Source organism: Suncus etruscus, chromosome 3 (genome assembly GCF_024139225.1).
Source record: "Suncus etruscus isolate mSunEtr1 chromosome 3, mSunEtr1.pri.cur, whole genome shotgun sequence".
In the NCBI taxonomy this organism is placed as follows: Eukaryota; Metazoa; Chordata; class Mammalia; order Eulipotyphla; family Soricidae; genus Suncus; species Suncus etruscus.
Window position 1 is genome coordinate 149071507 of NC_064850.1, and position 144179 is coordinate 149215685.

The 144179-nt window shown below is 40.1% G+C and overlaps 1 protein-coding gene and 1 pseudogene across 2 annotated transcripts; one reads left to right on the plus strand and one right to left on the minus strand.

Annotated features, from left to right (window-relative positions):
- Nucleotides 1-41181: 41181 nt before the first annotated feature.
- Nucleotides 41182-108746, minus strand: SYK (spleen associated tyrosine kinase). Of its 2 annotated transcripts, XM_049769559.1 has the most exons (13): nt 108345-108746; nt 102309-102469; nt 77674-77812; nt 64264-64345; nt 63507-63547; nt 61499-61564; nt 53748-53838; nt 52531-52708; nt 50624-50833; nt 49567-49756; nt 48503-48643; nt 47523-47635; nt 41182-41254 (listed from the first exon to the last, which is right to left on the minus strand). In XM_049769559.1, exons 1-13 carry the CDS (start codon nt 108744-108746, stop codon nt 41182-41184), a joined length of 1887 nt encoding a protein of 628 aa, XP_049625516.1. The 2 variants fall into 2 exon arrangements, with proteins under 2 accessions (XP_049625516.1, XP_049625517.1); XM_049769560.1 differs by lacking the exon at nt 61499-61564 and having other exon boundaries at nt 63501-63547.
- Nucleotides 85468-85986, plus strand: LOC126003397 (ADP-ribosylation factor 1-like; annotated as a pseudogene).
- Nucleotides 108747-144179: the final 35433 nt, after the last annotated feature.

Consider the following 144179-nt stretch of genomic DNA (forward strand, 5'->3'; position numbering starts at 1 on the left):
TGTATAATTATATATATATATGCATATATATCAGTGGTCTTCAAACTACAGCCCGCGGGCCACATATTGTATTTGTTCCAGTTTTATTTCTTCACTTTAGAATAAGATATATCAGTGTGCATAGGAAGTTGTTCATAGTTTTTGTTTTTACTATAGTCTGGCCCTCCAGTGGTCTGAGGAACAGTGAACTGGCCCCTTGTTTAAAACGTTTGAATAAATACATATATATCTTAACAACTGACAAGTTCGTAACCATGTCCTAAATCCTGTAAACTAGCTCTAACAGAAGCTCAGGGCTATTTACCAACCAGGGGTCCTGCTAGTGGTTAGCAAATTGATGGAACAGGCATTTCATTTATTCATCATTTGTTTTGATTGTTACAGTGGTACCAAACCCTAACCTCCAGAGTGCATATAGGTTAGATAAACAGTCACTGACTTAGAATTTTTTGATTTTACAAAGAGTAAAAGCAATACATTATACATTTAGTGGTATATGTTCTATGAACTAGATTTTTTTCTCAAGTGATGTGTTGTCTGATTCTGATGATGTCAGATAGTGGCAATGAAGCAATGAGGTTCAGTCACATAATCACAATGTTAAACAAGCCATATTCCTAAAAGTTTTTTTAACTTTTTATGTAGTATTCAGTACATTGGTTGGTTTATGCAACACTCTGTAGTAGAATAGACTTTGTGTTTGGTGATTTTGCCTACTGTTGGCTAAGCATGTTCAAGGTAAGTTAGACTAAGCTACAAACTGTGGTAGGTTGAGTTTATTAAAACCCTATAATTTTTCTAAAAGTTAATAATTATGGAAATAGCATTGTTTATAAGAGTCAAAATATTTGTATATTATAAACAATGCTATTTCCATAATAGCATTTGTATATTATAGGGGTACAATGTTTTAGGTATATACAATGTATAACATCAAGGTACCAATATCCCTCATGACAGTTCATTTGACCCTTTCAAACATTCCCCCAAATCCTTGATAATGATCCGCCACTAGGCCTTGTTTTCATTGAAGATTAACTTTATACTTGGTTTGTTTCTTTATATGCCACCTAGAAGTTGAAATTATTTGGTATTTGTCTTTCTTTTTGGATTTGTTTTATTTAGCCAATTCCATCCAGTTTTATCTATGCCAATGGAAACTTTCACAATGTATACTCATCAGTGATAGATTAATCAAACAGAAAATAAACAAGAAACACATGCCCTTAAATGCAAAGTTGAAAGAGTGAGTCTTTTTTTTTTTTTTGTGGTTTTTGGGTCACACCCGGCAGTGCTCAGGGGTTACTCCTGGCTCCATGCTCAGAAATTGCTCCTGGCAGGCACGGGGGACCATATGGGACGCTGGGATTTGAACCGATGACCTTCTGCATGAAAGGCAAATGCCTTACCTCCGTGCTATCTCTCCGGCCCCGAAAGAGCGAGTCTTAAAGATGAATAAAGGGCTCTCTATTCTTCACAAAAGCCAAATACATATTCTTGTAGTGTATCTAAAACATTCTCAAGGATACACTTGAGACTTGCAAAGATACAAAATAAGTCTCAGTAAAGTCAGGAAGTTAGAAATAATATCAAGTATACCTTTACATTCCAATATAATAATATGAAAAGTCAAACACATAAAGAAAGCTGAAGACAGAAATGTCCCAGATCTGCACGTGAATTCAAATTATATGAGAAGCTGAACCTTCTTAGGTGGGCTGAAAACTCTGCAATATTTTCAGATGGAGGTAGGCCCGAGACCCACCTCCTCACTTGCCACCAGAAAACCTGTAAGCCCCTGACCACACCTGTCATCTTCCTGGCAGAAAAATGGTCCAGCTTCTCTACACAGCTCCAAAAGAAAATAATGGTAACAACTCATTTCAAGTAGTGTGGCCCAGGCTGATACTTCTAAGACTTTCTAAGAATAGATTTAGACAGATTTCCCTTTCTGCCTAAACTACAAGAGCTCACAGCCACATTCAATAGTCTCTGGCAGAAACTCCACAATTTAACCTTATAAAACTGCCAAACCACCAAAATTGTTTCAGATGTATAGATTCTAGACTATGAGCGACACCGCAAAATTTCACTATCACAGAAAATCTGATGGGAAAGTTAGTAGAAATCTACCAACCTCAGTGAACCTAAATAGTAAAGCATAAGACTTCACTAGAACCAACCACTATCCAGTAAATCCTTAGACACTGACTTTAAAAACACTATGGAGAGATACAATAATTATTTAAAATTGACCCTCACTGATCTAAGTTTTGATAATTACATTTGCCTTCCTGTTTTTACAAACAATATGAAGTAAATTTGTTTATGTCTACCAGGGAATAGGGTAGGATGCTGGGTGGGAAATTGTGGACACTGGTGAAGAGAAGGTCACACTGGTAGTGGGATTAGTGTTTGAACATTTAATGCCTGAAACAACTGTATTTGAATAACTATAAATAATCATAGTGTTATAATAAAAATTAACAAAAAGTGGGGACAAAACTGACCGTTACATGATAGAACAATATGCTAATGATAATAATTGGGTTAATGATGAAAGAAAAAGGGAAATAAGGAAAATACCCTGTAATTCAATAAAATGTTTTCATAACATATTAGACATAGAAAAAGTAGTATTAAGATTACTAATTAGAGAGGCTGGAGCAGTAACACAGCAGGTAGGGCATTTGCCTTGCATGCAGCCAACCTGGGTTCAATCCTCAGTATCTCATGTGGTCCCCTAAACCTGCCAGGAATAATTTTTGAGAGAAGAGCTAGGACTAACTCCTAAGCATTAGCAGGTGTGGCTCTAAAGTAAAAAACAAAACAAAACAAAGTTTTTTAATTATACTAATAGGAGACTTGTATTAGGAAATAAAACTCAACAAAATCTAGCCTCACATCTTAAACTAGAAAATAAGCTATTTTCATTGAAAACTCAAAAACAGCTCTTTTCTGCTGAGCCTGCCTAGACACTCCAAGGACTATAATCTCTCCAGGACCCACACCCGATAATATGACCCCACCCAACGCACGTGGGGCCAATTCCTGCCGTGTGATTGAGTACCCAGAGACTTATAAAGCATGGCGGCCATGATCTCTGCCTCTTTTCTGCTGAGCCTGCCGAGACACTCCAAGGACCATAATCTCTCCAGGACCCACACCTGAAAAGCGCTGCTGCACTTATCTTGTAACCCCTGAATTCCATTTCTGCACATTTTAAGAAGCAATCTACAGCCTTGCCAATGGAGTAATTTTGCAGTACACCCCCATATTTACAGAAATCAAGATGGCTCCTCTAATAATCTAAAAAGAGCTGGAGACCAGCTCTTGCCAGGTATGGGGTTTAGGAAGGCCTTATACTGGAGCCCTTCTCCCTGGCCTGGGGAGTGCTGGGAGGCTTGGCAGGCCCCCAGCCGTCCTTGTCTTTTCCCCCTGACTCCAGCCTTCCCTGGGTGCCAGCTCAGATGGCCAGAAGTGGGTTCAGGTGGACTCTTAGTGGTTCTCAGGCTTCCCCCATCCCTTAGTAGTCCAGGGGGGAGGTGCATGAGGAGGAGGGCGGGCAGACATCTGACTTCCGGTTTCCTCTTTGATTCTGGAGACCAGCTTTTGCCAGGTATGGGGTTTGGTGAGGCCCCATACCAGAGCCCTTCTCCCCAGCCTAGGGAGTGCTGGGAGGCTTGGCAGGCCCCCAGCCATCCTTGTCTTTTCCCCCTGACTCCAGCCTTCCCTGGGTGCCAGCTAAGATGGCCAGAAGTGGGTTCAGGTGGACTCAGTGGTCCTCAGGCTTCCCCCCTACCTCTCCCTACACTAATGGAAATGCGCTTTGGGAGGAGGGCAGGCCGTTTTAGTACTGGTTTATGTTGGGACAGTCACTGGAATTTTTTTATCCTTGTTTTCCTATTGATAGTATTGTATGCATATATTTTATATATCCATAACATCTATCTTGTATTGTGACCTTGATACTGCCCTACATATCTCATTTCTAATATTTTACTGCCTCAGTCCCAACCCTTATTTCCCCCCATCTTCCCATGTAGGTGCAGCTCATGACATGAAGCTCACCACATAGAATGATAAGTGCAGTTAGAGAAATAACTACAGTAAAAACTATCATTAAATGTGAATGAATGAGGGAAAAAGAAAGCCTGTCTCGAGTACAGGTGTGGGTGGGGTGGGGAGTAGATAGATCTGGGAAATTGGTGATGGGAATCCTGCACTGGTGAAGGGGGGTGTTCTTTACATGACTGTAATCATACAACTACAATTATATTTGTAATCACGGTGTTTAAATAAAGATAATTTATAAAAATAGAAAACTCAAAAACAGTAGAAGAAAGAAAATAATAATATTATTAATAAAATTAAGTAAAGGGGCTGGAGTGGTAGTACTGTGGTAGGGCACTTGCCTTGCAGACAGCTGACCCAGGACAGATGTGGGTTCGATTATAGCATCCCATATCCGAGCCAGGAATTGATTTCTGAGCACAGAGCCAGGAGTAATTCCTGAGAGTCGCCTGGTGTAGACCCCCCAAATAAAATAATATAAAATTAAGTAAAGATAAATAAAATAGAAAGCAAAAGGATTTTTACAAAAGATAACAAAACTAAGCTGTTTCTTCAAAAATACAAACAAAATGGATAAACTCTTGGCTAGACTCACTAAGAGAAAAAGATCAATCCTAATGAATAGAATTATATGTGAAATGGAAGAATTTATAACAGATGCTATAAAAAATCACAAAATCACAGAATTTACTAAGTTGGAGAACCTAAAAGAAATAGATAAAATAAATATTCATTTAGCTGCCCAAGACTGAATTAGGAGAACAGATAAATAGACTAATTACAAGAAAGAAAAATGAAGCTCTAATCAAAAGTGTCACCCCCAAACAGAAGTGCAGACGCAGATAAGTTTACTAGTAAGTTCTACCAAAACCAGATACCTATCCTTAAACTTTTCCAAAAAATAAAGTAAAACAGATAACTATTCCAAAGAGATTCTATAAATAAAACCTGACATTTTCTTGATGCAAAAACAGATGGGTTCCAAGAGAAAACTGCACAAAGAAACCAATAAACACAGAAACAAAGGTTGCATACATGATCTGAGCAAATTGAATTCATCAATACATTAAGACAATCCTACATCATTATCATGTGGAATTTTTTTCCTAGATGTGCAAGGATGGTTTCTCATATGTAAAAAAAATTATTGGAAACACTAAACGAAAAGATAAAAATGGCATGTCATATGACTATATTAACATATACAAGAGAACTCTTGATAATTCAACACCCATTTATGGCAAAGTCTCTCAATAAGGGAATACGAAGTATGCACTTTCACTTATTTAAGACCTTTATAATAAGCCCACGGCTATACTCAAGGGTGGAAAGTAAAAGCTTTTTCTTTAAGAAAAATTTAGATATATTTTAACATATTCTCAGTTATGAGAGTGTAACTCCTTCATAAATCAAGGAAGTTATGCAAAGAGGCTTGAATATGTGTTAATGGTCAATTTCAGTGCAAGGTGTACTCCCAAAGTTTAGTGATTTAAGACAAAAATCTCTCACAGATCCTGTGACTTATGATCTAGAACAAATCCAGGTGCACTTTGATTGGCTGGATCTGGTTTGGACAGAGTCTTCGATATTGTGAATATATGTAGTTTATTGCCCTGTTTGCCTGAAAACTAGAGATTTTCCATCTGAAGAAGTCAACGATCTCAGCTGTTGTTTGTGGGCTTTAGTTCCTCCCACCACATTCTTTCTCATAGAGTTGTTAGAGTATTCTCATGACTAAGTCACTGCAGCACCTCCTGTGACCAAGCCTTGGATTTTTCATGTCACTCATACCTCATACTACTTGTCACTACAGATCAGCCTTGAGTCTGTGTGGGAGACTGGGAACTGGGAAGAGGGGGTCTTAAAAACAAGCCTTTAGAGTGTAACCTGATTTCTCTACAAGACAACATCATAGGTAGCTGCTGGTACCAAGTACAATAGGGTTATATTTCTGTACAGGAAGCTCATTTTGAAGTCCCTTCAGGCTAGGTTTGAGTTGACCCACCTGTCCTATGTGGGATCCTTTCACTGAATCTAAGTACTGTTATCATTTCTTGAGTCTTCACTATGGAGTTCTGACTTTGCAGTTTGAAATGTTTTACCTTGAAATGATTTTTGAAGAGAAGTCAAACTGAGACATATTCTAGAAAAAATGTGTCATTGTGTGTTTATGTATCTGGACTTTAAAATTCTCTTCTCTTATTCATAAAGTGTGTGTGTGTGTGTGTGTGTGTGACATAGAATAGTCTCACACATCTATGAGTTTTAAGAAAAATAAATTACATTATTGAAATAATTCCCAGAGATGAAGGCTGAAAGTACCAGCTCATGATATAAAGTTCACCTCAAAGAGGGGTGAATGAAGTGAGAGAAATGATACACTAACAACTACCATGACAATATTAATGAGTGAGAGGAGTAGAATGCCTGTCTCAAATACAGGCAGGGGGTGTGGATAGAGGGAGATCGGGGCATTGGTGGTGGGAATATTGCACTGGTGAAAGGGTAGTGTTCTTTTTATGACTGAAACCCAACTACAATCACGTTCGTAATCATGGTGTTTAAATAAATATATTATTTTTAAAGAATAAAGTTAGGCTGTTAAAGTTCGATCTCATGATAACAGTGTTATTTACTGATGGTGCTTTAATTTTAAAAAAGGAATAGAAAAGAGGAGAGAGGATGGGAGGAGAGAAGAGGGGAAGGGAGGAGAGAGAAGAAGAAGGAAGAGGAGAAAGGGGGAGAAGAAATGGGAAAGGAGGGGGAGGGGCATAAGAAGAGTTAAAAGAGAAAAAAAGAAAAGAAAAAAGTAGAAATGAAAAGAAAAAGAAAAGAAAGGGAAGGGAGGGAAGGGAAGGGAAGGGAAGGGAAGGGAAGGGAAGGGAAGGGAAGGGAAGGGAAGGGAAAAGGAGTCCCATCCAAGTGAAGTGGACTGTTCCTTTTATGACTGAAACTCAACAGCTACAATCATATATGTAATCATGGTGCTTAAATAAAGAAAAATAGTAAATTTAAAAAAACTCAAAAATTTTTAAAAATAAGAAAAATAAAGGAAAGGAAAGGAAGGGAAGGGAAGGGAAGGGGAGAGAAATGGAGGGAAGGAAATGGAAGGGAAGGAAAGGGAAAGGAAAGGGAAAGGGAAGAAAAGAAAAGGAAAGGAAAGTGAAGGAAAGGAAAGGAAAGGGAAGGGAAGGGAAGGGAAGGGAAGGAAAGTGAAGGAAAGAAAGCAAAAGGAATGGAAGAGAAGGGAAGAAAAGGAAAGAAGGAAAGGAAAGGAAAGAAAGAAAAAGTAAGGAAAGGAAAGGAAAAAGGGAAAAGAAAGGTAAGGAAAGAAAAGGAAAGAAAAGTGAAGGAAAGAACAGAAAAGGGAAGGAAAGGAAAGGAAAGGAAAGGAAGGAAAAGGAAAGGAAGGGAAAGAGATAAGAAAAGGGAAGGAAAGGAAAGAAAGGAAAGGGAAGGAAAGGAAAGGAAAAAAGGAAAAGAAAGGGAAGGGAAGAAAGAAAGGACAGGAAAGGAAAGGGAAGGGAAGAAAAAGAAAGGGAAGAAAAGGAAAGGAAAGAATGAAAGGAAAGAACAGAGAAAAGCTTTCTGTATATATTATTTAAACAAATATTTGCTATTGTTATTTGTTGCTTGTCTTCCCCCCCCACATGGGTTTTCTTTTTTGTGTGTGTGCTTTTTTTTTTTTTTTTTTAATTTCAGGACCATGGTTATTGTGTGGTTGGTATCGTTATTGCTGTGGTGCTTTTTGAGTTTTTTTGTTTGATTTAAAAAAAATATTAGTATTGTTGTTAGGTTTCTCCCTTTTCCCTTTCTTCTCTTAAGCTGATATTTATAGCCTCTAGAAGTACTCTTTCCATTTTTTTGCTTGTTTGATTTGATTTTTGCTCCATTTTATTTATTTTTTTTCTTTTCTTCAAACAGAACTACATAATTTGAACCATCTTATCTCGCCTCACAAATTGAGGGGGAAATAATGGAGGGTACCAAGACCAGACAGTCATATGAACATTAAGTAGAAATAAAAAAAACGATCAGACATGCTAGACACAGAAGGGACCACTTATACTAGCAACCCGGTGGTAAAGGAGGGGGATGTGGGATGCATGCTGGGAACAAGGGTGGAAGGAGGACAACATTGGTGGTGGGAGTGCCCCTGATTCAATATCACTATGTACCTAAAAAATTACTGTGAAAGATTTGTAATCCACTTTGGTCAAAATAAAAATTAAACAAACAAACAAACAAAAAACAAATAGTAAGGCTGCTACCTCATGTTTGCGAGAACCTCCCAAGCAATGTTATGAAAGCCTGGGCAACCTCTAGACAATTTTTGCCTACCTGGATCAGTGGCTCTGTTCTAGTCTAAGGGTGAGGTGTTGATTGGGCAGTGAGGTGCTAAGGACCATTAGGGCCAACTCTCAGTACTTGTCACCTCTGGAGTTGCAACCAATGATTTTTTGGGGTGAGTTGACAAAATGTGGTACCAAATTTAGAACTGGGGTTGATATGTGCCTTTTCTCTGTCCTACTCCATTTTTTCACTCAGTGGGTACCTCATGGGTGTGTGTTCAGGTTAAGAGACATAGAGCAGGCTAAGAAAGAATGAATGAAATCCCTCAGGTAGGTATTTCTCAAACCTCAAGTGTTCTAAGTGTTGCAGAAAACTTGTGATAACAGATTCCTGTACTTCCTGTTGCAAATCAGCCCCTGATGAGGTTGACTGATGGAGGGATGGAGGATGAGGCCTTTCTCCTCCAGCTTGGACCACGCGTCTGTTACCCTGTTCAGCCAGCGGTTCTGAGGTGAATGTGGCAGGAAGAAAGCCAGCAGGCAGTCAGGCTTCCGAAGAAAATAGCTCTTTATTCCGTGAAGAGGACGAAGCCAAAAGGCCTGAGAATAGGCTCAAGGAAAAAAAACCCTCGCCTTCCACAGATCCTTACTTTTATGCCCCAGAATCAGGAACCACCCAATGGTAGGATCAGATACCTCCCAATGGTGGGAGCAGAATCAGGTACAACCCTAGGGTGGGAGCAGAATGCCAGGTCACACCCTAGGGTACGGCACAATCAACCGATCAAGATAGGGTCAGTAACATAATAATCCCATAAAAATGTTTACATACACAACACTTCCCATCCCAGAGTTTCTTCTTTAGTATATCTGGGAGGGGAACTTGTTCATTTTTAGCAAGTTCTCAACAATTACTGGTGCCTTGTCTTTCTTTTCTTTTTTTAAAATGTATGTTCTATCTATCTATCTATCTATCTATCTATCCATCCATCCATCTATCATCTATCATCTATCTATTTATTTTATTTAAACACAAAGGTTACAAGGTTGTTTATAATACAGTTTTTTCCTAGATAAAGTTGTTCATGATGAGTTACAGTCATACAATGTAAAACAACCATCATCAATACACATTTCCCACCACCAATGTTCCCCCTCCCCATGCCTTCTCCTCTTCCTGTCTCAGTCGTACATAGTTTTTCTTCTTCTTCTCCTTCTCCTCCTCCTCCTCTTCCTCCTCCTCCTCCTCCTCCTTCTCCTCCTCCTCCTCCTCCTCCTCCTCCTCCTCCTCCTTCTTCTTCTTCTTCTTCTTCTTCTTCTTCTTCTTCTTCTTCTTCTTCTTCTTCTTCTTCTTCTTCTTCTTCTTCTTCTTCTCTCTCTGTCTCTGTCTCTCTCTGTCTCTCTGTCTCTCTGTCTCTCTCTCTCTCCTCTCTCTCTCCCCCATTTTTTTCTTTTTAGGCACTTGGTTTACAGTGCACATTTCCTGCCATCAATGTCCCCGGTTTCCCTCCCTCCTTCCCTTACTCCTCACCTCACCCCACCTGCCTTTGGAACAGGCACTTTACTTCTCTCTTGGTGCCTTTTCTAAATCAGTACTGTATGGTTTGCCCAAGGCCCTGCAGCCTCCTCAAAGAGCCAGGGCCCTGTGCTTCTTAGAAAAGAAATAGTCTTTCTTATAAATAAAAAACAAAAGTTTAAAAAAAGTAAGAGCTTTTCTGATACTGGATTTGGCTTTATTCTCTACCTGTATCCACAGGAAGAGAAGACAAAAGAAGGCATTTCAAGGAGGTGAGAAATCATAGAGCTGCTTGTGGTTTTTAGCCCTATGGCACTATAATCGCACAGGAACTCATCTGCACCAAAATTTCATCAGTTCAGCCAAAGAGTAAGATTCACTTTCACTTCTCTGGGTCAGCTAAATCAGAGTTAGAAATGTGTGGGCTCTATAGCCCACAATGAAGAGAACCTGGGGTAATTATCACTCAGAGAAAACACAGGTTTTCACCCAGGTTAACAATGACTTGAAGGTAAAATTGAACATTGGAGGTAAAATCTCCCCTCCGTCCCCCACCCCCAGTCTTCACAGAGTTTATATCTCTGCATTTCTCCCTCAGTGATTTAACATGGGAACTTTGTCTACTCTACATATTTAGTTGACCTTGGATTTGATTTTTTTTCTCACACAGTCTCACTTTCTAAATTTTTCACTTCATCCTCTTACTAGTCTAATGTCATTAATATTATAAAACAAGTCCCCCTTTTGTTTTTTGGGTCACACCCGGCGGGCACTCGGGGGTTATTCCTGGCTTTGCATTCAGAAATTGCCCCTTGCAGGCTTGGGGGACCACATGGGAAGCCCACGTTCAAACCACGGTTCGTCCTGGGTTGGCTGCGAACAAGGCAAAGGCCCTGCCTCTGTGCTATCTATCTGGCCCCAAAACAAGTCCTTTTTTAAAACAAACTTCTCTATATCTAACTCTCTCTCTTTTTTTGTTTACTTATTTCACTCAGCACAATAGTTTCCATGCCCACCCATGTATAGGAAAATTTCATGACTTTATTTTTCCTGATGACTGCATAGTATTCCATTGTATGTATGTATGTATGTATGTATGTATATATATGTATGTATGTATGTATGGACATATACCACATCTTCTTTATCCACTCATCTGTTGTCATAGAATTGTCTCACTCATCTCTGAGATTTAAGTAAATAAAAGACATTATTGGAATAATATTCAGAAACAATAGAGATAAAGGCTGGAAAGACCATTTCACAATACGTAGCTTACCACAATGAGTGGTGAGACCAGTCAGTGAAATAATGACACTAAAAACTATTATGACAATGACAGTGAGTGAGAGAAATAGAATGCCTGTCTCGAATATAGGTCTGGGTGGGGAGGAGGAAAATGGGGGATTGGTGGTGGGAATGTTGCACTGGTGAAGGGGAATGTTCTTTTTTATGACTGAAACCCAACTAAAAACTTCACTTTTCCTGATGGCTGCATACTATTATTTGTGTATATGTACCAAAGTTCCTTGTTTTTTTCTTTAAAGAAAATTCATCACATAGTTCACATAACTGATCAAAATACATTTGTTTCAAGATGATGCAAATAAAACTTATTTTAAAATAGATATAAAATAGAAAGAAAAATGAAAAATAAATAAAATGGGAGAGAAGAAAAAATACCACAGTTTCTTTAGCTACTCACCAATTGTTGGGCATTTGGGTTGTTTCCAGATTCTGGCTATCATAAATAGTACTCAACGAATACAGGTATTGCAGAAGGTATTTTTGCATTGTGTTTTTGTGTTCCTAGGGTATATCCCTAGGAATTGTATAGCTGGATCATATGGGAGCTCAATTTCCAGTCTTTTGGAGGAATCTCCATATTGTTTTCCATAAAAGCTGGACTAGATATCATTCACACCAGCAGTGAATGAGAGTTCCTTTCTCTACACATCCCAGCCAGCACTAATTTTTCTTGTTCTTTGTGATGTGTACAACTCTCTGTGGTGTGAGATGATATCTCATTATTGTTTTGATTTGCATCTTTCTGATGATAGTGATGTGAAACATTTTTTTCATGTGTCTTTTGGCCATTTGTATTTCTTCTTTGAGAAATAGTTCATTTATTCTCCACATTTTTTGATGTGGTTAGATGTTTTTTTCTGGTCAAGTTCAGTCAGTACCTTGTATATCTTAGATATTAGCCTCTTATCTGATGGGTATTGAGTGAATAGATTCTCCCATTCTATGGGTGGCCTTTGTATCCTAGTCACTATTTCCTTTGAGGTGCAGAGGCTTCTCAGCTTTATGTAGTCCCATCAATTTATCTCTGCTTCCACTTGTTTAAACAGTGCTGTTTCCTCCTTGAAGATGCCTTTAGTTTCAATGTCATGTAATGTTTACCTACATGTTGTTCTTTATATCTATAATTTTGGGTCTGATATCAAGGTCATAAGTCCATTTGAATTTGACCATTGTGCTTGGTGTTAGATGGGGGTCTGAATTAAAGTTTTTGCTTGTAGCTGACAATTTGTCTCAATACCATTTGTTAAAGAGGCTTTTCATACTCCATTTGGTGTTTCTTGCCCCTCTATTAAAGATTAATTGATTGTATGTCTGGGAAATATTCTCTGAATACTCAAGTCTATTCCACTGATCTGAGGGTCTGTCTTTACTCCAGTACCATGCTGCTTTAATGATTATTGATTTGCAATACAGTTTAAAGTTGGGGAAAGTGATGCCTCCCATATTCTGTTTCCCAAGGATTGCTCTAGCTATTTGTGGGTGCTTATTTTTCCAAATGAAATTCAGGAGCGTTTGATCCATTTCTTTGAAGAATGTCTCAGTATTTATAGATAAATTGCATTAAATATGTACAATGCTTTGAGGAATTTTGCCATTTTAATGATGTTAATCCTCCCAATACATTAACGGGTATGTGTTGCCATTTCTTTCTGTCATCTTTTATTTATTGAAGCAGGATTTAGTAGTTTTCTTTGTTTAGGTCTTTCACTTCTTTAGTTAAGTTAACTCTAAATTATTTGAGTTTGTGTGGCACTAATGTGAAATGGATTGCTTTTATAATGTCCATTTCTTTTCTGTCATTATTTGTGTATAAGAAGCCCATTGATTTTTGCATGTTAATTTTGTAGCCTGCCAATGTACTATATAAATCTTTTGTTTTTAGAAGCATTTTGGTAGAGATTTTAGGGTTTTCTAAATATAGTATTTTGTCATCTGCAAACAGTGAGAACTTGACTTCTTCCTTTTTTACCTGGACACCCTTGATATCTTTTTTCTTGCCTACTAGCTAGGGAAGTATGTACAGCACTATATTGAAGCCTTGTCTTGTACCAGATTTTAGAAGAAAGCCTTTTAGTTTCTCCCCATTGAAAATAATATTTGCCATCTTTATTATCTATGCATGGTGCTGGCCTTCATTGTTTTCCCACTGTCATGCCTGTAGTGTGATGCTTTCTGCATGTAATGCTAGGCTTCATTGACTAGGAGATGCATCCAGTCTCAGAATGAAGCAAAGCAGCCAGGCCCCCCTGGCTTCACCCTTCTTGGGTAGTCCCAGCTCACTTCCAATCACGTAGCTTCCACAGACAATTCTGGGTGGGGATGTTCCCAAAAGTTGCAGCTGATGGTCAGCCCGCAGCTGCTTGCAATGGCATTTGGCTGCAATCAAGCTTCACCCTCCTTGGGTGGTGCGAGCTCACCTCTAATCATGTCGTTTCAGCAGGCGCTTTTGGGCAGATTGACCCAAAAGCCACAGCCGATGGAGTGAAGCAGCTGCTTGCAATCTCATGGTGCTTAAATAAGGATATTATTATTAAAAAATTAAGTGTGAGAAAATAGAACAAATTTCTCAAATACACTTTGCAGAGTTTTTTTTAGGCTTTGTAATACATAGGTTTTTTTTTTAATTAAAATATTTACAAGAAAGATTGTGTGTGTGTGTGTGTGTGTGTGTGTGTGTGTGTGTGTGTGTGTGTGTGTTTGTTGGGGGAGCCATACCTGACAGTACTCAGGTGTTACTCCTGACTCTGCACCCAGGAATTTATTCCTGGCAGTGCTCAGGAGAACCATATGGGATGCCAAAGGTCGAAGCTGGGTTGGTCGTGTGCAAGGCAAATGTCTTACCCACTGTACTATTGCTTCAGCCCTAATAAAAAAAAAATTTTAAATTATCAGTTTGAATTGCTTATTCTGATTCTTTCTTTATATTACATAGTACTTTTTAAGAGGTAAATAAATGTCTTCTCATTTCTTATATATTTTTTCTGACTCCATTTATAGTGACATAGTCACAGATTCCATTCTGTTTGGTATAATTGTGGTGGCATTTTTCTTTCCTCATATATTATGAAGAACTCTTTGTGTGGTAAAATGCTGTTTATATCAGCAAATATTCTTGTAAAAGAACACTCTTATTATCTCCCAGTATTTCTAAATTTTTTAGTTTCTTTTTGACTCTGAGCCTATGATTGTATTACTTAAAAAGGACAGTAGTGAGCATGTTCTTTTGCAATATTTCCATCTTGTGTTGTGATCTGATTCACGGTACTTCCTGAATGGCCCTGGGAAAATGAATGTCCTGGTCCTATCTTTGAACCAAAGCTCTCTGAGACTCACCAGTAGATGTGACTCCATCATTGGTTTGATATACCTGCCTGCCTGTTTCATTCCATCACACTCAGTACCAATTTAATATTTATGAAATACTTCAAAAGTGGAATTGTTAAATCATAAAACATAAGAAGAAAGAAAAAAAACACAAGATGATCTTGTAAGTGAGAATTAACTTACTGTGGTATATAGAATAACTGGATAAGAAAATGTAATGTAGTGAAGCATGGCATGCCTAGATCACCCTTTAGCCCAGAGCTAAGTGAGGACTAAGAAGAAAAGAAATAAAGATGAGAAGAAAGAGGACCAAAAAGGGAGTAACAGGGATTAGGGATTCAGTTATACTGGTGATGTGGCAGAGTGGTGGTATATCAATGTCTGAAGCACAAACTCTACAACAAGGAAAACATGAGATCTAAGCTGCAACTACTGGACTTTGTGGATGGCAGCAGCTGTGTAGGTTGGTGAGAAGTGGGTGATGACAGAGTATGTGAACACTTATGATGAGATTGATTTTTAAATATTGTATGCCTAAATTTAAACTATCAATAACTTTGTATATCACAGTTCTTTAAATAGAAAATTATTTTAAACAGAAAAGACAAAAGATAGAGGCATAAAACTGATTAAAATTGTGGTGCTCTCTGCCAATAATGGTTTTATCTCTGGCCATCCAGTGTCTGTCAACTCCTTCTTCATCCAAGGTGCAATTTATTTCAGCTTAGCTAGATGCTGCTATTGTTCTCGCTGGGATATTAAATTAGGGTTGGCAGAAACCAAGGTTTGTTCTGTCTTGCTCAGTTGATTTTTGTGGTTTCAAAAAAGAGCTCTTTTCCTCCTCTTCTCATGAGGTTCCCCAGGAGTCTGGCATGGTTGGAACATGGTCTGCCTTTTCTCCCCTAACCACCAGCCTCTCTGGCAGTAAGACTTTAAAGTACAGTCCTTGATTGAGATCTACTGGGTGAAGAACATCCAGGTGACTGGTCCCTTGTGAACACATAGAAGTGCCAGGAAAGCAAAAGAGTGAACTCAGAACTCCAACTTACACCATGCACGAAGGTCAAATCCAAATGGAATAACGACCTTGATATCAGACCCAAAACCATATGATATATAGAACAACATGTAGGTAAAACACTCCATGACACTGAAACTAAAGGCATCTTCAAGGAGGAAAGAGCACTGTCCAAACAATTGGAAGCAAAGATAAATAGATGGGACTATATTAAGCTGAGAAGCCTCTGCACCTCAAAGGAAATAGTGACTAGAATACAAAAACCACCCATAGAATGGGAGAAACTTTCACTTAATACCTATCAGATAAGGGGCTAATATCTAAGATATGCAAGGTACTGATTGAACTTAACCAGAAAAAACATCTAAACACATCAAGAATGTGGAGAAGAAATGAGCAATTTCTCAAAGAAGAAATACAAATGGCCAAAAGGCAAATTAAAAATTGCTTCACATTACTAATCATCAGAGAGATGCAAATCAAAACAACAATGAGGTACCTCTCACACCACAGAGAGTTGTACACACCAAGAACAAGAAAAATCAGTGCTGGCTGGGATGTGTAGAGAAAGGAACTCTCATTCACTGCTCGTGGAAATGCTATCTAGTCCAGTCTTTATGAAAAACAATATGAAGATTCCTCAAAAACTGGGAATTGAGCTCCCATATGATCCAGCTATATCACTCCTAGAGATATAGCCTTGGAACACAAAAATACAATAAAAATGCCTTCCTCACACCTGTATACATTGCAGTGCTATTTACAATAGCCAGACTCTGGAAACAATCAAGATGCCTTTCAACAGATGAATGGCTAAAGAAACTGTGGTACATATATACAATGAATATTATGCAGCCATCAGGAGAGATGAAGTCTTGAAATTTTCTTAAACATGAATGGTAACGGAAACTCTTATGTTTAATGAAATAAATCAGAGGGAGAGAGCTAGATACAGAATTGTCTCACTCCTCTTTGGGTTTTAAAAAAATAAAAGATATTATTGTAATAATGCTCAGAGACAATAGAGATGAGGGCTGGAAGGACTGGCTCATGATATGTAGCTCACCACAAAGAGTGGTGAGTGCAGTTAGAAAAATAACACTGACAACTATGACAATGTTAATGAGTGGGAGAAGTAGAATGCCTGCCTTGAATAAAGGCAGGAGCTGTGGGAGGAGTGTGATGAGGGACATTTGTGGTGGGAATAGTGCACTGATTAAGGGAGGGGTGTACTTTTTATGACTGAAACCAAACTACAATCATGTTTGTAATCACAGTGTTTAAATAAAGATATTATTAAAAAATACAATACAAAAATTATTCAAATTAAGAGGAGGAGAAATATCTAAAAAAATAAATAAAAGGGCTTGAATAAAAATAAAAATGTCTGGCTAGAGGAGAAGCAGCAAAAGGCAGAGAGAGAGGCAGCAAAAATCTTAGCAGAAAAGCACAGGTGAGGAAAAGCATATGGTGGACAGGTCATAGAATAAAAGCAGGCTGACTAGAATGAAACTTTGATTGCTTGTGGATTATTTCTCCACCATTACCCTGTATCTTCAGACCCACCAGCCAAAGGATCTAGAGGTGCCATGATGGGTGAGGACTCACCCAACACGTGGCTCTCTATATTTTATATTTTTATTCAACATACCTCTAAAGAACAAAGGAGTAGGTAAATGGTGGGAACCCATGATTGTGCCATTCAAAAGGAGAGCTATGTCTATTTTTTCTTCCATTGGCAAATAAAAGAAGACTGCATTATTCTACATGTGAGTGACTAACTCAGGATTATAAACTAACTCAGAAATAGAAATTCAGATTTCACTATGTCTGCAAGTTGAAAATCCCAAAAGTGGGAAATATAACTCTAGTCCAAGTCTGAGAACCAGGAAAGTCAATGCTTCCTAGTTCAAATGCAGAAGATGTTCCAGATCTGACACTCAGACTCATAGGGAATATCCTTCAATTCTCTATCTTTTCCAGCCTTACAGTAATTGGACCAGATCTACTATTATGAGGACAACCTTCCTTCCTCAATCTACCAATCTGAAAGCTAATCTTATCTAGTCTTTATAGACTAAAATCATTTTTATTATGTTTTATTTAAACACCTTGGTTACAAACATGATTGTGGTTGGGTTTCAGTCATATAAGATGACTCCCCCCTCACCAGTGCAACATTCCCACCACCAATGTCCCAAATCTCCCTCCTCTCCTCCCTGCCCCACCTGTACTCTAGACAGGCTTTCTATTTCCCTCATACATTCTCATTGTTAAGATAGTTCGCAATGTAGTTGTTTCTCTAACTAAACTCATCACTCTTTGTGGTGAGGTTCATGAGGTGAGCTGTAACTTCCAGCCCTCCTCTCTTTTGTCTCTGAAAATTGTTGAAGACTAGAATCATTTTTGAGTAGGCAATTGGGTACCTGTGTCCCAAACAAGTTCACACATAGTGAGCTAAGATGTTTTTCCTATGTAGCCCATGTCTCACACTATGGTTATAGAAAAGGAGGGAGCGTGCAGTGGATTAATGTGTCTCAGGAACATCCCAGGCCCCATGGGGTTCTTGAAAAGAGTTGAAGATGGTTTTTACAACCACCGCAAGTTCTATCCTGTGGATCGGAGGTGGCTGTAGTGGTGACTATGCTGATGAGCGGCTAAGAGAATGCTCATGTTGCTCCTTTCCATGAAAGGTGCTTGAGATTGACTAGATTGTGGCATAGATAGGCAGGCAAGGACTCCTGCAAGCTGTGAGCTGGTCTGAATCTGGTCCTTTTATGTCCCTAACCTCCTTGCTCTCATGTGTGAAGTAGAAGAGCCACCTCCATGCCCAGTCCATCCAACCCTGTTTTCTATATCACTGTGCTGTTTTTCTTAAACATTTTTCTTTCTGATATTTTCTCAAAAAGGATTTAAGATAATAATGGCACAGACCTCCCTCTTCTTTAGGAATTCTTCTACCATCACCACCTGCCTCTTGATGCAGGCAGTGAGACACATCTTAAGATTGAACCACGGTTCCTGATGTAGTCCAGGTAAATTATGGATGAAAGCTTCTTTCCTCATTAATGGGAGTGTTCTACTTTGGTTTTCATTGAATTATTTTTATTATTTAATTTTCATTACAAATTATTGTTTTCTATTATAAAATCATGATATAAAATAATTTAAATAATTAAATTTAATTAATTAAATTAAGTTAATTTATTTATTAAAATAAATCATATAATATAAATTTATAATATAAAATTATAAATTATTATTTCATTTCTATTCTATTATTTATTTCATTGACTATAACAGATAAAAGCATGTCCACAACACACATTCACAGAAGGTAGGGTTCTGTTAGTGGCAATCTAAGTATCCTGACAAGCAGACTTTGGAATTCTCTCATGTCAAAGAGATTGATTTATGATTATGTGTGGGGAAGTTACTCCATTGCATGTCTCTTCAGTTCCCTGAATTTGTGGTGTCTGGCTAAGGTTCCTGCATCTATCCTTCACAGTTCCCACCTCTTAAATACAAGGACTTTCTGAGACTAGGCTCATAGACTTACCTTCACTATTTCTTTCTTCAGAAGCAGGACTTTCCTAGCAGAGGACATCTGGGCAGTAGCGCTCATAGCTTCACCTGAAAGTTTTCTCTGTCAAGGAGGTCACCCGCTCACTTCATCTTCTAACATCCTCTTTGGGTTGTGTAAGACCCTGCCACAAATGCAGGGATGTTAGAAGACCTCAGGGATCAAGACTCAGAGATTGTGAAGGCCTCTGAGAAAAATAAGTAGCCATGAGGGTGGGATACACCCAGGAAGGCCTCCAACCTCCCTGTGTTGCAGATCTGTATGTTCTGTAGATTTGTGTCAGGTTTGTTTCTTAAATTCTCAGATACAAGCAGCTGTTTCAATATGGAAGTACCTATACACTTCCTAATTCCCTCTGTGAGTATAAATAGGGTCTGTAAGTGCCTAGGACAGAAGAGAAGCACAGGTTATTAACACAATGAAGGGGACTCTACATAGAATGAGGATGGGATGATATGAGTTTCAAATGCCTGGAGGGCTTTGAACACAATTTCACATGTGTGATTTGAACCTAAGAAACTAAACATTCAAGTATAAATTTTACAAATCCACTTTGTGCCAAACATAGCCTTAATGACTATAGTTGTCCTGCTGGAAATTAGGCTAAGGAGGCCAGGACCAGTGGGGTGCATGAACGGACTTTCTGGGATGTCTCTGACCTCTGCTCTGGTTCAGGGTTTAATTGATGGGTGAGAAGTTTGGAAGACAACAATGAACAACATACTTAGAATATGTGCAACAGGGGAGGGGTTAGAGTAATAGTACAGCAGGTAAGGTGCTGGCCTTGCACATGAGCAACCCAGGTTCAATCTCCAGCATCCTATGTTATCCCCTAGTAACCACAAGAACTCCTGAGTCCAGAGCCATGAGAAACCCCTGGCAGGTGTGGCCCAGCAAACCCCACCTCCCAAAAAGGAAAAAAAGAAGTGCTACAGGCACATTTGTGAGCTTCTGAGATTTATTATTTTTGTTTGTTTGTTTGTTTGTTTTGGCAACACTCAGCTCAGGGGTTACTCCTGGCCCTGTGCTCAGAAATTGCTCCTGGTAAACTTGAGGGACCATATAGAAAATCAGAGATTGAACTCTGGTCCATCCAGGGTCTGCCCCATGCAAGGCAAAGTCCCTACTGCTGTGCTATCACTCCAGCTTCTGAGATTTAAATGAAAAGGCACAAAGGCTTGCTTTGCTGTATGGTGAGTAGATAAAAGAGTTTCTGGTTTGGGAAAACCCTTCTCCAACCCTACTTTTATGATCTCAGTAGCTCTTCTTTTCTGCTCTTTTGCCTCTTTTTACTCTTCCCAGTGGTAAGAGATCAGCTCAGCGACAAGAGGCCTTGGCCAAGACAGCACTAGAGGGCTCCTGAGCACAGAGGGAGCATGACTTTGAGGCCATCAACAAAAAAGTTAAACAAATCAAATAAATATCACTGTCATTGTTATTTTCAGCCTTGACTAAAGATGATTCAGAGTAATGGGAACTCCCAAAATCATGGTGACACTTAACATCTCAGGTTCTCTAAGAAGGTGGGTAAAGGATGAAGAAAGTGGGTAAGAAAGAGCAGAAGATAGAGACAGTCCTGGTCCAAGGTGCTAAGAGTACTTAGTGGGAAGATGTGGATGTGCTTAGTAGTTTTCCAGGGTCAGAGAAACAGGCAAGCCACCAGCGGTGAGTCTTCTTAGGTTCTAATCTAGGATTTGTTGTTATTAACTTGATTAATGTGAAACTGACCTCTTAAGAGGAAGAAATTCAATTTCCCTTTCAGAAGCCCTTAGAAAAAAGAACCATCCTCCCCAGATAAAAGAAGACAAACCAATTCAAAACTTCCACTTCCCCATTCTTTGCAGAATCTCAAGTGCACTTAAGGGAAAAAAATAACACGAAGACCCACAAGCTTATTTTAAGACCAACAGGTATTTCCACATTAGTACTCTGACTTATTTCTAGATCAGAAGCTGGATAGCAGGTCCATAAGAACCCTGGAACACCTGGCGTTTGTTCTACCCAGTATCTGGGAAATAGAAGGTATGGGGGCTGAGAAAAAGCAGTTCTCTTTGTTTTGTGGTCAAACGCTTAAATTTACTAATTTATTTTCCCTACATTGAGTTTATGCACAGAAACCAAACTGGAAGAGTGGCCCATTTCCAAGTCTAGAAATGATTCCTTCAAAGTTTATTCGAGTCATTTAAAAAAGTACAAGTGAATGTTCTTTGTCATTTCTTTGTTTTGGATGCTACTGAGATTCAGAAATTTTATCTCAGTCCATGAGGTAGTGTGAGGAGGTCAACATAGACTCCTTCTGTTGTAGAATTCTAGAAAAACAAACACATAGCTGGGAATCATCACAATCTTTTAAATCTGGATATAACCCATAAGGAGTAATATCACATTAGAACTGAAAATATCATGTAGCCCAGCTAGTCCATTAGTTGCTGTGGATTTGGCTAAATAGGAATCAGGCACAGGAAATCACAAGATATATATATATATATATATATATTGGTTTTTCGGGCCACACCAGTTTGATGCTCAGGGTTTACTCCTGGCTAAGCACTCAGAAATTGCCCCTGGCTTGGGGGGACCATTTGGGACGCTGGGGGATCAAACCGTGGTCCTTCCTTGGCTAGCTTGCAAGGCAGACACCTTACCTCTAGCGTCACCTTGCCAGCCCCATCACAAGATATTTTTTTGGAAAAAAATCATATTTTACAGTTCTTATTTTGAAATTTAAAAAACAACCCATATTAATAATACCTCCATCATTAGCTCAGTTGCAAACAGGTACATTGAATGAATTAGGGAACTGAAAATCAAGGGATTCCTGAAGAATATTTATGAGGACCAGGAAAGAGAAATGAGAGAGAGAAGTTGACACATGGACTCTCATCGTGTACTTTCCAGGAGTTCTAGGAGAAAAAGAAGACTCCAGACAGAAAAAGAATCAATCCTCCTATAGATGAATGCTTTTCTAGTCTAAGTTCTAAGCAAGTTATGTCCCCAAGTCTGGATTCTGAGCTCTCATATAGGGTCTATGTTTGGAAACGACACTTCTCTGCCATCAAACATCTTGAAAGTCTTAAGTAATTTTATCTTTCAATTTAATGTTATGGGGGAGGATATATATTAGATATTAAGTAATGTGTACTACTTAATAGTGCTAATAATGAAGAACACAAAAAGCCTACATAACATTTTTGCTTGCTTATTTGGGGGCCAAACTCCTGGAAGTGCTCAGGGAACCATAAAGCAGTGTCAGGAAATGAACGTGGGTCAGCTATTTGCAAGGCAAACACTTTACCCACTGTACTGTTTCTCTGGCTCACATACAGTATTTTTAACCAATGTCATTTCAATAAAAATTTTAAGCACTAATCAGGATAAATCACACACAGTAACTTCAATAATGAATTTTGTGCAGCATCTCCTCTGTTTTGGTAAGAACAAAAACATCTGTGTATAAGTCACAAAAAACAAAAGCCACTGGTTCTCAGATACTCCTGTTTTGTGATTTGAGTTGGCATTGTACAGTGTAAAAGTACATAATAACATTCATGAGTTTAATAGATATATTTAACTCTACTCAGGATGCCAGTAGGTGACTAAAACATCATGTTCTACCAATAAAGATTCGAGGAAAGAACAAACTTCAATCTCCATACAGTTTGTTCTTACTGTTTGAACAGGGTTGTATATTTTAAGTTCTATAAATTGGCTCAAATTCAAGGGGTCAGTTCAGCAAATTCACTGCAGAATACAACATTATCATACTTATTTTGGAACTTAAGAAATAAAAAGGAACTTGAGGTGTCCAGAGAAAGAATGCAGAATTTGTAATGAGAAATGACAATGATGAGACAGGAAAAGGTCGTGTCAGAAGATTCTGTCGGGAAAAGGCACAATTTGTTCTTGAGGCCCATGTCTGGTTATCTTCAGGATTCATAACTGGTTCTGTGTTCAGGGAAGCTTGAGGGGACTATACAGGCTACCAGGGATGGATCCTGGTCAGCTACATGCAAGACAAATGCTGTACTATGACTCCAGCCCTCCAAACCAGCATCATATTGGGCAAAGGCTCTGAGGTTGACCTCTCCAGGATCCTCCTCCTCTAGACAAAGATCTCTGAGCCTTTGTTATAGGAAATAGGGAAGACAGAGATGTCCAGAGCCTGGCACTACAGGAGAGTCTAATTAGGAAATACCTAGACTCTGGAGCCAGATTAGGTACAGGGAAAGCAGTGACATGTGGCTTGGGCAGTTGTCCTGCAGGCAATGAGAGTGGGCTGCTGGCTGAGGACTAGTATGTATTGCTCCAGAGTCACTGTGGCAAAAAAGACAGGAGAGGGCAGACATACTATCTACAATGCTGCCGGAGCTGAACAATATGTGAGCTGTTGGAGACTCAGATTTCGTGTGTTAGCAGTGTCAGGCTTAGCTTTCGGTGTTTTAGATTCACCTGCTGGTACATAGTTCTCACACACATACATCAATAGTCACACGAACATATTCAGAGACATACACAGAATAAGTTTACTGAACACATTCACACCTACAAACACATGCAGATACACAGAAATATGAATAAACATACAAGGGGAATAGAGCCTGTTTTATGCACGAGTTTATAGTTATATATGCACAGATATATGCTTAAAGATACATAGATATGGACACACACAATAAACATACACTGAGACAGACATTTGTGATACTGGCACACAGTTGTGTATGCACACTCACATGCATAAAGTTCAAAAACAGTCACATACTGCTATATTATATACATCAATGTACATGGATAGAAACTCGGACACACAAACATGGTAACACATTATACCTACTTACCCACACAGTTGTGGGAATTTCTCCTGGGCTAGTCAAGTCCAGAGCTATGATACAAACAACTCAGCAAACCTGTGAGTCCCCGTAGGAGCTGGGGAAGGCCCAGGGAGTGAGGTTCTGTGATTTTCTTCTTCTCTCTGCCCTGGTGGAGGCAATCTTGAGGAAACCCAGCTGAAGCTAAGCAGGAGGTGGCACATGGCACTTAGAAACAATCCTGCCCTGAGTGCATGTGGCTGAGCTTGGCATTTACTCAGGGAGTGCCCAGAAGGTTGAGTCTGTCCAAGAAGGGGCAGATGGTACTTGGGTCAAGGTTAATGGTCATTCATATGGGAAACCAGCTCCTCATAGTGCAGAGAATTAGGGATCATGGTGAGTGAATGTAGTGGGAAGGAGAGAGGTTCATAGGATCATTTAATCTATTGTGACCAGACTAGCTGCCCATAGGTAGAGTGGTTCCAGCCCTCTCGAGGCAGGACTGTGGTTCCACTCTTGACCTGAGGATTTAGGTGAAGCCCATCTGAAGGGATTCTGTGCCCTTTGAAAGTGCTTCCTAGCCAAAGATTTTGGGAACCAGAAGAATATGGGTGTAGCTTCAGGTGGGAGACACCAGACTGGCTTTGAGGTCTGAGCTGGAGGGGTGGGGCAGCTGGCCTTTATGACTTGGATGCCTGAGGCTCATACTTGGAATATGACCCTCTCAGGAGGTCAACAAATGGGACCCACCGGTGGTAAAGGAATAGAATTCAGACCAGCTGCACCTCTGACCCCTTGCTTATGGCTCTTGACCAACAGTAGCCATTTGTGGGGAAAGGCACCTTGGAGACACCCACCAGATCCACCTTGTGTGTCCAAAGTGAAACAACTTTGTACAAGGAGAAAACAGGCCTGTTTAAAGCAATCAAACCTGCAAATGTCCCAGGAGAGGAGACTCCTATGGGGGGAGCAGGGGGAGCTGCTGTGAGGTTCAAAGTGTTTTGCAAACCCCCCCCCAACCTGCACTGACTCTTGCAAGAAGCAGTGTCCTTTGGTGGCACTTCACTCCTGAGTCTGAGTGGACCTTCCATGGTGCCGGACTTAGGAACCAGGGGGAAGGAGGGAGGCTGGAAAGCGCTTAGGTGTTTGGTGTGGTTGGAAAGAGACCACGTGTACAGAATGGAATCTCCGCGGCCAGTCATTTACGAACAGAAACAAGTTCAGTGCTGAGTACTGAGCCTGAGGTTACTCCTTTCTCACGGCAGCAGCCAGTGAACCGGGCACCATCTATACCGCAGGGCTTCTGTGCCAGACTCTGGAAACTCATCCTGACCCTTCCAGAGGGCACCAGGGGTAACAGCAATGCACCGTGACATGCGATCTCAGAGCCTGGGGTCCACCTTGCAATCCACTGACTTGGGTAGATGCAACTTCCAGTAAAACAATAGTGGCCAGTGACTCACATGGCCAGTGCTGGACGCTGCACTCAGAGCTGCCAGAGGCCCACTCGATTCCGAGACCGCTCAGTTCTGGTGAGGAAAGAGATGCCTGGGATACTATGTTCACTTCATGTTCTCCTTGATCTGATGGTGAGGTGAGGGCTCAGCATGTGCTTCCTTGGGAAGGACCAGGGCCCAGGGGAAAGGGAATGAGGTGGAACGCAGCTGAAAAAAAAAAAAAACATGTGGTGGACAGAAAGGGAAATGGGAAATGGTTCAATAACTTGGATGCTCACACACTTTGGAGTGTTAGCATCTCCCAGAGACATAGCCTAAAATGATCTGTGAGGTAGCGAGTAGATCCCTACATTCAGGAAGGCTGTAGAAGAGCAAGGAAACCCACTGGTCACTGCCTATCTGTGCTGCCCACTGCACAGGAAGTCAGGATAGGGCAGAAGGCATGGCTTTCAGTGTTCAGAGAGGTGGAGAGACTTGTTTAGGATCACACAGTAAAGAAACAAATATGGGTGCAATAAATAGTAGAGCAGGTAAGGTGCTTGCCTTTTTGTGTGTTTTCTAGAATATGCATTCTATATGTTTGACTTCATATAGTCTCCCAAGCTTTCCAGGAGTGATCCCTGAACTCAGAGCCAGGAGTAAGCTCTGAGCACCTTCAGGTGACCCCCCCACTTCATCCCCCAAAGGAAAAAGAAAATATAAAAACAAACAAACAAACAGGGCTGGGAGAGATAGCACAGCAGGTAGATGGCACAGCAGAGCAAAGCAGTTGCCTTGCTCACAGCCAACCCTAGATCTATTCTTGGACCCATAGGGTCCACCCGAGCCTTGTCAGGAGTGATCCTTGAGCCTAAGGCCAGGAGTCAACCATGAGCACCACCTCAGCCTGCTTCTACAATCAAATTCAAAAATTTCCAAACATTCAGACAACCTTCCAACAGAGCTCTCTGGGTCCCTTCAATGGAGGTCTCTGGATCTACTTCAGGTTGGACTTCTTTGTGCAGAGAGGAAAGAGCTGCTGAAATCTCCTCCTCTGCCCTTGCTCTCCTCCTTCAGTTCAGTTGTGGCCCTAACCTCCTGTCTCTAGGAAGCATCAATTGTGACAAGACCTTAAAAGTGAGCAGAAAGGTTAACTCTCGACCCCTCTGCACTACAGAACCATGAGGCTATTTCAGCAGATCTGCTGAATGTGCAGCCCATGGGAGCCCAAGTTCTAGCTCAGACCTGGGCCGGGCCCGGCAAGGAGACTAGCACAAATCTCAGGTTGGCATGGTAGGGTAGGGGCACAGATGCCTCCCAGTGGTGGGAAGAAGAGAAATTTGCACAGTCTAATACCCCTGACTTTTAGGGTCTATCTGCTTGTTCAATACGCTCCTCACTGCTTCAGGCCCGGGAAAGTCTTTGCTCAGCCTCCTAATCCATCAAAACAGAGCAGTAGAAAGGCAGAAATAGTCAGCTCATGAAGGCTCCTATGGTATCTACATCCACGTGAGTATTGGGCCATAGGAGAATCTGGTACAAGGTCTGGGGAATGACTTCGATGTCTTCACTGGCAGGGGTAGAAGGTAAGAGCATTTAAGGGCTAGAGAACAATGCTTGCAAGGAGATACTCCACTGGTCCTTCTTTGACACACCCAGACATTTGCTGTGCTGAGGTTACTCAGCCTCAACCTTGCTTCATGCCCCCACATAAGTGTATGGAGCCCACAAGGAACCATAACTTCCTGGTCAACTTTGCAGCAACAATTTCCATCCCAACTGCCTGGACTCATTAGGATTGTGGGGGGTTTTAGTTTCATCTCCTAGTCTTCTTACAAAGCCAGACATTAGCCAACCAGCCCTGCCTGGTTTTTGAAACACTGAAGTCCTGTGTTCATGTTAAGACTGTTCATGGTCCAACCAAGTGTTCTGGGTGAATGGGGAACCTTGACCAGGAATGAAACTGCATCTTCTGTCCCCAAGTAGTCCTTACTGATGCCTGCCTAGAAGCTTCCCAGCTCCCACAGGTCCTGAAACTGAACTCTTCATGGTCAAGTTGGCAGGAGCAAAGGCTGTAGGCACATTTCTAACAAGAAGATGTAAAGCTTCCCGTCCCCTCTGCTGGCTCGCTCCTTATGGCAAAGATTTGAAAGTGCTTCCCTGAAATGAGTCACCAGCTCACAGACATATTCTGAAAACAAAGCATGACTTCTGCCTCTTTGCACCTGCGCCCTGGGACCTCTAATTGACGCCTTGGCATTTTTTCCCGAGTTTGGGGAAATCAGAACCTCAACTGCTGTCTGGTGTCGGGCGTCATCTAGTGGGTACTTGGGGAGCTGCAACCTCCCCGCCGGAGCCTTCCTGCCATAGACAGCTGGATGCCCCTAACCTTAGAACTCATTCCCTCCAGAGTCTCTCTCTTCTCTTCCCTCCCACTCCGGCAGAGATTGAATTCACAGGGAGAGCCACCCCCAAGAGACCATTCCTCCAAGCAAAGGACACAGTGCAGCTGGCAGAGGTCGCTTACAGGGACTCACATCAGTGAGTTAGCAACTGTATATTTCAACACATTGGGAGAAGTCTTAACTTCAGTCTGCCTTGCCCAAATGGGCAGAGTGGGATTCATTGATTTCAAGGGAGGGAATCTTCTTTCTTAGCCATGGCTTCTCCGGAGTTGTGTGTCCATCAGGCACCACAACTTTAATTGGCTCTATCTTCCTCTTAGGGTTGTAAAAGACTGATTTCCTCGAGCACTGGCAGGCATGCTGGCACTTCAGGAATGGCCCGATGGTAGACAGGGTGCCTGTTACATCCTGGGCCACTTTTTCAGGTCACCAGTACTGCACCCTGGGTCCATTCCAGAAAAATGGAGACACTTGCAGCCAGATATTTCATAGCTCCTCATGGTCGGCCAGACAATCAGTATGTGGACAACAAACCATGGTTTCTTTCTTCATGCTCCTGCCTATGCTACTCTATCTTCTTTTTGTTTGTTTGATTTTTTAGATTTCTTTTTTTTATTGAGACCATTGTGAATTTAAAGTCTTTCACAGTTATACTTTAGGCATTTAGTAACAGTGAATTAGGACCATTCCCACCACCAGTGTTGACCTCCATCCACTTTAGTTCCCCACATGCATCCCAAACCTTCATCCCTTGCTCCCAGGACTACCAGTGTAACAGGTCCATTTTATGTTTAGCTTGTTGTAGTTGGGTCTCTTGATTCTATTGTCATTAACTTTGGGATAGGAATTTAGATGTTATCTTCTTTTTTCAATAAAGAGTTAGTAAGGACTCACAACAATACTTGCTTTCTGATTCAAAATAGAAAATACACCCGGAACATTTTTGCAGGCTGGAATATTGAACAGAGCGACATCTATTAGAAGTGTTCAGAAATAATACCATGCATGTATCTAGATTGCTAAAATCAGCAACACCACCAAATGTATGAGCATTGTTCTGGGAATTCACAAGTCTGGGAATACCATATTTTCTTCTCAGGCAGTGCTGGGTAGCAAGTCCAAAAACTCACACTCTCAAAGCAGGAGCAGAAACCTGGCTTGGGGTTTTGATCCATTCATGTCAGTGGGATGCAAGGTCTGTAAGGCTTTAACTCCTGTTCTCTTTCCTATAAGGTTGTGTATCCTTCCTTTCTTTGTTAATTTTTTCTTTCCTTGTTTCTTCATTTGTTTCTTTCTGCAGTATATTTTTTATTGAAACTTACTTAGAAGGAAGTGAATTAGGCAGCAAAGAGATAGAGACAAGCAAATAAGACACATATTTAAGAGAGAACATAGGCTTGGTGAGTTGGACCCTTCTCTGCCCCCTTGGGGAGCCCCCTCCTCTTAGGCTCAGACCTGGGCTCCTGTGGATCTTAACTCTCTTCCTCATGGCCTTTACTGCTTCTAAAGAACCACATGTGAGGTGAGGTAAGGGATTGATTTCAAATTCTTTCTATTCATGGCTCAGTCCTCCTGGAAATGAGGACTGGGGAGGAAGGCAGTGGAGTTTCCTGGGGCCTTCATGCTCCATGGTCCAGACAGATGTTGGGCAACAGTGCTTGTGGGAACAGAGCCAGTGCCTAGGATCCCACTCTGTCAGGTGCCCTAGTATCAGGGCAGCTGATAATCATAGTCTTCAAAATCTGGCTAGGACCTTCTGAAATTGAAAACACATGCCTTACTCTTTGAGTGGGGTTCATCATCAACTCTCTCTCTCTCTTTGTCTCTCTCTCTCTTTGTCTCTCTCTCTCTCTCTCTCTCTCTCTCTCTCGGAAAATCCCACCCTCTATTACCTATTCTTGCCAAGCATTGGGAGAAGCTCATAACGTCACAACTGGTTGCCACCATCAGGTGGACAGTGCCAGAGATGGAGCTTGGCTCCCCAGCGGAGATTTGTCAGCAAGCTGAACATGTAGCACATTTACTTTGTCATGGTGGTGACAGCTGTGGGAAAGGGAGTCTGAACCACCTCAGAGATGGTGCCTTTGCAGAAACACCTGGCTTGAAGCTCAGGAAACTAGCCCAGACACTATGGGTTCCTGGCAGCATCCTCATGGGGAGTTGGTGAGCTGAGGCATTGCCATGAGGTGCAGCAGCTGCATTGGGGCTAGAAAGATGGATGTGCCCATAAGAACTGGGCATGAGCTCTGCTCTGGGAAAGTCTTTTTTCTTCTATAGGTGAATTTTGTCACATTGTAGTGTAGAGAGTGGCTGTGCAAAGAGTAAAGGACACCCTGCAATAGGACATCAAGTTTGCTCCCTGTGCCCTTCTGCCGTGCTAAAACACCAGTGTTTGGTGACTTTGAAGTAGATTGGTTATATGTGTCAGTGTTTGTGTGTGTGTGTGTGTGTGTGTGTGTGTGTGTGTGAGAGAGAGAGAGAGAGAGAGAGAGAGACACACACACACACACAGAGGAGAGATAGGAGATAAAGATAGAGACAGCAAGACAGATGACAGAGACCTAGAGATAGTAGAGACAAGACAATAAAAGAGACACAGATGGACAGAGACAGGATTGCAAAGAGACAGAGGAATAGAGAGTAAAAAGAGAGAGACAGATTGTGATGGGCTGTTGTGTAAACAGCTATCATTTGTGGAGAGAAAATCATGGAGGAGGCCACTGGACTGGCTGGTGGCCATTGAGAAACAGAGAACTGGCTTCTGACTAATGTCAGGGAGGAATTCCTCTCAGTGCTCTGCTCTATCACCCAGCCCCATCACTATGAGGGTTCTAAGGATATGTGGAAAGAGGTCAAAGTCACAGAAGTTTTATGGCAGCACACCTTAGAAACTTAGGTGGACTTAAGCTCTGAAGCTACCAGTGGACATCTCCACCCTCAGCATGGCTCTCACCATCACAGGCCACAAAATTGCTGGTGCAGGCTCAGGTCAGTAATGCATCTGTGCTGCCAGGGGACCCTGACACTCTCCTGTTCCAGGAGCAGTTGTAAGGCTAGTGGGAAGTGAGGAGCTGTGTGCTGCTAAGTTCACTGCCCCATAGTGCTGCAGCTCAGGGCTATGCTTTCTCTGCAACAAGGGCAGGATTTCAGCATCCATCCAAAACAGTTTCCAGAAGATGCAACTCTCTCTGAGGTGTGAGCAATGGCACCCAAGACTGAGAGGAAAATGAGAGAGCACCCTCTTGTCTTGAAGTGAATTGCTTTTGACAGGTCCTGCAGCCCCTCATACACTAAGACACTCAATGTGGGCTTTCAACTCTTCCTGCTGTGCTCACTATGCTAAAGGACCAGCTCTTACCATCACCTTCTGGGGCCATCCTACGTACAACCAGTGTATTTGTTAGATATGTCAAGACTAAGGTCTTTTCTCACTTGCCAAGTGGTTATAAGACCATCATGCATATGCCTATGTGTGCTAGGCTTGTGTATATGCTGCATACATGTGCCGCTTACATGAGCATTTGAGTGTGATATACATACATGCCTGCTCCTACATGCATTTTGCACTCCATATATATTTGCACATGTATGTGAACATATTCTTGCACGTCTCATGCACACGAATGTACTATACATGTGTTCCTGTGCTTATGAGCACATATGCATTTGTGTGCAATGTACATAGTTTTGTAAAGGCAGTATATTCAAGTTTGTGCTTTCTTGCATGTGTGTATGCTTCTATGGTGGTGGACATGTGTGTATGTTTGTGCTGACTCAGGCCCTGGGGGCAGAGACATGGCTCCGAGTGACATTGCCCGAATCCAGACCAGGCCTCTTGCCAGTGCCTGCTGTGAGCTCCTTGTAGCTCCTGAGCAGGTTAATAGATGGCCTCTGAGCTTCTTCAGTTTGCCTCGGTTGGGACTGGACCCATCCCTGTGGATCTGCACTTTCCACTCATGGTCTCACCATTTCATAGCTGACTCCAGGTCACAGGCTGTGAGTGGTCAGTGCCAGATCCAACCTGTCTCATCTCGATACAGCAGTGTTGGTCATACAATGGTGATCATATGTGCCTTCTACTGTGGTCTCAGTGCAAGGTCAGTCCAATTCTCTAACTTGTACTTTCTGGGAGCAGAAAGGGTATCAGGGGAATACCTTGCCTACAGGCTTTCATATTACACCCCAGTTCAGAGAGGGTGGGACAGGCTGAAAACAGGCTGCATTCTCTAGCAAGATTACTGCCTTTCTCTGTCATTTAAATGCTCAGTTGTGTGTGTACATGTGTGTATGTGTGTGTCTATGTGCTATTTGTGTTCATGAATATACTGTGCATTTCCAGTGCTACAGTACAAATACACCATGATCTAGGCACCTATACACACATATAGGTTTGCCACTTCCTTGAGAACCAGAGATTGGGGCTCTGAATTCTTTCCCTGCCCAAACTACCTGTGTTATTTTCACAGAGAAAGGAAAATCTCCTATCCACAAGACTATTCTGACTCCTTCTGGGTTCTGAGAATTATCCATTTGGCAATGACCTGAGTACAGCAAGGCAGCCTGGCCTTCACTGGGCAGATCCTTGGCTACAACAAGAGGTACTTCCCTGGAGTATCAGGGCTCTGGAGGGCAGGCCATTCCCCTGTGTGCAGCAGAAAAGCCTAACTCCCAGGGATCATTTTAGGTCATGGCTGGAGACTTAATGTTTAAAAATGTGCATTTATCAATGTTATTTCCCTGTCTCCTTGACAATGTAACCTGTCACATTCGAATAACATTCTTGACACTGCAAACCTAATTTAAAAATTTTATTTTAAGCCTCTTTTTCTGGGAGGGAGCACACCTGGAGGCTACACTCAGGATTTACTCCTGACTCTGTGCTCAGGTATCATTCCTGGCAGGTTCAGGGGACCAAAAATGGTGCTGGGGTCAGCTGCATGCAAAGCAAGTGCCCTACCTGCTATGCTATCTCTCTGGCCCCTTGAAGTCTGTATGTTTGCTTGTTTTAAATATCCATCATGAAAAGAAAACCCCTATGTAGTGAATGCAGAACAAACACTACTTCACTACTCAGGAGGGGTCTTTTGCTCGCTGCAGGATCTGAAAACCCTGGGCTTGTGAGAATCTAAAGTGAGCCTTCTCACTGGGCCCCAAATGCTGTGTAATTACTATCAAGACATAAAAAGCTAGGCTGGGGCAGCAGAGACAGGGAAAAGACACACACAAATGGAAATTCTGGTTTCTCTTCATTGCTCCACAGGCCATCTGCCACAGAGATCTTCATACTCACTGGGGTCATGGTGTTGGTCTATCAGTAGTCTGCTAGTGTCAGCCAGGGCAACCTATCTGGGACACCCTATCTGTTCCTGCTGAACAAGGCCCAGAAAACCCAGTATCCAGAGCAAGCCATGGTGTAACACCATGGGTGTCCAAATCCATCAGAAGTTGATGTTCAAGGCCGGAGAGATAGCATGGAGGTAGGGCGTTTGCCTTGCATGCAGAAGGACGGTGGTTAGAATCCCGGCATCCCATATGGTCCCCTGAGCCTGCCAGGAGCCATTTCTGAGCGAAGACCCAGGTGGAACCCCTGAGCGCTGCAGGGTATGACCCAAAAACCAATGCTGATGTCCCAGTCCTGGAGACTTTGCTCCATCTTCCAAATTGAGCAAATTTGCATGATAAAACCTTCAAAGTTGCCTTTCCCTATGGAATCCTCCTCTGGGTCCTAGAGAGAGACAGTTATTTCAAAGTATATACCCAGAGGTAGAGAGGGGAGGTCAGGGCAGTTGCCTCAGGATGAGATGGTGGGGCAGTTTCTTTCTTCCTGTCACTCACTTTTTGGATATTCTTTGTCCTCAGATCTGTAAGTGGAGCAAGAGATACTAGAATTGACAAAAGTCCAGCAAAGGGCAAGTAAGAAGCCAGATTCCCTGCAGAGTGTTCAACTTTCTTCCATCCTATGCATGTCGCTTTTAGAAAGGGGGCAGGAGGGAGAACTAGGAGCTCATTATAATGGCATCTGGGCCCAGAGTTGTTGTTGCTTTACCAAGACTTTTCCAAGCCTCCCTTTGAGAAGCTAAGTATGGCCCACACAACTGTGATACCATTAGTTGTGGTGATTTACCACAATAAAGCCAAATGGATCATCACCTTCCATCTCCTTCCAGGAGGGTCAGTCATAAAGAATAAAATAGATGGATACTGAGATTTGTCTAGGTTGCCTTAACAACCCCAAGCCAGGGGAGAAGCTGGCCATTTATTGAACATAATTCCTGCTCTCCCAGACATGACTTCCTGGCTCTGGATACAGTGGCCATTGTTCATGCGAATGGAACATTAAGGACTGTTAGCAGATGCATTAAGAGACACCCCACCATTGACAATAGTACAAACCACAATATCAGAAAGGAGAGAGAGACAGAGAGAGAGAGAGAAACAGAGACAGAGAGAGAGAGAGAAACAGAGACAGAGAGAGAGAGAGAGAGAGAGAGAGAGAGAGAGAGAGAGAGAGAGAGAGAGAGAGAGAGAGAGAGAGAGAGAGAGAGAGAATATGTCTATCCCAGAGATGGGCAGGGAGTGGTAGACTGGAGGGAAATAGGGAATGTTGGTGGTGGGAAAGTTGCATTGGTAAAGGGTGGTATACATTCTATAATGAAACCCAACTCTGTAACCATGGTGCTTAAATAAAGAAATTATTATCTGAGACTCTCATGGCATGCTTTAAAGGGCAGCTACTCATGACCCCAGACCCAACTGGGGTACCATGGAGCCCTCAACCTACCCACGCTGGCCTGGCCATTGCATTCAAATTTCAATGTATACTTCATAGTATACATTCACAAAAATTTATATTAGTGCAAGGTGTTTTGTATATTGTTGTATGTAATGTTAAATTTCAGATATAAAAGTTCTCTAGCAACTCAATAAAATAAAGAAATTATTATTTTAAAAAAAGAGTAAAGGCTGAGATATTTTAGCTGTTGCCAAGGGGCTACAAGCAATCATAAGCACCTTTAATGAATAGCATTAAGTTGTGGAAATCTCTTCCTCTGCTCCTGCTTGGGTGCATGTGTGCAGCCCTCTTTGTTTAAAGATTATTTTCTATAATATTATATATATTATATATTCTATAACATTGTTATAGCTCAATGTTATGAGTTTGTTTTGAGCTTCTGCTTCTCACACAGAGACCACTCTTGAACCCTTTGATTATGCAATTAGGTAGCACAACACGCACATAAACACACACACAAACACACATCATACAGAGATTCTAAAATTTTTTATTTTAGCTAAAGCAATCATTGGGAAAAGGAATATGGGAGAAATTACTTTGCCCAACTTTAAACTGTACTACAAAGCAATATTTATCAAAACAGCATGCTATTGGAATAAAGACAGACCCTCAGATCAGTGGAAAAGCCTTGAATACTCAGAAACTGTTCCCTAGACATACAATCACCTAATTTTTGATAAAGGAGCAAGAAATCCTAAATGGAGCAAAGAAAGCCTCTTCAACAAGTGGCTAGCCACTTGAAAAAAATTGAACTTAGACCCCCAGCTAACATCATGTACGAAAGTAAAATCCAAATGAATTAAAGACCTCGATATCAGATCCAAAACCATAAGATATATAGAACAACACATAGGCAAAACACTCCAGGACATTGAGACTACAGGCATCTTCAAGGAGGAAACAACACTCTCCAAGCAAGTGAAAGCAGAGATTAACAGATGGAAATATATTAAGCTGAGAAGCTTCTGCAACTCAAAGGAAATAGCGCTCAGGATACAAGAGCCACCCACTGAGTGGGAGAAACTATTCACCCAATACCCATCAGATAAGGGGCTAATCTCCAAAATATACAAGGCACTGACAGAAATTTACAAGGAAAAAACATCTAATCCCATCAAAAAATGGGGAGAAGAAATGGACAGACACTTTGACAAAGAAGAAATACAAATGGCCAAAAGACACGTGAAAAAATGCTCCACATCACTAATCTCAGGAAGATGCAAATCAAAACAACTGTGAGGTACCACCTCACACCACAGAGAATGGCACACATCACAAAGAATGAGAATAAACAGTGTTGGTGGGGATGTGGAGAGAAAGGAACTCTTATCCACTGCTGGTGGGAATGCCGTCTAGTTCAACCTTTATGGAAAGCAATATGGAAAGCAATTTCCTCCAAAAACTGGAAATCGAGCTCCCATACTACCCAGCTATACCACTCCTAGGAATATACCCTAGGAACACAAAAATACAATACAAAAATCCCTTCCTTACACCTATATTTATTGCAGCACTATTTACCATAGCAAGACTCTGGAAACAGCCTTCAACAGATGAATGGATAAAGAAACTGTGGTACATATACACAATGGAATATTATGCAGCCATCAGGAGAGATGAAGTCATGAAATATTCCTATACATGGATGTACATGGAATCTATGATGCTGAGTGAAATAAGTCAGAGAGAGAGAGAGAGAAAGACGCAGAATGGTCTCACTCATCTATGGGTTTTAAGAAAAATGAATGACATTCTTGCAATAATAACTTTTAGACACAAAAGAGAAAAGACCTGGAAGTTACAGCTCACCTCATGAAGCTCACCCCAAACAGGGATGAGTTTAGTTATAGAAATAACTACGTTTTGAACTATCCTAATAAAGAGAATGTACAATGGAAATAGAAAGCCTGTCTAGAGTACAGGTGGGGATTGGGTGTGGAAGAGGGAGATTTGGGACATTGGTGATGGGAATGTTGCACTGGTGATGGGTGGTTCTTTACATGACTTTACATGACTAAAACCCAAACACAATCATGTATGTAATAAAGTTGTTTAAATAAAAATATAATTTTTAAAATTTTTATTGTTAATTTGGGGGCCTTGCCCAAAAGTGCTCAGGGATTATTTCCACCTTGGTGCTCAGAGTTCTCTTTGAGTGGTGATCAGGGATGCTATTGTGCCAGGCAGGAAGCAAAAGGACATTTGACAAACAGCCCTTTGAGCTATGTCCCAGGCTAGCTTCTAAAATTTTCTCAACGTAAGTTATTCTATGGCTCATCTCTTGGCTGAGCAAACTTTTCTCCAATCCTAAATTTCTGTGAGTTTGACCTCCTTTGTCCTCTGTCAAGTAAAAAATGTTATAAGTGCAACTGAAGATGAGCCCAGTGAGATTTATAGGTGTCAACAGGCCTTAGGACAATTGCTAAAAACCTTCAATTGACAAGACCATAGAAAAATTGCCACGGACAGGAGGATCATGTGTATAAAATTGAACATGAGTCCTGGATTAACTGGGAGGTGCATTCTCAGGTCTTGAATCTCCAACCCAAAGTCAAGCTCAGCAAGGCCTACTTCGGGTGAAAGCCAAGATCTGAGGACTAGAGGCAGCCAAGTCAGTATTTTAGAAACTTCTTTTCTGGCTTGCCTACCAGCCAGGATGTTCCATTATGAGTCTCAATAGAGGAAATTCTGGTTAAAACTCCTCAGAACAGGGGCCGGCGAGGTGGCGCTATAGGTAAGGTGTCTGCCTTGCAAGTGCTAGCCAAGGATGGACAGCGGTTCAATCCCCCGGTGTCCCATATGGTCCTCCCAAACCAGGGGCAATTTCTGAGCGCTTAGCCAGGAGTAACCCCTGAGCATCAAATGGGTGTGGCCCCCAAAACAAGAAACAAACAAACAAAAAAAGATTAAAAAGCTAAAAAAAAAAAAAGATTAAAAAGCTAAAAAGAAAAACAAACAAACAAAAAAAAAAACAACCCTCAGAACAATATTGAATAATTCTAAAAGATCCCTTCCTAACACAGATCAACAGAGCAAACACAGTAGTCTTCCAGTTAGAGTTTCATTGCCCTTTCACTGGCTACCTACTTAAAGACTGCACTGGTATTTTTTTTTTATGTCTATCACGGCATTTATTTATATAAAAAGGAAGTATTGGAGAATTAGTTGAAGTTCAAACAGTAGTCATGTTTATGAAAGCAATTTATAACATTAACAGCACAGAAAAAAAACCTTTGTGAATGATTTTGTAAATTATTTGTAAGCTTATTCACAAAACCATTTTCCTTATCTAATCTAGGTGAGAACAGTGTAATTCATTTAATGAGAAGTTATAGAAAAAGATTGGGTACAAATCAACACATACTATATAATATAGAAATACAGAAGTTAAAGATGTGTCAATATTTGTAGGTATCCCTTTTTTTATAATTATCTTTATTTAAACACCGTGACTACAAACATTATTATAGTTGTATGATTACAGTCATGTAAAGAACACCCCCCTTCACCAGTGCAACATTCCCACCACCAATTTCCCAGATCTCCCTCCTCCCCACCTCCCCACACCTGTACTCGAGACAGGCTTTCTACTTCCCTCATTCATTCACATTGTTATGATAGATTTCAGTGTAGTCATCTCTCCAACTGCACTCATCACTCTATGTGATGAGCTTCATGTCATAAGCTGCACCTACCAGCCCTCATCTCTCTTGTCTCTGAGATACTGTTAAAAATGTCTTTCATTTTTCTTAAAGCCCATAGATGAGTGAAACTATTCTGCATCTTTCTCTCTCCCTCTGACTTACTTCACTCAGCATAATAGATTCCATGTACATCCATGCATAGGAAAATTTCATGACATCATCTCTCCTGACGGCTGCATAGTATTCCATTGTGTATGTACCACAGTTTCTTTAGCCACTCATCTGCTGAAGCACATCTTGGTTGTTTCCAGAGTCTGGCTATTGTAAATAGCACTGCAATGAATATAGGAGTAAGGAAGGGATTTTTGGGAGGCATTACTTTCCCCAATTTTAAGCTGTATTACAAAGCAATAGTTATAAAAACAGCATGGTATTGGAATAAAGACAGACCCTCAGATCAGTGGAATAGGCTTGAGTACTCAGAGAAGGTTCCTCAGACATATAACCACTTAGTTTTTGATAAAGGAGCAAGAAATCCTAAATGGAGCAAGGAAAGCCTATTCAATAAGTGGTGTTGGCACAACTGGTTAGCCACTTGCAAAAAAGCGAACTCAGACCCCCAGCTAACACCATGTACAAAGGTAAAATCCAAATGGATTAAAGACCTTGATATCAGATCTGAAACTATAAGGTATATAGAACAACATGTAGGTGAAACACTCTAGGACATTGAGACTAAAGGCATCTTTAAGGAGGAGACAGCTCTTTCCAAACAAGTGGAAGCAGAGATAAACAGATGGGACTATATTAAGCTGAGAAGCTTCTGCATTTCAAAGGAAATAGTGCCCAGAATACAAAGACCACCCACTGAGTGGGAGAAATTATTCACCCAATACTCATCAGATAAAGGGCTAATATCCAAAATTTACAAGGTACTGACAGAACTATACAAGAAAAAAACTATCCCCATCAAAAAATGGGGAGAAGAAATGAACAGACACTTTGAAAAAGAAGAAAGGCAAATGGCCAAAAGGCACATGAAAAGATGCTCAGCATCATTAATTGTCAGGGAGATGCAAATCAAAACTACTATGAGGTACCACCTCACACCACTGAGATTGGCACACATCACAAAAAAGGAAAACAAGCAGTGCTGGTGGGGATGTGGAGAGAAAGGAACTCTTTTTCACTGCTGGTGGGAATGCCGTCTAGTACAACCTTTATGGAAAGCAATATGGAGATTCCTTCACAAACTGGAAATTGAGCTCCCATACAATCCAGCTATACCACTCCTAGGAATATACCCGAGGAACACACACACACACACACACACACACACACACACACACACACACACACACACACACGCACACGCACACAAATACAATGCACTGGTATTTTTAAGTCTCAAAGCACTCTTTATCACCAGTAAAAACTTTTCAGAGTCAAGGAGTCAGTTCTGTGGTTTTTAGACCACAAATTATAAAGACAGCTAAGTCCCTTGGGTATCTTGGGGCACTGAAAATAGAGCTAATGTGAAATAGTGCCCAGGATACAAGAGCCACCCACTGAGTGGGAGAAACTATTCACCCAATACCCATCAGATAAGGGGCTAATCTCCAAAATATACAAGGCACTGACAGAACTTTACAAGGAAAAAACATCTAATCCCATCAAAAAATGGGGAGAAGAAATGGACAGACACTTTGACAAAGAAGAAATACAAATGGCCAAAAGACACATGAAAAAATGCTCCACATCACTAATCTCAGGAAGATGCAAATCAAAACAACTGTGAGGTACCACCTCACACCACAGAGAATGGCACACATCACAAAGAATGAGAATAAACAGTATTGGTGGGGATGTGGAGAGAAAGGAACTCTTATCCACTGCTGGTGGGAATGCCGTCTAGTTCAACCTTTATGGAAAGCAATATGGAAAGCAATTTCCTCCAAAAACTGGAAATCGAGCTCCCATACTACCCAGCTATACCACTCCTAGGAATATACCCTAGGAACACAAAAATACAATACAAAAATCCCTTCCTTACACCTATATTCATTGCAGCACTTATTTACCATAGCAAGACTCTGGAAACAGCCTTCAACAGACGAATGGCTAAAGAAACTGTGGTACCTATACACAATGGAATTTTATGCAGCTATCAGGAGAGATGAAGTCATGAAATTTTCCTATACATGGATGTACATGGAATCTATGATGCTGAGTAAAATAAGTCAGAGAGAGAGAGAGAGAAAGAAAGATGCAGAATGGTCTCACTCATCTATGGGTTTTAAAAAAAATGAATGACATTCTTGCAATAATAATTTTCAGACACAAAAGAGAAAAGAGCTGGAAGTTACAGCTCACCTCATGAAGCTCACCCCAAACAGGGATGAGTTTAGTTAGAGAAATAACTACATTTTGAACTGTCCTAATAATGAGAATGTATGAGGGAAATGGAAAGCCTGTCTAGAGTACAGGCGGGGGTCGGGTGGGGAGGAGGGAGATTTGGGACATTGGTGATGGGAATGTTGCACTGGTGATGGGTGGTGTTCTTTACATGACTGAAACCCAAACACAATCATGTATGTAATCAAGGTGTTTAAATAAAATATATAAAAAGAAAAAAAAGAAAAAAAAAAGGAAAATAGAGCTGATGCACACCCACCACTAGGGGGAAGTGTTTCCAGGTCTGCCCAGTGTCCCAGGAAGGAAAGGCAAGGAAAAAGGCTACGGAAAGCCCACGAAGGACTCCATGACAGTTGCTCTGGTTCTTCATTTTTCCTATAGCTCTTCTGGGCACATCTGCTTTGAAGGTTGTTTCAAGACACACTTTAGGAAACAAGAGCCAGGGCATGTCCCATTCAAGGCAGGACTTCCCATATGGGCAGAGGGAGATGGAGACATGAAAATCCCAAATCCTCTGGAATGTTTTACTTGTTTGTTAAATGCAGTCACAGGTTATGTATTATTAGTTGACCACATCATAGTAGTAGTTGCGTAGCCGTAATTCCACTGCTTTGAATCCAGGCCTGTTCTCAACACTGTGGAGGGAAAAATATGTTATTATTTGTCTACATGCTGGGATTCTTCTGCCAACAACAAATGACTAAAATCTTCAGCTTCAAACACTAGGTTGACCAGAAATCTGAAATAAAAATCACACCGGATACCTTAAATTTCTAGAACCCCAATATGTTCTTAATAAGATCTACTGGTGACTCCAATTTACTTGAACTAAGAAGTTCTATCTTCGAAGTTCAGGCCTCTCATCCACTGCCCAAAATTTCATAGTAAAAAGTGCTCTAATGTCAGAAAATCTTTGTGACTGAAAATGCTACAAGCTTATAGACAATATTTGATTCAAAGTCTCATTTAGGAAAAAAATATATGGGCAAATTTTAATCTTTTCTTCTTCAGAGTCCAATCAGACTGCAAGAGTTTGAAAATGTGCTTTTATAATTATCACAGTGGAAGCATAGACCCATATATTGTCTATTGCTTTTGTTTGTTTGTTTGTTTTGGGGTCACAGTCAGTAGCACTCAGTGATTACTCCTGGCTCTGTGCTCAAAAATAGCTCCTGGCAGGCACAGGGGACCATCTGGGATGCCGGGATTCGAACCAATGACCTCAGGGACCATATGGAATGCCGGGAATCGAACTATCATCAATTCCGGGTCTGCTGCATGCAAGGCAAAACTGTTAGGCCCCAGATATTGTCTATTGTTGATCTTCAACCTACCATGTCTTACTTCTCAGTCACTGTTGGCAGGTGAGAGTATTATGTGTGCAACTACAGTAAAAGGTTTTTTTGAGCTGTCTCTACACAAACTTTTACAAGCATAGTGGCTATCTCTAACATGGCTGTACCAAATAGGATCAGCGAAAAGATACATTTTTAAGAACGCTCCTCCTCAGAAGATATTTTTCTTAAATAGAAATATTTTGGGATATATTGTAAGTATGATAAGAAGCACAGTAAAGAAAATAGAACTCAAAGTTCAGCTGTACATACAACTTCCATTTAGCCTTTTTCAACTATTACTGTGGTTTTAATGGTTTTGTTCAGTATTGAAAAATCAAGGTCTATGAACAAGGACCAGGACTTGGCATCACTCATCATGAAAAGGGCAGAACAATTTCTGTAGTGTAAAAATGGGTTGTTTTGTAGCAAAACCAGTATTTTCAATTACAGATTTTAAATACAGGCAAAATGCATAATTAAACTCTTGAAATTTACTAGCCAGCTATGGCGATGGCTGAGGACTCAGGCCTCCTTTTTGATCTCATTATAGGAACATTACACCGAAGACCATGTAGTGTACTAGAAGGAGAAGTAGAGATCATTTCTGGAAGCAGGAGCATGCATGGTGGAAATGTATGTCTACATAAATGAACCATCTCCTTCTTGCTCTTAAACTTCTAGAGCCAAAGAGGACAATATTATTAACATGACAGAATAGAATGTCTGAACCAACATACAATGTCTACAAAAATTTGAGAATCTTACATCTTACATGCAAAAATGCAGAGATGCATGAATCCTGATCCAACCTTACTTTTTAACCTTACAAGATTAGAACAATATTACTTTCCAGCTGATTTGTGGCCTGAATACCCTTTACTGTTCCTGCAGGCCCAGTTACAGGCAGTTTTGCTGACTTTCTCACACAGTAGGCTTAGGCAATGGTCCTCAAACTACGGCCCGTGGGCCACATATTGTATTTATTCCCATTTTGTTTCTTCACTTCTAAATAAGATATATGCAGTGTGCATAGAAATTTGTTCACAATTTTTGTTTTTACTATAATCTGGCCCTCCAACAGTCTGAAGGACAGTGAACTGGCCCCCTGTTTAAAAAGTTTGAGGACCCCTGGTAGAGAATGTGCTTGGTTACATGTTTGGCTGGGTTATTTGAAGACAAAATGATCAGAGGAAGAACATCTGGCATGGGGGCAGGGACCTTAGTAGAAGTTTCTCTGAAGTCAATTCAAGATACCCAAAAGTTTTCCCTGGCCAGAGAAAAATGGCTGGATGACCAGATCAGTTCCTGGTAGTTTTGAATTTTTGTTGACCATGACAGAAATTTTTTTGACCAAGAAGGTTTTTTTTTTCTTTTTCTGAGGGGGAAAATTCTTTCTGAGCGGAGAAATTTCAAAATGGTGCTAAGTGGGACAAAGAATACTCATAGTGATTTCTTGGTTACCAGAAAGGTGGTTCAATGCAAGGACTGGAGGATGTGTATCATTCAAACCCATGGTGCAAGGGATCCCTCAGCCCTTTAGTGCTATTCAAAGGTCATCAGGATCATACAGATAGTGTTTAGGGGCCTCCAGAGTTTGGGGGTATTTGGTACTGGGTTAAAACCAGCTTTGCATGCAACTTAACTTTTATACTATCTCTCTACTTCTAGAATTTATTGATCATTTTTGAAAACGCTATTGCATTTCATCTAGCCAATATTGGGTATTAGATCAGACCCAGGGCAAGCACATGCAAGGCAAGGGCAATGCCATTAAACTCTTCAGTCTTCATACAGGTCTTTATAAAGTCATTCTTGCCCTTTATGGACACCAATGGAATAAAATTCGACCTGCAGAAAGCAATTGTAAAGGAAATCAAGTTTGCTAAGATAAATTTCTAACTTTTGATGCTGGCTATCATTACTACTTCTACCCTATTCAGTGGTCCTCAAACTACAACCCAGAGGGGGCACATATTGTATTTGTTCCTGTTTTGTTTCTTCACTTCAAAATAAGATATATACAGTGTGCATAGGAATTTGTTCATAGTTTTTGTTTTTACTATAGTCCAGCCCTCCAACGGTATTGAGGGACAGTGAAGCCCCATGTTTAAAAAGTTTGAGGACCACTGCTAGATGCTTAATACCTGGATATCAAGGCTGATTCCTAGAAATACAGGAGGAACTCATTGAACCAGTTCCTGAAGTCAGAAGCTAAAGGGGAAGACAAAGATCAGCATTGGGACTGTGACCTAAGTCTGCAGGTGAGACAACATGTTAGAGGAACATGTGCCTTTAAAAAGAGACACTTGAACTGGCTCCTAGTACAGAGAATCCACAGAACCATTTCCCCTTCATGTTCTCCTTAGAAGAACAGTTTTTATTTTGTTTTGTTTTGGGGACATAGTGCTCAGAGCTTACTTATGACTCTGTGCTCAGGGATCATTCCTGGAGGGACTTGGGGGCCACGTGGATGTACTGGGAATTGATTCTTGGTCAGCCTCATGCAATGCCAGCATCTTATCCACTGTAAGATCTCTGGCCCCTAGAGAACAATTCTGGAAGTGAGGGCATCAGCTCTTTCTGGTGAGAGAAAGCATGGACCACTGCCTCCCTACCAGAACCAGGATAATAGCACTCCACTTGACTCATCTCCTGGAACCTCATCCACAGTGAACTCCCCTTCCACTGTGCATGATTCCTCTTTTTCCTAAAAACACAATGTTCAAGGGAAAGGAACATCAGGAACTGCAGAAACACTCATTTTTAGCTACCTCCCTGATTTCCTAGTTTCTCTTTTGTTTTAAAATGATTTAGAGTTTATTTTTCTTCCTTCAGGCAGTATAAGGTTCTTAGGCCTTGTCTTGAAGTCTTGACTTTAATTCCCCATTTAATTCCCGTAGTTGAATAGAGATATAGGTGAAGAACAGGCCAGAGTAGTACTCTTTGACATCATGAAGCCCTAGGTTACACCTTTCCAAAGTGGTTATGTCTGTGGGGGACACATATCCAAATTAAAGTTCAGGAAAGTCTATATTCGTTAAAAAGAAGGGTAGGGGCTGAGAACCAGGAAAGAAAGAGGGATCTCATTTCCCCAACAAAGGATATGTGCCCAGCCCAGTGCAACCATTGGTCTTACTACTGGCTGGTGCTCTGTACTGACTGTACATATGGCTCTACACAGAGCCAGGTGAGCCTTGCTCTTCCCAGCAAATTCACAGCTCCATGAGAAGCATGCAGCAAGGTGGAGACAGATACATATGATTGGAATAAATTCTGGCAATGCTCAGGGTAGGTGCCTTCTCTTCTCCCAAGTCACAGTTTATGACTTTTAGGGGTACCACAAAAAGGGGCAGAAGGAACTTGGTTCTTACTATGGGCTCTTAGCAGACTCAGACCAGAAGCTAGAAAACCATCTTGAGGTAATTTGTCTTCTGTTATTTGTATCAACCCACCACACACATATGCCTGTATGCATGTTCACACACATTTTAAATGTCTAATCTGGACCTTCAATTTTTGAAAATGTCTGGTCCTGACTAGTCAAGTCTTCTCAGGATTCTACTTTGGAAATGGGGAGTTAAGTTAAGACTGTAAGACATGGCCATGACCAGGTCTGCCTTTGATTGACTACAACTAACATTTCACTCTACCTACATGCTGAAAGTCTCCCTTTAGCCCTAATAGCCAGGTGAGAGAAGTAGCTCTGGGCTAGAAGGGTGCCACAGGGACTAAAATTCCAGCAGGCCCATTCTTTGATTCTTAGAAGCAGAAAGGGAAACACCTGCCTCCTCACTATAGGGCAACTGTCCATACAGTGAACTGCACTAGGTTCACTCGCCATTATAATAGCAGCTGATGCCCCTAACATAATATATCTAAAAGCATCTGGAATAATCTTGATTCTTTTTTGTTTGTTTGTTTGTTTTTTGGGCCACACCCATTTGATGCTCAGGGGTTACTCCTGGCTGAGTGCTCAGAAATCGCCCCTGGGTTGGGGGGACCATATGGGACGCTGGGGGATCGAACTGAGGTCCTTCCTGGGCTAGCGTTTGCAAGGCAGATACCTTACCTCTAGCGCCACCTCGAATCTTTGATTCTTGATTCTTAAATTGTTCCTAGAACATCAACTGTCAGTTCTGAGAGCAAATCTGATCTTTTCCATGGTTTTGGAACCACATGTGGCAGAGTTCCAAGTATCATTCCAAGGATTGAACTGGGGTCAATGTAAAAGAAGTATCCTACATGCTTTACTCTCTCCAACCCTCCAATCTGACCCTTGACGTAGGTCTTTGGCAAGTATTATAGTTCCTCAAATTACATTTGTTCATAATCATTTCTTTTATTTTCTTCATTTAAATGTTTTTAGGGGCCAGGCCCAGTGATGGTAACTGTTGCACTAAATCTGAGGCACAGAGGTAAGGGGCAATTGGCTGGGAATGAACCAGGACGTAATACACCCTCAATGTTATTAGGTATAATGTTGAGGAAAATAACCAACAGCTCATCTCTAAGGCCTTGCTTGAGGGGGGATATAGCATTCACTCATAGCATTCACTGCATAGCTTAACTCAGACATTCCTGTCTCACCACATCCATAAAATGCCAATAAAATATTCACAGGCCACCCAATAAAGTCAAAGACACTGCTGTGATTCTCAGTTCTGACCCTCCCCTGATTCCGAGGAAGTACATTTTGGTTTTCCTCTTTTCACTGCACTGCCCTTATTTCTGTATGTCTCACATGAGACAGGATGAAAGGTGCACTGAACAGACTCTGAGTGCAGTGCCCAAAAGCAGAGCATTTTGCTTTGGGGAAAAGGTTCATAGAAAGCTTATATCAATTGGCCAGCATGTAAGTAAAGTTGATGAGGAATTAGAAAAATATGTGACTTTCTCCTAAACATGTCCTTGTTCCTTGGTGTCAAATAGGATCTAGGACACTAGACTAGACTCTAACAAAATTTTCTTTTTATTTTAACCATGCCTCCTCCCTGACTCCATCCTCTTGCTCTCAGTTGCTAATTTTACACTTAAATGCTAAAATTCTGGATTGGAGTGATTGTCTAAATTTCTTTCAATGAAAGAAAACAAGTGTGGGCCTTAGAGACAACTCATAAGCTGGAGCACAGACTGCATGTAGAAGATCAGGGTTTGTTTGATACCCAGCACCCCAATAGCCCTGCAAATACTGCTAGGCATGACCTCAAAGCACAGGGCTGGGAGTAGCTCCTGAGCACCACAAGGTGTGGCTTCCAATAAATTGGCATTTCGAATCTTTGTGTTTGTTTATTTGATGGTGCTCATTGGCTACTTCCAGCCCAGTGCTTTGACAAATACACACACACACACACACACACACACACACACACACACACACACACACACACACACACACACACAAAGAGTTTAAAGGCATGGCTTTAGAAGAAAGTATTTCACCCACTGTCTGTTTAGAAGTGAGCCATTGCTAATTCACTCAAGGACAGCATTCTTGCTTCTGTTATTTTCAGGCATTTCTTCTGGCACTAGGGCCTCTGGAAAAATCTCCAGATATCTGAATACTCACTCATATGTCCAGCACAGGTTCATTAGCTCATACATCTCTCTTGGACACCCAACAGGGCACCCCATCCTTTCTCCTTTTTCTAGCATGGCAGAAACTTCACTTCCTTTCATTCCCTAAAATGCACAAAAATACATATGAGTTTTGGAAATCTGATGTAAATTTAAAAATTAAGCCAAATAACAAATAAATCAGCCTTCCAAACAAAATTGGACAGTATAGTATGATTGCACCCATATAATGTACAAGAGAACCTAATCCAGGATCTTGAAATGAGAACAGATTTGATCATGCAGGGGGAAGATTCTGTCTTTTACTATGGGGTTGGTTTCCAGGTATCTGTGAAAATGTGTTAAGCTATAGTCCTGGTCTTATGTACTTATGGGGACATATTTTAATTTTAAGTATGCTAGCAATAAATCTGATGCAGAATCAACCATTATGTGTATTTCAACTATAATTGGTGCCCCTGGATACATTTTTATGCATATTTATGTTTATAAAACACAATTGAAACAAAATCCTGTTCTGCTAACATCAAATATTTGCTTTGCTTTTCAATGTAGCATGACCAGAGAATATAGGAATTATCCTTTGTTAGAAGTAACAAAAATTTCAGATAGGGTGTCTGGCTTTTAAGAATTCCAAGGTTCGGGCTCGGAGAGATAGCATAGCAGTGTTTGCCTTGCAAGCAGCCCATCCAGGACCTAAGGTGGTTGGTTCGAATCCCGGTGTTCCATATGGTCCCCCATGCCTGCCAGGAGCTATTTCTGAGCAAACAGCCGGGAGTAACCCCTGAGCACCGCTGGGTATGGCCCCAAAACCAAAACAAACAAACAAAACAAAACAAAACAAAAAACAACCCTCCCCAAGAATTCCATGGTTCTATATTCTATACTCTATATTCTATACTATATTCTATACTCTAGCACTAATTTGTTCTGCTGGTTGTCTGATTAGGAAATCAAAATCCAGTCACTCACCCGATATGGCTTCTGCCCATAGGAAAACGCTTCCCACATTAGCACCCCAAAGCTCCAAACATCACTCTTGCTGGAGAATTTGTAGTAGTTGATGCACTCTGGAGCATACCACTTCACCGGCCACTTCCCATGGGTTTGTGCCTGGGAGGAAAGCAGAAGGAAATGTTCATAAGAAATAACACTGAAGATACCTATATTCCTTGTAGCATAGTCACAGTGGCCTAAGGTGGAAGACTTCAGTATCCATGAATGGATGAATGGGTCATGTCCTTACAATTGGGGGGAGTGGTCTCATTCTGTCTTATAAAGAGAGAATACAAGCCCTGCTATGACAGATTTCTGAGCGCATAGCCAGGAGTAACCCCTGAGTATCAATGGGTGTGGCCCAACAACAACAACAACAACAACGAAAGAATAATATATTGTTGCACAAAATATTCCACACAAATGTATTTTATCAGCAACTTGACAAATAAAATAAAATTTAAAAATTTGACATTATGTTTTATACATATTGTATGGAATCAGACAAAATTTCTTGTATTTTTATTTTTATTTATTTTTCTTTAATAATTTATTAAAGAAAGGCACGTTGGTTACAAACATGTTAATAGCTGGGAAGGAACTTTTATCAGGGATGGTGCTTGCCTTGCATATGACCAGACCAGGTACCACATATGGACCTCAGAGCCTGTCAGAAGTTATTCTTGAGCTGAGAGCAAGGAGTAAGCCCTGACCAACCCAGTCGTGCCCCACCCCCCCCCTCCACAATTAAATGGCAGCAATTACAAGCCTGCCCCTAGTACTAGAGTGAAGCTGCCCATGAAGAGATACTTAGTCAAGACACTAACCTGGGGCCAGAGTGTTAGCACAGTGGTAGGGTGTTTGTCTTGCAAGCAACAGACCTGGGACAGACCCAGATTTAATCCCTGGCATCCTATATGGTCTCCTTAGCCTGCCAAAAGCAATTTCTGAGCACAGAGCCAAGAGTATCCCCTGACCACCATTGGGTGTGCCCTCCAAACAAAGTCAGATGCTTTGAATAATGGCTAAATCATTCCTACCTTGTAGTAGTTTTCATCAGCACGGAGTGCTTTGGAGAGCCCAAAATCACTGATCTTCGCATAATGTTGAGTTACCAGCAGTACATTTCTTGCAGCCAAATCTCTGTGTACAAAATTACTCTCCTCCAAATACTTCATTCCCATAGAAACCTGATGAACCAGTTCTATGATGTTCTTGTCCTTGACATGCCTAAAATTCCCAAATGTGTCGTCAGCAACCATAGAAGAGATGCATTTCAGAGAAATTTTACTTTTCAGATAGATCAAAGATGAATTCTCTCATTTTTCTATTCTTAAATAAAGATCATGAGTAGTAGCAAAATAACTGATAGCTAGTGAATCTAGAGCTATTAAAAAATCCCTACTCCTCTAGTGTTCAAGATATACATGCAAATTGTAAAAGAGGAAAGTCATACCTGTCTCTCCATGGATTCAGTTCAAATACTTGTATTGGCAGATAACAAAACCAACCCCAAATCTCAGTTTCTTGTCTGTAAAAAGGAAGGTATCAACCTTTCTTTTTAGGAAACTGAAAACCCTATCTTAGTAAAGTATAAACATAATGTAGCAAATGGCCTAAACTTATTCACTATTATTATGAAATAGTCCCAGAAAGTCCTCAAACTTAACATTAGCTGTGGATGAACACAGCATGATAAATCCATTAATGGTTATAACCACTAAAAGTCAGTGAAATTTTCAGAAGCAATTACTCACATGAATGCAGTCAGTGGAATATGGGAGGTAACACATATACAATGCATATTTAAATTTTTAATAGAATGTGTTCTGCTTAGTGAGGAGGGCATGCTTTCCAAGATATTCTAGTGAATCAATTATTTCTATAATTAGGCCAAAACAGGGTGAGGAGGAACAACAAAGTGTTGTGACAGTGCTTCGTTAAAATAATATGAAGTAAAAAGCAATTACAAAGATTACAGTTTATGTTCCCTATTTTCTCAAGGCCCCTGAGTGTGGACAAACATTGGGAAGGTAGAGAAAAGGAGATAATTTGTTGGAGAGATTGGGTGGCTCATAGTTCTCAGTTCCAAGATACCTGTTCTGCTGCAAGTATTTATTGAGTGGACCAAGTTCTGCCATCTCCATCACTAGCATCCAAGACTCAGCTTCACAAATCCCAATCATGCGCACGATGTAAGGGTTGTCAAGTTGCTGCATGACATTGGCTTCTGTTAGTAACTCATCTTTCAGAGTAGGATCATTGGCCTCATTCTTCAGTATTTTCACAGCCACTGTTTTCACAACTCTGAGAAAGAAATCATCATATATGAGAAACATTTTCATTCATTTATATTGCAATTATTTAATTAATTTGTTTGGGTGTGGCCCCTAATGTGGTTCATTTACATTTATTTATTTATATATCTTGGTTTTTGGCCACACTGACAGTGCTCAAGGCTTACTCATGTTCCTACATTGAGGGATCAATCCTATCAGGGCTTGGGAACCATACAGGATGCCAGAGATTAAACCCAGGTTAGCTCCATGCAAGGCAAGAGCCCTATTCTCTATGCTATCTCTCTAGTTCCCATCAAACATAATTCTGATTTAGAAACAAGATTACTGACATATTTTCCATAGCATGGAAATGAGTCTAAAGAATACATGAATATGTTTTTGTGTGTATACACATACACATATGTACACTCCTGTGAAAGGGAAAAAATTAATAGCAAGAGTTTCAGTGAACACTTTTATCTATATTCTTAGTCTCTGAATCATACACATTACTTTCTGAAGAATAAAAGTACAACAGTTCTTTAAACTTAAAATATATCAATCAATTAACACAATTATATTTACTATCAACAACATAATTCAAACATATATATTCAAAAAGAGGGTTTATTCTAAAGGACTTTAGAAACCAGTATTAATAATATGTGTGAGGATATTTTCTAAAGAGTGACTCAAATATAAATAAATTAGGATAATTTAGCAATTTTAATTGATGGTTAATATATTATTATTTGAAATGACTGGCTACAGCAAAGATCCAATTACAGTTCAATATTTGTCATTGAGAATTCTGGATTAGTTAAACAAGACACAACTAGAAAGTCAAAGGAAATTTATGAATACACTTGGTATCACTGAATTATCATGTTAAATAAATGTAATAATTTATTTAAAGTAAATAAAAAAGAGATATGTCTATCTATATAAAAAGCAAGAAAAATACACTAAGGATTAGTAAGGGTAGAATAGGGTACAAATATGTTTTTTACTATTTTTATTTTAATTCTCAAGCAGTTGACACAAGATATCATTATTAATTTTGATGACTTTTCCCCTCTATTATTTAAATATAAACAAGGATTATGATTGCTCAAATTTTCTTTTTTTACTTTATTTTGTTGTTTTTGTTTGGTTCTGTGTTTTGAGGGCCACACCGAGCAATGTTCTTTCCTCTGAAATTACTCCTGGCAAGCTCAGGTGACCATATGGCATTTCAGAGATCAAATCACAGATCAGCCACATGCAAGGACAATTCCCTCCCTATTTTGCTATTACTCTGGCCTTTTTTATATTTTATAATTTTATATATATAATATAATTTATATTTTATAATTGTCAGCAAGGCAAAAAAACTATAACTGGTTAATAGATATAGCAGATGTTGTCAAGATAATGGCATCAGAAATGAAACACTAGGATGTTAATTTGAAAAAAGAAATAAAAAAGGTTTTGTGTCAGAGTGATGTGTAGGGGGTAGGTCATTTTCTTTGTATTCTGATGATCAGTATCCCACAGGGTACCTCAGAACACTGCCAGGATTAATTCCTGAGTAAGAGATAAGAATATTCTAAATCAAAGAAAACAAATAAAAGGTTTTTTCCTGCTGGACTCAGTTCTGAGTATGAATTTGGGGGCAGGAAGCATAGATGGTTCAACTCTGGTTGGTCTTATCAGAAGGGTCATAGGGAAAGTGTGAACACTTACTTCTTCATCTGGTAGTAGCCCTTCTTCACAGTCCCAAAGTTGCCTGAGCCTAATTCCTTATCCTCCAAGGTCAGCAGCTTTGGATCCAGGTAAACTTCCTTGGGCCGAATCTCCTCAGGGTCTGCATAAGGGCTCTCGTACACTTCCGTGTCCATAGGCAAGGCTTCTCTTTGCACTTCTGCAATGTAGAGCACACAACTCTGTGGCTGGACCCCTGAGCTGGACCCCTCACCTGTCTCCCTAAAATGCACACTCTGGCGACACACCTGCCTTCCAGCACTGGGACAAGGGCAGCTCACAACTTTTGGAGAGCTACTAAAGAGAAGGAGGTGACCTTAAGCTCTGTCTAAAAATTCTTGACCTTTTGTGCCTGCAAAAGGTAATGATGATGCTACCTCCCTTGTTGGCTTCTGTTAGAGAGTTAAGGGACAGCAAGTATACTCAGGCAATGTTATAAAAGCTACAGACATGGCTTTAAAATAAGCTAGGGGTCTGGCTGCCTGGCCTCATCCTCTGGAGCTCTCCTACAAAGGCCAAGAGGCCCAAGTTGAGTGGAAAACCAGAGCTGCTGGCTGCCCCACTAGCTGCTCCATCCCCAAACCACATGCTCCTCTAGAAGGCCCTGAGGCATAAGCCTGCATTTTGACTGACCCTTGGCCAAAATCCTGAGCCTTTCAGGACACAATTTAGTGAGAGGCAATGGTTGGTGATAGTCTTAGGCTCCTGTATACAGTTAATCAGTCAGAAATATTATTTGGGGACTCCATAAAAACCAAGTGGGTGATTCAATTCTTTGTTTAAAACAAGTCCAAGAAGGATGTCATGGAGAGGACATTTTGCCCACTCCAAATTAGTCAATTCCCTCCACGCTTTTAGAACTTAGCATCTAAGACACTCCCCCAACTCCTCAATTAGCAGAATGGGGCCTTCTGCAAAGATTCAATAAAAAGCACATTCTATTCTTTTGGGAAGACTATTGCCATAGAAGTGCAGGCTTGGAACAATACAAGTATTATATGATCATATTTCTCAGAGCTCATTATTTAGCAGAGCTCACAGACACTTGCAACTAACCCAGTCGCACTATTCACAGAACTGCGACATGTGCTCCTGCTGTCAGACAACTGGATGACAATGATAAAGACTAGGCCATCTGCAAGTGACCACAAAAGGTATTTGTGTTCTAAGTGTCCAGAGGCTAAATGTGCATATCTCACCTCGTTCCGGTGCCCAGGGACCCACTTCTGGCTCATAGGGGTTGAAGGTGCTCTCTGGCCGGTTCCCTTGAGAAGAGGAGGGGGTGGAGGGCTGAAGCACACAATGACAACAGGTCATGTTTCTCACTGACACACAGTTGAGGAGATGTGCAATTATTTTTTTGTTGTTCATATAGTCATACCATAACTTATGCGAGAAAGACAAAGGAAGACAAGAAGAGAGAGGAAACATCACAAGGAATATCTCATTCTTCAGGCCACTGCCTGGGCACTATGACAGATGCCAAAAATCAGGCTCTTTCCACTCAAGTCTAAAAGTATCTCAGAGGCATTGGGAAAGACCTGACCATTGGAGGAATTTTCCTCCGCCACCCCTTGCAAGCCCTTTAAGATCCTTCCCACCAGCCATAGGATGAAGAAATGCATAGTATTTCCTTTCTCCACTTGGAGTCCTTTTCCTTCACCATGCATTTTCTATTCAAATGCACAGAGTGAAAACACTCTGCAGATGCTTCCACCCATATCTCAACCTAAAGCACCTGTGCACTATCTTTGCCATCTTGGATGGCCAGTGGGCAACATCTGGTTAGATGGTTCCAGAAGGAAAAATGTCTGGGAAGCCAGAGATCTCAGGTGGAAGATGGCTGACCCAAGCTATGAGATGTGCTAAACCATTCTCATCCTTGTTATGAAGGATGTGAGAAGGTAATCTCTGTTACCCTAAAGGATATTGACTTTCCCTTTCACTGAGGTCTGAGAACTAAAGAATGACAAAGTAATCTATGGTGAAATCTTGGTTTTTAGTAACGCTGACCTTTCCAATTATTTATTTGATAAGCAGTCATTTGTGTCATGGAATAAATTCTAAATGCTAAGAATAAATTCTAAAGCTTCGTAAACTTTCCATTTTCTCTTTCAAGCCTTTCCTGTCCACCCTTATGTTCAACTGAAAAGATGGTGTTTCTGTTTATTTTAATTCATAAGGAAACCCCAACCTGACACCCCTTAACTCCTCCCCCACTCTACAATTCAAACTATTTTAGTTTGGGTGCGAGTTGAGTAGAAACATTCTATTTCCATTTACTTTTCAGTGCCTAAACACTGGCCAAAAAGAAATGAGATACTGCCAGATTTTAGAGAAACTGCAGGAAGAAGACACAATAAGCTTACTAGTCCACTGTCACTTTATTTCTGGCACACCCAAATCCTTTTCTTCTTCCCTAGTACCTCTGGCCTATGAACCAGAAGCAATTGAAGATGCAATGTGCCATTTGCCAAACCTTGACTTCCTCATTTGCACTGTCTCCAAAGTGCCATAGAGTAGCTGCTCTTTGACAGGGTTGAGAGACAAACACTCACCAGATCCATTTCCTTAGACACCATGTTGGCACTGTTACTGAATTGGCTAGCAGCAGTGTTCATGATAACAGGAATAATAAAATCTGATGTTCCAGGGAAGTCACTTATTATTGCATTAAAGCTTTGCCATGCCCGTTGTTCAGTGTGAATGTCATAATATGTGTGTAAATTAGTGAATGAAAAAAATGAGCCAGTAAGTGAAAGAATGAGTGAGTGAATGAAAGAATGAGTGAGTGGATAAAAGAATGAATAAATGAGTATATAAAAGATAGTAAATGAATGAATGAATGAATGGGACATCTGCAAACAGGGAGATGTGAGGGGTAAGCTAATGTGACTGAAAAAATTAAATTCTTTTTCAAGTCTTTACCCCCAAAGACAGAATTAAGTCTGAGAAATTCCACATAACCAAGACTCTTTGAAAGCTATATGTGGGTTCTAGGATTATTAGATGTGCTGTGATTTTACTTCTCACTGTCTTGAGAAACTCCTGATGAAAAATTAGAAAAATCTCAAGCATTCTAATTGGAACTCCTTTTAATTTACTGCTATATAAAATTCCAGAATAAAAATAAATCAATTTAAAAAAATTCTCATTCCTGTGAACATTTAATATCATTTAAACTTCTTTTATGTTCTCTGAGGCAGCAAAGTTCTTAAGACAAAGACACAACTTCCAGGACCCAGGACCAGTCATGAAGACAAAGAGAGGACATGAAACTTTCTTTTACTCTTCAGACCTCCACCCCTCAAACTACAATGACTTAATGCTGGTGTGCTACCTCACCCCTTGACAGAATGTTTTTCAGAGCAGATCTACACAAGGCTTGAACAAATAACTATGGAAATAGCTAACATATGTACTCAGTGAGAAAGAGTCTTAAAACTGAGTTAGAGCTATGAAAAAATATACTATCAAGAGTACTGGCACACTCATAGGATAGACACAGCAAAGCAAACATCTGTACAGAGAAATGCCCATCCTGAGGAGTTCATTTTATCCATGGATGATGACATGAATGCGGTTCTCCTTTGGAAGTCAGGCACAATATTTTCAGCTTTAGAGACTGGCTCCTCTACTTCCATACTACCTATTCCAGACCACCATTTTTAGACCCTCAGTACTGCCCTGACATCATGATCATGGTAAAGATTCTGCCCTGATGCTTTGGGCTTCTCCATAGTCTCAGGACAAGGGTGAACATTGCACTCAGGAGCAGCTCTTGGTAGGTAAATGATACGTTTTCCCTGGACTGGTTGAAGAGACGACTACCTTATGAGAGACACAAGCACATTATATTGTTCCTAAAGTACTCAAGGGACAGACTACTGAGTAGATAAGTAACAAAATTTATCCCTCTAAGTTAATGTCTAATTAAAAATAATTTGTGGACTTTAGAAAGAATGAACTCTAAGGAATACTAATACATGAGAGAAGTGTTGGTTATTATATATTTAATAAAATTACATTTGTCAACTATTTTTACTGTGTATTTATGATTTATTCTGCCTTAGCCAATAGAATCATCTTTCATGCTCACATAGCAGGTGTAAGGTGAGAAGAAACCTTTTCCCATTCAAAAAATAGGGCAAACATGCATGGTGACCACTAGATGGCATTAGCAATCTTAACTCTCAACTTTCCTTTTTCCAAAGAGGAAATTTTTGGAAACTTTCCCCTGCAAATCTGAATGCTATAAAAACCAGACCATTTTGCAATAATGAAAAGAAAATTATGTTAGGCTATAAAGTGTGTTCCCTAAGGGTTATTCTTCTATTGTTCAGGGTTAACTTTAAGCACAAATGTGTTTAACAGCTCTTCTTGAAGTGTCTTTAAGAACCAAAGAGGAACACTTGTTAGATCTCAGGGGCTTATCTAAGCCAGAGTTTCTTGAGTTGAAGAACTCCCTGCCTGTCATCCATTTCCTCTCTCTGACATCCATATTTCTTGAAATTTATTTTTTGGGGGTGGGTAGGCTACAACCTGTAATGCTCAGTGGTTACTCTTGGTTTTGTGCTCAGTAGTTAATCCTGGCAGGGTTTGGGGCTCCTTCTAACTCAGGCAACAGTATGCCTTGCATGCACCTCCTCCTGAAGAGTAAATTCTGAGAACTTTTAGGTATGCTGTTCCCACTTAACCCCTCTACTCCCACAAAAAGAAAACTAAAGGAAAATATGCAGTACCATGTTAGTCAAGATGGCAGTAACAAAGCTGCCAGTTTAGCTGTATTGGTGGCACAAACCAAAGATTTTTATTCTCAATGATGAGACTATGGTTTTGGTGGGGAGTACAAGTGGGGGGAAGATGCATCTGACTTACAATAGATCTTCTCTCACTTCAGAAGGAAACTTCCGCCTTTTATAGGGATGTGGAAATCCATTTTCACACATGTCTAGCCCCGCGTTTCAGCATTACAGGAGTGACCTGAGAATTTCTTTCCCTGCCTCTCTCTAGAAGAACTAGGAAGAATTGTAGAATTCAACCTGTCTGCAAGCAACTTTATTCTTGATAAACTCAATTAGAATTTTGTAACATTTCCACAACTAAGATAAATTTATTTCCACAACTAAGGAAAAGAGAATTCTGTGTTTATAACAATGCAGTTTTGGGAAAATTTGAAACACAAATTTTTAGTTTTATTTTAGTTTTTATGAAAGGCATTATTAAAACTCTGCCCATTTTTTCTTCAAAAATGGGCAGGTTTAAGGGAGTAAAGACTAATCTGCTATTAATAATTTCCTTAAAGGTCAATTGGTCTTCATGCAAGTGTGTGTTGTAGTGGGAGGGATGGATCACACTTGGATTTTTAGCTATAGATATTTCTTTCTATGTTAAGTATTTAAATGCGATACAGATGGGTGGTGGGTGTGAATAGGAGGAGATCAAAGGACCTTGGTGGAAGGAAATTGACACTCCAGTGATGGGTGTGGGATTAGGACATTATATGTGTGAGACATTATCATTCACATTATTTAAGATTTGATACCTCAATTATAATTGGGAAAAATGTCACAAATTTCTACAGAAAAGTTTGAGTTTAACTACCCTGTGCTATATTATGAAATGTTAAGTGACCTTATAATAATATGTATAATAATAATCTTATAATAATACTCAAATAAAAATAAACTTGTCAGGAACTGTTTATACAATAAATTAGTTCTAGTTCTAAGAAGCCCTTTTGTGCTTGAGTTATTAAAAACTGCTTTGGAATTGATCAAATTTAAGAAGTCATTTGCACCTCGGCACACAGATAATAGTAGACATTCCCACAGGTCTTTTATTCATCACTGGTTATTAAACAGGACAGTCACTATTTGTGAAATAATTTCCAACAATTTGGTGTTGTAAAACACTAGTTCGCCATGGGACTGGAGCTACATGTACCTTCATGTTGATGATTGTTGTGAAATTGCCTTTCTTGGTGCTCACAGAATATCACTCTTCTCCCATGTACAAAGTATGGGGCCCTACTCTGCTGATCACCCTGTTACCAAGAACCAAGGGGGTCATTATCATTGTCAGATAGGTGGGGCACAACTACCAGAACTTTCACTTTCAGAACTTTTACTTTTTCTGTGATGTGCTAGATCATCTTTTCTCATATTTAAATATTGAAATTAATTTGGAGAAGATATATATTTATTAAAAATTTTAGTGGATAGGGTGCTTTCTGTAGACACAGTAAACCCAGTTCTCTCCCTTGCATATCATGTGGTCACCCAGCACTTCCAAGAGTAATTTCTGAGTATAGATCCAAGACTAAGCCATGAGCACTACTAGATGTGGCCTAAAACACAAAAAACAACAAAACCAAAAACTTTGGGCCAAACAAATAGTACAATAGCAGGGCAATTGCCTTGCATGCAGATAACCCTGGTTTGATTTCTAGTACCTCCAAGCCCAGTCAATAGGTTTCTTTGAACCTGGAGCCAGGAGTAAGCCCTGAGAAATGCTGGGTATGGCCTAAATAAAAAATGCCTTAAAAATTAATACTACCTGGACAGAAAAACATTCATCCAAAGAGACATATGCCCATCACTATTTATTGCAGTTCTCAGTACAATAGCTAAGACTTGAAGTCAAGCTAAGTGTCCCAAAAGGACAAGTGGATGATGAAGATGTGCTATATATATATATATATATATATATATATATATATATATATATATATAATATTGAGATTAATCCACATAGCTGTAAGTAATAATGCAATCATGCAATTTACTGCAACATGGATGGGACTGAACATATTATGTTAAATGAAGTAATTGAGAAGAAGGAGAAATAAGAATTAAATCACTTATATGTGGTATTTTAGAATAACTGAATGAAGAAATGCAATGGCCTAAATGGAAGTTGTCTTGAACACCTTTGGCCCCACAGTATAGTGAAGAAAAGGAAATGAACTGAGAGGAGGAGTAACACAAATATGAAAGGATGGGGGCCAGGGTACAAGTGGTCTCAGGTACATTGGTGGAGTTAATAAAGAGCAGAACTAAATATCCAAGCCAAAGTCAACAACAATGGAATCAAGAGACCAAAACTCTAACAATCTAAACTTTAAATGAGCCTGTTGTATTGGCAGGCTTGGCGGCAAAGGGAAACACACTGGGAGCTTGGTGTAGGAAGGTTCAACACTAGGGTAGGATTGGCTCTGATTCATTGTATGTCTGAAACCTAACTGTGAGAATTGTAAATCACAATGGTTTCAATAAAATACCACCAGAAGTGATTCCCACATATAGAGCCAGGAAAAACCTCTGAGCATCGCTGGTTGTGGTCTAAAAAAACAAAAGCAAAAACCTAAAAACCCCCAACAGGCTGCTCGTGGTGGCTGGAATCAGACACAAAGCCACAGGGCAAAAGGAATACTAGCAAAGAGAACATTTTGAAAATTGGTTCCCCAATTTTTAACACATTTATCTGTGCACAGGCAAGCCCATTGCTGTCACCCTCAAATCATATGTCCTGGGGCCGGAGAGATAGCATGGAGGTAAGGCGTTTGCCTTTCATGCAGAAGGTCATCGGTTCGAATCCCGGCGTCCCATATGGTCCCCTGTGCCTGCCAGGAGCAATTTCTGAGCATGAAGCCAGGAGTAACCCCTGAGCACTGCCGGGTTGACCCAAAAACCACAAAAAAAAAATCATATGTCCTATGAGCTGATCAATACTGACCATAACATGGACACAGAAAGTATTATTTCATTTAGGCCTACTCCACAATTCTCACATTTGAACACTGCATTAAACTCACTTATATGGTCAACAAGATTGAGACATTTTAGTATGCATATCTTATTGGAGAGTGACTGCTAAATAAACTTGGCACCTTCCAGCTTTTAATCTTGATTCTAACCCACCTAACTCACATTACTAATAGCCAACTAATAGCTAGCCATATACTAAAATATCCAGAAGAAATACTAGCAGAAATTACAGTAGAAACTATTGCTAATAAGTGGATCAATTTTATGTCACCAGTGAGAAAAATAGAAAAGAAGAAAAGGTGTTCAGATACTTGTTCTATGTGTATGTGTGTGTGTGTGTGTGTATGTGTGTATGCATCTGTGTATATGAAGGAGATGTTCTTCTTTAGAAATAAGTCAAGTTAAAGAATGCTTTTCTTTATTTCCTTCTGGTTTTTTTTTTTTTTGGGGGGGGGGGGAGTTTGGGCCATAGCCAGCAGCACTTAGGGATTACTCCTGCCTCTGGGTTCAGAAATCATACCTGGAAGGTTAAGGGACCATATAAAGAGCTGGGATTGAGTCCAGGTCACTGCATACAAGAAAAATGCCTTACTAACTGTACTATCACTTTGGCCCCAATTTCCTTCTTATTTTAAATATTAAAATGCATCACTTTAAGGTCAACGAAGTAGCACTCCTCATCCTCAAATTCCTCACTGTCTTTATAAGGGTACTAAAGTGTGTATTAGAAATCTACTACCATGATGAACTATTAGTGGCATTGGGCACCTAAAACCTAGCCTCTAGCCCTCACAGAGCAGTGACCACTAAGCCTTGGATTTCCTGCATAGAATCCATACAGCTAATTACTGTAATACTACCACTTTCAATTTTGGCATTTCAGTAGTGGCTTGTGTGCTATGACAGTGACTTTCCTGTGAGAAACAGTCATTCCTGTGAGTGGACTGCAGTGACATTCAGCAGTGCACATGAGCAGAGAGCAGGCTCATGGGCCTGGGCATGGCGGCAGAATGACTAGGACCCACATGGAAAGCACAGTGAGCACCAACACTGCAGAGCTGAGCAAAGAGGGTGGCAGGCAGTGCACGTGACAACCGAGGGCAAGTGGGGGCAAGTGGGGGCTGAGTGTGAGTCAGTCCTACCACTCCGTGAGGGAGAACAAGCAGGGGACGTGTTAGCACCTTTCTCTGGCCAGGCTTGGGGAAGGAGTATGATTTGATTCTTGAGATTAATCCAGTTGACCAACTCTAGAAACCATGACAGCAAAGAGGAAGAATCAGTGTTTCAGCAAACAAACACAGGTACCTGGTAGACATGCTCAGCTGCCCCCTGTAGATCCTGCTGAAGGGATTAACATTACAAACACTTATGTTGCCCTCTGAGTGGAAGGATCTGGAAAAAACATTTTGGTGCTATATCCCATAGAAGTCTATACAATTGGAATTGTAATGTTAGTAAGTCCATGTTTCATAAAGAATGATTAAGTCACAAATCATGCTAACAAAACTAAAAGTTAATCTGATTGCCTGGTTATGTTTCTTTTTTAGTTCCCCTAGTTCTGTGGGACATTTGGAATTCACTGAGAAGCATTCATTAGGATAGGAATATTTTTCCCTGTCTGAATTTTACCAGTCACTAAAGTGTTACCCCAGGGCTGAACTTCCTGAAGCTTAGGACTGAATTATTTGGAGAGTTCTTCATCCCAAACCCTCAACCATATTAAATCACTAAGCCCCTTAGCTGTGTAAGGGAGGGGAAAGAAATAGAAGTTAATGTGGTCATTGTCTCTAACTTGACTGACACTGACATTTCAGCAAATGCCTGTGCTTCAATCTGATGGTCAATGTTATGTCTGGATGTCTTCTGGAGAATTGAAGCAGAGGGCATTCTGCTTTCTGTTGGTCATATTCTCTGAAGATAATAGGCAAGCATAGTGAGCACAATCCCATATGGGAAGGAATATTTACCACTTTACAAATGGAAGTAAAAAAAGGAGACCCAAAATCGATAGTTAAGTGTTCCCACCTTTTGACCCACAGCAGCAAAGTATGTGTTCCTGCTTTGAATATAAACCTTCAGAAGTTTATAATTGTGCAGATGCAGGACAGAGATAAGATTCTTCTCTTCTCTTCTCTTCTCTTCTCTTCTCTTCTCTTCTCTTCTCTTCTCTTCTCTTCTCTTCTCTTCTCTTCTCTTCTCTTCTCTTCTCTTCTCTTCTCCTCTCCTCTCCTCTTCTCTTCTTTCTCTTCTCTTCTCATCCTTTCCCTCTCCTCTCCTCTTCTTCCTCTCTTTCTCATTCTATCTCTCTCATTCTCACTACCTCCCTCTCTCTATCTCTCAACTTCCGGCACACCCACGTGCAGAATGTAGTCAAGTGACATTTCTATGTCCTACAGCATGAAGAGGGTAAAGGGTCTTGAGACCACCCTGCTCATTCCTTCTTTGGATTTTTCCTAGTTTCATATCACTAAGCATCCATCCCAAGCCTTCTTCTACTTAAATCATAGTAAACCAGTTCACAGAAAGATCAGGTAATCTGAGAACAGTGGCTGAGATGATTGGATGTGAATCGTGATATTGACACTAATCTAGAAGACATGTGACAATTATCACACACGTGGATCATGGACTTAGGTTCAAATAAAAGGTTTAAGTTGGGGTATGAACAATAGGTGTGATTACCTCCCAAATCAAACAGAAGGCATCTATCTACCTAACTATGTACTAGGTTTTGTGATCATTGGGTATACTTTCAGAAAGTGGAGAATTAACCTAGCCAGAAATTAAGCAAATTTGTCTAACATAAAAACAGGCTGATATTGGGGCTGGAGAGATAGCACAGCATTAGTTTATTTGCCTTGCATGTGGTCACATCAGGAGGGACCTGGTTTGATTCCAGGCATCTCATATGGTCCCCCTGCCTGCCAGGGGCTATTTCTGAGTGCAGATCCAGGAGTAACCCCTGAGCACCACTGGGTGTGGCCCAAAAACCAATCAATCAGTCAATCAATTATTAAAATTAAAAAGAAAAGAAAACAGGATGATATTAGCTGGAATTCACCAGCAATAATGGTTTCCCTAAAATATAAGCAATAGTCAAGTGTATTAGCAGCAATATTTATTATATTGTTTGACTAAAAAATGCTTATGATTGTGTTTCACAGTCAGGATACTGCAACTAACACTTACCGCGGGATGTAATGGGAGTGGGGGACGAGCTCCAGAATTCCCTGGTTAGAAAGAGCATAGATAATTATTGCTATCTCCTTAAAAGCCCCGTCTACCTCCTCCACACAACAGGTCAACTTATGTGAGAGAAATAGTACAGTTCCACAATGAAATGTAATCTAACTGTGTACTTCTTCCTATCACTTTTTATTAAAATGTCTCATGTTTTAGGTTTTTCTTTAAAAAATAACTTATTGGGGCTGAAGTGATAGCAGAGCAGGTAGGTTGCTTGCCTTGCATGCAGCTGACTTGGGCAATTCCACCATCCTATATGGTCCCTTGAGGTCCACCAGGAATAATTCATGGATATAGAGGAAGGAGTTATTCCTGAACATCATCAACTGTGTCCAACTCCCCCATCCATCAAATACAAAAAAACTTATGCACTATTTTTTGGTAAATGGTATAAATACCATGAATGTAAAAGTAAAATATTACTTTTCTACAATGAGATATATTCTCTGCCTGCACTTGTTTTCTATCCTCTTTCACTGAAGCTTCTCATGTATGCAATAGGAACATTAGTATTTAAAGATAATCTATGAGCTGTTTTTGGTAAATGGCATATATAAAACTGGAGCATTTATGACATCACTTTTCATCAGTCAATAAATACAAAAGCTCATCTCACCCAAGCTCACAACAGAGCATTTAAAATAAGGTTGATTATCATTAAAGGCTCAAAGATTAAAACTCTAAAAATGTCTCAGTAACTTACCTGTTTGCCCACCAAGCTTTTTACATGGAACTGTCAGAACTCTCAACAAGCCATCTGCTTTGTAAGAATAATGCTCCACCAACTGAAAGAGAAAGTAGGAAGGTGTGATAAATAATGAAGGCAGAATACAAAGAAATCAAAATATGAACAGCTGATTCCTCTTTCAGACTTTAAAAGTGATTCAAGGCCAAATGAAACAACCAGCTTGTTTGATTGGCCTCTATGGTCTCAAAGGCAAAAGACTTTCTCTTCTGGATTTTATTCCATTTTTGCTTATTTTTTGGGTGTGTGTGTGTGTGAAGATTACAGGTTGCACTTATTTGTGTGTTTTCTTATACCTTCATGTAATGTTAAACAAATGAACTCAGCACACTACAATTCATTTAATAAGCATTCTACAGAGAATCATGCCTGGAGATGAACTTTAAGGAAGAAGGTGAATGAGACACACTCTGATCTTGGGGAAGAGCAAGAAGTGAGTCCAGTGTAGCATTACTAAAATTGTAATAGTGTTGGGTTATTAAAGTCTAGAAAAACAACCAATTTAGTTAAAAAAAATCGGGGATAGAAGGAACCACAGTATATTGGGCTATGCATGGGTATCCTTGATGAATTGGTCCCAAGAAAATAAAATTAAGGAATCATTTTTCACAAAAATAAGTCAGTGGTTCTTCAAGAAATGAAAATACAGATACTCCTCGCTTAACAACCTACCTGTTTAGCGACTGCTCGCACTTACAACCCTCTCTTCACCGTTATTTCATTTTATTTTAAATATATTTTTTCCATTTTGTACACTATACAGTAGAGTACTGTGGTTTTTGATGTTTTAATGTACCTACTTTACTAACTTTATGTTTTGTAATACATTGCAGTACTGTGTGTAAATTACACAACCTATGCAAATTAAAACAAATGGAAGTTTTCAATTATTATTTTCTCGTTATTTTACTTATTTAGAATACTGTATTGTCAAGTAATATGCATATACTGTACTATTGGATACAGTACATGCAGTTCCTCACTTAATGACCAATTTGCTTAACAACCAAGTCTTTGAAACAGAACATGGTGGTTAACTGAGGAGTATCTGTAGATACAAGGAAATGGATGCATGTTCCTGATTATAGATTGGGAGGATCAATATTAAAATTGCAATAATTTCCAAGGCATTTTACAGATTTAATGTAATCTCTATAAGGATGTTCATTACATTTTTTAGAGAAATAGATCAAATATCTTTGAAATTCATATGGAACAATCTTCATGAAGAGCTAAAGCAATCATTGGGAAAAAGATAGGAGGCATCACTTTCATGACTTCAAACTGTATCACAAATCAGTAGTTATTAAAACAGCATGGCCTTAGAATAAAGACAGACCTAAGACCAATGGAATAGACTTGAATATTCTGAGACTGACCCTCAGGTATATGAGCAATATAATCTTTTAATAAAGGAGCTAGAAATATGAAGTAGAGCAAGGAAAGTGTCTTCAACAAATTGTGTTGAAAAACTCATTAACTACATGGAAAAAAGTGAACTCAGACCTCTCTTTAATGACATGCACAAATGTCAAATCAAAATGGCTTAAATACCATGATATCGACCTAAAACCATAAATACATAGTGGAATAAAGAGGCAGAACACTCCATGATATTGAAGCTAAAGGCATCATCAGGTGGATATAGCTGACTCTGCTGTGCTTCTTAAGCACAGCAGATATCCTGGGCCTTCGCTCTGCTTGCTTCGACCTGGGAACTTTGATCCTCTCTTTCATCCTTCCATGAGGGCTCCCTTCTCCTGAGATGAGTCGTCCCACCCACAAGGGATGGAGCCAGAGGAGCCTGGTCATGAAGCAAAGTGGAGCAGCTGAGAATTCCACCTAGCCAATGAATACCACTACAACACAGAAAAATCCACAATACAAGCATGAAAATGGGGAAACAATGTAGACCACCATCAGGCATAGAGAATGAAGATGGCAAATCTGATGACCCAAAAATGGTCAACCACCTAGTTAGTCTCTCAGATATGAAGTTTAGAGAAGAAATATGGAGGCTGTTCACAGAACTCAAAGAAAGCATAGATTGAATTGAACAGAACACAAGTAAGAATCAAGAGAATATGAAGATAAAAATCAAAAAACTCCAAACTGAAATAACAGGTCAAATAACAGGTCTGTAAAACTCAGTAGATGAATTGAAAAACTCAATGGAAAATCTCTTCAACAGGTTAATAGCAGCTGGATAGAATTAGTGAGTTGGAATATGAGATGCATAGCAACTCCATACAGCAGAAGAGATTGGAAAAAAGCCTTAAAGAAAATGATCAAACAATGGAAAAATTACTCAAAGAATGTGAACAGATGAAAATAGAAGTCTTTGATAAGCTCAACAGAAACAACTTAAGAATCATTGGAGTCCCAGAGACCCAGGAAAAAAATCTCCAGGAAGAATCAACAGTCAAGAATATCATCAAGAGAAACTACCAGAGGTAAAGAATACATGTGACCCAATCCTTCATGCCAGAAGAGTACCAGATAAAAGAGACTCCAGGAAAAACACCCAAGACACATCCTAGTCATAGTGATAAACCCCACAGATAGAGACAGAATTTTGAAAGCAGCAAGATCAAAAAGGGAAATTACATTCAAGGGAGCATTCTTGAGATTTACAGCAGACCTGTCACAAGAAACACTCAAGGCCAAAAGGCAGTGGTGGGATATAGTGACAAAACTCAATGAAATAAATGCTTCACCTAGAATACTGCACCCAGCAAAACTCACTTTCAGGTTTGAAGGAAGTATACATAGCTTCACAGATAAACAACAGCTCAGAAACTTTACAGACTCAAAACCAGTATTAGAATAAAAACTGAAAGGTCTATTTTAAGACATGACTTACCAACAGACACATGAAACTTCTACACAAAGATGGCACTGAATCCCATGACAATTATCTCTCTCAATGTCTAAATGCACCCATTAAGAGACACAAAGTTGCTAAATGGATCAAAAAACTGAATCCAACCCTCTACTGCCTACAAGAAACAAACCTGAATAGTCAGAACAAACAGACTCAAAATCAAAGGCTGGAGGAAAATTATCCAAGCAAATAACACCCTTAAAAAAGCTGGAGTGGCCATACTAATATCAGATGACACAAACTTTATACTCAGAAAAGTTGCAAGAGACAAAGATGGACATTTTGTACTAATCAAGGGATATGTACAGAAGGAAGAAATCACTCTTCTAAACATATATGCACCCAATGAGGGACCAGCAAAGTATTTAATACAATTGTTGACAAATCTGAAAAAGGATATCAATAAAAACACAATAATTGTGGGAGAACTCAACACGGCCCTGCCAACACTTGATAGGACAACCAGACTGAGACCCACCAAAATATACTAGACCTGAAAAGAGAAATGGAAAAAAGAGGCCTAGTGGATATACATAGGACACTCCATCCCCAGAAACCTGGATACACATTCTTCTCCAATTTCCATGGATCATTCTCCAGAATAGACCAAATGCTGGTACATAAAACATACCTCAATAAAATCAAGAGGATAGACATTTTGCAGGCTACCTGCACTGACCACAAGGCTCTGAAATTAGATGTAAACTACAAAGGAACACAGAATAAAAACTTTAACAGCTGGAAATTAAACAGCCTACTACTAAACAACCAGTGGGTCCGAGATGAAATCAAAACTTTCCTGAAAACAAATGACAATGAAGACACTAACTATCAGAACCTATGGGACACAGCAAAAGCAGTCATGAGAGGAAAATTTATAGCTTTGCAATCACAAATCAGGAAGGAAGAAGGGGCATACCTGAATAGCTTAATGATGCAGCTCATAAAATGATCAACAAAAGGAACCAAAAATAGGGAGATAGAAGGAAATAACAAATATGAGAGCAGAAATCAATGGAGTGGAAACCCAAAAAACAATCCGAAAGATTAATGAAAGCAGAAGTTGGTTCTTTGAAAAAAAATCAATAAGATTGATAGATCATTGGCAAAACTCACAAAGAGAGAAAGAGAATCTTGATAACCTGTATCAGAAATGAAAAGATGGAGATCACTATGGATACTACAGAGATTCAAAGGGCACTCACAGACTACTTTGAGAAACTCTATGCCACTAAAAATGAGAACCTGGAAGAAATGGAGAAATTCTTGGACTTTCATAACCTTCCACGGTTGAACAAAGGGGATGAAACATATCTAAACACCACCATCACTATTGAGGAAATTAAAACTATAATAAAAAGTGTGCCCAAAAACAAAAGCCCAGGCCCAGATGGATTCACTAATGAATTCTTTCAAACCTTTCAAGAGGAACTACCACCAATCCTGGCCAGGCTCTTTCATGAAATTGAAAAAACAGGAACATTTCCAACTAGCTTTTATGAAGCCAATATCACCTTGATACCTAAACCAGACAGAGATGCTGCCAAAAAAGAAAATTACAGACCAATATCCCTGATGAACGCAGATGCAAAGATCCTCAACAAAATCCTGGCAAATAGGATCCAATGCCTCATCAAGATCATTCACTATGGTCAAGTAGGTTTCATCCCAGGAATGCAAGGATGGTTTAACATCTGTAGAGCTGTTAAATAATAATACATAATACATAACATCAACAACAAGAAAAAAATCACATGATCATATCAATAGACACAGAGAAAGCATTTGATAAGGTTCTTGATTAGAACTCTCAGCAAGATGAAAATGAAAGGAACCTTTCTCAATATAGTTAAGGCCATTTACACAAGCCAATGGCAAATATTATTCTCATTGGAGAAAAACTAAAAGCTCTTCCTCTAAATTCTGGTAAAGGTCAATGCTGTCCTCTCTCAATACTGCTATTCAACATAGTACTGGAAGTACTTGCTATAGTGATTAGGCAAGAAAAAGATATCACGGGAATCCAGATAAGAAAAGAAGAAGTCAAACTCTCACTGTTTGCAGATGACATGATACTCTACTTAGAAAACCCTAAAGACTCTACTGAAAAGCTTCTAGAAACAATAGATTCATATAGCAGTGTAGCAGGCTACAAAATTAACACACAAAAATTAATAGCCTTTTTATACACCATTAATGATAGAGAAGAAATGGATATTAAGAAAACAACCCCATTCACATTAGTGCCACACAAACTCAAATGTCTTGGAGTCAACTTATCTAAAGACGTGAAGGACCTATACAAAAACAAAACAAAAGAAAACAAACAAACTATAAAACACTGCTCCAAGAACTAAGAGAGACACGTGTAAATGGAAACACAGACCCTGTCACTGTCATGGATTGGCAGGATTAACATCATGAAAATGGCAATACTCTCTAAAGCATTGTGCAGATTTAGTGCGATCCCTCTAAAGATACCCATGACATTCTTCAAAGAAGTAGATCAAACACTTCTGAAATTCACTTGAAACAATAAACACCCTCGAATAGCTAAAGCACTCCTTGGGAAAAGAAATATGGGAGGCATTACTTCTCCAATTTTAAACTGTATTTCAAAGCAATAGTTATCAAAACAGCATGGTATTGGAATAAAGACAGACCCTCAGATCAGTGCAATGGGTTTCAATACTCAGAGAATGCTGCCTAGACATACAATTACCTAGTTTTTGATAAAGGAGCAAGAAATCCTAAATGGAGCAAAGAAAGCCTCTTCAACTATTGGTGTTGGCACAACTGGTTACTCACTTGCAAAAAAGCGAACTCAGACCCCCCCCCAGCTAATACTATGTACAAAGGTAAAATCCAAATGGATTAAAGACCTTGATATCAGTTCTGAAACCATAAGGTATATAGAACAACACATAGGTAAAACACTCTATAACATTGAGACTAAAGGCATCTTTAAGGAGAAACAGCACTCTCCAAACAAGTGGAAACACAGATAAACAGATGGGACTATATTAAGCTGAGAAGCTTCTGCACTTCAAAGAAAATAGTGCCCAGAATACAAGAGCTACCCACTGAGTGGGAGAAACTATTCACCCAGTACCCATCAGATAAGGGACTAATATCCAAAATATACAAAGCACTGACTGAACTTTACAAGAAAAAAACATCTAATCCCATCAAAAAATGGGGAGAAGAAATGAAAAAACACTTTCTAATGAAGAAATACAAATGGCCAAAAGGCACATGAAAAAATGCTCCACATCACTAATTATAAGGGAGGTGCAAATAAAAACAACTATGAGGTACCATCTCATGCCACAGAGATTGGCGCACATCACAAAGAACGAGAACATGGAGTGATGACAGGGATGTGGAGAGAAAGGAACTCTTTTTCACTGCTGGTGGGAATGCCATCTAGTTCAACCTTTATGGAAAGCGATATGGAGATTCCTCCAAAAACTGGAAATTGAGCTCCCATACGATCCAGCTATACCACTCATAGGGATATACCCTAAGAACACAAAAATACAGTACAAAAACCCTTCCTCACACCTATATTCATTGCAGTGCTATTTATAATAGCCAGACCCTGGAAACAACCAAGATGCCCTTCAACAGATGAATGGCTAAAGAAACTGTGGTGCATATACACAATAGAATATTATGCAGCCGTCAGGAGAGATGAAGCCATGAAATTTTCTATACATGGATGTACATGAAATCTATTATGATGTGAAATAAGTCAGGGGGACAGAGATAGACAGAATATTCTCACTCATCTATGAGTTTAAGAAAAATGAAAGACATTTTTTGCAATAATTCTTAGAGAGGTGAGCTGGAAGCTCAGCTCATGATATGAAGCTCACCACAAAGAGTGATGAGTGATGAGTGCTGTAAGAGAAATAACTACATTCAGAACTTTTCTAACACTGTGAATGAATGAGGGAAGTACAAAGCCTGTATAGGGTACAGGTGTGTGGTGGGGAGGAGGGAGATTTGGGACATTGGTGATGGGAATATTGCACTGGTGAAGGGGAGTGTTCTTTAAATGACTAAAACCTAACTACAATCATATTTGTAATTTCTGTGTTTAAATAAAGATATTAAAAATAAAGGCATCATCAAGTATAAAACACCATTGGCCATGTAAGTAGAAGCAAAGATAAATAAATGAGACTAAATTAAACTGAGAAGCTTCTGCATTCAATAGAAATGGTGACTCATATACAGACTACCCATGGAAAAGGAGAAACTATTTACTCATATATATATCTGATAAGTGATTAATATCTAAGATATACAAGGCACTGATAGAATTTAGAGGAACATAACATCTAACCCCATCCAAAAATGGGGGTAAAAAAAACAAACAGACATTTCCTCAAAGAAAAAAATATAGATGCCCAAAAAGGCCCATGAAAAAAAAATGTTCTACATCATTAATCATCACGGAGATCCAAGTCCAAATAACAATGAGTTATCAACTCACACCACAGCGACTGGAACACACTGCTGGTGGAAATGTTGAATGGTCCAGCCTTTTAGGAAAAAAATTAGAAATTTGCCTTTCATATGATCCAGAATTACCCCTCCTAAAAATACACATTAGGAACCCCAAAACATAATGTAATAGAGCCCTCTAAATTTCTGTCATTGAAGCACTATTCACAATAGCCAGAATCTGGAAACAACCCAAATACCTGAGGACAAATGAGTGGCTAAAGAAACTGTGGTACATATATAAAATTGAATACTATGCAAACGTCAGGAAAATGAAGTAATGAAATGTGCTTATACATAAATGGATACGGCAGAATTATGCTGAGCAAAATGAGTAAGAGGGAGGGAGAGGAATAAACAGAATAATCCCACTCATTTGGGAATGCAAAAAATAGTTTGATAGTAATATACAGAATCAGTAGAAATGAGAGTTAGGAGGACCAGCCAGTCCATAGTAGGAAACTTGCCACAATATTGGAGGAGTGCTGTTAAGGCACCGAAGGGATCACTATGACAATGATCATTGAAAATGATCCCTGGACAGAAACTGAGTGCTGAAAGGGGATAAAGTGATATATATGGTAACCTTCATTAACAATAGTGCAACCACAATGTCTAAAAGGAAAAAAAGAAAACAGAGAGAGAGAGAGGAGAGAGAGAGAGAGAGAGAGAGAGAGAGAGAGAGAGAGAGAGAGAGAGAGAGAGAGAGAGAGAGAGAATAAAAGTGTTTGCCACAAAAACAGTCAAAGGAGAGGGTAGGGGGTAGGGTGAGAGGAAAACTGAGAACAGTGGTGGTGGGAAATATGAACTGGGGAATGGTGTTATATATCGTATGACTGAAATTCATTATTGAACAACTTTGTAAATATGATAAAAACAACTATTATGAACACCCTGTAATCATGGTGCTTAAATGAAGTAAAAAACAAAAATTAAACTGGAAAAAGTATAAAATGTAAAAATGCACATCTAAAGAGGGGAGATGAGGGCAACCTGCTCAGTCACCATGTACATGTGCCACACAACAACACATGTGCCCCTTATATGCATTTAAATGAGTATACTTAAATTTTAATGACTAAAAAGATCTTCTAAAAAATAAATTAGTGTTGGGGCCTTAGAGATAGCCCAGCAGTAGGGTGTTTGCCTTGCATGCAGCCAATCCAGGACACACGGTGGTTTGAGTCCCGGCATCCCATATGATCCCTGATGCCAGGAGTGATTTCTGAGGGTATAGCCAGGAGTAACCTCTGAATACCACTGGGTGTGACCCAACCCCCCCCCAAAAAAAAGTAGTGTTAAGGAACTTTACTTATATCCAATTACAGTTATGCAATAAGAAAATCATCTTGGCTTTTCTCATTCTCTTTTCTCACATAGACTAAAATCTTGTGACCCATGGGGAGGGGGAAAATAAGTGAGTCGCTCTTCTTCTTTCTGTATTTATTGCTAACCCTCTTTCTTGTAAAGAAATACCCTTTGATCCTAATTTCCTCCTCTCAAAACTTGACTTGAATGAATGTTCATTCAATGACTATTACTTACTTTTCCCTTAAACATTCTATTGTTAAGTTTAAATTCATTGTAGTAATAACATTGTACATGAGATCTGTACTTTGATCCTGCTTCCATTTAAGCAGCCTTACCACTTCACTACCCCACAGTCTCTCTCCTGTTATATGTGATACCTTTTTTTCCCAGGCTGAGAAAAAGAGCCTAAAACGATGAGCTTAAAAGAGAAGATACAGGGCTGGAAAGACTACAATTGTTAAGGCATTTGCCTTGCATAAGGCTGACCTGGCTTTGATCACTGGTACCACATATGGTTCTTTGAGTCCTTCCAGGCGTGATTACTGATTACAGATTCAGGAGTAAGCCCTGAGCATTACCAAGCATGCCGCCTTTCACACATAGAAAAAGAACAAAGACTCTAGCCATTCCTTCAGTGGCCAACCAATATTTCCCCAACTGTTTGTGTTTCTGACCATTTACTATTCAGAAAAGGTGGAGAAGTGGAATTCCAAGTAAGAATTTTTTTCTTGAGTAGAAGATTTACTTTTCTATTTTCACCAGGAAGGTGAAAAGTGATATTTAAAGTTTTCTCGATCTCTATACCATTAATGGCAACAATTCTTTTCATTTAAAAAAAAGTCTTTTAAACCTGGGGAAGAAAAACTTTTTCTAAGGACCATTTGAAACTTTACAAAATTATTACATGGACCATAAAGAAAGGCAAATGATCTATGGGCAGCCAAAGGATGCACCCATGTCTGTCCCATCATTATCCGGGACAAGAGGTCTTGCAGGTCTTACACTGTCAATGTGACAGAGGCTCTCACCCCTGCTAGTGTGATAACCATTTACTTCAAGGACTAATAAACATGGGTAGGTTCAGAGCATAGGTTTGCTGATCTGTTCCTATGTCCAGTAACCAATGCTCCTAACAGTAGCAGTAGGCTCCTAGTGAGGTAGATTGCCGAGGGACCTATATTATCACCCAGAAAACTCACTGAGATCATCTATCCAAAATGGAAACCATTGCTGGCATTTCTGAGGCTTTTTCTTAACATGAAGATGGAAGAGATACAAAGTAAAAACTGTCATTATGGTTGAAGACTATGACAAAGCAGGAGAATCAGCAAATGAAAAACCAGTCTTGGGATGCACTCCTAGCAATATAGCTTGACAGTGAAGGCTTGTTTTGAAACTCTGACAAGGCTTTCCAGGAGATTCTAAGGACAGTATCCTCACTGATGAATCTTGTGACTCTAAATGCTGGACTGGATGACACCTGATGCATTCAACATAGCATCTCTAGTTCTTGTCAAAGTGGCAATTATGATGGGCAGTTAATACTAAAAGGCAAAATGCTACTCCTTTCTCATTTTCACTGCCTACTACCACCTCAATTGGCTAAATGCTCTTGTAAGTCAATACCACTCAAATAGAACAGTCAACAGTGAATAAGAAACATGCTGCTTAGTCCCAATACTCAAGACAGTGCAAGTATGATAATGACTATTAAGAAATAATGCCCAACATCTAGAAAAGATGCTTTCCAAGCACTGCATTAAGATACATAGTGTATGGGCTGGAGAGTACTCAAGAGAATGACTTGCAAGAGAGAGGACAAGATGTGATTCTCTGCATTTTTGGGAGAGGCTACTGAGCTCAGAGCCAGGTACAGCCCCTGAGCATGGTGAGATATTGCCCTAAACTAATCATCATCATCACCATCAAATTATTTTGACTGGTTCACTTCATATAGGTCACTAGATGGCCCAGCACAGACATGGGGCTACAGCCCTGAGTATGCCCCTCACCCACAAAAGTTCAATTGGTAGCTACTCCTAAGGTGAACAGACATCCTGATGCCTGTCTTTGGAGCCACCCTGGTTTACGGGGCACTTCATAGACATGAAGCACACAGTGCTGTTGCATTCTAGCACCTACCAACCTTTTCATCAGCTCACAGGCTGTTTTTACAAAGTTAGAACCAGTTAGAACCAGTTAATTGACCCCAGGAGCCTGGTGGCACATGTTGGGATGGTATTTAGGGTAGGGCTTATAACTTGGTGCCTAAGAAACTCCAGAAACATATTCTGGGTTAAGTTGCAATTGAGTTAACAGTAAGTCCTTGGCAGGCTGAAGAGATGGTAGAGCAAGTTGGACACTTGATTTGCTTATGACTTATTGGGTTCAATCCCTGGCATCATATATGGCCATGGGCACTCTGTCAGGTGTGATCCTTAAATGCACATCCAGGAGAAATCCATGAACACCACCAAGTGAGGCCCAAAACCAAATAAATAAATAAATAAATAAATAATCTCACTCTACTAGGACGATTGAAGAAATTTGAAAACAACACTTCTCTTTGAGACTGAGGGGGTGGGGTACATATTAGGACCCCAATTTTCATCCAGTTTCATTTTGCACTGGCATTTCTTCTTCAACTTGACATCTCAGATCAAATACATCTCATAAATTCTATTTAAAATCACAATGATTTAAATTAAACAAAAATTAAGTTGATTGGGGGTTGCTGAGTGCTATTTTTTTCTGAAAAGGGAGCTGTGAGCTAAATAGTATAAGGGACCTGCTCCATGAGATTCCAGCTTCTCTCATAATAGCTACACAGACATCCTCTCTACCTTGGAGATTGGGAGACAAGGGGCCAGTGTGGAATGGGGCCCTGAAAGATGATGCCAGTTTTCTCTTACCAGCTATAGCGAGGGGCTCCATTTAAGCTGTTTCCATTCCAGAATTTAAATATTCCTGCAAATCTTGTGGCTCTTTCTAGAACTGGGGCACTTTATAATTTCCCCAGACCATAAATTCTGACCCAGACTTTGGGCTCACAGGATACTAAGAAATTGTGAGCAATACATGATGGGTATGGTGGAAGATATAACCTAAAAGGTTTTAAATAAACAGAATCCCCATGAGTTTAAGTGAAAGAGGTTCATCTTATCTTAGCAACACAAATGGACTTTAAATTAGCAATAATCTCTGGGAAACAAATGGAGTTCTCTCTGACTTTAATAAAAAATAAAAACACCCAGTTTTCCTTTAAAATGCCTACAAAAGAAGCCATCCACACTTTGTCCTATATGCAGTTGCTCCCCTGCTAAGAGAGTTTCTTTCTTTTCTTTCTAATAAACTTTCCTATTTCCAACTCTGAGTCTGAACATCTATATTACTTAATATTTGATTCTTGAAAAAATTGAAGAACCTAAGAACCATGCATGTGCACATAGACCTACCCTCACTGTGGATGAAGACCCAGAGTCATCATGGACAGAGACCCAGCACTGCTGTATATGAAGACATCCAAGAAATGAGCAAATTTAGATAGGGAGCTGATAGTCCAAGGGGAGTGAGTTACAGGGCTGAGTGAGCTGAGGGCTCCTAATGTAAATGATTGGAACATATGTTTCTGTAGAAAACGCCTTGCTGGAGGGAGTCCTGTATACAGTCTTTTATCTGTCACCCTTCCTGAAGGAAGACACTCCATAGATTTTACCTTAGTTTTCTCTTTCCTCACATGCCCTTATATAAGGTAAAAAACCAATACAACCATATGCTTAGTTAGCATTATGTAGTAATTTGTTTGTTATCTGCCCTTATTCCTATGATTGATTATTCCTGAACAATAAATGTACTATGTAGAGGATAGTCAAGACACTCAGACCTCAGGTTCGAATCCCTCTAACCCAGTGGTGGGCAACCTTTTTTTTCAACTGAGCCAAATCTCGTCAAAACCATGATTGAAATTTATTTTGAGAGCCACATATTTAAAACCAAAAATACATAGGATGGTACCCTGTTTTTTAGTTTCAATAATTTTTTATTGAGAATATTCTGCATGTAAGTATCCACAGAGGTTGGGAGGATACAAATAACACAACTAATGAAACAAAAACTTTAGAACAATATTATTTATAGATAATGTTAAATTCCGTAAAATTTGCCTTACAATGTATAGAAAATTACATCCTGACAATGACTGACAAAGTCACAAACATTAATGTGAACATTGATTGGCCTTTTGGTTCTGATCAGAGCTGTGTGGAGCTGGCCACAGGGGCTGCACACAGGGCACACACTGACAGAGGCTAGGAGCAGAGACCTAACTCCTGGAGCGGCCGCCAGGCACACAGAAGAGCCTTATTAAAAAGTTTAAGGAGCCACATGTGGCTCGCGAGCTGTGGCTTGCCGACCACTGCTCTAACCCCATTCATTTTTCTGTTGTATCTGTCTTGTTTTCTTAATCCCTACAATGTCTCTACTTCAGGTCTATTCACCTGGGACTGGACCCTGCACACCACTATGTCGATAGACACAGAGACCTGTTCTCACCATGGATGGACACAGAGAACCATAATCATCATGAACTAGCATAGAGACTGACCCTAAAGTCTCTTGCATCAGACATATGCATCTAATTAGCCCCAGACAGAGGCCAGTACCTGCCAAAGTGTGTCAAACTTCTTTCCATCAGGTATGGAGAGCTTCCCGGTCTTGTCCTTGTCAATGCGGTAGTGCAGGACCTTCCCTTCGTGCAGTAGGCACAGGGCATAGGAGCCACTGCTGTCCCTGGCCCTGATCCTGTTTGATAAGAGAGAAAACAGTTGGAGTCATTCAACTCCTTGCAGATCAGGGAGTAGTGCTCGGGGGTTAGAGGCTATAACTTTAGTTAGGTGTAATCTCAGGATAAAGACTCTGTTCTCCTAACTGGGAGAAGACCAGTTCATCCCTGGGGGTCAGGACATTCTGTATCTGGGTGGAGAGGTGAGTGGATGCACTGAGATTTGACTTATTCAACCTTCTACTGCTGCTAGAGCTGTAATACGCATGGCACATGGGATCCCAGAGCTGGACATCACCCTGCCACCTCTTCCTTACCTATCTCTACCCAGAACTGCCAAGGAATCACACCCTACTGCCTGTCTCCCCTTATGCAGTGGAGGAGTTTGGTGAGGATTTCCTCAGAGACTCTCAGAATCATATAAACTGGTGACTGAAACTCCAAAGCTGAGGGCATCACTGTTGCTCCCCACACTGTCCCTGGCAGTGAGAGGAGAATCAAATTGGGCACTAAGATACTGTTCCAGAGACTGGAGGGCAGAGGATATGGTGTTTGGCTTTGGCACAATGAACCCAGACTTGAACCATGATTTTTTAAAATAATATTTTACTTTTTTTTTTTTTTTTTTTTTTGGCTTTTGGGTCATACCCGGCAGCACTCAGGGGTTACTCCTGGCTTCATGCTCAGAAATCACTCCTGGCAGACTCAGGGGACCATATAGGATGCTGGGATTCGAACCGATGACTTTCGGCATGAAAGGCAAATGCCTTACCTCCATGCTATTTCTCCGGCCCCAATAATATTTTATTCAAACACCTTGGTTACAAACATGATTGTGGTTGGGTTTCAGTTATATAAGAGGACACCCCCCATCACCAGTGAAACATTCCCACCACCAGTGTCCCTAATATCCCTCCTCCCCACCCAACCCCCACCTGTACTCTAGACAGAAATTCTATTTCTCTCATACATTCTCATTGTTAGGATAGTTCACAATGTAGTTATTTCTCTAACTAAACTCATCACTCTTTGTGGTGAGGTTCATGAAGTGGGCTGTAACTTCTAACCCTCCTCTCTTTTGTCTCTGAAAATTATTGCAAGAATGTCTTTCATTTTTCTTAAAACCCATAGATAAGTGAGACCATTCTGCATTTCTCTCTCTCCCTCTGACTTATTTCACTCAGCATAATAGATTCCATGTACATCCATGTTTAGGAAAATTTCATAACTTCATCTCTCCTGATGGCTGCATAATATTCCATTGTATATATGTACCACAGTTTCTTTAGCCATTTGTCTGTTGAAGGGCATCTTGGTTGTTTCCAGAGTTCTGCTATGGTAAATAGTGCTGCAATGAATATAGGTGTAAGGAAGGGATTTTTGTATTGTATTTTTGTGTTCCTAGGGTATATTCTAGGAGTGGTATAGCTGGATCGCATGGGAGCTCAATTTCCAGTTTTTGGAGGAATCTCCATATTGCTTTCCATAAAGGTTGAACTAGACGGCATTCCCACCAGCAGTGGATAAGAGTTCCTTTCCCTCCAGCACTGTTTGTTCTCATTCTTTGTGATGCGTGCCAATTTCTGTGGCATGAGGTGGTACCTCATAGTTGTTTTAATTTTCATCTCCCTGATGACTAGTGATGTGGAGCATTTTTTCATGTGCCTTTTGGCCACTTGTATTTCTTCTTTATTAAAGTGTCTGTACATTTCTTCTCTCCATTTTTTGATGGGATTAGGTGTTTTTTTCTTGTAATTACATTTCTGTCAGTGCCTTGTATATTTTGGAGATTAGCTCCTTATCTGATGGGTATTGGGTAAGTAGTTTCTCCCACTCAGTGGGCACTATTTGCTTCGAGGTGCACAAGCTTCTCAGCTTAATATATTCCCATCTGTTAATCTCTGCTTTCACTTGTTTGGAGAGTGTAGTTTCCTCCTTGAAGATGCCTTTAGTCTCAATGTCATGGAGTGTTTTACCTACGTGTTGTTCTATATATCTTATGGCATCAGGTCTGATATAGAGGTCTTTAATCCATTTGGATTTAACCTTTGTACATGATGTTAGCTGGGGGTCTAAGTTCACTGTTTTGCAAGTGGCTAGCCAGTTGTGCCAACACCACTTATTGAAGAGGCTTTCTTTGTTCCATTTAGGATTTCTTGCTCCTTTATCAAAGATTGGGTGATTGTATGTCTGGGGAACATTCTCTGAATGCTCAAGCCTGTTCCACTGATTTAAGTGTCTGTCTTTATTCCATTACCATGCTGTTTTGATAACTATTGCTTTGTAGTACAGTTTAAAGTTGGGGAAAGTAATTTCTCCCATATTCTTTTTCCCAACGATTGCTTTAGCTATTCTAGGGTGTTTATTGTTCTAAATGAATTTCAAAAGTGCCTGATCCACTTCTTTGAAGAATGTCATGGGTATCTTTAGAGGGATTGCATTAAATCTGTACAATGCTTTGGGGAATATTGCCATTTTAATGATGTTAATCCTGTCAATCCATGAGCAGGGTATGTGTTTCCATTTCCATGTGTCCTCTCTTATTTCTTGGAGTAGAGTTTTATACTTTTCTTTGTATAGGTCCTTCACATCTTTAGTCAAATTGACTCCAAGATATTTGATAAACCATGATTTTTAAAAAATATTTTTTATTGAGACTATTGTGAATTACAAGCCTTTCACTGTTGTATTTTAGGCATATAGGGACAGTGAATTAGGTCCATTTCCACCATCAGTGTTAACCTCCTTCTGCCACTGTTCCCAGCATGCATCTCATACCTCCACCCTTAACCCCCTGGTCTACTAGTATAGCAGGTTCATTTTGTGTTTAGCTTGTTATAGTTTGGGTCTCTTGGTTCTACTGTCATTGACTTTGGCTTGAGTATTTAGTTCTGACAATTTTTTTCCCACTCAAAGCACCTGGGACCATTTGGCCCTGGGCCCCATCCACTTTGTAGAAAGACATAGAAATACGAGGCAAAATAAAATTATTCATGTTTGGAGTGAATCATGATATTTGAATGAGCAGAAGTAAGCCCTGAAAACACAGTCAAGAGTGAGCCCTGAATTAGTTATAGTCCGCAAACCCCACCTCCACAAAATAAAATATGAAGTGAAAGATTTGAAGGTGGCACAGTGAGAAGGCACTTGCCTCAAATGCTGTTGAACAGGGTTCAATCCCTGGCACCCCTGATGGTAGGTACTCAAAGCACTGCCCGAAGTGACCCCTGAGCTTAGGGCCAAGAGTAAACCCTGAGTGTGTCCCTAACTGAAAATCCCCATCAAGAAAAAAATTTAAAAAAGAATAATAGGAAAAGGTAAAATAGTAGAAAAAGGTAGACAACATTAAAAAGATATTTTATAGGACATTATCTTGGTAGAAAAACTCCCCAACTCCTCCACTGATCTCCAAAACAAAATAATGGTTGCCAATACTTCCCAGGTAGTACAGTCCAGACTGATACCTATGTGGCATTCTTAGAAAGAAGAAGGGGGACATATTCTCCTTTCTCCATAAATTACAATAGCCTAGTGTCACACCCTAAGCTCTCTGATAGGCATGCTTAGCTTTGCAACATAATGTTATCAAGCTGCCAAGTCCCAAATGTGTATAAAATCTATCAATAAATCCTAGACCACATGGCTACAATTGGCTACACGTCACCTAGATATTTTACTTATTTGGGGGAGGGGCACACCCTTTAGTGCTCAAGGATTACTCCAGGCTTTTCTCTCAGAAATCACTCCTGGCAGGCTTTTGGGGACCATATGGAATGCTGGGGATCGAACCTGGGTCTGTCCCTGGTGAGCTGCTTGCAAGCAAATGCTATGCTGTCACTCCAGCTCAGTCGCCTCAATATTTTATAGTAGTGTCAGCCCAGTAGTATAGAGAAAATTTGGTAGGAAAGTTACATAGTAATCTATCAAGTTCAGAGAGCTTAAATAGTAACAAATATAAAACTCAAGTAGCATCAACCATAACCTGATAAAGCCTTAGACACAGAGTAACACCATGGAGAGATATATCAATTATTTCAAATTGAACCTTGTTGTTCTAAGTTTTGATCATTTCATTTGCCTTTGTGTTGTAATGAACAATATGAAGTAAATTTGTTTGTGCCTCCATGGAGGCAGAATAGAAGGGTGAGTACAAAATAGGGGACACTGCTGAAAGGAAGATCACACTGGTGGTGGGAATAGCATATGAATATTTAATGTCTAAAAATAACTTTATTAGGAACAAATTGGTTCCTAATGACATTGTGTTTTTTTGTTTGTTTGTTTGTTTGTTTTGGTTTTTGGATTTTGGGCCACACCCAGTGGTGCTCTGGGGTTACTCCTGGCTGTCTGCTCAGAAGTAGCTCCTGGCAGGCATGGGGGACCATATGGGACACCAGGATTCGAACCAACCACCTTAGGTCCTGGATCGGCTGCTTGCAAGGCAAACACCGCTGTACCATCTCTCCGGGCCCATGACATTGTGTTTATTATAATTAGGTGTTATAATAAAATTTTTTATAAAAAGTAGTTTTTATGGAAAGGTGAGCTGAGTTTGCACTGTTTGCTACTTATTTTGGGGGCTACACCAATCTGTGTTCAAGGATAACTCCTAGAGGGCTCAGGGGAAGCTAGGAATGGAATTTAGCTTAAACTTGTGCAGAGCATGTGCTTTAACACCTATACTTTATGTTTTTTTGTTTTGTTTTGTTTTGGTTTTGGTTTTTGGGTCATACTGGGCAGTGTTCAGGGATACTCCTGGCTCTGTGTTCAGAAATTGCTCCTGGCAGTTGGGGGACCATATGGGATGCCAGGGATTGAATCTGGGTCTATTCTGGGTCAGCCATTGCAAGGCAAACACCCTACTACTGTACTATCATTCCATCTACCCCTCACCCTCATACTATCTTTCACCCAACCCCTCAGTCAGTTTTAAGAGATTTGTTTCCTAATACACTCAGAGCATTAGGAAAAAAAAAACAGTTTGGAGGTATGATGAATATACAAATTCTCAATGCCAATCATTAAGAATTTCCACATATACAAAACAAAGATGTTCTTACAGAACATATCCCTTCCCAATATCCCTTCACTTGACTGTGTCCTTCATATCTATACCCTCAGGGCCACAGAGGCATAAAGGAGATCAGAACTTGATTTTTTGGATTCATTTATAGTTTCCCCATCTCACAATGAATACTGATTGTCTTTTTTCTTGTTTGAACAGAACCAGAAGATCACAAACTGCCCAGGGGATGGTACCATCTCCTCATAAGAAATGCAAAATAAACTCAAACTGAGACCATCACAAAAACCCACTGCAGAGACTAAGAATACAATTGGGGATAGGATGGGCACACCCACCTTTCAGTTTTCACTCCCAGTTTTTTCTCAGAGATCACTCTTGAAGGTGTTTATGTGACCATATGGGGTTCAGGAGATATATATAATCCAGATCGGCTGTTTTCAAGACAAGCAATGTGCCTTCTGTATTATCTCTCTGGTCCCCAGAATACAAGTCTTAAAAATATTGAGAATTGCCACATGTAGTTGAGTACTAACCCTCAAGGACATGTAACTTGGCATTATCAGTTTGGAATGCAATTTGAATAGTACACAGAAATGAAACCCATTCAACCACGAATCACAATCTACTTTCAGGCTCACAAAAGCTCTACAATCAGTAGAGCGGGTAGATTTGAAGTATCTCCGTGTGCACAACCTGCAAATAAGCTAAATATAAATGCTTACTAAAGGCAGAGTAAGTCCAACTAAAGGAAACCTTATAGAACCCTAAAATGAGCCAAGTGCTGCAAGTCAGAGCAGAAAGGGCAGCAGGAACACAAGTGGCATCACAATTCCACAAACATAAAGTTCCCAAAGAGGCCAAAGCAAATGTTATTGTAAACAATAACAGCCATCTCAGTCCTAGGACAAGAGCTAAAGAGAAGAAAAGATAAGTGTGAGTGCCTTGGACACAGAGTTCAGGAAGTGGGTCTTCCGACAGACAAGAGAGTGCGATGTTGTCCTTCCTGCTGGTCTGTTTTAGCTCTCACTCCAATGGTATCTGCTCTAGAATCATTCATTACACTACACAAAGAGAATGATACTTTCTTTGGTGAACTTAATATTTCATAATATAATGGGTCTATAAAAAGAGCTAGCCCAAGGCAGAATTAGATTGTTCTTGCTTTCAGATCTGTGCAAAAGCCCACCCTTCCTCCATGCACTCCAAACATAGTTCTGGAGGACGCCCCTTTTATCCTGGGTACTCTAGCTCTGGACATATAAACAGTGACAGTTCCCCAAGAGTCACTCTAAGGCCCAGCAGACTTAGGGACAGGGTTGTGGACATGCAACCCTGAAACAGCTGGCAGGAAACAAGAGCAGAGAAGAGAAACCCACAGGCTCTACATCTGCTGATGGCAAAGACAGGAGGCCACATCTCATCAACGGCCACCAACTGTGGGGTATCCGCTAGCTGCAGGCAAGTCTGGGCTGGGTTATTTTTAATGCAACATACGGGAAAAGTTGTTCCTCCACAGGGGCCTTTCCTTGCATTATTAAGAACACCCCCTATCTCAACCCTACCCTCAACACACACATATGCACATAACAGGTCTGTCTTGGTCACATAAATTGTGATTAAGGGCTGATTCTCTTTTGCTGGCTTATGTCTTCCATGCTCAGTACCACTTGCTTCAAAGCCTTGTTCATGGAAGTCCTAGCATATTGAATTATTTCTTTATTTTCAGGTCAGTAACTTGGAAGTAGCGAATTCAACACATCATTTGTGTTTTGCTCTGTCAGAGCCTGGTTTTTGTGTTCTGAGAAATTGGAAGTAGACCTGGAGATGGTCTCAATAAATACTGAATGCCATATGGCGTATGATTTTCTTGGACAAAGGGCAGAGAGAGATTCACTTTGTCTCATAGTCTGAGCAGCCTAAAGTCTAATGATTCCCAAAGTCTAGGGATGAAGGTGAGAGTACTGAATTCCTCTGACCTTCACACACTCTGTTCTCATGAATTCCAGAGAAGAACCTTGGGGATAAGCAGATATTGACGGGGAAGATCCTGCAGAGAACCACCATGGGCCAGGGACACTGACCTGCATCTGCTGTAGACAGAATAATCAACAGTTCATCACCCTCACTCAATCTGGAAGGGTTTCCCCATGGTGGAGAATGACTGCCTGTGAGGGAAGGAGACACCCAAGATCAGTTCCAGGCATGTACTTTTCTTCTCTCGAACTGGGAGACTATGAAGACAGATAGGATGGGACTCCAATGGCCAGAACAAATGCTGGATGGAGCAGTCAGATATTTAGGCTTGTGCTTTAGTGTACTTCTTAGAGGGAACTCAAGTGGTCTAGCAAAAGTTCTCTGAACACTTGCTGAGTTTAAGTCCCCATTTTAAAGGCCTGAGGGACTGAGACCATCCCCGCCAGCACCATCAGCTATACTGTCCCTGCCCAGGCGATCCTCTATAGACCCCACTGTTGCTCGTCCTGCTGCTTAATTCCTAGAATTGATTCCACATCTCCTGTCCAGCTGCCTCTCAGAAATCACTTCTCTCAGAACCACCATCTTGTGGGAACAAAACCAACTCCCTGGTTCTGAGTAGCAGCAGGACTGAAGCTGCCTAGGATGAGGTGTTGTTTTCACCAGTCTACAAGTATGGGGAATATCTTTGCCAACCTGTTAGAAGACCTTTTTGGCAATAAAGAAATGCACCATTCTCATAGTAGACTTGGATGCTACAGGGAAAACTACCATCCTGTACAAACTGAAGTTGGATGAAATTGTGACTATCATTCCTACTAAAGGCTTCAATGTGGAAACTGTGGAGTATAAGAACATCAGTTTGACTGTGGGATGTGGGTGATCAGGACAATATTTGGCCTCTGTAGCGCCACTACTTCCACAACTACTTTGTGGTTGACATTAATAACAGAGGCTTGTGAAGAGCTCATGAGGATGCTAGCTGAAGATGAGCTCAGGGATGCAGTCTTGCTGGTGTTTGCTAGTAAGCAGGACGTCCCTGATGCCATAGATGCAGCTGAGAACATGGACAAGCTTGGCCTTCATTACTTGTGACACAGAAACTGGTATATTCAGGCCACCTATGCTACCAGTGGGGGTGGGCTCTATGAGGGACTGCACTGGCTGTCCAATCAGCTCCGGAACCAGAAGTGAGCCAGCACTCTTCTCTTTTCCCTTTCACCCCACCCCCTCCACGCTTGCTTTTCTCTCTTGTGACAAACGTGCGCCCTGTGGTGTGCGTGCCAGAAGCTATCTCCCTGGTTGGTTACAGTGTGCTTTACCATGCTGCAAATGTGCACACACAGCCTGCGAACCGGTTTTTATTTAATGTAAATTGTTTTTGTTTTCAAAGAGGCAGTTTCTGGTACTCCTATGCAATATTACTCAGCTTTTTTTTTTTTTTCATTGTAAAAAAAGAATCAACACATTGTTAGTACTGAGAAGAGCTTTTAGGCACAAGCAGCTCTGTCCATCTCTTGGATAGCCATTTAAGCACAAATACAAGCCCAAACGCTATGGATACGGGATGACCTGAGACAGCAAATCACAGGGACCCTATTGTGACCATGCAGAATGGATTATCTCATATTCCCGACAGAAACAGGACCACAATCAGGCTGTTATTGCAGAATCTACGCTAGGCACATTTCTCCTTGGTATGTTGAAGTGTTTTCCTTATCTTGTATTTTAATTAATTTTTAATATTTTATTTTTAAAATATTTATTATTTATTTTTAACATGTTATTTATTTTTTAAAGCAGTGCACTGCACTGAGTTTGGGTTAAAAACTAACATTATTTGTTTGTTTTTTGTTTTCTTTTGGGCCACACCCTGCAGCGCTCAGGGGTTCCTTCTGGGTCTACATTCAGAAATCGCTCCTGGCAGGCTCGGTAGACCATTTGGGATTGGGATTCGAACCACCGTCCTTCTTCATGAAAGGCAAAGGCCCTACCTCCATGCTATCTCTCTGGCACCCAAAATGGATCTTTTTTTGGGGGAGGGGTCACACCCAGCAACGCTCAGGGGCTACTCCTTGCTCTATGCTCAGAAATCACTCCTGGCAGGCTTGGGGGACAATATGGGATGCCAGGATCCAAACCACCAACCTTCTGCATGCAAGGCAAACGCCTTATCTCCATGCTATCTTTCCGGCCCCTAAAACAGATCTTGCTCTATGCTCAGAAATCACTCCTGGCAGGCTTGGGGGACAATATGGGATGCCAGGATCCAAACCACCAACCTTCTGCATGCAAGGCAAACGCCTTATCTCCATGCTATCTTTCCGGCCCCTAAAACAGATCTTAACTCAGATCTATACACAGATTTTGTGGCCATTGCTCTTGGATCTCTTGCTGGGACCCAGGCGTTCAGCATGGCTGGAAAGCTCTGGCCGGGGAGAAGAGTCCTGTCATCCCATTGCTCACTCCAGGATGTATGGGTCTCACCAGCAGGAGTGTGGGCAGGCAGGCAGGGCTGGTCATCAGAGCCACAGCCCCTTGGAACACCCCTTACATGTACTTTCACTCCCTCAGCCTGCAAGGGTCAGATTTGCCATCGAAAATGACGATCTCTACATTTTTCTTTTGTATTTTGATAAACACTGAAGAAGCTGGAACTGTTGAACTTTATTTTGGAGAAAAACCTCAGAAATGGTTCATTTGGTGTTGTGGAACCTCTGACTGCTTTCAATACACAATTAGAAATCAACTGTTTTGTATACTTGTTTTTAGTTTCATTTTCAACAAGTACTTTAATTATAGCTGTTAGAATAAAATATCTTAACTACAAATATATGTATATATATTTTTATATAAATAATTAACTATTCTCTAGAGAGCAGAAACTACCTGCTTAACAGCAGATTAGATCTAAATGAAGCAAAAATTATTAACTGGGATGATATGTTCAAAGATAATAAGTACATCAGAGACAAAGACAGTAGAAGATAAAGGGAAGAAATAGACAATAACTGGAAAGGAGTAAGTTTTAACTTTTTAAATTATGATTCCATAACATAAAACATAAAATAATGCCATGACATAAAATTATTTTAAAATCAATTTATAATTTATTATCAGTAATTATTTTATCTGTAGACCTACTATATACCTAGGATTGTGTAAAAAATTCTCTTGGTGAAAATGGGTTGCAAATGAAATAAGAAGCTCTATGTATTTAATAGAAGTTTATTAAGTAAATATTAAAAAAAAACCTCTATACTTAATAGGAGCTCTTGAAGGAAGAATGATAAGAAAAAATTATAGTATTTGTTCTTAGGGAGTTTCTTAATTACTGTTTCAATTTCCTTACTTGTGATTGGCCTGTTTAGGCTTTTCACTCAACCTCCTTAAGTATCGAGAGATGATATTTTTCCAGAAATCTGTCCATTTCTTCTGGGTTATCTAGCTTGAGTATAGTTGTTCATAATAAGCCTTCATGATGTCTTTTGTTTCTTAGGGTTCTGTTGTAATCTGTCCCCTTTCATTTCTGATTATTTGAATGTTTCCCTCATTTTCCTTGTGAATCTTGCCTGTGGTTTATCTATCTTGTTTATTCTTTCAAAAAAAAAAAAAACCCAGCTCCTAGTCTCTAATTCTGTATATTGTTTTCTTTGTTTCTATTTTGATTTCTGCTCTAATTTTTATTATTTCTTTTCTTCTGCTTGTGTTTGGGTTCCTTTACTGTTTTACAGATGCTTAAGGTGTCCCCTTAGGCTGTTGATTTTATTTTCTTCCTTCCTAACATAGACCTGTATTGCTATGAATTCCCTCCTTATTACTGCTTTTGCTGTGGCCCATAGATTTTGGTAATTTGTTTCTTCATTGCTTTTGTCTCAAGGAATCTATTTCTTCCTTGAAGGATTATAGTATTTGAAGACAGAAATAGCTGTGTGTTTTTCATAACTGAGGTAAGAATATCTCCATAGTTGTAAGGTGCAGATACATGCTTGTTTCTGGGTTAGCTTTCTACATCATCTTGTTTATCTTCATAACAATCAGATAAAACATAAGTGTGCCATTTTATCATTGAGTAAACAAAGACTCAGAAATAAATTAGGTTATCTAAATCGAGTTACTTAGTAACAGGGCTTCTTCTTTTTCTTCTTCTTCTTCTTCTTCTTCTTCTTCTTCTTCTTCTTCTTCTTCTTCTTCTTCTTCTTCTTCTTCTTCTTCAGTAGGGCTTCTTAATTCATTTGTCCGTTTCTACATGGAAGTTGCTTTATTATTTATTTATACTTTTTGGTTTGGGGGCCACATCCAGAAATGCTCGGGGGTTTCTCCTGGGTCTGTGCTAAGGAATGACTCCTGGCAATGCTTGGGGGGGGGGATTATATGGGTTGCTGTGGACAGAACCTAGACTAGCTGTGTGCAAGACAAATAAATGTCTTACCACTTTACTATAGCTCTGGATCCCTGGAAACTGCTTTAGAGATAACTCTTTCTTAATCAGCCAAATCATAAACTGCTCAGGGTGCAAAGCAGAAGTAGCCCAAGCTGCACATATGATTTCAGACTCTAATGAACTATAAGAATTTCAACCTCTCCTTAATCTAGTTAGCTGGGTCTGGGGCTCTAAGGCAGTGCCTAGACTAATAACATAGCATTGCATATCCCACCCTCCACCTGCGACACTGATAGGTACATTACAAAGTTCACTGGTTGCAGCTTAGATCTTTTTGTTTTCAGTGCTGTTTGAATCTGTATTTTGGTTGTATAGCTCTATCACTCATATAACCAGTATTACCAGTGTCCTGTCTCTTTTTCTTTTTCTTTCTTTCTTTCTTTCTTTCTTTCTTTCTTTCTTTCTTTCTTTCTTTCTTTCTTTCTTTCTTTCTTTCTTTTCTTTCTTTCTTTCTTTCTTTCTCTTTCTTTCTTTCTTTCTTTCTTTCTTTCTTTCTTCCTTCCTTCCTTCCTTCCTTCCTTCCTTCCTTCCTTCCTCCCTATTTCTTCTTTCTTCCTTCCTTCCTCCCTCTTCTTTCTTTCTTTCTTTCTTTCTTTCTTTCTTTCTTTCTTTCTTTCTTTCTTTCTTTCTTTCTTTCTTTCTTTCTTTCTTTCTTTCTTTCTTTCTTTCTTTCTTTCTTTCTTTCTTCCTTCCTTCCTTCCTTCCTTCCTTCCTTCCTTCCTTCCTTCCTTCCTTCCTTCCTTCCTTCCTTCCTTCCTTCCTTCCTTCCTTCCTTCCTTCCTCTGTCCTCATTTCTAAACTCTGATGTCAAAGGTTATCTACATATTCCCTTTACTACATTACATTTCCTCACCCAGCCTATATATCAGTCTATATGACACAGATAAGTGAGACTCTCCTATGTTTGACTTCTTCTTCTGGTTTAATTCACACAACATGACATCTTCCAATCCAGTATATTCTTAAGTCAGAGTGAGTTAAAAGCTTTAAAGGTGATGGCAATCAGTGCACTAACCTACCCAGATGACCTATTGCTTACACCAACTACTCAGGACAGTGTATCCATTGGATACAGATCTCCATTGGAATTTATTGGAACTCTAATAAAGGTATTGCATTCATTCTTTATATTTCTCCTAATTTACATTTGTTCCTTGTTCATAGAAATACAATATATATATATATATATATATATATATATATATATATATATATATATATATATATATTCTTTCCAGCTATCGCTGTGCTTCTGAAAACATACCATGTAATGAAATCATCTCTCTGGCAACAAGTTGCACTTGTCTCAAAAAAGATTGCTAATACCTATCTTTACAGCAAAGTTTATGCCTGTCATTGAATCCCCCTGGTGAAGGAGGAAGGGTAGGGTATTGGGTATTATTGAAAGGGATAATTTGAACTTTGAGAGATGAAAGATAGCCATCTCAGGTCCTCAAGCCCAGTCTATGTTGAACAAGAGCCCTGTCACTCTGATTCAGATACACCCAATTTTGGGTGGACATAGCACTAGAATTTTTTTTTCATACAAAATGATGCACATTTTGCTGGGCCTTCAGTTCACATTGATCCTAACTTCATCTGCAGAGTACTATAGGCAAGTGGCATACATAAGGGTTTGTGTGTGTTTGTATTTGTGTGTGTGTGTGTGTGTGTGTGTGTGTGTGTGTATGTGTGTGTGTGCGCAAAGGAGGACAGGGATAAATGTGGGTTGTGAGTCCATGATGTAAAAAGATATGGTAGGATAGGAAAATGAGTGGAGGGGAGAGGAAAAAGAGGGAAGATAAAGAGGAGAAAAGGAATGTCATACTCTACCTTGTTTGTAGCAAAAGGATGCCTCAAAGCTTTGAGTTGATTTCCTTTTAAAGGGAGAGGGGAAGAAAGGTCAGGGGACAAGTGACCTTCAGATATAGAACCAGAGGAGTTTGCCACAAAAAGGCTCAATTAGTCTTTTGTAGCTGGGGAGTTAGTGACCACTGTGGCTTCTAATGAGTTGGATCACCCCAACTTTCCCAAGTTCAGAGGGTCTCTGTTCTGTCTGATCTCTACATGCTTTAGACAGTTTGCCTGGGGAGTGATTCTAACTAGTGTATTTAAAAACTGTGGTGGGAAAAGAAAATATCAAGCTATCCCAGCCCTCATGAGCAACAACCACAGGCCAGAGTGGGCGCTAAGGCCATTTGCATCATAGGGGATAGGAAAGTCTGTGGCTGCAGGACTGCTGAGCCCCACAGGCCACACCTCCTATCTCCTTCTTGCTTGTCCTAGCCTTGTGTCTCTCAAAACATCAAACTCTGACTCCGAACTTCACCAATTTGGTTTCTCACCTACTCTTCCTTGTCAGAAAAATTCATAGGCAGCATTTACTCTTGGTTTCTGCAAACCGCCATGTCTAACCAAACACTCACCTCTCAGTCTTGCATCTTCTCTGCAGAACCCTCAGGATAGCATCCATTCCCCCCACTCTTTGCGCTCTGGTGACCAGCTGAAAGGTCAGAACCTTCAGGACTGATGTCACTCACCACCAATCTGACCCAGTAGCTCAGTGTGGCAGCACCTCTGCTACCTTATTCCATCAGTTTTTGTTCTTTCATGACCATTATATTTAATTCTTTCACTTATATCCCAAACATGGAGGGGTTCCATGTTTAAAAGAGATAGTAAGAACCATAGACAACTCTGGTGGTCTCCAAACACTTTCACCTAAAGGCCAGCTCCCAATGCTATAGTAAATGATGATGACTGGCCTGATTTACTTGAGGCATTCCTGATAATCCTTCAACTTTCCACATTCATAAATTGGTAAGGCATTGCACCTTTTGTCCTTCATAAGGAAATCCTGTCTGGTATATAACTTCCCCCATATGGACAACCTTTGTGTCACCACACCCATGGGATCATGGTCTTGGACCCATTGCTTTTCATGAACATTCTGTGCCACCTAGAATAACTTTCTGCTCTATCGATACTGAGTGTCTTCTCACTGATCAAAGTGAAGGCTAGATACTCTTCCCAATAAATATTTCTTCTGCTAAGGCTCTGAACTCATGGCATTCAGAACCAGGGGACTGATGGAAAATAAACAAAGAAAGAAAATATATATGGTTCTGTTATTAAAATTGGAGGATACAGGGGGCCAGAGTGATAGCATTGTGGGTAGGGTGTTTGCCTTGAATGTGGCCAAATTGGGTTTGGTCCCTGCATCCCATATGGTTCCCAAGACTGCCAGGAATAACCCCTGAGTGCCACCAGGTGTGGCCTAAAAACCAAAATATAATTGGAGGGGACAATAGTGAGGGAGATGTAGGTTGTTGCCTTCTTGCTGAAAGCAAGGGCAGTGTAGGGACTACTGTCTACTCTATCCATCACATTCTCTTCACTCCTGCAGCCCCCACACCTCAGGTTCATTTGCTATGAAATGCACACCTATTTTGTTGAATGAGTATCTTTGTAGCCTTTTATTAAGCAAAAATGACTCAATTCTGGAAGTAGCAACAACGAAAGCAGTTCTAAACTGTTATTGGCTTATATTGTTGAATATAACCAACAGGATGTGCACTTTTCCCTTAGGCACTCATATGGCTATATGGAGGCCTGCCATGTATGTTTTAAAGGTGTCCTGAACTTGCTCTAGGGCTTGTAATATTTTGATAATTTTCAGTAAGAATCAATATAATTTTTACTCATTATGAACCACACAAAAATAATTCAATTTATTTACTTTTGCATAACGTGGGATTTGTTTGAAAGATTTGTTGCTCTGAATTCAAGTATGGAAGGCAAGACCCAGAACACATCACAAATTCTAGACATAACATGCACCTGGATAGGAGCAGTGAGAGAGGGCAGCCTTGTCTTGTACCAGATTTTAGAGAAAAGGCCTTTAGTTTATCTTCATTGAGAATAATATTTGCCATTGGCTTATGGTAGATGGCCTTAACTATATTGAGAAAAGTTCTTTCATTCCCATCTTGATGATAGTTTTTCACAAGAATGGATGTTAGACCTTAAACAAATGGTTTCTCTGCATCTATTGATATGATCATATAGTATTTATTTATCTTTATGTTGCTTTGGTGTATAATGTTGATTGATTTACATATTTTAAACCATCGTTGCATTCCTGGGATGAAACCTACTTGGTCATGGTAAATGACCTTCTTGATGAGGTGTTGGATTCTATTTGCCAATTTTGTTGAGGATCTTTGCACCTGTATTCATCAAAGATATTTCTCTATAATTTTCTTTTTTGGCAGCATCTCTATCTGGTTTGGGTATCAAGGTGATGTTAGCTTCATAAAAACTATTTGGATGTTCCTGTTTCTTCAATTTTATGAAAAAGCTTAAAAAGGATTGGTAGTAGTTCCTCTTGAAAGGTTTGACAGAATTCATTAGTGTATCCATTTGGGCCTGGTTTTTTGATTTAGGGAAGACTTTTGATTACCATTTTAATTTCCTCAATAGTGATGGGGCTGTTAAGATATGCTGCATCATACTTATTCAACCATGGAAGGTTATAGAAGTCCAAGAATTTATCCATTGCTTCCAGGTTCTCATGTTTCATGGCATAGGTTCTTCAAAGTAGTCTCTGATTACCCTTTGAATCTCTGCAATATTGGAATATAGCAATCATGGCAATTAGGCAAGAAAAAGATATCAAGGGCATACAGATAGGAAAGGAAGAAGTTAAGCTCTTACTGTTTACAGATGATATGATACTATATTTAGAAAACTCTAAGAACTCTACCAAAAAGCTTCTAGAAACAATGGATTCATATAGCAAAGTGACAGGCTATAAAATTAACACGCAAAAAATTGATGGCCTTCTTATACACCAAAAATGATAGAGATGAAATTGATATTAAAAAAATAATCTCATCCTGCCAGGGCATACATAAACTTTTAGGAGAGTTCAGCCCACCAGATGTATCCTCAGATTTTCTTGGTGAAGAGAACTGAAATAACCCCCACGGGATTCCTCAAAAGGCCCACTGTGGATACCTTTGCCCCTGCATGGATGGTTGAGGAATTTCCAAAGAGATGCTTGGCATTACATTTTCAGTCGTTATTTGGCTATCTCTCCTTTGCTAATCTCAGGCAAAATTGTGGTCCTATTAAATAATTTGGCTCAGAAATTCCAGCACCAAAGATTACTAAGAGAACCACTTTTCTGGATATATTTAGCCCCAAAGAGAAAGACAATGCTTTTTCTCTTTTTCAAATATGTCCTTGCAGCTGCAGTTTCTGGTAATCAAGGGCGAAGCCAAAAAGCAGACTCTGGGCTATTGACTCCTTTAGAAATAGGGAAACACATTTTAGGGGATTTGGCTCTTTCCTTTACTTGACTCCTAAAACAATAGAATCCAGCCCAGTGAAGATCAAGTTCCTAGATATTTCCTACTTCCTCCTAATCCTTATTTTGCATTTGAAGTAAGCTTGAAAAGAGCTGCCTTGAGTTGTAACCATCTCCTTTGTAACTTAGAATTTTTAAAGTCACACCCATAGCTTAGGTATTGTTACTGTTGTACTTTGCTTTGTGATTATAATTATTCTTCTCTACACCTATGGCTAGTTTTACTCCTATAAATCTCCCTGCTCAAAAATTAAACTTGTTGCACCCTTGCCAGAAGATGTGTTGACCCCATACACTCTGTGTGTGGTTTCATTATTTCATATTTCATATTTGACTGTTCATGCTCTGCTTTTCTCTCGTGAGGAATTTGACCCCACTAGAGATGCTGAGATGCAAGATGCCTGCAGCACCATTCATATTAGTGTCACACAAACTCAAATATCTTTGAGTCAACTTAACTAAAGAGGTGAAGGAACTATACAAAGAAAATTACAAAACCCTGTTTCAAGAAATAAGAGAGGACACAAGGAAATGAAGATGCATAACCTGCTAATGGATTGGCAGGATTAATATCATTAAAATGGCAATACTTTCCCAAAGCATTGTACAGATTCAATGCAATCCCTCTAAAGATACCCATGACATTCTTCAAAGAAGTGGATCAAACACTCCTAAAATTCATTTGGAACAATACATGCCCACAAATAGTTAAAGCAATCCTTGGGAAAAGGAATGTGGGAAGCATTACTTTCCCCAATTTTAAATTGTATTACAAAACAGTAGTTATTAAAACAGCATGGTATCGGAATAAAGACAGATAATCAGATCAGTGTAATAAACTTGAGTATTCAGAGAATGTTCCCCAGCCATACAATCAATTAATTTTTGTTAAAGAGGCAATAAATCCAAAATGGAGCAAGGAAAGCCTCTTCAACAAGTGGTGTTGGCACAACAGGTTGGCCACTTGCAAAAAAGTGAACTTCAGATGCTCATCTAACACCATGCACAAAGGTCAAATCCAAATGGATTAAAGACCTTAATATCAGGCCTGAAACCATAAAGTATATAGAACAACACGTAGGTAAATCATTCCATGACATTGAGACTAAAGATATCTTCAAGGAGGAAACAGCACTCTCCAAACAAGTAAAAACAGAGAAAAACAGATGGGACTATATTAAGCTGAGAAGCTTCTGCACCTCAAAGGAAATTTTTCCTATAATACAAAAGTAACCCAAAGAATGGGAAAAACTATTCACCCAATACCCATCAGATCAGGGGCTAATATAAAAAATATACAAGGTACTAACAGAAATTAACAAGAAAAAAATCTAACCTCATCAAAAAATGGGAGAAGAAATAAACACTTTGTCAAAGAAGAAATACAAATGGCCAAAAGGCACATGAAAAAATGCTCCACATTACTAATCATCAGGGAGATGCAAATGAAAACAATGATGAGGTATCATCTCACGCCACAGAGTCTGACACACATCACAAAAAAACAAGAATGATCGATGCTGGCAGGGATGTGGAGGGAAATAACTACACTAACAACTATCATGACAATCTTAATGAGTGAGAGGAGTACAATGCCTGTCTCGAATCCAGGCAGGAATGGAGAAGGAGGGAGGAGACATTGGTGGTGGGAATGTTGCACTGGTGAAGGGGGGTGTTCTATTTATGACTGAAACCCAACTTGTAACCATGGTGCTTAAATAAAGATTTTTATAAAATGAATGCACCTGATGGAGCCTTCTTGATTGGGGACTGATTACTTTCAATGAAACATGTAGTAAGGTGATTTTTGTACTGGACAATTAGAGAAACACTGCCTGCCCCAAGACTCATCTTATTTCAGAAGGGCTCAGTAATGTGACTGCATGGTTTGAGGTTTTGTGTGATTTACTAAAGGTATTTACTCATTCTTTCTGCCACATCAACTTCCTTTCTCAAATTAAAAATGATATAAAATTGTAAAGGCCTTAATAATAACAAGTTTCTAGTAGTGTTTGCATATACATATAAAATTATTTAATTATTATTAAAAGGCAGAGAACATTATGCAGTCAAAATTGTAAAATGTCAAAAGGTGCTAAACAGATATATCAAGCAGTTAGGTAAAAGCTGCCACATTTTTCTTCTAAATAATATACGAATCAGTTTTAAAAAGTAGAACTTACTGGGACTGTAGTGATAATACAGCGGGAAGGGCATTTGCCTTGCAAAAAACCAACCCAGATTCAATTTCTGGCATCCCATTGTTAGAAGGAATGTAAATTTAGAATTAATTGCTGCTGTTTTGCTTCTGTAACCGTGCTTTGATTCAGACATAAGGACTGCCATTACAGATCTCAGATATGTGACAGAAGGGACTAGGCCAGAACAGTCAGTTCTAGGAATTTCAAAGGTGCATATCAGGATGGCTAGATAAATTAGGAATATGTAGTTTATCTCCTGGCACACCAAGGTTGTGGGCACCTGGTTGGTGCAAGACACCCTTCTTTCCTACTTCAGCCAAACAGTTTAAACCTGGCTGATGCACCATTTACTAAAACTTATAGTTTTACCCTATCTTGAAGCCCCAGGAGCCCTACAAAAGAGCTTGCATGTCCCATCTGGTTGTCACTACCTGGGAGAGGTGTGGCCCCAGCATGTTTGTAATAAGCTCCCCTGCTATTGCATTATTGACTCTTCTCCTAGTGGTCTTTGTGGGTCGGATATTGAGTCCAGAGTTAACACCATATATTCTTGTTACCCTTCTTCCAATTTCCTGCCTATCTCACCTGAAAAGGGAGACCCTGTCATAACTGAGAGGGGTCTGTGGTTGGTAATAAGAATGGCCTGGGCGAAAGACAAAGGAGAGACTCAGCAACAGAAACAGCAGGAGGCAAGACACAACAGGTAGAAAAGAGACACAGGCTGAGTGCAGAAACGCTCCTTAGCTTAAAAGTCATGTGAGATACTCACATGGTGGTTAGGGCCTTATTAATAAAACTTTATGTCTCCTGAAACTTCAACTGACTGCCTTTAGGTCATTTCTTCGCTGTCACCCTCATACCTAAAAACACACAAGCCGTAGGGGCTGCAGACACTGGGCTAGGCCAAAAAAGACCTCACCATCCATCCATCCACCTTTAGGTCTCTCTATATTTAATTTTTAATACAACATATTCCTTTATGCACTACCAGGAGTAATTCCTCATTGCAGACCCAAAAGTAAGGCCTGAGTACTACCGCATGTATCTCAAAAGAAAAGAAAATTAGAACTTACTGAGTTTTTTCTCACTTTAAAATTTTTATATTTGGGGAATGATCATCTTTGGGGAGCATATAGGGAGGAGAATGAATAGGGAAAGAAAGAGGGTGCACAAAGAGATAGAGGAGTATTAGCAGGGAGCAGAGATTAAGGAAACCCAAGTACATCAGGGATATAAAGGAGAGAGACATCTAAATACCCAAACTGTAGCATCAACAACATTAAACAAGAGGGCTCCAAACTTCAAAAACCAAACATAAAATCTGTGTCTGTCAAGGTGGCAGCTGGGGATGGGGGCAGGTGTGGGAAAACCTAGGTAACCTGGTGGAGGGAAGACACTGGTGGTGGGATTGCTTTTGGAACATGGTATGTCTCAAATTCAATTGTAAATAATTTTGTAATCAAGGGGATTTTATAAAAATTAATATATATTATATTTATATCTAATTTTATGGGAATTTTGTTCTTTTTTCTTTTTTGGTTTTTCGGGTCACACCCGTTTGATGCTCAGGGGTTACTCCTGGCTAAGCGCTCTGAAAGTGCCCCTAGCTTGGGGGGACCATATGAGACGCTGGGGGATTGAACCGCAGTCCTTCCTTGGCTAGCACTTGCAAGACAGACACCTTACCTCTAGTGCCACCTTGCCGGCCCCTGTTCTTTTTTCTTAAAAAAAAAAAAAAAGAGTGTCCCAAATTTGCATTTGTTTTGCATCTCCCCAATCCTAATTTCTTTACTTTTATGGAGAAAAGACAATACTTTTAGAAAATAAATTTTGTTTCCCTTTATGAACAAATTCATTCATCCCAGAACTGTAAAATTTCTCAAATTGGCAAATTGTCATCCAAGAGGTGAAAGTTAGGGGATGTACACCAAAATCATATCTACCAGTCTGCCATGGTCCTTAAAGTCTCTGTGGAGGCAAAGCTATATCCTGCTAAGGACAGCTGGATAATTCCTGTCTGACAGACCCCACACAGAGACATGATATACCCTCCCTCCTCATCTCAACAAAGCTTCTTCTTCTCAAATCCCATCTGCTATTACCTTACACTAGGGGTTAGCGCAAGGGTCTCAGTATATGAATTTAAGGGATACAAGAATTCACTTTAAAACACAGACGGGAGTGAATAACCATCTCTATAAATGCTCTTCATGGAGAGCAATGGCGTTATAACTCAATGGTAAGACAACTACCTTGCAATTCTTGATACTATGAACAAAGCAATCACTACCATCAATAACAAAGTAGGCATTCTACTAAAAACCTAAAAAGAGGTCTATGGACCACTCTTTATAATTTCTATGGTACAGTCTCCTCATAGTTAAATTCTTTAGAGCCCCAATACTAAGATTCTGAAAGTTTCCTTAATGAAAGTTCCTCTCTAAATGTGAACATGGTGAGCATCCTATCTGGCATTGAAGAGAACCATGGGACAGAAGCCAGCTATAGAAAATTACCTGGATGTGGTATTTTCTGCTACTTCTCAGGCCAGACACATCAGTGTGTCTACTTCCCAGCCCTCATCTCTCCCTTTTTGTCTTACCTCTATGAACAAGCTTCCCTTTGCCTAACCCCTAATTTGAACGTTATGAATTTAGATCCATTGGCATCAAGTTTTTCTGGCTCAAGTGTTTTTCTCCACCAATGGATTTCATACCCAGTTGATGAAAAACTGAATTTGAATCAGACAGTATTCCCCAGAAATAATTTATGACAGTACATTTTCTGGGATATAGCTCTTATATTTTAAACTACAGAGTTATTCATATGTCATACTTTTAGAATTGTGCTGCCTTTCTAGCAATGTTTTCTTTGTTTATTATATCAAAGACTTTTCTGAGAAGCCATGATTTTGTGTATATTTTATAAATTATCCTTTAAGTTTTTAGCCCCAATTAAGTTGATGTGGGGGCCGAATGATAGAAAGTTGGTAAGATAACGGTCTTGTACATGCCCACAAGAGCCACCACAAACTCTTCCACTGTAAGCTGTCTCAATAACATGTGAGCCAAAATAAGCCATCACATGATGCATAGGTTATTGTTAGCTCTCCACTGCAACACAAGGAACTCCACAAACCATCATGGTGCCACATGGACATCCACAAGCCCTTTTAGGTGGTGAATGGGCCTTTGCAACCCATCTTGGTGATGCATCTACCCTTATAGTCCCTTGAGACTGCCATGATTAACCCTACATCAGAGCCAGGAGTAAATCCTGAACACTGGCAGGTATGGGCCAAAAACAAACAAACAAAATCCAGCAAACATTGAGTACCTGATAGTGGTGCTCCCAGGATGAATTAGTGGTATCTATTTGAAAAATGAAGTTTGGCTTTATGTGATCAATTTTTTGATTGTTGTCAGTACTTTGTGATTAAAAAGGTATTACTGGAATTTTGTTTGTCCACCTAAGTCTAACACCTTAATGATTCATTTGTGATTTCAATAAAAATAAAATGTCATATCTGTGAAATAATTATTATTTATATATTTTCATAAAAGATAAGGGCAAATATGACTCCTCTGTCTGCCTGAAAAGAGATGATCAATCTCACTATTTAACTGAACAGAGTAAACCAAACACACATATTGCACAGAGTGACAGAAAAGAAGAATCAGTAGTTATGCCCAGAGTGCTCATTAGAAACCTGGATTTTCATACAGCTAATCCCCAGAGACAAGGAAAGCTCCCTAGAATACATGATTCAAACATATGCTCTGTAGAATCCAACTGAAGGCACGGGTCTACCAAAAAGGACCTAAATTTATGATAGTATTTGTCCCAAGCAAATCGTTGAGCCCTTTCTATCACTTATAGAAGGTAATCCTAAAGGAGCTGATGAGGCAGATATGAATAGTCATTAAATCCACTTGATAGATGTAGAAATGTAGAAATGTAGAAAAATATGGAGTCAGGCTATGAGACCACGCAGCCTGACCACTATGCAGCAAAAGGGCTCTACTGCCTCCACATTCTATCATGGTTTCATGCAGACTGCCATATCCTTGACTGTCTGTCAATGCTGTTTGAAGAGGAAACAGAGAGAATTCCAAGAAGTTACATTTACTTCTTCTCAATACCATGGACACAAATATAGTCATATGTCACATAATCAAAGTGTATGGTCTTGTGATAGTGAAGGTCTATGGGTGCCTACAGTTAGACAGTCTGATTACACTTGAGATTAGAAAATGACAAAATCACCTTATAGCACATATCTCATCAGGCACTGCAGACATCTAGCAATATTACTGCTATGACATCTCAGGAAATGGGACTTATCACTGAGCTGGGAAATCAGGCTTTGCCTGCAATGATCTAGGCATAAGCATTCACTTCACACCATTCAAAGGTTGACTCTCAGGCATACACAGAATGAGGCTGCTCTGAGATAGTCTAAAGTAGTAAAGAGATTTGTGCTGCTTAGCCAGCCTCACCAAGCTGCACCACTGCTGAACTATCACTGGCATTGAAGGCTGAGTGAAGAGAAATAAGCCAAGTGAAAGCATTGCTCACCTATCATACCAGGAAGTATTAACTATGATGATCAAGTTCCCTGATTTACTTGAGAGACAGCACAGTTTTCAATGAAACAAGTCATTCAGTGCCCCCTCAGCCCTTGAGATCTACATTCTTTAATGAGATCAACAAAGAGCATTCCTCGTTGGCACTTCACAGGGTACCACCACATCACTTAACATCCTCAGATCCAGTCAGCACTGAACAGTAGTTTTAAGACCATTTCTCAAATAAAAGGGCTGATGTGAGACGGGAGAAAAGTTCTATAATTAGGTGTTTATTTGGAATACACTTGTGTTTCCAAGGAAATTTTACACTCATCCTGTGAAAATTCAGCACACCTAACCACAAGACACCAGGCTTGTTGGTAAGTATTCCAAGTAAGGAAAGCAGTTGTCTGGAGGCTTCAGTTATACCAGCAGGGTCACTGGATAATGAGGGATAACTAAGATAATCATGCCACTGTTCATAGCGTTGTCACCAGAAGAATTAGCCTCCCATCCACATATAAAAAATCTCCAGGAGAGGCTCCCACAAGACTTTTTCCTGCCACATAATAAAACACAAGTCAGGCTGCAGACATAAAGTGAATAAACTAATGTTTTGATTTCATGTAGATGTCAAAGAGATGTTATCAGTCTCAGCTTTCTACTGCATTCATAGCAGAAAATATGTGGGTATTTACTTTCAACATTAGGTTCCTCAGTGTCAACTTTGAGCTCACATTAGGCAAACAAACACATGATCCATGGTAGCCTGGAATGTTATATCTTCATAGCAGGCCAATGCATGCTGTGTCAGGTGACCACATGAGGCCTACTTTTTAGGGTCAGATGAAACGGAGTGACAGACCCAATGGATTTTCCCTGTTTATGTAGAATTAGGGAGAGGGAGAAAGGGGAAATAACACTCTACTTACAAGAATTTTCCATCTATCTTTGATCCTATCAGAACAGCATGTTCAGATTCATCCCGAGAAATTTTTCCATGGAACCAGGGCATTTTTTCATGGGCTGTGGTGGCAATGAGCTTCTCTAGCTGAGGTTTCTGACTGATTATGGCCTGTTCCAATGCTTGACCCTGCCAGAAAAAAAGAAAAAGCAAAGAGACATAAAGCAAAACTGAAAAAGAGTTGCAGAAATCAATTCAACCTGCTCAAGTCCCTGTGTGGTAAAATATGATCAAATTTAAATTTATTTGATAAGTTCCAAAAGAAAATAATGGCCATCAACTCTTTCTATATAGTCTGGTTGATACCACGGCAGCATTTTCAGAATGGGTGGGGCAGGTTCTCCTTTCTTCCTGAAGCCACAGTAGCCTACAGACATACCCAACACCCTCTAACAAAAATGGACCAAGCTCTACAATTTAATATTATCAATTTGCCAAACTCAAAAATTTATTTCAGGTCTATAAATCCTGAACCACATAGTGGTAGTTGACTGCACGAGATGTCAATATGTTATATAGTGTCAGCCCAGTAGTATCACAGGAAGTCTGATGGAAAAGTTACACAGTAATTGACCAACCTCAATGAGCCTACAAGGTAACCAGAAGACTCAACTAGCAGAAACCATACCCAGTAAATCCTTAAACAATGACTTTATTAACACCCTGGAAAGATATAACAATTATTTCAAATTGATCCTCATTGATTTAATTTTGATAATTCCATTTTCCTTTGTGTTGTAATAAACAATATGAAATAAATTTGTTTTTGCCTGCATGGAGGCAGATTATGGTGGTGGGTACAAAATTGGGGACATTAGTAAAGTGACACTGGAATTCCTGTTAAGAACATTTAATGCCTGGAATGACTATATTATGAAGAATTTGGTAAATTATGGTATTATAATAATTTTTTAAAATTTACTTATTCATTTACTGAGAAAGAAAAATAAGTGATAAAGTCCTAACATATTAAGACACTGTCACTCATGTAAATAGCAAAATATATTGGAAACTGCAGAGATCAGCACAGTTATCAGAAAATAGCAAATCAAAACAGCAATGAGACACATTTTCACATCACTGAGATTGGCACATATCACAAAAATCAAAAACAACCAGAGTTAGGCAAGGGTGACAGCATATTGGGTAGGACATTGGCCTTTGCATGCAACCTACCTGGGTTTGATCCCTGGCATCCCATATGATCCCCAATTTCTGCCAGGAGTGATTCCTGAACACAGAGCCAGGAGTAACTCCTGAGTGCTACAGAGTATGGCCCAAAAGCCAAGACAAATATCAGCTCCCAATACAAATAAACAAATATAAAAACCATGTATTAGCATGGATGTATGAAACAAGAGAATCTCATTCTCTGCAGGTGAGAATTAAAAATCTAGCCCAGGGGTCCTCAAAATTTTTAAATAGGAGGCCAGTTTATTGTCCCTCAGGCCATTGGAGGATTGGACTAGAGTTCTTAATGGCCTGTGGGCCACAATTTGAGGACCCCTGCCAGGGACTGAGAGGAGTCAAAAGTGTGGGTGCACATTCCACACATGCACACTGTGGGCCCAGGAAGATTAGGCAATTAAGCAGGACAGGCAGCAGTGGCAGAAATACCTTGTGAGCAAAATAAATTTCCTGGTGGGTTATGTGAGGCCTGCAGGCTGTAGTTTGAAGGCCCCAAACCAACCTTTTTGAAAGCAACATGAATACTTTTTAAAAAATTAGGATTGGGCTTTCACATGATGTAGCCGTTCCATTCATTTCTTGGCATCTACCCTCAGGGTCCAAATCTTTATTAAGAAATAATATTATCATGCCTATATTCATTACAGTATTGTTCACAGTAGCCAACATTTCTGCAAGAATAAATGTCTGGATAAAGAAATCATGGCTCATATACACAGTGGAATAATACTCTGCTGTAAGAGAAAATGAAACCATGCAATGTACTATTACATGGATGAATCTGAAGAATATCATCCTGAGGGAAGTCAGTCTGATGGAGAGGGACAGACACAGTATGTTGTCTCTCAAACCAGGATATAAAAAACATGGTAGAGGAAAAATAGATACATAAAGAAAAATCTAATCAAAACAGCATGGTATTGGAATAAAGACAGGCCCTCAGATCAGTGGAATAGGCTTGAATACTCAGAGAATGTTCCCCAGACATACAATCACCTAATTTTTGATAAAGGAGCAAGAAGTCCTAAATGGAGCAAAGAAAGCCTCTTCAACAAGTGAGGTTGGCACAGCTGGCTAGCCACTTGCAAAAAATTGAACTTAGACCCCCAGCTAATATCATGTACATAGGTTAAATCCAAATGGATAAAAGACCTTGATATCAGACCCGAAACCATAAGATATATAGAACAACACATAGGTAAAACACTCCAGGACATTGAGACTAAAGGCATCTTCAAAGAGGAAACTGCACTCTCCAAGCAAGTGAAAGCAGAGATTAACAGATGGGAGTATATTAAACTGAGAAGCTTCTGCACCTCAAAAGAAATAGTGCCCAGAACACAAGAGCCCCCCACTGAGTGGGAGAAACTATTCACCCAATACCCATCAGATAAGGGGCTAATCTCCAAAATATACAAGGCACTGACAGAAATTTACAAGAAAAAACATCTAATCTCATCAAAAAATGGGGAGAAGAAATGGACAGACACTTTGACAAAGAAGAAATACAAATGGCCAAAAGACACATGAAAAAAATGCTCCACATCACTAGTCATCAGGGAGATGAAATCAAAATAACTATGAGGTACCACCTCACACCACAGAGATTGGCACACATCACAAAGAATGAGAACAAGTAGTGATGGCGGGGATGTGGAGAGAAAGGAACTCTTATCCACTGCTAGTGGGAATGCCGTCTAGTTCAACCTTTATGGAAAGCAATATGGAGATTCCTCCAAAAACTGGAAATCGAGCTACCATACGACCCAGCTATACCACTCCTAGGAATATACCCTAGGAACAGAAAAATACAATACAAAAATCCCTTTCTTACACCTATATTCACTGCAGCACTATTTACCATATCAAGACTCTGGAAACAGCCAAGATACCCTTCAACAGATGAATGGCTAAAGAAACTGTGGTACATATACACAATTGAATATTATGCAGCCGTCAGAAGAGATGAAGTCATGAAATTTTCCTATACATGGATGTACATGGAATCTATCATGCTGAGTGAAATAAGTCAGAGAGAGAAAGATGCAGAATGGTCTCACTCATCTATGGGTTTTAAGAAAAATGAAAGACATTCTTGCAATAATAACTTTCAGACACAAAAGAGGAAAGAGCTGGAAGTTCCAGCTCACCTCATGAAGCTCACCACAAACAGGGATGAGTTTAGTTATAGAAATAACTACGTTTTGAACTATCCTAATAATGAGACTGTATGAGGGAAATAGAAAGCCTGTCTAGAGAACAGGCGGGGGTTGGGTGGGGAGGAGGGAGATTTGGGACATTGGTGATGGGAATGTTGCACTGGTGATGGGTGGTGTTCTTACATGACTGAAACCCAAACACAATCATGTATTAATAAAGTTGTTTAAATTTAAAAAAACAATAAAAAATTAAAAAACAAAACAAAACTGGGAAACTACAACAGGGGTGGGCTAGAGGGGATAAAATAGAGGGACATGGAGGAAATGGTGGTGAGAAGCAGACACCGGTGGAAGATGTGGTGCCTGAATTTTAATGTGTGAAACCATACAAATAACAGTTTCGGGCCCGGAGAGATAGCACAGCGGTGTTTGCCTTGCAATCAGCTGATCCAGGATCTAAGGTGGTTGGTTCGAATCCCAGTGTCCCATATGGTCCCCCATGCCTGCCAGGAGCTATTTCTGAGCAGACAGCCAGGAGTAACCCCTGAGCACCACCGGGTGTGGCCCAAAAACTAAAAAGAAAAAAAAAAACAGAAAAAAAAAACCCAAAAAACAAATAACAGTTTCATAAATTACTTAAAATAAAATAAAATAATGTATAGGCCTCTAGAAACAATCTGGAATTACTGTGAAATTTGAGAATGGGACTTCTGTTCTCAGCCTGTCATAGGGACCACTAGAACCAGCTGCTTCATGTGAGACCCAGCTCAGGACAAGGAAGACTCAATTGTGCATCAAAGAAGATCTTTGTTTCTCTGCTGCCTGTCCAAGGGCCTGAACACAGTTGCCTCTCAGTGCCAAGAATACTAAGCCACTTAAAGATGGGCAGAACTCACACGCTTCAGACATGATTGTCTGGAAGATGAAAAAAGAAACTTGGGACTGTAGTGAGTTTCTCAGTGAAATAGAAAAGTATATTCTCATAATCACAAATACAAAGCCTAAGTAGAATGATCAGAAGTGATAAAAAAAAAAAGACCCAGAAAAAAGTGAAATTAAGAACTGTATGACCCACCGCCGTCAAGAAATGGGAGGGAGGGAGACCAGAGGAGGAGGTAGTGTGGAGCTAGTGTCATGATTGCAGTTGGGTTACAGCACAACAGTAGGTTACCTGCTTGATGTTTTCCTAGACAACCAAGACAGCAAATAGAATCAGAATGAGAGAGTGGAACTTGTCTCCAGTGAAGAGGCAGCTGCTGATACATGCAAATACAGTCTCAAGTGGAGGAAGCCAGTTTGGTGGGGTTGGAGTCATATACATGTGATGTTCTGGAAATTTTTCGACTGTTGCATGACCCATAATATTCATTTCTCAGAAGTCCCATAACTGCACAAAATGTTCTCTTACAATGTGTAAATCACCTCTTTCGATAAATCTCCTCCCACTCCCTGCCCCCAAGGTCAAGCACAAGATAAGTTTGCCTATTTTCATTGTTCTATTCAATATTGTATTAAAGTACCTGCTATAAAAATTAGGCAAGGAAAATAGATAGAAAAAATAGTAATTTGCAAAGGACATTATATTTTATCTAGAAAACCTTAAAGAATTTACAAAAATCATCTCAATTAATTTGTATAATAGAGTGATATTCTATAAAATGAACATCGAAAAGTCTATGGTTTTTCTATGTCTAGATAATTAAAGAAAGAGATTTTAAAAGTATACCACTTACAATTGTGTCTCAGAAAATCAAGTACCTGTGTATCAATTTAATGAAAGAGGTGGAAGACCTATACAAAGAAAACTACAAAACACTTAATGCAATAAATCTTTCTCTCACTTTATCCAAGAAGAGTGAGTAAAATAGTATCGTCTAAGGCACACTCAATATTGATAAACACACGGCCCTGGTCTGCAATGCAGATGTCAATGTGGAAGAACTTATTTAAGGAGTGAAAGGAGTCAGCACATGAACTTTTCCAAAAATTGACAATATTTTGCATCTATTTCTATTAAAAAACAGAGTAATTATCTATCCAGGAAACCATGAGGAGCTGTTGGCCACTTAAAGGTAATGGAGCTTTCCCATCAATCTGTTGGCTCCTGATATGCAGGGCTGTGGAATGTGTGACAGAAATATCAACTGTCCTGCCGGAGGCTTGAGTAGCTGATCTCTTGTCAATATATGCAAGTAAAACACTCCCTCTAGGATTATACTTTAGAAAATGCTTTTGATTTTGGAAAGGAGGGCAGGAAGAATTGTTACTAGCAGCAATAGTTGTCAACCCTGAGGTGATCATCCAGTAAAACTATTTAAAGATCTCATAGAGCCTAGCGTCAGCTCAAAGCAACTGAATGCGGTTCTCTGCCTGCTGGTAAGCTACACCACACCATATTATAGAGATATAAAATTAAGTGCATTCAATGCACATACTGGGACACTCTCCAGACCCGTAATGAAACCTGCTGGGGTGTTCTAAAAGTTCCACTATGCCCAGGTACAGAGTTTTCCTGCCCATTAGCTGCCGCTAACATTGATCTGAAAAACGAAGGAAACGAAGGCAAGTGTGCTGTTGAGAAAAGGTGTTGGGTAAGAGAGATGCCTGGAGAAAATGTACCTTAGGACATGACCCAAAGCACAGCTTTTCACACCCACCTGCAGATTCCATGTCTGCTTCACGTATTCTCGAATGAGGGTCTCCTTTAGGTCCTCAAAGGGACTAGTCTTGGGCTGCACGCCTGAAGGCCGGTTGAAGGGCTTCTGTAGGAGGCATACAAGTCCGTCCGACTCCTGAGAATGGTAGTGGCAGAGCTCAGCTGGGCTATTGTGGGTCCTGCCGCCAGCGATGGCATAGGTGCCGTTGAGCTCACGCTCAATGGAGTAGTGGTGCGCATTCTTGGCATGTGCCACAGATAGGGCAAAGCCTCCCAGGTAGCTGCGGCTCTGACGCAGCAGGTAAAGCCCATCGCTCATCCCACCTTGCACCAGATAGTCTTCTGCTTCCTCCCGGGTGATGTTGCCAAAGAAAAAGGGCAGGTGATTGGCGCCTTCAGCCATTCCTGCAGGGTAGCCTGGTAGAAATAGAAATATCAGTTAAGTCTCCTGGTCTCCAAAGACTGCCCTGCCTCTGCCACCACTATGGAGACTCAATGCAGGCCATTGTCAAAATTGCCCTACAAGAATAAATCTGGACTAATGAACACTGGGACCAAAATGGGGGGCCCAGTAAGTCAAAAGAAGCATTTTAAGGAGATAGTGACACTGGATCGAATTGTTACATGACCATGAGAAACACAATTATAACCTAAATTACTTAAGTAGTCTAACCTAAGGCTACCATAAATTAACACCATTATAATTTAACTAACACTACTAGCTAACATAACTAACCTATTACTGTTATATCTTACATGACTAAACTAACCCCACTATAATCTTACCTAAGTAATCTATTCTAACCTAAATTAACATCACTATACCCTATTTTAGCACTGCTATAACCAAATCTAAACTAATTTAGCCTAACTTTAAGCTAATCTGATACTTCTATAACATAATATTACAGTAATTAAATTAACCCTACTATAACCTAACCTAATCTGTTGAACCTAATTTAACAGCATTGTAACCTTAGTTAACTAGCTAAACCTAAAACACTATAACCTACACTATTACCATAACAAGAACTAACCTAACCTAATCTAGCACCTCTATAACCCGACTTAACATCAGTATAACTAAAACTACCCTAAATTAATATAACCCAACTATAACGTAACTTACTAACCTGACTAATTTAACCTAACCTAAAATCACTATAATCTAGCTAACCTAACCTATCTTTCCCAGTGCTGCTATAACTTTCTAACTAATTTCCATATTTCTCCAAGTCTAGCAGCTTCATGAGCTGAAATGCAGACCACACATACTTATACATGTAACCCTCACCCATGGCTCCAGTCTTACACAGACAAAACCAACAGGCTGTAAACAGAGCTGAACAGGGAGATCTTTCCACATTCCAGGCCTCAAAAGGCTTGATGTCCGTATTCTCTACTGCTACTCCCCACATGTCCTTCAGGTACCATCCTCACGGATAAAAGAAAGAAACAGAAAAATTATTCCTTTGATGAGAGCCCTGGTACCAACATTGATGCTACACATACTAAACAATCACAGACTTCAGAAGAGAAAAAGAAGATAGGGATTAGCTCGAGATGCAGATTTTGTTCCCAGTTGTGGAGTTGTACATAAGATTATGAATTCTTGGTCTCTTAGGACCAAGTATCCTAAGAGCCATTATTTCAACCAAATGACTTTTCTCAATGGGAAATTATCTAGATGCTTCCATTTATGCATATACAGGGGAAAAGAACTTAAGTTACTATAGCTTTACAAGTTCTTACACATACATACACCATACACAAACACATGAAACAACCTTTTCTCAAAATGGATTACCCTACAGGTACTGTAATGGAAGAACAACTGAGATCCAGAGTCTAGGCTTTTGTAGGCAACATTCCAAATCTATGCTCCTGTGTTGGTCCCCAGAAGGCATGTTTGATGTTTTCTTTGCCCATTTCCCAAAATTCCTCTCCTAGTCAATTTTTTGTTTGTTTTCAATGAAGTCCACAATCTCAGTCCTAAGAATGCAATTCATGAAAAGACCTTTCTGTAAATAGGGAGTGCCACTGTTTTAAGGAAAGGGTGTTATCTCTGCCTTTGTTTTGGGGGCTGCATCTTTGAATGCCCCTGCCCAGAAATGACATAAATATTTCTTCACATGCTCTGCTCTGTTCCTACTGTCCCAGCTCCTCTAGAGTTTGACTAATCTGCACATCCTTCTCTGTGAATTCCACCTGCCTCTCTGAGCCAGCACTTTCCTACTTCCATACTCATTGTTAGGACATCTGCCAACAACTGCAGCTCTGCTAGGCTGATTCTACAGCTCAAGAGCAGATTCCTGGAGTCTTCCTGTCTTGCCTCCTTCTACTGAAGTTGCCTCAGTATGGGGGTGAGGGACGTACCAGCACATCTCTCATTTCCAGTTTCAGCCCTAATAACCCACAGAATACATCTAATTCTGCAGAGCAGTCTTCAAGGCTCATGACTTGACTCCAAATGACTTGACTCTTTGCTCTGGAACCTCATTACTCTTGGCTCTGCTATCTCCATGTACTGTAACACATTCACAGATTAGAGGCTTGAGTTGTCTGCATATGGTCTGATATGAGCCTTTCATTGCTCCAGGACCATCTTGTAAACAAGGTGTAAGAATGTCCCTAGAGGGGGATAGGGCAATAGCACTGTGGGTAAGCTGTTATTTTAATATAATGAAACAGCTCATGTGTGTTGGTAGGGGGATGGTGAGCCTTTCTCGGCTCAGCTAGACTTGGCTCCTGCAGCCCCTATGGCCTGACTGGCCTGAATGCTGCATGGTGATGGCGGAGAAATTCACAAAGCAGCCAGATGAGGTTCCAGGAGTCAGCCAGCTTTATTTCACGGTTCCTACCACCATGCACATCACCTCACATGGCCTCTATGCCAAGCCTTTTCCAAGCAGCCACTTCCCTACTCCTTCTCTGGCTCTCCCTGCCTCTGTCTCCCTTTCAGCTGCTCTCCCAGCTTCCTTGCTGACTGACTATCTTTGCTTACTCTAACTCTCCTTCTTAGAGCCTCTCTTCCCCCAGGCAAACTCCTTTACCCACCCATTTCAGGTGTGGGCAGTTCTGATCATTCAGGTGGGATAAACAAGAAATTGGGGGAAAAGATACTCACATTCTCCACCATTTTTACATTATTACACCAAGCACTATTTATAAGTCTAGAACTTGCCTTACACAAGTCTGACTAGGGTTCACTCTCCAGTACCCCAGAAGGTCCCCTGAACCCTGACAGGAATGATTCCTGAGTACAGAGCTAAGAGTATGTCCTGAAAACCAATGGGTGTGGCCCACAAACCAAACCAAACTAAAACAAAGAATGTTCCTAGATTTGATTCATCATCACCATAATTGCCACTTGGTAAGGAACAAGAAGGGCAGAGAGAAATGGAGCCACACAGCTCTACCTGCAGAGTGACAGCAGAGCCAAAAACTGGCACATGTCCCAGCTCCATGCAACTCAGGGTGTTAGTACGACAGCTCCATACCTGTGGAGAGTAATGACAGAGCCAATGCCATCCCGGGGAATCGCCATCAGAACAGAGAGCATTGAGGTGTCTGTGACAGCTTGGACTTCATCATTGGGACTTTATAACAAGAACTAGAAAAGGGTCATGGTATGTACTGCAAGGAACAATGTATGTAAGGGCATATGTGTGCAGCATGAGCATATTGATACATGCATGTACACACATGTAAATGTGTGCATAATTGTATGTGAATGCATACTATACTCATGCACATGTACAACTGAATGCAAATGCATATGTGCCCGTGTACCTTATTCATGCACAAGCACATATGAGAATGTGTTTTATGCACACCTGTGTGCACACATATGAACATGTGTGTACATGAATCAATGGAGACTTGGACAAGATGAGAGTTCTTGTCTCAAAATTATTCCTGTGCCATTGAGTCTGCATGTGGTAGACTGCATACCTTACACACAGCCACCCCAGATTCAATCCACAGTACCAGATATGATTCCCTGAGCCTTGCTAGAAAGATCACTGAACACAGAGCCAGAAGAATAAGCTATGAGAATAGTTGGTATAGGCCCCAAACAAACAAAAAATAAACAAAAATGATTGTTGCTGTTTAGGGCAAATTGCTATGTAAGAGCAGGTAAATAATATGTAAGGCATATCGATAGGCGAGGGAGGTAGAGGGCACAGAACAAAAGCTGAATGAATTATGGACAAATGAAGCCTCAATGCAAGGCAGGGGATATCAAAAGATATTTTGAGGCAGAATAAGACTTTCTGATCTAAGGGGCTGGGAGGGAGATTAAGCCAGAAAGAGGACACAGGCATGAATGTCTTTCAGACGTCACCTCCAAATTGTATTCTGTCTTTCATCAGCTCAGTTCAACTTTTGGGAAGAAAATTGGGCCTCCAAATGGCCAGCACTACCTTCTTCCAGCCTTGGAAGGATCAGTAGGATCAGCTGCAGGGTTGAAACTCAGAAATCATTACTAACAACACCAGAGACTTGCCCATTTCCCTCTGTATCCTCTCTGTTCTCTGTTCGTACCCTTTGTATCCTCTCTCCATTGCTTTGAGTTCTGTTCTCTTTCCATCTTACACATGAAGTGCAATTGCGACTTAATATTTCTTGTAACAATGCTCTATAGATCTCTGTCAAACACCTCTAAACCAGCCTCCAAATACACAGCCTTTGATCAAGACTTTTATTAACCAGTCAACAGTGAATCTTGTCTCAACAGGTGTTCTCACTTAAAAGAACATTATTTACATTAAATACATCAGATAAAGGTTTGATATCTAGGATATGCAAAGTTCTCACAAAGGTTAACTCCACAAAACCTAAAAACCTCATCAAAAATGGGGAGAGGAAATGAGCAGACACTTTTCTGAGGAAGACCAACAAATGGCCAACAGACACATAAAAACATGCTCATCATCACTTATCATTAGGGAAATCCAAATCAAGCCAACAACTAGGTATCATCTTATACCAGTGAGGATGGCATGTGTCAAAATTTATGGAAACAATCTTTGTTGGCAGGGATGTGATGAGAAAGAAAATCTCATCTACTGTTGGTGGGAATGCTGGCCTGTCCAACTCCTATGGAAAAGAGTATAGAGGGTTCTCAGTAAACTCAAAATTGAGTTGCCATATGACCCAGCAATCCCTATTTTGTGTATCTATTTCCAAAACAAAACATTCATCCAAAAGGATGTTTGCACACCACTATTCATTGTAGCACTTATTACAATAGTTATGATTTGAAATCAACCTAGATATCCAAAAACAGATGAGTGGTTCATAAAGACGTGAAGATATTATGTTAAATGAAGCAAGCCAGAAGAAAGAGAAATACAGAATACCACTTCTGTGTGATATTTATAATAATTGCATAAAGAAATACAATAGTCTAAATGGGAGTTGTCTAGAACATCCTTGTTCCCAGAGTATATAGTGAGGAGAAGGAAAGAAACTGAGTGATAGAAGAAAAAAACACAAACATGAAAGGAGGGAGGCCAGGGATCAACTAATACCAGGTGTGTCGGTGAAGATAAAAAAACAAAAATGCAGAGCTAAATATCCAAACCAAAGTCAACAACAATGAAATCCAGAAACCCAAACTCCTACAGTCTAAACTTTAAATGGGCCTATTTAACTGGCAGGCCAGGGGGCAGGGATGGTGGCATGGAATGCACTCTGGGAACATTGGTGGAAGGAGGTGGAGATTGGTGGTGGGATTGGCCCTGAAAATGATATGTCTGAAACCCAACTATGAAGGACTTTGTAAATCACAATGGTTTCAATAAATTAAGTTAAAAAATAGATATTATTTACTGAATTTACTGTTAGCAACACTGTAACTGATCTAACATTGTCTTTTTCTCTATAAAGCATGCCATAGCCCTCTTATACTAAGAGACTGGACAATACTCAGTGAAGCATTCTTTGAATAATGTCCTTTTTGTGCTCACTGATTTATTTTAACATTGGCGAGGAAAACAGAATCCTGAAAAAAACTGAATGAGATGAGATTACTTAAAGTCACAGTTTCTAGAACCTTCCTATGACATTTAGGTAGGAGACCCTGTCCTTAGCTTGGGGAACACGAAACTAACAAAAACAACCACAGCACTCACAGGCCACAAAAAATGTGTTTTACTGTGTAAGCTGAGACAAAAAGGTCAAGTTTGGATGAACTTTCACTCTGTGTGTGTGTGTGTGTGTGTGTGTGTGTGTGTGTGTGTGTGTGTGTGCGCGCGTGCGTGCTGGTTGAATGGATGGCACAAAGGTTGCACCACTCTGTGAGTGTCCCTGAATATCAATGCATGCATATAGTGAATACTAATTTGAGGATTTTAAGTACATTTTATGGAGTAGATTAATTTGTAAAAATATACTGTAGCTAATCACCTTAAGCATCCACCTTTTTTTTGTTTTTTGTTTTTTTGGCTTTTAGGTCACATCCGGCGGCACTCAGGGGTTACTACTGGCTCTGTACACTCAGAAATCACCCCTGGCAGGCTCAGGGGACCATATGGGATGCTGGGAATCAAACCACCATCTGTCCTGAGCTGACAGTGTGTGAGGCAAACATCCTACCATTGTGCTATTTCTCCAACCCCCCCCCAATACACCCTATTTTAACATCCAGAGCACATACCCTGCTTTCCCAAATCCCCTTACCCTGTTTTCTCTAACACAGAAGCACACATCCTTTTTAAATCTCTTCTACTGGATTGGCTGACACAGAATCCACACCTTATTCTCCACCTTACTCTCCCTACAATAAATATTCCTTTCCCACCTACAATAAACTAAGTTACTCTCCTGAAGTGGCTGTATGCTTCTTTGTGAGTGCTCTACTTGCCTGAGATCTGATCCCACCAGTGACTTCTACATCCAGTAATGCTGACCTCACCAGGGACACAGACATCGCCAGTGACGTCTACATCTTTGGATATGACATGACAAGCTTTATTTACAACATACAATCAGAAGAGACTTAGAGATTCAAAAAAGGTGGGTAAGACACTTGCTTTGCATGCTGCCTATCCCAATTCAATCTCTATATGGTTTCTTGAACATGGCCAAGAACAATCCCTGAGCACAGAGCAAGGAATAAATTCTGGGTACCACTGGATGCCAAACCTCCCCTTGTCCCCTACAAAATAATATGGATTCAGTTAATAATGAGAATTTTGCTTGAGATCTTTTTCTCTACTCTCTTCCAAGTCTTGAAAAAACCCAGTGTTTCTCTATTTTACCCTTATTCCCTGAATCAGTGTGTATTTCATGATTCTAAAGGAGACTCTTTGTATTTATTTTCTCTTTAAACCATATTTTCCTATGTTTCAGAGAACCCAGATCTACTTCTCAAAGCTTCTATTTTTCTGAGCAGAACTATCAATCAGTATCTAGATATTTTCAAACTGTGGTAATGTAGGTGCTGAATCCCTACTGCTTGCCCAGCTTCTTGCAGTGAATTTGCAGCATCCCTCCACGGTAAGGTGGCTGATCACATGGCTTGGGCCACAGATTTTCTCCGGGCATCTGCAGGCCCAGTGGCACTAAGCAACAGTGCTCTGGGAAACAAAAATTGGGTTCCTTTCTATCATCTATCTACCTTCCTGTTGAGGAGAACTAAATCAGGGTAAAGCAAAAGACACCTCAGAGTATTGTGCCAAAAGTCACACAGCCTCAGGCATGCAAAGCAGCCTGATCAAATTTGCCTGAAAATTTTCTTTGCCCTTTGAAGCTGAGAAATTATGTATTGCTTCTGGAGCGAGACAAACAAACCAACAAAGCAACAAATAAATAAATTAAAACATTTTGGGGTTAACTACTTTTCATCAGTAGTCAGGTGAGAGGAAATATGAATAGAATTACTTTGGACACAGAGACCTATTTTTGACACCCCTCTCAAGTTACTTTAATATAAACAAAATGTAAGTTAGGGCTAGGAATAAGATACTATGTACATTTTTTAAATGGGGGTGAATGGGTAATATTTAAATGATTTCAAACATGATCCAAATCTTTAAAATAAAAATATTTGGCCGGGCCCGGAGAGATAGCACAGCGGTGTTTGCCTTGCAAGCAGCCGATCCAGGACCAAAGGTGGTTGGTTCGAATCCCGGTGTCCCATGTGGTCCCCCGTGCCTGCCAGGAGCTATTTCTGAGCAGACAGCCAGGAGTAACCCCTGAGCATTGCCGGGTGTGGCCCAAAAACCAAAAAAAAAAAAAGGAAAAAAATATTTGGCCAAAAAGAGAATAAAAAAAAAATTCTTTGGCCAGGCCTTTATACCTCAAAGGCAAGTAAGTAAAAGTCATGTATTTCAATCAATATCAGATATTTCAATATTCCAAAGTCATGGTCAAAGTCACTTTCTTTCTTCTGTTCATATATTACTTCTCCTTCATGGTAATTAGCACAGATTACAATATTAGCCCTTGATTTCAACACAAATACCAACTCTCAATATATTTGCTTACAAATAAGCAATCAGTCCCTATAAATGGATTTAGTTTTTAAAATAAAAAGTATGGGGCCAGAGAGATAGGGCAGCTGATAGGACACTTGCTTTGTACATGGCCAACCAACCTAGGTTCAATCCTTGGCACTGCAAAGTGTCTCCCAAGACCCACTTGGAGTTGTTCCTGAGCATAGTCAGAAGTAAACACTGAGCACAGCTGGGAATAGTCCATAAGCCAAAAATTCAAATAAAATGGAAAGTGTTTTCCCCTTTCTGCTCAGCAGTCATCATTTATTGGGTGAGCAGGAGTCTAATGAGTTGCTCTGCCTACAGACCACAGCAGGGGACCATTAGCATCCTCCATTCTGCTCCTTAGCCTTCTCTCTCTCCCGCCCCCACTCTGTTTTCTTGTACAAAGCCATGCACTTCCCAAGAGTAGCTCCTCAGGACTTCACCCTAGTAAGACTCAGTTCTGGAAAGCAGGGTCATACCTATAGCCATCCTGCAAGTGAAGACCTAATCTACACTGGTCCCTGAGCATAAAGTCCTGCCACAGCACAGGCCCCATTCAGTACATACAGAAAGTCTAGCCCTGTAACAGCTCCCCACAGTGGCTCTCTGGCACTCTGCAAAAGAAGCCTGGCATATCTACTTCATAATCATGCCCAAAATGTGCAACAAGTATGAAGGTGCAGATTCTTTTCCTGGCTCAGGAGTAAGGAGACAGACTACAACAAGGAGACATGGTCACTTTGCACTTCTCTTCTCCCCTAACCCCACTGCACATCACTACTATTCACTGTGAAACAGGATTCATGAAGAGCTGGTTATTGAGAAGAGAGCCAGGTTGAGTATATATCCATAACCTATTATCATTGATTGCTTATCAGGGTGTCACTGATAATGTGTACTCTTGTGTTCTACTGAACAGAAGCGATAAGGCCAAGGCCTGGAGTGATCAATTGTGGGTCCTGAGACATTACCCTGATGAATTCAAGCCATTTGCTATGTTCCAAGAACCCCATTCTGGTCTGGAAAAGGACAATAGGCAACAATGGAGCAGCCAGGAATTCCACACTGTGGAACTCACACCACATTGAATTATCCAGAATTTTCAGCTTCTGGGCACTGACTTATCTTCCGATCTTTCCCTCTCATCACCACAACGTTTTCTAGGTTCCTATAGCAGCTGAAGTAACAGATCTATCTAAGTAGAATAAACAGGAAATGTAGAGATGAATGAAGAGATACACAACTAATTTTACTGATCACAGATGCACATACTAAATATACATCTACTAAACATATACAAATATATAACATATACATATTATATCCCCTAATGGCATATCATATATAAATCACCACTTGATTTTCTGTTAAATAACTGCTGGTGACATAAATAAAATATCATGGAAACTTAGGACACTGTTATTACATTTCAGAACCCTGGGACCAAAAACAAATGCACAATTTTATAATAGCATGATTCAAGCATATGGTGATGACAGGAAAAGAGAAAAAATAAACTAGAAAGCCAGAAATATCTCCCAGCCTTCCTGGAGGAAAGCCCTGAACTCAAAAGGTGAAGACACGCACTCAGACACAAACTGGAGAAACAAGAGCACATCACAGCCTTGTGGGTGAACAGCCCTGGAAGTAGAACATTTCCAAATGCGGCTCTGAAGTGACTTGATTTCTATCTATCCGCTGGACCTACCTTCCTCTCCTGGAGTAAAACAGCAGCCTGGACAGCGTTTAGTGTGGGGAAAAGCCAAGAAAATAGGGCTGCAACAATTCCTCACTGGGGACACTTGCACTGTACTGCTGGGTTGTCTGTAATTAGGGAAGTGAGCCTTCTCCCCAGTTTCAGCATGCAAAATCACCCAGAAAGCAGAAGTACGTATTCCATGAGCAAGGGGCCCCTTTTAATTGCACATTCAAATGAAGCAACACCCCACGGACACAGATCTGGCCAGAAGAGAGGAGCACATAGACTTCTGAGACTGCCCAGGTAGGGAATGGAAGAGATTAATGAAGCTGGGACAGGTTGGATAGAAGCTAGCAATCAGGAGGTCTTAAATAAAGTCTTGGTCTGGAATTGCTAGGTAGCATGTATTATAATTCTCTTGGATAAGTTTCTATCATGAAAAAACAAAGTCCCAGGAATGATAAGTAGCAAGTAGAAAAACAGGACTGAATTGGAGAGCAGTTCAAGGAAAGTATCGGGTGCTCAGGAAGTATTAGATGAGCCATAGGTGGTAAGTGGAGAGGATTGAGAGGGGGATTAGTAAGAGGGTGAGCAAAGCTAGTCTCCACTGTAACAAGGCTGGAAGACTGGATATAAACAGATGGGCTAGCAGCCTAAATCTTGTCCCAGGGCAGATCCAGGGCCACATGAAAGTTGCAGAGAACTGAGCTTTACACAATCTCCTTGCATTGTGATGGGAGGTATTTTTCAAGAACCTTCCCAATATTCCCAGACCCTGTGCAGAAAGCAGACTTCAGGTTCTGGTTCAACTGTAGGGTCTCCTGGACTTGATAACAGCTAGGAGCACCCAAGCTACTCTTCAAATCAGTGCAAAAAATGGTGTAGTGATTATAAGAAAATCCTTCTGCAGGATACTGGTGAAGGGGGAATCTAGGAGGTAGTCAGCAGATGCACAAGGTCACATTCCCAAAATTCCAGCATTTCACTTGCACCCCAGACCCCAGTAGGAAAAGCAGTGGCATTTTCCAGATAAAAACTTGAACCAACAGAGGGTTAGGTTGACTGCATTAGTGCCAGCTAGCATAACTGTGACTGTGACACTAACCAAGATGACAAGGATGGCAACAAGAAGATTCATTCCCTAAGCACTGGCTCATGGGGTCCTGGCTGCATTGCTGACGTCCTTAAAGGGAATAACCACTATTGTCCCCAGTGCACCGAGCTGGCCTTTGTGCTAGATTAACTAACAAAGAGCACAGAGACAATGAGTAACAGTCAGATTTAAAGTCAGACTCTGCTCTGAGCTACAGTCTGCAGATTCCCCCCTCGAAAAATGGTGAAGTCACTTCTAGTTAGCATCTTTAAACACAACCAGGGCCCTTTTCCCACAGCCCTAGAACTTTTTCTTGTCACCCTACCGCAGTGGCTCACCACAGGCACCCTCTACAACACCACTGAGAACTTGAAATAGAGAGATCTAGGTCCCCACCTTGACAGTCAGCCAGTCTCTGGGGCTGGGACCCCTCATTGTGACATTAGCAAGCCCCTATCTAACAAGTGGTGTCTGCCCCAGCACACTGTCTAGGCACCTACTCTGGACAGAACTCCCAGTTCTTAGATCTCTCCATATTAACTGTCATCCTCCATCACCAACTCCACACATTTGACCTTCCAACAATTTGACCTTTAAGTTTGCAAACAAAGCCTAGTTTCACCTCATCTCCGTTAAGGTACTACACTTTCTGCCTTCCATTTGCTGTCCTCCAGAAGCCTCTCACTGGCACCTCTCTGCATCTGTATAGACTCCCAGACTGTCCAGCCCTCTGCAAGATACCCTGTAGATCTTCTTATGATGCATCTAGCCCCAACAATGATTATATCTATCTGCAATTCTATTTTTCTTTTCAAAGGAGTTTTTAATTTTGAAACATATTTACAGAAAATGTAAGGACAATGGAGAATCCCTATATACCCAACAGATAGTTTACTTCTTATTAATATATTTCATGACATTTCTCACAATTCATGAACCAATCAGTGTTATTAATTAAATATTTGGATTTTCTTGTTTCAATTCATTTTCACACAATGTGTCTCTTTTTTTTTCTATTCCATGACACACACACCCACTACCACCAAGATCCACATTACGTTTAGTTATTCTGCCTCCTTTGGAACACATCCTATTGATGGCTATGTACTCTCAGATTTGCTTTGTTTTTGAAGAGCTTGGCAGTTTGTTTGTTTTTTTTTTGCTTTCTTTTGGGCCACACCTGGTGATGCTCAGGGGTTACTCCTGGCTATGTGCTCAGAAGTTGCTCCTGGCTTGGGGGATCATATGGGACACTGGGGGATGGAACCTTGGTCCATCCTAGGTTAGTGCATGCAAGACAGACACCCTGCCACTTGCGCCACTGCTCCAGCCCTGAAGATCTTGACAGTTTTAAGGAGTCTTGGATAGGCCTATTTTAGAATGTTTCTCCACTGGGGTATGTCTGATAATCTTTCATAGTTTTAGTGGAGCTGTGGAAGTGGGAACATACATGTACAAGTTTTGAGCCATCCTCCCCAGCCTGAAGGCAATCTCTGATTCTTGGCTGAGGTAGCACTTGGTTAACTCTCTCCTCTATAAAGTCCTTCCCCATCTCACTCACTCACTCACATTAATTTTGTCCTCTTTGGGAACAGGAAGCCTGCACATCCAACACTTCATGATAGGGGAGCTCTAATCTGTCTCTTGCAGGGTGGTGTATCTATATAAATTGGCTAGAATTCTCCAGAGTAAAGTTTTCTATTCTCCCACTCTTTCACATTTATTTATTTGTTTCAATATATTTTAAGTAAATATGGATTCAAGTTTATGCCCTAGAATATAATCCATCACCATTTATGTTGGGCAAATTGTTTCAGGTTGGCCACTAGAAGTATTTCCTTCGACAATTCTCTACCCTCCCCTTTTATTCTGTTTGTTAACACTCCCTTGCTTCTGGAGTCTTTTTGTTTGGGTGATCCAGGGACATAATTCTTGCCCCAGCTTAAGATTCTTTCATTACTCTACTCCTCTCATACAGAATGGCATTAGAAAGTAACATCTGGAAGCTAATTAAGCCCATTGTTACTGGAGTGTAATGGTTTCAAGGCTCTAAAATGAGAGAGCAAGGAATATAGACATATGCATTCATGCCCTGTGTGCATACACTTCTAAAGAGTTTCCACATCATCTATTTATTATCTCTCTATATGAACTATATTCTAACCATCTTTATATTCTTTTTGTATTAAATAAGAGTTAATATGATGAGAATCCCAGATTCTGTTTTCTGGAAGAGAAGATTTTTGAATGGTGTATAATATCCTCTTTACTATATGGCATGAATCATCAATAAAACCATCTAAGCATTCTAGTTGTTTTTTTTTTTTCCCAGGGAACTTATATATTGGTCGAAACTGAAAAGATATGACTTACAAGTTTTCCTTCCTGAGTTTTGGTAGTTCATGGTTTTTTCTCATGAGTGCATCCTGACTGAACACATTTGCAAGTTGAACTACCCATGCTATTTTTCTACTGGCCCTTTGATGTCACATGGCAGTAGTGATAACATCTCTGATTTCTGAAGTTGGTCATTTGAGTCTTCTAGCTCTTCTTTCTAATCTTGACTCAAATCTTTTCTAAGAATCAGCTACTGGTTTTATTGATTTTCTTGACCATTGTTGTTTTAATGCTTAGAAATATCTGCTCTAGTCCTTATTGTCTTATTTCTGCTGCTATCTTTGGGTTTAATATTTTTCTTCTATAATCTTTTAATATGCAAGCACAGATGACTGACTCTACATCTTCATCTACATAATATATGCAATTTATGCTACATATATCTTCTAAGCATTTCTTTCTTCCCACATGTTATTACTAATATTTTTTATTTGATTATAAATATTTTCCAAAATCTTTTCAATTTTCTTCTCCAAGATCTTTTTAGAGAACTATTGCCCAAATTAAAAATATTTGAATTTTACAACTATCTTTTTGCTATTCATTTCTTGTAGTCTTTTACATTTGTTTATTTATTTTTATTTTGGGCCATACCCAGCAGCTATGTACTCAAAAATTGCTCCTGGCTTGGGGGACCATATGGGACCCTGGGGGATCAAACCATGGTCTGTCCTGGGTGAGCTGCGTACAAGGCAAACACCCTACCGCTGCATCATTGCTCAGGCCCCTGTTTGTTTATTTTTTTTATGAATCTGCTCCAACTGTATGAATGTGCCAGTGATATAGAAAAGAATGTGCATTTCTTAACTGTTAGATTAAATATTTTATAAATATCTAGTATACCACATTGACAACATTGGCCATCTCTTCTGGCTCCTCACTCATAACCTAATTATAGTCCATCAATTTCTGACAAGGGAGATAAAAATTTCCAATTATGACAGTGGATTTGATTTGTCTATTTATTAAAAATGTATTTTCTTCCCTTTCCATTTCCTTTGTTCTTGTTGCAGTGGTCACACATTTGGAGGAATGTTTACATACTTGATAATGTTTTCCAGGGGCTACACACTTGGCTGTGATAATTACACATGCATGTGGATACAGCATGCCAGAGATCACACTTTTGGTTATGGTACTGGTCACAAATGTGCCGCCAATATTTCACTCAAATGTAGTCTGCTGCTGAGGGAAAATTCCTAACCATAGCCTGCAAGGCAGAGCCGTCTCACTAATCCACATCCTGAGACCCCACTCAATCTGTTTACTAATTCTTGCTTCCAGGTTTGATACTCTTTTGCTATGTGCATATACATTTAAGAAGTTGTGTTAGATATACAACAATCTTTTTTTTGTGTGTGTGTGGTTTTTGGGTCACACCCGGCAATACTCAGGGGTTATTCCTGGCTCCAGGCTCAGAAATTGCTCCTGGAAAGCACGGGGGACCATATGGGACGCCGGGATTCGAACTGATGACCTCCTGCTTGAAAGGCAAATGCCTTACCTCCATGCTATCTCTCCGGCCCCGATATACAACAATCTTATCATTCTCTTATCATTATATAACATTTAGATCCACAACAATCTTATAATTCTTTTGTCATTCATGCCTGATAATCTTTCATTTTCTGTAATATATTTTGCTTAAAATTAATATAAAAACTCAATTTATCTTTGGATTACTATTATCATGGAATCACTTCCTCCAAATTTTCATTTTCATCTACATGCATCTTTATATTTAAAGTGAGTTTCTTAGGCACAAACTAGAGCTAGTCTTGTGTTTTCATCCACTTTGACAAACTCTGCCTTTACATTGGTGCATTTAAGCTAATTATGTTTAAAATGACTACAGATTTAGGTGAATTAGCATGTATGCATGTATTAGTAAATGATCTAGATGTGATTACTGACATAAACATCTGTTGCATAATGAATGAATGACTACAAGGTGATTGCTTCTTTATCTAGGCAAGAACTCAATCTGTTGATTTCAAATCCAGGTCCCTGATGAAGCACAACCTACTCTACTCTGAGACTCTATATCCTGCAGCCCCAGTTCATTTCCTAGTATGCCGTGTACTTCCTTTACATATTTTTATATACATAATTCCTTCAGAACTTTGGACCTAATCAGGCCTTTTTAAAACAGAACAATATAGAGAAATATTTGGGGCAAATCCTGTAGCTTAAAAGCTCTTCAGAAAACAAAACAAAACAAAAACAACAATGAAGCATTATGGAAACTCAATCAGAGGAAGTGTTTTTTGCTATTATCTCCACATGTAAGCCTATTATAAAACATTCATTACAAAAAATCTAGGTTTTTTAAGGAAAATTATATTTTTAAAAATTGAAAGTTCATTCTACATAATACCATTTATGGAGGACCAGAGAGTCAAGTTTTTAGGTTTCAGTCACATGCCACTGTCTGAATTCCTGAAGGATCCTAAGTATACACAGAGCAGCAATTCAGGCAGCTGGGAAGTAATGCTCAATAGCATATCTTATGTTCTACTGAATTCAGTGAGAAAAATGAGAATGAGTATAACATCCTAGATCTAAAAACTCTCTTCCAACCACACAGAATGGCAGAGAAGGGAGTAATAATGTGTTTACTAGGAGTAAACCCTGAGAGCATAGACAGTGATAAGCCCTGAGCACAGCCAGGTGTGGCCAAAACTAAACAAAACAAAAACACCTTCAAGAGATAATTTTTGTGTCTTTGCAAGTCCAACAAGGACCATGGAAGCACCTCAAATATTTGATTTGAAGTTATAGTTATTTTTCAGTTAATTTTCTTGAATATAGTTATATATATATCGTTATATATAAATAATAAATCTATTATTGTATTTTTTTATTTTTTATTGTATTTTTTATGAGTAAGCCTTGTTTACTCCTTGCTCTGAATTCAAGGATCACTCCTGGTGAACTTGGGAACCACATGAGGTGCTAGGGATTAAGCCTGGGGTGGCTGCATGCAAGATGAACACATTAACCACTATACTAGAACTCTGCCCCCTGAAGATGGCATATCTTCTGAGATAAGCATGCTAGGTAGAAGTCTGAGATTCATTTTTTATTCATTTTGAGTAATTTCAGAATGTTCACATGGAGGACTTGATGATCACAAGTATACTAGACAGGAAAGTAAATGTTACTGTCTAAATTAATACACAGGTGAATAAGTACTAATATTTGGAAAATTCATATCTCAGTGAATATTAGTTCCTGATAATTACTCTACTGTCCATGTTTACTTAGATCTCTAGCAAGGTAAGCTAGAGGGTTTTAATTACATAAACCAAAGCAGTCTATGACGTTGGAAAATCAGTCTGGATTAATATTATATGAGTTTATACTGGCTGCAGATAAGCCTACAGCAGAATCCATGCGGTGAACAAAAAGCAAGGAGGTAAACAAGGTAAGTTGTTCTGAAAATAAATATGTCAGGTTCCTCTTCACTCTAAAATCTCCTGCCAACAAGAAAAAAGTTGATAAATGTATATAAAGGGGCTGGAGCAATAGCACAGTGGTAGGGCATTTGCCTTACACATGGCTGACCCAGGATGGACCCAGGCTCAATTCCCAACATTTCGTATGGTCCCCTGAGCATGCCAGGAGCAATTTCTGAGTGCAGAAACCAGAAGTAATCCCTGAGTGCCACCAGTTATGACACAAAAAACCAAAACCAAACCAAAACAAACTAAAACAAAAAAGCATATGAAATAATAAGAGCTCTTATTCCAACATCAGTTTGGGGTTGGGGCTGGGGTGTGGCATTGATCAATGCAAAGGCAGTAGAGCCTTAGAGCAGGGTCTTAGAGGAAATGACCAAGGAAGTGCATCCCATGAACCCCACTGCCTGCAGAGCTGAGGGCTTTAACTTTAGTGGGAAAGTGAACTATGTCAGTGGAAGTTCTGAATGGGTGGCAGCTTCCCTGGTAAGAAAAAGCTATTAAGACTCTCTCTCTCTCTCTCTCTCTCTCTCTCTCTCTCTCTCTCTAACACACACTTTCATACACACATGTGTACAATCATATACACATTCATGCATGCATATAAACAGCTTTATTAAGGATGAGTAAACTATTCCATTAAGTTGGAACACATCCTGGTTCCCTAGCATGACTCATTTCCAAGATGAGGAAGTTACTTTGAGTCTATATGCAATCACACTTTAAGAGAAAAGGAGAAGAAGTGGGGGAATTAAGTGCCACATTAAAATTAATCTGAAGGACACTTGAGAAGCAATGTCCCATGAAATGAAATTATGCACAGACACAGCCACACACATCACAAACACCACAGCCACTCCATGTACCCGGTACCATTTCATACAAGCCTACATGCACACCAATTCACACCACATATACAACACTCTATGCATTCTCACTACTACACAATACAGACTTACACACTATACACCAATCCACAACATACTATATTATACAAACCACTTACCCACCCATGCACAACACACATTATATCACATTATAATCACACATATCAAACATAATTTGAACATACTAAGTGTGTGAGAGTAATCTAGGCTTATGTATGCACATGCACCATTCATACACACATTGCAGCACACACAAAACATATATACCATGCTCATACACAAATATTACACCACACACATAGTATACACAACACACACTCAAGGTACACATTCACATTCTGAATATGCAAAGTCTGACAGTGATCTAAGCAGCAATGCTGTGCATGCTCTCACACATACATTTTGCACAGACATAGTGTGGCTAGTGTGGCGGCCATTTAATGGGATGCTCCTGCATATGTGTGAAACCAAATGTGCAACTGTCGTTTTAAATTAATAAAATATAAAGTCTAAAGTCCTAGAGTTGGGGTGAGGCCTTTCTTGGCACAGCACTTTTACCCCTTCCGCTGGTGGGTCTGGAGAAGAGCAGTAGCAGTGAAATAATTTCACAGGCAGTCAGTTTCATATGAGTCAGCTAGCTTTATTTCACAGCTCTAACTGCCCTGTGCATTTCCTCATATGGCTTCTATGCTAAGCCTTTTTCGAGCAGCCACTTCTCTGCTCCTTCTCTGTCTCTCTGCCTCTGTCTCCTTTCAGCTGCTCTCATGCTGCTTTTCTGCCTCTGCCTTCTTTAACTTCCACTTCCTTTCTTATCCCCTCTCTCCCTGCTCCTCTACCTGCCCATTCCAGGTGTGGGAGGTTCTTATCATTCAGGTGGAATAAATATGAAGTTGGGGGAGAGGATACCAACATGCAACCACTCTTGGATAGCACAGGCCCCACTCCCGTTCCAGTCCTGGTATTAGGCTCAATCAGGAAAGGAAGTACAAGAGCATGCAAACTCTTCCATGCTGCTCCACTTGCAATATTTTATCTCTCCCCTAGGAAAGCAGCACAGGAATTCCAGACAATGGCTGAATGCACATCTCTCTATACCACCCACAAAAGAATGGGTTGAGTCAGAGACTGGAGGTCAGCCCCACTACTCAAGGTTTGCTAGCTGCCTGTGAGTTCTGTGCTCTCAGCTGTGCCACACACAGGTTGCATCTAGCACAGTAGCAACAAGGCATTAATCCAGGAAGAAATGTCCTTGCCTTATATTTTGTAGAACACAAACACAACATGATCAATGCTACATTTTCTCCATCTTGCTTCAATAAGGACTAGGTTCCCTCTTCAAATCTTTTCTTTGCTTTGGTTTTGGACACACCCTGCGACATCAGGGCTTACTCCTGGCTATATGCCTAGGGCCACACCTAGGCTCAGGGAATCATAGGAAGTGCTGGAATCAAACCTGGGTATGCTGAGTGAAAGGCAAGCACCTTGTCTTTTCAAACCCCTCTTTAAGTCTTTTCTAAACAGAATCATGGTTTCCAACTTTAGAAAATGTTAGATCTTTTTGCCCCACCACAAGGCAATTAAGAACTAAGGACATCTAGAGGCATAATCAGCAATGCTCAGCAGTTACTTTTTTTTTTAATATCTTTATTTAAGCACCTTGATTACAGACATGATTCTAGTTAGGAACGACTTCTTTTTTTTTTTAAATATAAATATTTAAGCACCATGATTACAAGCATGTTTGTAGTTAGGTTCCAGTCATAAACAGAACACCACCCCCATCACCATTGCAGCCCCTACTCTGCCATCCCTGCCTATATTCGCGACAGGCACAGGCATTTTACTTTTCTCATTCTTTAACACTGTCATGTTAGTTGTTAGTGTAGTTATTTCCCTAACAGAGTTCACCACTCTTTGTGGTGAGCTTGAAATTGTGAGCTGGTCCTTCTAGCCCTTCCAACCCTTAACTCTATTGTCTTAACTCTATTGTCTCTGGGCCTTATTATAGTAATGTCTTTAATTTTTCTTAAAACCCATAGATGAGTGAGATGATTCTGTGTCTATCTCTCTCCCTCTGACTTATTTCAATTAACATAATAGATTCCATGTACATCCACATATAGGAAAATTTTATGACCATCTCTCTTGACGGCTGCATAATATTCCATTGTGTATATGTACCACAGTTCCTTTAGCCATTCATCTGTTGAAGGACATCAGCAGTTACTTTTGACTTTGCTCTCAAGAATTACTCATGGTAATTCCTTGGGTACCTGTGGGGAGCCTAGCTAATGAAACCTAGAACATAGGACACCTCAATAATTCTAATCTGGTCACCCACGTGACCAAAGGCGCCCATGCCTTGAGAACAAAGGAAATAGACAAATACTAAAGTAATTCAAAGCAGCTTAATACATCCAGCCAGAAAGAAAAATATAGAGCCACTTGTCTTTGTGTTAGCAAAAGGTTACTAGGATTACAGCTGATGTTTTATTTGTGCTTGCTGAGTGGAATTTGTGGGACTCTGTTTGGATCTTGTGTTTTCTATATAAACTCTCTTAGTATAAACATGTGCTCAGGTCTACCTCTTTGCCCCTCCCTATTACCTGCCCCCAGCTTATGCTAATGAGTGCTCACAGTTGTAATTGGTGGAAAACTTGTAACACCCTCTGACGTATTTCAGCCCTTAAAAGCTGATTCCCCCCGACAATAAACCCCTTTTTGAACAGCATGCGTTGTCTTGAGGGCCCTTCTTACTAATTTCTCTAGTTCTTCTTTACAGGTCGGTTCTGCTCGAGTGAACCCACTAATAACTAGCAACCTTCATTTCCACACCCCCGAGGGTCGGGGGGGGGTCTCCCACAGGAGGTTGCAGAATGGCGCCCACGTGGAAGCTCGAGTTACAGAATACTGACCGAACGGCAAAACCACGAGTCCCAGGACACTGTCCACAAGTCGCTGGTAAGACCCTATTAAGGGCGGGGTGCAGGAAGGTTAAACTAGGTAATCACTAACACCGCCGTTCAATCGCCCCAGAAAAATGGGGGCTACTTTGTCGTCCCAGAGATTAGGGACTATCGCCCCAGAAAAATGGGGGCTACTTTGTCGTCCCGGAGATTAGGGACTATCGCCCCGGAAAAATGGGGGCTACTTTATCGTCCCAGGGATTAGGGACTATCGCCCCGGAAAAATGGGGGCTACTTTATCTAAAGAAGAGGTTTTTATTAAAGATCTTAAGAAAGAGCTGGGTGAAAGAAACGTTAAAGTAAAGAAAAAAGACTTAATTAAATTTTTTATATGTGTCCATGATATTTGTCCGTGGTTTGTAGTCACTAGACCCCGAATAGTTAATCCACCCCAGGTTCTAGCATAGCAGACTGCCCCATCTAACTTCAAAAAATGTAAGGCCGACCTAAAGACACAATTAAGAGAACTTAAGGAGATAAAAAGTCTGGAGGAACATATTGCCCGGCTTCAAGCCTCTGATGACTCATATCAGTTCCCTGTATTTTTTAATCAACAGCCCAAGCGAGTTCCCAACAAAGGGGCACGGGTGCTGTCATTTGCAGCCACAGCCTAGATAGAGCCCAGGCTGTCCAGAGGGCTCAGGCTTCAGCTAGGTCCTGCTGAATGGAAGGAAATTGCTAGCACAACCTTGCCATGCTCTCACTATATACTTTGGGAGACGATTTTTTGGCCCGATGCAGGCAACAGGCCAACCCAGGCGACAGAGGTTTTACCCTCCCAGATCAGATCTATGAACAGCTTACTGGCACGGGAACCTTCCCCTCCCTTAGGGAACGACTACAGAGGCTTTCCCCTGCTTGTTTGGCTCAAACCAATGCTGCTGCCCTCCAGGCTTGAAAAGCCACGCCTAAAAGTGCACAAGCCACCATTCTGCTGGCTCAAACAGTGCAAGGCCCCCAGGAGCCCTACAATAAATTCATTAGCAGACTCCTGGAAATGGTAGAAAGGATTATGGGCTCTGCAGATTATAATAATCCCCTTTCAAGCAGCTTGCTTATGAAAATGCTAATGAAACCTGCAAAAATATTTTAAGAGACAACCTCCAAAGAAAAACCTTAAGGGGCTGGAGAGATAGCCTGGAGGTAAGGCATTTGCCTTTCATGCAGAAGGTCATTGGTTCAAATTCTGGCATTCCAAATGGTCCCCCGTGCCTGCCAAAAGCTATTTCTGACCAAACTGAGCCAGGTCAGCTGCTAAGCCATAAAACCTTGTAATATCTGCACTTTGCTATTAAAACTTCTGGGTCTAATGCGCCCTTTACTCAGTACATTTTGCTTGGGCCAGCCCAACTTTCAGTAAAAAAAGTTGAGCCCAACTTTCAGTAAAAAAAAATTTACTTCTAGTCTCCCTGCTATTAACTGTGCTGGCCCCTCCCCGCATTATCAGTGCAAGTTTCTGCTTCACCTTGTCAAATATGTGTAGCACAGGTAACAAATTTTGTAAAAAATATTTTTAAAATAAACCTAATTATCCTATTCAACCTTAAAATAAAACAGCATATTAATTGGCTGATGCAAAATACAAATAATTGGCCTTTGGCATGTGCCTCCTTTAAGGAAAAAATTAATATTCATTATCCAGCAAATAAGTTTATACAGTTTTTCAAAAGATGCATGTATAGAGAAAAAAAATTCGCAAGCCAGTAACAACAAGGTACCCCCTACCTCCTGGTCTTAAAAGTTCTTGTTTTAAATATCAAAACCTCAGATCAGCACAAACAGAAAAATAAAGTCCTGGCCCCACTCTAGAAAGAAGCCATATACCCCCAACTCATTCAAGGTCTATTTTTCTTTAAGATCCTAATAAGCTAGCCAACACCCCCCCCCATTCCTTAGGGTATAAATGTAGACTTAAAATGTTTTTCTAAAATAAAAACCACAGTTGGTAAAATTATAAGGTTTTAAAAGTGTTCAAAAATGTTATAATAAGCCCTTTAATCTATGCAGAGGTAGTGTTTGTGGCAGAAAGTGGCGGGGGTAAAATTTTGTTGCGTCTCATAAAATGCCTCAAATGTAAAGTTTGTGAATTAAATTATGTGGCATAAGTGTGCCTTTTCTAAAAGCATTTGTGTAATTAAGTTTTGTGCATTGGGTGTTGTAAAGTAATTATTAAAACATTAAAAATTAGGGGCCGGGTAGGTGGCGCTGGAGGTAAGGTGTCTGCTTTGCAAGCGCTAGCCAAGGAAGGACCGCGGTTCAATCCCCCGGCGTCCCATATGGTCCCCCCAAGCCAGGGGCGATTTCTGAGCACATAGCCAGGAGTAACCCCTGAGCGTCAAACGGGTGTGGCCCAAAAACCAAAAAAAAAAAAAAAAAAAAAAAAAAAACATTAAAAATTAAAAAACCTTCTAAATTCATGTCTGTAAGGGTTAAAAAAATTCTATAGGGAAAAAATAGCAACAGAAAAATAACAGCAATAAACTCCCTTTTTTCATGTCTCTCAGAAATTTTAGAGCAAGGTCATAATTCTTTCACTTATAATAACAGATTATTGGTAAAAGAAAAACTTTTTGATGTTTTAAAAATTTAATCGTACACACAGGTATTAAAATCTGAGTCTTTTATATTTCTATTAGAAAATTTATTTTGATTCTTAAGGGATTTAAAAAAAAAAGGTTAAAAATAATGTGGTTAGGGGCCGGGCGGTGGCGCTGGAGGTAAGGTTCCTGCCTTGCCTGTGCTAGCCTAGGACGGACCGCGGTTCAATCCCCCGGCGTCCCATATGGTCCCCCAAGAAGCCAGGAGCAACTTCTGAGCGCATAGCCAGGAGTAACCCCTGAGCGTCACAGGGTGTGGCCCAAAAACTAAAAAAAAAAAAAATAAAAAAATAATGTGGTTAACCTTTTTAAATAATATAGTTAATTTTATTGCAGTTAACACCCAGGTGTGCTTCATAATACCCTTAGTTTTAATTTTGTGCTAAAGAAATTGTTCTTTACCTTTGCATTACAACACCTATCCTTTTAAGTGTATTCAAAAGGTCAGCACATTATACAAATCTGTACATTTGTGTCAAAGTCAAAAAATCTAGTATTAATAAAAATATATATATATTTAATTTTATGAGTAATATTATAAAAGCAAATTAACTAGTATCAAATATAATTTTGGTCTTAAGTTCTAGATGTAAAAATGCATCAAATGTCTTTAACTATATTTTATAATGTCTAAACATCTTGTTAATTTGGTATATAATTTTTACAAATTATTCACCTAAAGTCTTCAAAGTAGAAACAGTTGTTTGCTAAAAATTTTAACACTTTATTGCAGCTGCCTCACTGTTTTCCTGTTAAACTAATTTAAAAAAAACTTGTTCATTTACAGCAAATGATATCATACTTCACAGTGGAGACTCCTTCTACAGTGCTCATTAACCATTTTACTTAACAAAATTTTTTTTTTTTTTTTTTGGTTTTTGGGCCACACCCGGTAACGCTCAGGGGTTACTCCTGGCTATGCGCTCAGAAGTCGCTCCTGGCTTGGGGGACCATATGGGACGCCGGGGGATCGAACCGCGGTCCGTCTCCTAGGCTAGCGCAGGTAAGGCAGGCACCTTACCTCCAGCGCCACCGCCCGGCCCCTTAACAAAATTTTTTAACTGCTTACATTTTACTTCATGTTTTAAACTTCAAATTAGAATTGTTTTAAAAATGTTTTGTGTTAAAGCTAAACCTTAAAATTTATTTTCAGCAAAGTTCCACCCCAGCTACATTAAAAGAATTTTTTTTTACAAACATGCCGGCTAAATATTTAAAAGCGCTTGTCAATTTTTCTAATGCAAGTTTTAAATGAATCCTCTTGTCTGTTCATGTGTGTGTGTTATGAGTGAAAGTGGCCACAATGTTGTGTTTCGTGTTGTTTTGTTCTGTCTATTTGTTATTTTTACATTTCATGATAAATACAATTTTTAAAGCCTTATCCATTTTTGAAATTTTAATTAATTTCTTTTTAACCTGGCTTAGTCTGGTCATATAACAAACTGTGAAATCCTGCTAAAAAATCCTGTGTTAAGCTAGCTTTGTCCTAACAGCATGGCAGAAAGAGTAGGGGATGGTAAACCCCAAATTTCTCAATGGCCATCGGGGATAACTTTTCCCTGGAGAATTTCTGGACTTTGCAATCACCCAGCTTTCCTGCTATGTGTAAGTTAAGGCCTATAAAATATGAATTTGTGGCTGAAGAATAGCATCTACATTTAAAATAATAACTAGAAGTTTAAGAAAAATCCTTTATATTCAGTTTAAAAAATTTTTTTGAAAAATTGGCTATTGTTAATTATAACATTTTTTTTTAAATGCTGAAGTCTGACAAAGGTCAGATAACATTCCCATGGTATTCTAAAATAATTTGTGTAATGTAAATTACTAATGTCTTCCGCCTGTAAACCCAGGCCAGAAACTAAGTAAATTCCTAATTTTTATATAAAAAATTACATTCATAAAAATTTTATTGCACACACAAAAAAAAAGCCCCCAAGTAACCACTTTGCCTCCTGCCAAGCTGTTTTCTTATAGACTTCCTGCAGCTTCCCGCAGTCCTCTCTTCATCCACTTCAAAAGAGCCTGTCACCCCTTCTGCTAACCTGTTTCTGACTGACTCCGCCTAAAAACAATGCTGAATTTGACTCTGCCTGGCTGCCCTGGATGCCTACCACTGCCATTAACAACCTCTGTCGCAATTTGTTTGCCCCACTTGACTCTCCCTTGCAAGATGATGACAACACCTCTGGTTCCTTCCCTTCCCCTTTTGACAATGGTGCCGGAAACATAGCCAACCCCCTCCCACTCATCCCCTGACCCATCCTTAAGTAGCCCTTTGTGCCCTCGCCATGGGTGCTGAGGAAGAGTGAGCCACCCCCAATCAATTTTTGCCACGACCTGGCCCATTCACCCATTCCCCAGGACACACTGGCTATATCAGCTCAACCTCTCCCATGCCCTAAGCTCCTCAGGACTCTGCCTGCTTCCCCACCCTTCCAGCCTGAGAGGTCTTCTGGACCCCCCTCCTCTTCTCAGCTCATCCTTGTCATGGTCAACGCCTCCGCCCAGACACCCCCCCCCCCCGGTACCTGCTACTCACCCATCTCACCGTTCTAAATTGCTGCCTTGAACTGCCTCACTTCACCAACGATACCAACCTTCTGCGATGCGGTATGAAACCTCAACGACATGGCATAACTTTAAAACTAGTGGTGGGACTTGAACTTTGCCCTTTGGTACCCAATATGATTCCCCCTATTGAAAATTGTAATCAAATTCTTGTCATTGATTTCTCCTTTCAGTTCATGATTGCCCCCAATTTAACGTTTTTTGCCTGTTTCACTGGTTTATCTCCCCCATTGTTTTACATTTGTTTCTTTAGTCCTAGGACTACTGTGTTTTGGCTGTTTTAATGCCTAAATTAACTGTTAGATCAGAAATTGCCTTATTACCTCTTAAATATAACCTTGTGTCTCTCTCCCGCTGCAGTATAAAATCAAACATTGCCTTCACCCCAGCCTTATTGAGAGGCCTGGGTGTTATTGGTGTGAGCACAGAAATTTATTCATTGGTTCATATTCTAGAATCTGTTAATGCCTTATAACTGTTGATAGAAATGTTTACAAACTTAAAAAAAGTTTACACTACTTAACTGTTGAATCCCTAACAGTAATAGTGCAGAAAAACTGCCGTGGTTTAAATTTGACATTTTTTTTTTGAGGGAGGGAGAAATTTTTGTCATCTTTATAGCAGAATGTTACTTTAAAAAAAAAAACTCGGCTTAGTTAAAAATAGCATTAGACTTATGGAAGAAAGTCTAGAGGATAGAAATAAAGGGATTAAGATGAGTCCTGATATAAAAATTGGTCCTCTACCTCATCCTGGCTGTCCAAGCTGCTGCCTAATTTGGTCCTTTCATTGGCTTTTTGCTACTTTTTCCTTTGGCCCCTAGGCATTCCGTCGCCTCACAAGTTTTTTTTAAGAATCTGGTTACTGAGATTGCCCTAATGTTCAGTATAGGTCCAATATCAGTGGCTCTCTTAAACGCACCCCAAAGGACTTGAAGACATGGATAAACCTCTGAGCTTTAAGGAGTTTTGAGTAGTTGGCTAAACGCCCCTGCTTGCTCTGCTCCTGGCTGTGGAGATGCTCATGACGGGGATAGCTTGGTGCCAGTGTCTGGGTGCAAACATGGCATTCCTAATATTTTGCGCGCAAAAACTTTTAACTTGGTCTCTTGTTGCCATGTCCAGAACTGGAAGCCCACCAAAGCGACCTAAGACAGGCACTTCACCCATTTTGCTCTTTTATTATTATAGAAAAGGGGGAACTGTGGGGAGCCTAGCTAATGAAACCTAGAACATAGGACACCTCAGTAATTCTAATCTGGTCACCCACGTGACCAAAGGCGCCCATGCCTTGAGAACAAAGGAAATAGACAAATACTAAAGTAATTCAAAGCAGCTTAATACATCCAGCCAGAAAGAAAAATATAGAGCCACTTGTCTTTGTGTTAGCAAAAGGTTACTAGGATTACAGCTGATGTTTTATTTGTGCTTGCTGAGTGGAATTTGTGGGACTCTGTTTGGATCTTGTGTTTTCTATATAAACTCTCTTAGTATAAACATGTGCTCAGGTCTACCTCTTTGCCCCTCCCTATTACCTGCCCCCAGCTTATGCTAATGAGTGCTCACAGTTGTAATTGGTGGAAAACTTGTAACACCCTCTGACGTATTTCAGCCCTTAAAAGCTGATTCCCCCGACAATAAACCCCTTTTTGAACAGCATGCGTTGTCTTGAGGGCCCTTCTTACAAATTTCTCTAGTTCTTCTTTACAGGTCGGTTCTGCTCGAGTGAACCCACTAATAACTAGCAACCTTCATTTCCACACCCCCGAGGGTCGGGGGGTCTCCCACAGGAGGCTGCAGGTACCCATGTAGGATATAGGATGTAACTATATAAAATTCCTTGCGTAGAGCCATCTTGGGCCATGCGATTTCTAGCTGCTGGAGACTGGATTTCATCAGTGTTCCTGCTCGTGATCCTGCTTGCTTCAGAGCTGTCTGAGACTGGATTTCATCAGCATTCCTGCTGGTTATACTGCCTGCTTCAGAGCTGCCTGAGACTAGATTTCATCTGCATTCCTGCCAGTGATCCTGCCTGCTTCAGAGGTGGGTCGGGACATACACACACTGATTCCTGCTGGTTTCTGCCAGGAGTCAGAAGGGTGCAGAAGCCATCTTGGGTCATGCTGTTTTCAGCTGCCTGAGACTGGATTTCATCAGCGTTCCTGCTGGTGATCCTGCCTGCTTCAGAGGTGAATGTCAATTTTCTGGGTAACCCTGGAGACCACAGTGAAGGTTTTAGAGGCTTCAAGCTCTTTCACCTTTGTCAGTAAGAGGATGGGAAGCCCCAACCATCTGAGGGGATTACCCATTTCAGACTAGGATTAAAGTTCTAAAGGATTTCTGGGAACTCAGATGCCAGAACCCCCTATCACCTGTCTTCTGTGCTGTACTGCATTTTCGGCCTGATTTCATCCTGTGTGTGGCTCATCTGCAGACGGCTCACCTTCCCTGGAGGTGAGTTTACACACCCAAAAAGTGGGGAGCCAGGGGAGTACAGCCGCTCTGCTTTCCTTAATGGCCATGCACATCATTTAGTTAATGAATACAACCACAACACGTAGAAAACCCCACAATACAAGTGTGACAATGGGGAAACAGCGCAGGCCAGTGCCAGACATAGAGAATGACGATGGCAATTCTGATGACTTGAACATGACTAACCAACTAGTCAGTCTCTCAGAAAAGGAGTTTAGAGTCGCAATATGGAAGATGTTCAAAGAACTCAAAGAAAGTATAGAAGAGAACACTAATAAGAATCAAGAGAATATGAAGATAGAAATCAGAAAACTCCACACTGAAATTTCAGGTCAAATATCAGGTCTGAAAAACTCAGTAGATGAATTGAAGAAAAACATGGTTGAGCTTTCCCAAGGGTTAACAGCAGCTGAAGATAGAATTAGTACACTGGAAGATGAGACGAATTACAATTCCATACAGCAGAAGGAATTGGAAAAAAGCCTTAAAGCAAATGATCAAACAATGGAAAAATTACTCAAAGAATGGGAACAGATGAAAATAGAAGTCTATGATAAGCTCAACAGAAACAACTTAAGAATCCTTGAAGTCCCAGAGACCCAGGAAGAAAATCTCCAGAAAGAATCAACAGTCAAGAACATCATTAAAGAGAAACTACCAGAGCTAATAAATACATGTGACCAAATCCTGCATACCTGAAGAGTACCAACTAAAAGAGACCCCAAAAAAAACACCCCAAGACACATCCTAGTCAAAATGACAAGTCCCACAGATAGAGACAGAATTCTGAAAGCAGCAAGATCGAAAAGAGAAATTACATTCAAGGGAACATCCTTGAGATTTACTGCAGACCTGACACCAGAGACACTCAAGGCCAGAAGGCAGTGGTGGGACATAGTGACAAAACTCAATGAAATAAATGCTTCGCCTAGAATACTGCACCCAGCAAAACGCACTTTCAGGTTTGAAGGAACAATACATGGTTTCACAAACAACAGCTCAGAAACTTTACAGACTCAAAACCATTCTTAAAAGAAAAACTGAACCACCTACTTTAAGACAAGACTGACCAACAGACACACCAAACTTTGATATAAAGATGGCACTAACTCCCAGGACAATTCTTTCTCTCAATGTCAATGGACTAAATGCACCAGTTAAGAGACACAGAGTGGCTAAATGAATCAAAAAACTCAATCCAACCTTTTGCTGCCTACAAGAAACGCACCTGAATAGTCAGAACAAACATAGACTCAAAATAAGAGGCTGGAGGAAAAACATCCAAGCAAACAACACGCATAAAAAATCTGGAGTGGTCATACTAATATCAGATGGTGCAAACTTTATACTTAGGAAAGTTGTAAGGGACAAAGATGGACATTTTGTATTAATCAAGGGATACATACAGCAGGAAGAAATCACTCTCCTAAACATATATAAGCACCAAATGAGGGACCAGCAAAATATTTAATAAAATTGTAGACATTTCTAAAAAATAATATCAATAACAACACAATAATTGTGGGAGACCTCAACACAGCCTTGTCAACATTTAACAGGTCAACCAGACTGAAATCTAACAAGAATATACTAGACCTGAAAAGAGAAATGGAAGAAAGAGGTCTAGTAGATATATACAGGACACTCCACCCCCAGAAGCCTGGATACACATTCTTCTTTAATGTACATGGAACATTCTCCAGGATAGACTACATGCTAGCACACAAATCATACCTCCATAATATCAAGAGGATAGAAATTTTTGCAGGCTACCTTCACTGACCACAAGGCCCTGAAATTATATGTGAACCACAAAGGGACACAGAAGAAAAACTTTAATACATGGAAGTTAAACAGCCTAATACTGAATAACCAGTGGATCAGAGATGTAATCAAAAAGGAAATCAAAACCTTCTTGAAAACAAATGACAATGGAGACACAAACTATCAGAACCTATGGGGCACAGCAAAAGCGGTACTGAGAGGAAAATTTATAGCTTTGCAAGCACACATTAGGAAAGAAGAAGGGGCATACCTGAATAGCTTAATGACGCAGCTCATAGAATTAGAAAGTACTCAACAAAAGGACCCAAAACTAGGGAGACAGAAGGAAATAAAGCTGAGAGCAGAAATCAATGAAGTGGAAACCTGAAAAACAATCCAAAAGATCAATGAAAGCAGAAGTTGGTTCTTTGAAAAAATAAACAAGATTGATAGATCACTGGCAAAACTAACAAAGAAAGAGAGAGAGAAACTTGTTAACTCGTACTAGGAATGAAAAAGGAGAGATCACTACTGATATGGTAGAGATTCAAAGGGTAATCAGAAACTATTTTGAGAAACTCTATGCTACTAAAAATGAAGACCTGGAAGAAATGGATAAATTTTTGGACTCTTATAATCTTCCACGGTTGAATGAAGAGGATGTAGCATATCTAAACACCCCCATCACTATTGAGGAAATTAAGACAGTAATCAAATGTCTGCCAAAAAACAAAACCCCAGGCCTAGATGGATTTACTAATGAATTCTTTCAAACCTTTCAAGAGGAACTACTACCAATCCTGGCAAGACTCTTTCATGAAATCGAAAATACAGGAACACTTCCAAATAGCTTTTATGAAGCCAACATCACCTTGATACCTAAACCAGAAGAGATGCTACGAAGAAAGAAAATTACAGACCAATATCGCTGATGAGTACAGATGCAAAGATCCTCAACAAAATCCTGGCAAAGAGGATTCAATGCCTCATTAAGATGATCATCCACTTGATCAAGTAGGTTTCATCCCAGGAATGCAAGGCTGGTTTAACATCCATAAATCTATCAATATAATACATAAACAACATCAAGAACAAGAAAAATAGAAATCAAATGATCATATCAATAGACGCAGAGAAAGCATTTGATAAGATCCAACACCCATTCTTGATCAAAACTCTCAGCAAGATGGGAATGGAAGGAACCTTTCTCAATATAGTTAAGACCATCTACCACAAGCCAGTGGCAAATATTATCCTCAATGGAGAAAAACTAAAAGCCTTTTCTCTAAATTCTGGCACAAGACAAGACTGTCCTCTCTCACCACTCCTATTCAACATAGCACTAGAAGTACTTATTATAGCGATTAGACAAGAAAAAGATAAGGGAATCCAGCTAGGAAAGGAAGAAGTCAAGCTCTCGCTGTTTGCAGATGAATTGATACTCTACCTAGAAAACCCTAAAGTCTCTACAAAAAGGCTTCTAGAAACAATAGACTCATATAGCAAGGTGGCAGGCTACAAAATTAACACACAAAAATCAATGGCCTTTCTATACACCAATAGTAATAAGGAAGAAATGGACGTTAAGAAAACAACCGCATTCACAATAGTGCCACACAAACTCAAATATCTTGGAATCAACTTGACTAAAAATGTGAAGGACCTATACAAAGAAAACTATAAAACTCTGCTCCAAGAAATAAGAGAGCACATGTGGAAATGGAAGCACATACCCTGCTCATGGATTGGCAGGATTAACATCATTAAAATGGCAATACTCCCCAAAGCATTGTACAGATTTAATGCGATCCCTCTAAAGATACCTGTGACATTCTTCAAGAAGTGGATCAGGCACTTTTGAAATTCATTTGGAACAATAAACACCCTAGAATAGCTAAAGCAATCATTGAGAAAAAGAATATGGGAGGAATTACTTTCCCCAACCTTAAACTGTACTACAAAGCACTAGTTATCAAAACAGCATGGTATTGGAATAAAGACAGGCCCTCAGATCAGTGGAATAGGCTTGAATACTCAGAGAATGTTCCCCAGACATACAGTCACCTAATTTTTTTTTTTTTTGGTTTTTGGGTCACACCCGGCGGTGCTCAGGGGTTACTCCTGGCTGTCTGCTCAGAAATAGCTCCTGGCAGGCACGGGGGACCATATGGGACACCGGGATTCGAACCAAGCACCTTTGATCCTGAATCGGCTGCTTGCAAGGCAACACCACTGTGTTATCTCTCCAGGCCCCAATCACCTAATTTTTGATAAAGAAGCAAGAAATCCTAAATGGAGCAAAGAAAGCCTCTTCAACAAGTGGTGTTGGCACAACTGGCTAGCCACTTGCAAAAAATTGAACTTAGTCCCCCAGCTAACATCATGTACGAAGGTTAAATCCAAATGGATGAAAGACCTCAATATCTGACCCGAAACCATAAGATATATAGAACAACATGTAGGTAAAACACTCCAGGACATTGAGACTAAAGGCATCTTCAAAGAGGAAACTGCACTCTCTAAGCAAGTGAAAGTAGAGATTAACAGATGGGAATATATTAAACTGAGAAGCTTCTGCACCTCAAAAGAAATAGTGCCCAGGATACAAGAGCCCCCCACTGAGTGGGAGAAACTATTTACCCAATACCCATCAGATAAGGGGCTAATCTCCAAAATATACAAGGTACTGACAGAAACTTACAAGAAAAATAACATCTAATCCCATCAAAAAATGGGGAGAAGAAATGGACAGATACTTTGACAAAGAAGAAATACAATGGCCAAAAGACACATGAAAAAATGCTCCACATCACTAGTCATCAGGGAGATGCAAATCAAAATAACTATGAGGTACCACCTCACACCCCAGAGATTGGCACACATCACAAAGAATGAGAACAAACAGTGTTGGCGGGGATGTGGAGAGAAAGGAACTCTTATCCACTGCTAGCGGGACTATCCTCTAGTTCAACCTTTATGGAAAGCAATAGGGAGATTCCTCCAAAAACTGGAAATCGAGCTCCCATATTACCCAGCAATACCACTCCTAGGAATATACCCTAGGAACAGAAAAATACAATACAAAAATCCCTTCCTTACACCTATATTCATTGCAGCACTATTTACCATAGCAAGACTCTGGAAACAGCCAAGATACCCTTCAACAGATGAATGGCTAAAGAAACTGTGGTACATATACACAATGGAATATTATGCAGCTGAAGCTCACCACAAACAGGGATGAGTTTAGTTATAGAAATAACTACGTTTTGAACTATCCTAATATTGAGAATGTATGAGGGAAATAGAAAGCCTGTCTAGAGTACAGACAGGGGTTGGTTGGGGAGGAGGGATATTTGAGACATTGGTGATGGGAATGTTGCACTGGTGATGGGTAGTGTTCTTTACATGACTGAAACCCAAACACAATCATGTATGTAATAAAGTTGTTTAAATAAAAAAAAAAGAAATAAAAAAATTCTTGGATAACCATATAGGATGCCAAGGTTCAAACCCAGGTCAACTGCAGACAAGTCAGGTACTCTACCCAATGTACAAAATCTCTTGCCTCCATAGAACTAAGAACTTTTCTGCACCTCAAATCCTCTTGAACAACAACACAAACTAATTTGCTCTTTTGTAAACTATTGTGCGTTGCACTAAACCAACCTAGAATTGATCTCTGCCATGCTGTATGGTTTCCCTCAAGTCTTCCAAGAGTAATCTCTGAGTGTAGAGCCAAGAGTAAGCCTTAACCAAGGCTGGGTGTGGTCCCAAACAGACAAACAACAAAAGAAACTATTGTGGACCAAGTGTGAATAACCCAAGGGCATGGTATTAGAAACCTTTTCCAAGGCTGGATTTCCATTAGATGAGGACAGGTCACATCTTAGTATTTGTCACTAACTCAACCTGCTAAAAAGTATGGGCATATGTGTCGGTATATATATATATATATTTGTATGTGTGTGAGCCCATGTTGGTGTGTGCCTATATATTACCATATGTGTTCTTCATGCATGTGCATGTACGTGAGGGAACGTGAGAAGTTTACATATGCATGTGCCAACATTTGTGCTACATACTGGGGAATCTACATGAATTTTATGTATAAGGGGCCAAGCTATGTGTATGCAGACATATGGTGACATAGGTGTGCTTTGTTTTTGCAGTTTGCACTATGTAGGTTGAGGGGGAGATGTCACTGCTCTGAGGATGAAGGAGCCAGGCCAGATCATATGGACAAGACTGTGGTCTTATCTGGTGATCATCTCCTGGTGTTCAAAGTCATATGTTCTGAAGAAATGAGAGACATGGAGAAACATGATGTGAAGTCACATGGTCATGTATGCTAACACGGAGCACTGGCAAAGGAAGGGGGTAAGAAGGGGTGTGTCCTGATGCCCCAGGAAGATCACAGAGGTGTAACATTGGGTTTAAGATCTGTACCCAGATTTTGTTGCAATGATAGAAATGCTTGCTCAGCTCCACCCCTCATAGAGCTGCTGGACACATGTGATGTCTGCCCTGAAATGTGGCTGGGGAGAACAAGAACTGAATGGTGAGTTTTCTTGGTAGGGCCCATGCAAAATGCACCCTGCGGCAAGTGGCAAAACATTGAGTGCTGAGTTCTATCTGGGAAGTGGAGGTGAGGCTTCTGTCCATACTCAAGGGAGGTGTCAAAGGTGGGTTGACCACACAACAGCACCTCCTCCTTTCCCAACAACAAAATGAGAATGCAGGCTGAAAATAGAAACTTTTCAAATTTGCGGAGAAAGAGCCTCCCTTCCAGCTCTTTCTGCTTGAGCCAAACTGATGCACTCAACTCTGTTTTTCTCTATTAGAGACAGATTTTGCTTTAGAACTCAAATTTACTGAATCCAAAATCCTTACTGACCTATAGAATATTCAGCAAGGGCTATCCCTTATGCCAAAGATTGCCCTCACAAGGTTGATCTAGAAGCCACTGAGAACAAGACCCAGTCTTCAAGCAGTTGTAACACACTTCTCAGTCCTCTGGGGATGAAATATCTCACTTGCAAGACAACTGTCAGAGAGAAAAGCAGCTCAGTGGACACAGGACAAGGTTGCAGTGTATTTCCCAAAATGGAAATCCCTGTTTCTTGTGAGGAAATGTTCCGTGTGGAATTTTACAGTAAGGCTTGAGCCATATTCTTCTGAGAAATCTCTGTCCACATATTCATCACTCATAAGTCAGAGAGTCTGTATGAAAACATGGTGAATTTGTTGGCCAGCATCTGCCTACCAAGCTCCACAGACCTCTGTAACTCCAATTTGAACTCAAGGTCCTGAGAAACCGAGTACAATAACACAATATATGAGTTGACTGCCTTCTTTCATCTCACCCTCCATCCTTCCTCTTCCTCATCCTCCTCCCCATTCTCCCCAAAAGTAACAAAAGTAACAGCTACCATTAT

Bases quoted from the DNA above. Each gene is read 5' to 3' on its own strand.
- SYK (XM_049769559.1), bottom strand. From the start codon at position 108,746: ATGGCTGAAGGCGCCAATCACCTGCCCTTTTTCTTTGGCAACATCACC. The intron at 77,813-102,308 runs GTAAGTAGAGTG...CTTATCAAACAG, and splicing joins AAGATAGATGGAAAATTCTT to GATCAGGGCCAGGGACAGCA. The intron at 63,548-64,263 runs GTAAGTTACTGA...CTTTCTAACCAG, and splicing joins AAAGCTTGGTGGGCAAACAG to GGAATTCTGGAGCTCGTCCC.